This window comes from Rosa rugosa, chromosome 2 (genome assembly GCF_958449725.1).
Source record: "Rosa rugosa chromosome 2, drRosRugo1.1, whole genome shotgun sequence".
NCBI classification, from domain to species: Eukaryota; Viridiplantae; Streptophyta; class Magnoliopsida; order Rosales; family Rosaceae; genus Rosa; species Rosa rugosa.
The window spans coordinates 8,160,829-8,302,886 of NC_084821.1; the positions used below are offsets into that span (position 1 = coordinate 8,160,829).

Genomic DNA, 142,058 nt, shown 5'->3' on the forward strand with positions numbered 1-142,058 from the left:
ACGAGTTCGGCGAGTTTGACGTTAACGACTTCCTGGTCGACGTCATCTCCTAAATCAAGCGGTGCATCCCGCGTGTCCTCCCCCACCAAGATACGTGGACGCCAGGGAGTGTTTCGTAATTTTGCTGTTACTATGTGGGGGACTGTGTACTGTGACGTGTCAGTGTTGGACTAGGAAACAGAAGCCGAGTGTGCGCTGAAATTCCGAATATGCCCCGAGTGGTTCCTGGTCAAACCACGGAGTGTGATTAGTGAATTATGAGTATTGAGTAATGCCGTTTTTTGAAAGAATCGGCGATTTTGTGAGGAATTTTGAGTACTTTTTTAAATTAAGGCGGTGGAATTGTAATCAGTAGTGGATTATATATATATATATATATATATATGAGAAAAGAAGCTTTGGGAAAGTCGTGGGTAAAAATTTATAAATGCTTGGTGTGCTTGATTCCTTGGAGATCACGCCTAGCGTTGAAAAGCAAAATACCCTAATTATTGTAATGATTCTGGGTTTATAATAAAAAAATAAAAAAATTAGAATTAATATTTTGTCTATATTTGTTTAAATTGGTTGCTTGGAATGGAATGAATGAAATGAATGAATCTTCTTCTCCGGCGGGTCACTGTCAATAGTGGCATCAACAGTAAATACACGTGCTCGGAAAGGTTAGTTTTCAAGATTTCAGAGTCTTCGGAGATGGCAATTAGTCATTCGTTGGGTCTGGTTTTTGTCCATTCCCAGTCTCCATCAAATATATTGTATTAAAGGGTCAATATATAATTAGGACGACCATTCCTAATTTATTTGTTTTCAATGAAATTGTTATTTGGCGATGACTTTTCCATCAAAAATTTGTTATTTTGTTGATTATGACCAAACTGTCGGTTGATTGGGCGTAAATGCGCGGCTGATTAATTGCACACTACTAGATCGTAACTCAGTGCAAAAGCATTGAATACATTTTACCTTAAAGCCTTTAATATATCGTAAACTAAAGTGTTCAAAATTAAAAGCTAATGGTACACAAAATAGAAGATGATTGTGCCAAATCCGACCATCTCTCTCAAACTAAATGTTTAGCGAAGAATATAAATAAAAAAAATTATACTTGAAAGTCTTTCAAACATCATAAATTAAATCGGTCAAAATATAAAAGTACACAAAATAAAAGACCATTATGCCAAATCCAACTATTCTCTCAAGCTGAATATTTAGTGAGGAACATAGAACAAATTACACCTGAAAGTCTTTCACTAATTTAACAGTCAAAATATAAAAGATAAAAATACGTAAAATGAAAGTCTATTGTGCCAAATCTCATTGTCTCTCTCAAGTTGAATGTGTAAGAAAAAAATGTACTGGATCGAGTTACATGTTTTCATTAAGGTAGTCTTATCTCAATCTTTATACTTGATAGATTCTCTTGTTTGTCTTTTACCTCTAAAATATAATATTGGTTATAAGATTATTGAGCAAATTGTTGACCCCAAATGGGAGCCATAGAAAACACAAGAACTCGTGGGAACTTTGTGGTATTCCACATAAGATTTACACGAATCCTAATGTATTTTTCAGGCAACTCATTCCCCAATCTGAAATGCATGAACCAAATAGAGGCCAATATGGGCCATACGGGTCCCAAGATTTGGTAGTAGTGGCTTCTAATAATAAGAGTTAAGATTTGATGGAGTTGATTTGAAACCGGGTAATTAAATTGGCTACCGGCGGCTGCGGGTCAAGTGGGATATGGAATCGTGGGAATGGGAATGGGATTGGGCGGGAGACTCTCTGTTTCTCTCTCTAGATTTGGAGGGAAGTGTAGAACTAGAAGAAGGAGGAGAGAGATTTGGTGGGCCCCATGGGTTGGTGACCAAACAGATATGAAAGCAACAAAAGCCCAATAGGGCCCATCCACGAGCCTATGAACCATGGCCGCCTCCCTCCCACTAATTTTTCTTTATTGGTAAGTCTATTTTATTTTATTCAAATCTCAATACCAAATATGGAAATTCTCAAAAAAAAAATACCAAATATGGAATGTAGGTAATACTTGATTAGACCATAGGTCACCCGTCACCATACATCAAATAAAATGTTTTCTTAATCATCAAAAAAATAAATAAAAAAACATCAAATAAAATATCCAAGTTAATGAAATTAAAAATACTTTAAACGTTAAACAGTTTCGATAATTTTTTTTTTTGAGAAGGAAACAGTTTCGATAATTGAATTAGATTGTCAATTAATTAAAATGAAGAGGGTCTCAATAGAAGGAGACTGCGCGCATATATATTGTATAAATACCCAATAAAATGAATATACTAGACGGACACGTACCAATAAGATTGTGGAATTGTCTACAATTGTTTTGTAAAACATACATTTCTGTTCTATTTATTTATCTTAATTTAATTTAAGGGTGTTCCATGAATTGCCTTAAATAGAAAGAGGACGTCATCTTTATATATTTTATAGATATCCAATAGAACATACCCAGCCGGATGCAAAACGATAAGCAATCTAGCTTGTTGTAGTTTTTTGAAAACTAGAGATTTCGTAGAATATTTATGTTTTTTTACTTTAATGGAAAGTATTCAATATGAAGAAAAAAGAAAAAAAAAATGGATCGAGATAAGTACTGGTTCCACATCTCACTGCAAATTCTATAAATGTTTATCAACCACTTGTAGCAAATTAATGGGGGGGGGGGGGGGGGGGGGGGGGGAAATGACTGGGCAAGGAAAAGGAAGATATTTTTCTTGGAATGTATACAAACAAAAACCATGGATTGGATTCAGATTCGACATTTATACTGTCTACCCAAAACAGTGACAAAAGACATTGGTGACCAAGTCCTGATCGAGTGACAAATATATAAAGGCAGATCGAGGCAGAGCCAGAGACTTCTTTAACAAGAGTGATGCGATGCAGATATATTTCCGTGAGTGTCCACTTGCGCAGCTCTATAGATAAGATCGAGAATCACCAAACAATTAAAACAGATATAGGCAACTGTTGCTTTCCATTGCCATCAAGTATAGGAGCATTATTATATGTGGTGCGAGATATTTGTGAGGGTGTAAAGACTAAAGTCTAAAGAGTAGGATGGGGTTCATCCATCTATGATTTGCTTCTAAATCCCAATTTATGATCTGCCGTTTTGAAATTAATAGCAAGTTACTATGGACTATGGAGTGGATGCATGACGAAGTTCTCAAATGAATATTTCGTTTTTACTATCTTAATTTCTTTGAGGTATTTTATCAGTTATTTTGCAGCTTAGGAATATTAAGAAAACAAAAACAATTCAGATGTACAAGATACCCAACAAGGAGAAACAAAGCAAGTACCTTGTTGGTTTGGAACATAGGTTAAAAATGGGTATTAGTATGTATGTCAAAAGATCCTTATAAACATTTTGCCACTATTTAATACTTTATTGTTTTCTTACAATCTTATATCTTGATTCGTAGGTCTTGTAGTGTCTGTAATTTCGTATCTTAATTAACATTGGTGAATATATGACTCAAAATATTAGAATTTTATTTATTTATATCTATTTTGAGTTACTTTGACTCGTCAGTTTATGAGATCATCATGCATGACCTGGTTTCATAGACATTTCTTCTTTGAAAACGTTAATTATATGGAATTGATAACCACAGACAATACTTTGTAATAGTTTGTATGTTGTTTCTTGCTTGGAAAAATCAAAAGCTAGTCCAAAAAAAGAGGTGGAAGGTTCTGCGAAGTGAAGAAAAGCACATGTCCATATATCCCGACTTTTCCAAGATTTTTAAACTGCAATTAATATTATTGAATAAAACAAGAGCTCCATTCCCCACTGTGGACTAAACAAAGACGACCAATATCGATCACATTCAAGTCTTTTCAAACAACGAAATCTTCAGAGGAAGAAATTTCCGACCTAGGAGAGTAGAGCCAAATTGGAAGGTGAAATGCTGTTGGGAAAAGCTTTGACCTCGAATCAATTCAGAGAAAGTAAGAAGTTGGATGATCAAGGTTCTTAGAACCTTCCCATTTTACTTCTCGATTAGGATGAAAATGGACGCATCGAGCTCAATAGTGTTGTGTTTCACTCATTTAAGCTCCCAATGAAGCTTGTTCAACGGGCTTCGAAGATCGTAGCTATCTAGTAAAAAGGGGATGTCTTCCCCGTCGAAGAGTAATGGAGGCACAATCACATGTTTGACACCATATATAATACTACATCAACGTTAAAAGAGTTACTATTTGAATCAAGGCTTTATAAGGATAGGTTCCTATTGAGTTGACACAATGATGAGATGAAACGTCTATAAGATTTTTTTTTTTTTTTGAAAGAAGGCAAAGCCAATATATTGATCAAAAGTCAGAATGACCCTTACATACCATTCCGCTGCCATCTAAGACAGACAAGAAGATGTGTTAGTACCCACAGTGGTACATAGAAACTAGGTCACTCATTTGACATTGAATACATCGTAGACATAGCGGGATCCCCCTTTGGTACTACGCCGGAGGCTCTAGAAAGACCCGGCCCTCCCAACCTAACTCGGAAACAGTAAATCTAGTCGCCTAGAGACCTCAATTGGTGTACAACTAGAGACACTGAGAATTAAGTTGACAAGACCAATACCCAATACTAAAACTATATGCACAAAAGTGCCTAGATTGTCCCGGAAAAACGAAACAATAATTGTAAAATAGACAAAACTAAATAACATAGTGGTGGGCCAAAGCCAAAACCCTAGCCCAACTTAAGGCCCAGCAGTATTGGATTGATTCAAGCCCAAACGTCATCTCTCTCTCACACCAGGAGATAGCACTGCCGCTCAACCTCGCCGCCACCACCGTACCGCCACATCCCTTGCTGCCTCAGCCTCCACGACTCGTACCGCCATGTTGCCATGGAACTACGCCACCTCGACCCTGGCAACCCGGTCCGCACCACTGCGAAACTGACGACGATGTAGCGCACCAGATCATAGGCTCCACGATCCAAACGTCTCACGCCGGTCCTGGAAGCCCACGACGAAGCACCTGCCACTGTGAACCAGAGACGACACCCAGAGACCTGCGCTAAAACCATCATACCGAAGCCTCAAGCGGAAAACCTTTCTCCCATGAAAACCTGGGCAGTAGCATCAATATCCAGTCCGGCAGCAGACGTTTAGTGTTATGTTTAGATGAATTATCTAACACGGCACAATTAATTTGCTATTAATTTTATCTTATTGATTTGGAAAGATAACTTAATGGATAATATGAGGTGCCGTAACCAAACAATCTCAATGTTTTGACGAAGTGGTGTTAGCTCAGTGGTTAGAGCACCCACTACCTAATGACGAAGTCATGAGTTCGAGTCACCATAGGGGTAGGAGTGAAATCCTTTGATCATCTTTTAAAAAAAAAGAGAAGAAAAAAAAAACCAAACAATCTCAATGTTTTGGAGTATTTGAGCAACTCCAACAAATTCCTTATATTTTAATTTTTCTCTATTTTAGGGAAAAATAAGCATCTTTTGCTCCAACAGATTCCCTATAACTATCCCTATTTTAGGAAATGTGAGGAAAGAGAAAACCAAATTCCCTAAATTTATAGCAATCTCTAAAATTTTAAGGAAGAATTATGGAGATGTAAAATAAGGAATCTGTTGGAGTTGGAGAAGAAAAAGAGGCTAAAATTTTGACTTTTGCTTCCCTATAATACAGAAATTATAAAGAAGCTGTTGGAGTTGCTCTAGTTCACTATGCTAGATTTGCAGGTGCCGTAACCAAACAATCTCAATGTTTTGGAGTATTAGTTCACTATGCTAGATTTGCAGGGCCGGTCCTAATATTTTGGAGGATTTAGGCAAATAATTAAAATGTAGTTTCAGATAAAAAAACAACTATCAATCATACAAATTCTTTTCCTCCGTAAAAGTTTTGTGCATCTATAACTACACTAATTCATCATATTCGCAAAAAGCAAAAAAAAGAATGCGCCTGCGAAAAAGTGAGTGGTCTCCTCCCTGTCCGGCGGCGAGCCTATTTGCTGTCGTCGGACGGGCCTTGTCGACTCCGTGTGAGTCTAGTGTGATCGCGGTGGCTGTCTGGGAGGGAAAGACCGAGTCGGGAGTCGGGCTTTGGTGGTGGCCTTGCTGGACTGGTCGACGGATTGGATCGGCGTTGCGAGATCGGAGGTTGTCTGGATCAGAGTTGCAAGATCGGAGGCGGATTTGATGGGCGCTGCAAGATTAGGGGCTGCCTGGTGGTCTCAAATCTATGGCGGCACAGGGTGGAGCAGATCGAAATGATCCACTCTGGGTTCCGTTTCGTGGACTCGATCTGGGGAACAGTGTGATTGGAAGCGGCGTCGATTATCTCTGGCGCTGCGGGGATGCCGGAACGGCGTTGGAGTGGTCCGGCGAAAGTGGAGGCGCGGCGCGAGGGTTGGTCCGTCGGCGGTGGCCGTGAGGAGGCTGGGCAAGACTTGGTTGGCGATTGTTGATCTTCCTGTCTCCTGGGTTATGGGTTGGGCTTGGCCCCTCTTTTTGGGCCCTGCCTGTCCTATATGGTTTATTTTTGTTTTTAGCTTTCTTTGCTTTAATTGCTTAGTTTTGTTGCCCCTTTGGCGTGTAATAATTCCCTGCATGTATCGTGTAGGACTAGTCGGGCTAGATGCATGTGTGTGCACTCTCTGTGCCTTGTCTGGCCTAGAGAGGCGACGATCCATTTTGGTTAAATGGTTGCAACCTCCTAGTGGCAGAATGAAACTAAGTGTCGTCAGATCTTTTTTTCTGCGGCAATATAGTAGGAAAGCTGTGATGTTGGTAATTATGCTTCACTGTAGTCGAGTTATCTTTCCGTTATGTCTAAGCAAATGGAGTAGCCAGTAGAGCACTCTTTGCTAGTTGGCGCCTGTTAGAATACATTTATTTAGTAGAGACTCCGGATATCATTTCAGGACGATCTCTAGATGCTTATTGTAACCAGGGGTTTAGGCTTAATGTCCCCCACTCCCCCCCTTTATATTCGACAATTTCATTAATCAAGACTTGAGGGCAGCCGCACTAGCCCATTATTTATTAAAAAAAAAAATTGTGCATCTATATTATATTGTTGATCACAAAGGACAATATGAATTGAACCCAAATACATTAGTAGTCATGAAAAAAAAAATGAACAAAAGGTATTTAATACCAAAAGAAACTAGAAAAATAAAATGACCTAATGTGCACCGAACTTCGAACTTGGGTGGTTTTTAAAATTCATTTATCTTTGTACAGTCTCTAGTGCCAAAAATTGTGAAGAAAAATATATACACACTTTTAATGTGTGTGTGTGTGGAGAAAAGAGTTGTCAGAGGATCACTGAAGATCAGTGGCCTGAGACGACGACCTCACCTCAAGCTGTAGCAATTTTGTTCATTTTGTTTGTGTAAGGAGAGAAGGCCTTAATATCTCAATCAAATTAATAGAAAAATATTCCATAACAAAATTTTAAGATATAAAATATCAAATTACAGCTCCAATTAAATGAATCTCTTTAATTTGAGATACAATTATTAATCGATGAAGTCCCTAAACTCTTCTAAATATAAAACGAATTCGCAAAAACTTTAAGCTTCATCCCTTTTTGACAGTAACTTGTAGTTAAAACCCTTGTCTAGTACCACGCTATCATTTCCAGACCACTGTTTTTTGGCGTCAGGATATGGGTCACAGTTATTGTAGTACTCCTCTAGTTGTAGAGCTTCGACATAAAATGATGGATTCGTGTATTTAAAAACTGTTTCCAGAAAATAAAAAAACAATCGGTTAATGAATTATGCCCTTAAATGACTTTTTGATCGAGAAGTAGAATTAAAATATCTTACTTAAAATTCCCTTTTCCTAAAAAAAAAAATATATATATATCTTACTTAAAATATCTCCAGCTTTGAATGTCTTGCCATCAGTCCATTGAGATAGTCCTGGACAGGGGCTCCATCCATAGGCGTCTCCGACTGTAAATTCTGTTCCATGAGCTTCCTTGAGCATCAAGCAAACTACAAAGAGAAAACCAATGACCAAAGATTTGCTCAATGTCATAGACATGATTGAAACACGGCTTGTTTCAATTGATGCTGTGTATTGTGTAATGCATTAATTTTTGTTGTGATCAATAAGATTTATAGCCTTAATTGGTAATTCACGGATTTACTTGAGAGGAAATATAGGGCATGCATGAGTCAAAATTTTTACCTAAAATTACGAGTCTCTTTGTCATCTGTTTAAGTATATTGGTATTTGAGAGAGAATTGTAGAGAGAGATGTGTATATCATTATAGAGAATAGGAGCCCTATATATAGGGATTACAAAGTGCATAATCTAAGAGTACAAGGATTCCTTATCTAACTTGGAGTAGGAAACTTCTCCTATTACAACTATAGAACTTATCCTAGTTTGACTAGGCACACTAAGTGTCAATATCCTTCAACACTCCCCCTTGTGCCGCTCAAACTTGGTGGTGACGCTTCATCCGTTGCCTCGTTAAAAACCTTGCTCAAGTGAAAAACCCTGTGGGATAAAAATGAACTCGAGGAGGAGAAAAGAGTGCAACACGTCCTTGATCCTTCGAGACTGAGTAACTCCCCCTGATGTCGAAATCTCCCCCTGATTGCTACAATCATGGGAGTTCGGATAACCTTCTTAATCCGATACTCTTCACATGTTTCTCGAAGGTGGATTTAGGTAACGACTTAGTGAATAAGTCCGCTACATTATCCTCTGATCGGATTTGATTCACTTCAATCTTTAGAAGTGATTGTTGTTGCTGATTATAAAAGAATTAGGCGATATATGCTTGGTGTTGTCGCCCTTGATGAAACCTAACTTCATTTGTTCAATACAAGCTGCATTATCCTCATAAATGCATGTAGGTTTATCTGTGGTAGACTTCAAACCACAACTTCCTTGAATGTGTCGAATTACAGACCTTAGCCATACACATTCACGTACAGCTTCATGTAGAGCAATAATCTCTGCATGATTTGAGGAAGTAGCAACAATGGTCTGTTTCGTAGACCTCCAAGATATCGCAGTGCTTCCCATGGTAAAGACATAACCTGTTTGGGAGCGACCTTTGTGAGGGTCAGAGAGGTACCCTGCATCAGCAAAACCCATAAAGACATCATTGTCGTTTTGATGGAGGGAGATAGGAGGACGCCGGCCACCATGAGCGGCGGCGGCAACATGGCCGGCGGCCATTCCATGGACGGGGGCGTTTTGCCTTTTGGGGTCCGATCCCAACTTTCCGTCATTCCTTTTCTCTCTGTAGGGATAGAATAGGCCCATATCAATCGTACCTCTTAGGTATCGAAAGATGGTCTTTACACCAATCCAATGGCGGCGTGTTGGCGCAGAGCTATGTCGAGCTAACAAGTTCACTGCGAATGAGATATCTGGTCTTGTGCATTGAGCTAAGTACAATAATGCGCCTATTGCACTCAAATAGGGCACTTCGGCCTCTAATGGTTCTTCGTCCTCATCCCTTGGACGAAACGGATCTTTTCCTGGCTCAAGACTACGGCCGATCATGGGAGTACTCGCAGGCTTCGCTTTATCTTCATTAAAGCGCCTTAGGACCTTCTGAGTATATGCAGACTGATGGATCAAAATCCCATCACTACGGTGCTCGAGTTCTAAACCGAGACAAAACCGTGTTTTCCCAAGATCTTTCATCTCAAATTCGGATTTTAAGTATTTAGCAGTTTCCTTCAACTCATCTAGAGTTCCAATTAGGTTCATGTCATCGACATAAACTGCTACGATTGCAAATCCGGAACTTGTTCTTTTAATGAACACGCATGGGCATATTTCATTGTTAATATATCCCTTCCCAATCAAGTAGTCACTTAGACGGTTATACCACATCCGTCCGGATTGTTTTAATCCATATAGTGAGCGTTTTAACCTTATTGAAAACGCGCTCCGTGGTTTAGAGCCACTTGATTTGGGTAATTGAAGTCCATCTGGAACCTTCATATATATCTCTGAATCTAGATCCCCATAGAGATATGCTGTAACCACATCCATAAGCTGCATGTCAAGTTTTTCGGAAACTACCAAACTGACAAGGTAGCGGAACGTTATAACGTCCATTACGGGAGAATATGTCTCCTCGTAGTCGATTCCAGGGCGTTGTGAGAAACCTTGCGCCACAAGGCGGGCTTTATATCTTACCACCTCTTTTTTCTCATTACGCTTTCTAACAAAGACCCATTTATGGCCAACAAGCTTTACACTTGGGGGTGTCTGCGTTACAGGCCCAAATACCTGTCTCTTTGTTAGTGAATCCAATTCAACCTGGATCGCATCTTTCCATTTAGGCCAATCTGCTCTTCGTTGACATTCTTCAACAGAGCGAGATTCGATATCATCATATTCTATAATTCCTTTTGCAATATGATATGCAAATGCATCATCAATCGCCATAGAATTTCTATCCATCATCTCATGTACACTAGTGTAATTTATGGAGATCTCTCTATTCTCTGGAGTTGGTTCTGACATTGGAGCGTCCCCTAATGATGTCTCTTGGACATAACCATAATCCGGAATATTCTCATGAGATGGATTATTCACATCGATGATTAATGGATTATTTTGTGCCAAACTCGCTTTCTTTCTTGGGCGAGAATCCATCGAACCTATGGGCCTCCCGCGCTTCCTGGCAGGAGCCGTGGGCCTAGCCATAACGTCACCATCATTGAGAGATGGGACGTTGGCGCCATGCTCATGCATTCTTGAGTTGGCGTCATGTCCTCTACTTTTAGGGACATCAATCCTTGCAGGCACGTTTGCAGCAGGTATGTGTGATCTCGTCACTTTAGCGATATCAGAAAACGCATCAGGCATCGATTCTGCTACGTTCTGAAGATCGAGGATTCTCCGCACTTCAATTTCGGACTGTGCGGTTCGGGGATCAAGATGAGACAGAGTGGGGACAGACCACGACAATTCCTGTCGTTCCTGTTGAACATTGATGTTCTTATCTCCCCCTAACGACGGGAAGACTGTCTCATCGAAGTGACAATCCGCAAATCTAGCGGTAAAGAGATCGCCTGTCAAGGGTTCTATGTAGCGGATAATCGTTGGAGAATCATATCCAACATAAATGCCTAATCGTCTTTGAGGACCCATTTTGGTGCGCTGTGGTGGCGCAATTGGCACATAAACTGCACACCCAAATATGCGTAAGTGTGAGACATTAGGCTCATACCCAGTAACCATCTGGGACGCAGAGAAGGGTTGAGTGGCAGTGGGCCTCAGACGAATAAGCACAGCTGCATGCAATATTGCATAGCCCCAAGCAGAAATAGGGAGATTGGTGCGCATTACCAATGCCCTAGCGACCATTTGTAGTCGTTTAATGGTGGCTTCTGCGAGACCATTTTGGGTGTGAACATGAGGAACAGGATGTTCAACATCAATCCCAATGGACATGCAATAATCATCAAAAGTCTTTGATGTAAACTCTCCAGCATTGTCTAATCTTATAGACTTAATAGGATGATCAGGGTGGTGAGCCCTTAACTTAATTATTTGTGCTAGGAGTTTAGCAAATGCAGCGTTCCTTGTGGATAATAGCATGACATGTGACCAGCGTGTCGATGCATCAACCAATACCATAAAATATCGAAATGGTCCGCATGATGGTTGAATAGGTCCACAAATATCACCTTGGATTCTTTGCAAGAATGGTATATTTTCTTTGGTGTCCTTTGCATAGGATGGTCTCGATCCTAACTTTGCTAAAGAGCAGGCTTTGCAGAACGAATGATGGGCTTTAGAAACAACCAATGAGGATTTTGGTTGAGCCATGAAGTCACAATGGACTTTAGAAGTAGAAATTCGAGTCAGAGGAGCAGAGGGGGCGTCAAAGCCACCATTGAGCCGCAGGGGGATGGCGGCGCCGGCTAGTGGTGGCCGGACTTGAAGGGGGAAGGCGCCGTGAGGCGCAGGTGCTCCTCCTTGATCCAAATTTCGGGTTTTACTTCCTTTCGTTCTGAAAAAGGGATGTCCGTGTGAAGTCTTTAATATACGGATCATCATGTCACGACCTGGGTGTCCCAAACGGTCGTGCCAAAGCCTATATGTGTCGGAATCCCATAAATCATCTCTCATGACATGGTTGGATTCAATGACTTGAATAGTGGTTGCGTACAACCCACTAGAGCGACACATAAGTTTCTCTAAGACTCGTTTATGTCCGTAGTCATTAGAGGTGATGCAAAGGAACTCTTGTCCATTCTCACAATGTGTTTCCACATGAAAACCATTGGCTCTTATATCTTTGAAGCTTAATAGGGTTCTTCCTGCCCTAGGAGCATAAAGAGCTTCGGTGACATTTAAACTCGTGCCATTTGGCAACATAAATTGGGCTGGTCCTCGACCATGGATCAATCGAGATGATCCAGCCATCGTAGTCACGGAAGATCGAGATGGTGTCATCCATAGAAATAGCTGTCTATTTCGAAGGATAGTATGTGTAGTTGCACTATCCACGAGGCATTCTAGCTCTCCAGGAAACATACTGAAAAATAATAAAGTTCGAATTAAAAATATGTCCAAGACATTGTATAGAACAAATCGAAAACTTTATTAAAATAGCCAATGATTACATCAAAGTTTCTTGACCAAAATCTAATCCAATATAAGAATCAAACCGTAGACAAATCGTAGTCACTCAATCCGTTCGGTAATTTCAATTTAGTTGTGACCAGGTAAGGTAAGGCGAGATTTTGGTGGAGCGTTGCTCACTTTTAAAACCGTTCTCTCAGATCAAACCTTGCCTAGACATCACAAGTACTCTTGAGTACGCCTAGAGGGAAAAAGTTAATACAATAAGTCATTTTATTGATTTAAGGCATAATAGCCATTACATAATTCTTGGAAAAATAAGGGACTATACTAATCAAAATCTGCAGCATCCTTGTGCAATTCTTTGTCAGATTTGAAGTCCGCTATGGTGAGATTGACGTTGGCATCATCACCATCTTCTTCTTGTATATTTTCGGCAAGATTGGCTTCATGCTCTCTGAAGTCTCTAAATGCCTTGTAATGCGCAGCTAATTGTTTGCTTGCTTTGCATTGTTTGAACCAATGCTCACTAGATCCACATCGATGACACATGTCATTGTGATTTCCTCCCTTTAATTGAGGTGCATTGTTTGCACTTGGGTGGCGTCCCTTATAGGAGTTGGCGCCATTCCCACGGCCTTGGGTGGCTCCTCCACGTCCTGGAGCCCCACGGCCTCCTCTCCCACGTTGCCATGTATTGCCACGTGATCGTCCTTCATTCTGACGAGTACCTTCCTTTGTAGGGCGGTTATATGGACCAGAACGTCCGTTGTGTCCCTGATTCTTAGGGTTCCGCTCCTTGCGCCCTCCTTTGGGTGCATTATTATAATTTGCCTCATGAACGCTCTTAGTTCCGATGGGCCTTGAATTATAATTTTTCACGAGGATATTATCATGCTTTTCAGCTACAGACATAATATTAATTAGCTGATGAAACCTCGTGAGCCGTCCAGTATTGAATTCAGTTCGGTATTGCTTTGATAGCAAAATAGCTGCGACGGGGAAGGTGGAGAGAGTTTTCTCAATTAGTTCTTGCTCTGTGACAGGTTGTCCACAGAACCCCAACATGGTCTTGAGGCGAAGAACTTCTGAATTATATTCAGCTACAGACTTGAAGTCAGCAAATCGTAGATTGTTCCATTGAATTTTCAAGTCAGGGAGGAGGGTATCCTTTACATTACCAAAACGCTCTTCTAGCGCAACCCATAATTCTCTAGCATCCTTGATTGCCATGTACTCCAATCGGAGTGATTTATCCATGTGGCGTCTCATTAAGATGAGAGCGGTGGCATTATTTGTAGCCGTACGCTCAAATATGAGGTCGGGATTTGGTGCTTGAATTACGGGTAGGATCCCTTTTGAAGTGAGATGATTCTCAACATCCGTGACCCAACTATGATATTCCGAGCCAGTTGAGTCAAGGATAGGAAAGTCAAGTTTTGACATCCTGAAATAAGAAGAAGAAATATATTAGTTTCGGAGTTAAAACTTCCACGACAACTAAATATTTAGATTTCCGAGCTATGCTACCAAGAAATCGATTTCCAAGAAAATTGGATTAGACCGAAACAATGATGTTTATAAGGTCGTTAATCGATGCTTGCGGACGCTCTTAGTCCAAAGTCTTACGAACGCTCGTAGTTCGTTTATAGCGCGAATCCCCACGATTCCGCTTTCTCAAAATCGAACCCACGTTATAAGAAAGGTGGGATGAAGAAGAAGGGAGGTTTTGAAGTCCCCGAGAAAAGAAGAAGTATTTAAATTTATGAACTTCAAAACTTACTCTTGAATACTTACTTGTATTTGGATCACGCGCGTGTCGATGCAGGCGTGATGGAGCGAAGCAATCCGAGTAGAGGAGTGCAGTGAATGCGGGGCAGCAGGGGCTGCGGTGGTAGTAGTGGTGCAGGAGCAGCGGAGGCAAACTGCAGGGGCAGCAGATACACGACAGAGTTGGCCGAGGTGAATGGGAGGTGTGACCGAGTGTGCAGTCGGCTATGGGCTGCAGTTTGCAGCTGCTGCCAGTTGGTAGCGTAGGGCAGAAACGCTAGCCAAGCTAGCTGGAGGACACGGACGCTGCAGGGGCAGCACACTTGCGGTAAGGCTGCAGGGGCAGCGCGCAAGGCAGCAGGGGCTGCTGTGAGGCTGCAAGGGCAGCGATACAGCGCTGCAAGCGCACGGGCGCGCAAGCTGCAACGAAGGAGCGCAGGGGCGTGTAGCGCGGGGCGCGCGAAGGCAGGCTGCAGCGAAGGCTTGGCTAGCTCGGGCTAGGGGCTGCTGGGGCAGTAGGCACACAGGAAAGCAGAATAGTTGGTTTCGGTTTTTGTGTTTTAGCTTTTGTGGTTTAGGGCTCGTGCTGATAACGTGTTTAAGTATATTGGTATTTGAGAGAGAATTGTAGAGAGAGATGTGTATATCATTATAGAGAATAGGAGCCCTATATATAGGGATTACAAAGTGCATAATCTAAGAGTACAAGGATTCCTTATCTAACTTGGAGTAGGAAACCTCTCCTATTACAACTATAGAACTTATCCTAGTTTGACTAGGCACACTAAGTGTCAATATCCTTCAACATCATCTATATTATTGACGATATATAATATTTAGATTTTGTTCAAGTACATCTGAATTGTGTATTTGGCCCAAACTCTAGTTGCTTGTCTGAGTTGTAATAGGGTTAGTCTTACAGATATTCTCGGAGATATCTTCGTAGATATCCAAATCATTATACGATTATGTTTCCTTGTAAGGCTCTGATTCTATGCTTGTAATCCTCTATATAAAGAGGTCCCTGTTATCAATGAAAGACACAGTTTTCGTCCCCCCCCCCCAATGACGCCATGGTTGGCGTCTCCCATGGTTCTGATGCCATGGTTGATGTTTCTCATGGCCATGTCGCCATGAATGATGGTGTAGTCACCAATTTTGCTTCAAATAGCGCCTTAAATGCTCAGACCTAACCAAAATCTTCATTGGTTGCTTCTAAGGCCGCTCGTTCATTTTGCAAAGCCTGTTCTTTAGGGAAATTAAGACCGAGACCGTCTTACACAAAGGATCCAAAAATACTCATTCCGTTCCTGCAGAGAATCCAAGGGGATATCTGTGGATCGATTCAACCACCTTGTCGACTTTTTAAATATTTTATGGTGTTGGTTGATGCGTTGACACGCTAGTCACATGTCGCGTTATTGTCCACTAGAAATGCTGCATATGCTAAACTCCTTGCCCAGATTATCCGTCTACGGGCTCACTACCCGGACTACCCTATTAAGTCAATTCGACTTGATAATGCTAGAGAGTTTACATAGAAAACGTTCGATGACTATTGCATGTCACTGGGGATTGATGTAGAGCATCCAGTTTCTCATGTACACACCCAAAATGGTCTTGCAGAAACCGCCATTAAGCACCTACAAATAATGGTTCGGACATTGGTTATGCGCACCAATCTCCATTTTTCTGCTTGGGGATATGCAATACTGCATGCAGCTACACTAATTCGTCTACGACCCACTGCCACCCAACGTTATTCTGCTTTACAGCTAGTGACTTGGTACGAGTCTGATATCTCGCACTTACGCATTTTTGGGTGTGCCATCTATGTGCCTATTACGCCGCCACAATGTACTAAGATGGGTCCACAGAGACGAATGAGCATATATGTTGGATATGAAGTCCAACTATCGTCCGCTACCTGGAACCCTTGACATGCGATCTTTTTACCGCTAGATTTACGGATTGTCACTTTGATGAGACAGTCTTCCCGTCGTTAGGGAGAGATAAGAACACCAATCTTCAGCAAGAACGACATAAATTGTTGTGGTCTGTGCCCACTATGTCTCATCTCGATCACCGTACAACACAGTCCTAACTTGAAGTGCGAAGAATTATCGAGCTTCAGAGCGTAGCAAATACTCTGCCTGATGCATTTTCTGATATTGCTAAAGTGACGAGATCACATATACCTGCTGCAAATGTGCCTGCAAGGATTGACGTCCCAAATACTGGACTTGACGCCGCTCCTGAGGTACCAGGAGATGGTGCCACTGCCCAGATTGGCAGTGATGTGGTGTCCATGGTTGCAGGTCCCACGAAGAAGCAAGGTAGACCAATTGGTTCGAAGGATGCTCGCCCTAGAAAGAGAGCGAATGAGGCTGATAGGAGCATAAAATGCATCGAATTTATAGTTCAAACCTTTATACTTTTGCTTAGTTTATTCCTTAAAAAGATCAATTTAACTTTGTTATTTTCTTAGGTACTTTGAGAAGCAGTTAAGGAGAAAAGAGAGCTACAATGGGGAAATCAAGGCACTTCACATGAAGTAGTGATGCAAAGGATGGATTCTGATCATTCATTGGTCCTAAAACTCAAGAGAAGATGGAGAGAGTTTCCGTGCAAAACAATTGCCGAGAAGCAGAAAACGGAGTACTAGAATCTGCCTTATTTTCTTCTGTCTTGGGAAGCTGTTTTGAAGAACTTTCGAGTGGAGTTATGAAGAAAGGCCTGGCAATATTTGAAGACAACATGTTCTACTATAACTGTAGGCAAAGATTCGGTCCAGAATGATAAAGAGGAAGTCGGAGACTGTGCTCAAAGTTGGTACCCCGAGAAGACTGTTTCCATCATCTTTTCAGGAAGCTTTTTCAAGGATTCTTATACTATACTTAAAGGACGAAATTCATGAATTTTTCTGCCCAGATTTAAAGATGAGATGTTATAGAGAATTTTAAAATCAAGAATCATCCATAAAGGTGGTGGAATGTATAAGTTATGATGCTGCAAAGATGAGCAGAGGATAAGGAAAATCTGGAATTTCTGACAAGTCTTTCTGCGAAGCAGTTTCAAGACCGTCGTTGGGCCACGTTTCAAGAAGGTTTCTAGAAGATTTTTGCACGGTTTTGAAGGGTGACATCAGGAGTATTATGTGACAGAATCTCACCTTCGAATCTGCTGGGAACCCTTGTCAAACATGGAGAGGAAAATCAATCCTAGTTGAGAAAGGAAAGTGAATTAAAGGCTATATTTTCTGAAGATATTCTTGGCAGATTTTGGGACGAATTTTATTGGATTTTTTCTGCGTTATACTTATCAAGAGATGGTTAGAGAGACAAAGGAACTAGCAAACAAAAAAAACTTAGGAGAGATTTTCTCTCAACCTAGTCTTCTACGGCACCCAAGCCTCCTTCCCTAGCCTCTAGCCTCTTGCTATCGCTTCCTCCTCTTCATGGCCTCCATAGATGCCGCCACAGCAAGCTTTGCTGCTCCTCTTGCTCTCCCAGCGGGTGGTAGTGCCCCAGATCTGGGAAAGATTGGCGGTGGTCCTGTGTGCAGGTCCTCCCAATCTTTTCTACTTGGAAAACCTTTGATCGAGGATGACAATGATATGCCTCTTGTCACTCTGAAGAAGAAGACGGGTAGACCGCCAGAAGTAAAAACAAGAGCCAACGTCCCAGTAACTGCAATTGGAGGTTCGGTTTCTAGCCCTAGAGATAAGGGCAAAGGAAAGCCTTAGGCTTTCCTGGTCTCTTGCCTACCACTTGAAATTGGGTCCTCTATTACTTTCTTCTTAGTTTACTCTAGTTGTACACCAATTGAGGTCTCTAGGCAACTAGGTTTACTTTTCAAAGAGGGGTTAGTAGTGAGGACTTGATTTCTTGTTGTTTAGGCTCAATAAGTGAGCATATGTGTTAACAATGAAGGTACTTGTCTTTTGCTTGGCGGCTTGTGCCATCTAGATTTTAGGTATGAGACAGCATCTGATGTACGTGTCTTCTGGCCTTAAGTAATGAAGTTATCCTTTTCTCAAAAAAAGAGATGGTTAGAGAGACTTAAGGAAAGTTCAGAAGATTGTGTGGGAGCTAAGCAAGTGGAATTGGAGAAGAATAAGGAGAACTCAACCCGGTTTTGGGGAGAAAAGCTAGGGGCTTGTAAACCATAAAAATAGGAGGCTTCTTTGCATCATAGGAGACCATATCATACAGAATTCACGCCTCAAAACACCCCTAGCTCTCTGATTTTCGAAGCTCCATACAAGCATAAGGAAAAGAAGCCGCCAAAGTCGCCATCTGCCACCATCGTGAACATCCATCTTCAAGCAACATCCACCGTGCCTCTTCACTCCTATTTCTGCGACTTTGTCTTCTTATTTTCAATATGTTACTGTGTGTTTACCTTAGAACAATGAGTAGCTAAATACTTTTGTGTTAGGGGCTAGTTTGAAGCCCTAAACTATGGTTCAAGTTTCATAATAAATTTCTATGTTTTAGTTACTTTGTCAATGAGATTGTTCTTTGGTTCTGGATTAGATGAGTCTTTTATATGTATGTTTTATGTGGTTGCAAACATATAGGATATGCATGTAATTGGTGCTAGGTTAAATAGCAATTCACCTAATAGTTTTGTAATTTTAACCGAAGTAGTAAAGCCTCTCGCCTAGGTGTGTACCAAAGATGAGGAATGCAACTAGACACGCTTGTTGTACTAGTTTGTACACTTAGATTGACATCCTTCCATATGTGCTTAATGCTTTAGAACTTGCTAAATGTAGGAGCCGCTTGTGATCTCTATGTTGCATGTTTTCAAAAGGTTCTAATAACGGCGCTTGTTCTTGTTAGAACATTATAGGGAAGTAATATAAGGTACTTAGCTTGCTTCTAGCTTTGTAACTTGGTCAATCTCTTTCTCATGACTTAGTAATAAACATAGGAAGAAAAATTGGAACTTGGATTGTGTTTAGTGGTGGATAATGAACTCCTAACTGCTCATCATCATATTCACAAACTTTACTTTAGATTCATCTTTTGTTCTTACTTTATTTTCAGCATAATTAATCAACAATTTCCCCCCAATTTTGTTTTTCAATTTGTTTTATTACAGTGTCTAGTTTTCTTTGTTTTGTAGGTTACATAAATTGAAGGTGAACCCTTGATCCTTGGCGTAGAACGATCCCTTACTTTCACTACTACAACTTGACAACAAAAATGGTTTTAAATTGCGTGCTATTTTTAGCAGAGCAGAGGCACAAACAAATCCTTTGATCATCGATACTCAAATTTCGTCCCATGAGAATGTTCTGAATTATGGTTATGTCCAAGAGACATCATTGGGGGACAACTCAATGTTAGAACCTATCCCTGAAAACGTAGAGATCTCTGTGAATTACACTAGTGTACATGAAACGTGGGAAAGAAGCTCCATTATCATTGATGATGTATTCGCGTATTAAGTAGTGTGTGAGATTATTGAGACCGATGACATCGAACAAATCTCTCCGTTGTTGAATATCAACATAGAGCTGATTGGTCAAAATGGAAAGAAGTGATCCAGGCAGAACTTGATTCTTTAGCGAAAAGAAGGTTATTTGGGCCAGTTGGCCATAAATGGGTATTTGTTAGAAACCGTAATGAGAGAAACGAGATTGTAAGGTACAAAGCTCGCCTTGTGGCGCAAGGCTTCTTACAATGCCCTGGAATCGACTACGAGGAGACATATTCTCCTATAATGGACGTCATTACGTTCCGCTAGCTTATCAGTTTGGTAATTTCTGAAAAATTGAACATGCAGCTCATGGATATGGTTACTGCGTATCTATATGGGGATCTAGATACAGAGATATACATGAAGGTCCCAGATAGACTTTAGTTACCCAAGTCAAGTGGCTCTAAACCACGGAGCGCATTTGCAATAAGGTTGAAACGCTCACTATATGGATTGAAGCAATCATGACAGATATGGTATAACCGTCTAAGTGAATACTTGACTGGGGAAGGGATATGTTAACAATGAACTATGCCCATGTGTTTTCATAAAGAGAACAAGTTTCGGATTTGCTATAGTAGCAGTTTTTGTTGATGACATGAACATAATTGGCACCCTTAAAGAGTTAAGGGAAACCGCTGAGCACTTGAAATCCGAGTTTGAGATGAAGGACCTTGGAAGAACACGGTTTTGTCTCGGTTTTGAACTTGAGAACCGTGAAGATAGTATCTTGATTCATCAATCAGCCTATACCCAGAAGATGCTTAGGCGTTTCAATACTGACAAAGTTAAGCCTTCAAGCACCCTAATGTTCGTCTGTAGTCTTGATAAAAAAAAAAATCCATTTTGTCCAAAGGATGACGACGAAGATGTGCTAGAGGCAGAAGTGCCCTACTTAAGTGCAATAGGCGCATTATTGTACTTAGCTCAATGCACAAAACCGAATATCTCATTTGCCATGAACTTGTTAGCTAGATATAGCTCTGCGCCAACACGACGTCATTGGACTGGTGTTAAAGATATCTTTCGATACCTAAGTGGTACGATTGATATGTGTTTGTTATATTCCTACAGAGAGATGATATATTCGGACCCATCATATGTCAGGGATGCCACCAACAGTGGTCTGCTTTCCCTCTCCCTATCCCAAAACGATATTAGTGTTTTGGAAGGTTCTGCTTATGCTGGGTACCTTTCTGACCCAAACAAATGTCGTTCTCAAACTGGTTATGTGTTTACCATGAGTAAGACCGCGATATCTTGGAGTTCTACAAAACAGACCATTGTCGCTACTTCTTCGAACCATGCAGAGATTATTGCTCTTCACGAAGAGGTTTGTGAATGAATATGGCTTAGATCCATCATTACGCATGTTCGAAGCAATTGTGGTTTGAAGTCTACCACAGATGAGCCTACAAGTATTTATGAGGATAATGTTGCTTATAGCGAACAAATGAAGCAATAATACATCAAAGGCAACAATACCAAGCACATCGCGCAAATTCTTCTACAATCAGCAACAACAGAAGCTCCTTAAGATCAGATTGAACCAGGTTCGATCTGAGGACAATGTGGCAGACTTGTTTATTAAGTTATTGCCTAAATTAAGGTTGAAGAAACATGCTGCAAGTATTGGTTTATGGAAGTTATCTGAACTCCCATAATCGTAATCATCAGGGGAAGGCGCATACATCAAGGGAAAATGTCTACATGTTTGGTCTCGAAATGTAAAGGTTGTGTTGTACTCTTTTTCTCCTTCGACCGAGTTTATTTTTGTCCTACAGGGTTTTTGTTATTCGGTAAGGTTTTTGACGAGGCAACGAGAGGAGCACCACGTTTGGGCAACACAAGGGGGAGTGTTCAAGTATATCTGAATTGTGCGTCTGGCTTAAACTCTAGTTACTTGTCTGAGTTGTAATAGGGTTAGTCTTACAAATATTTTCGGAGATATCTTCATAGATATCCAAATCATTGTACGATTATGTTTCCTTGTAAGACTCTGATTCTATGCTTGTAATCCTCTATATAAAGATGCCCCTATTACCAATGAAAGACACAACTATTTCTCTCCCAATTTCGATTTCCTAAAACAATTTCGTAAATATGGAAGAGGAATACTCGGGATTGCAAGAATTCTTTCCCCTTGATTTAGTATTATAATTATAAGGGAAGTATTTTCAGAGAGATTTTTCTCATTAAATCCTAAAAGAATTTTTAGAGTAATGGCAAGCCCATTATTTCTGTGTGCTGGACAAGAAAAGAACTACAGAAGTCCAATGGGCTCCTATAAAATACCGAGGAACTAACCCAAACAATAACAAAACAAGTACGAAAAAGGAGGGAGTATAAAACTATAAATAGCAAAACCGTTACAATTTACAGAGCTCCAAATAGAAAGAGCGAAAGGATCACTGTCGCAGTAACAGAGGAAGAGGGAAATCCTTCTTTCAACAAGGTAAGTCACTCTCTTAATTCATGGTCTCTGATCGTTATCGGGCTCCCCCCACATTCTTCATTTGTTCTTCCACTATTTGCTAGGGTTTGGCTTGTACATTTCTCCTACTTTTCTGCATGGCCATTGCTCCCACATTCTTCTTTTATAGTTTTGATATTTGGTATTTTGGTTCCAATGGCAATGCTCGCTTATTTCTTGTATAATCATTCCATGCATTGAAATTGCACCGGTGTTGGTTACATTATGTTGAGGTTTTTCTGTTCATTTTTTTTAAACAAGTTGGGAAATGTGGCATTGTTTGGTTTAAAAAAATACGTGTTTTGGTTTCGGATATATTGATTTAATCTCATACGGTTGGCAGCAACCATGGCTGAAGAGAACAAGAATACTGTGAAGGAGGAGGTTCCAGATGTATGCCATACTTCTCTTTGCTTATTTTCTATCTTATTGAGGAATCTACATGGTTAACAGTTTGCACAGACACATGCGGTTACACTAGATTTATCTAAAACTTAAGAGATAATTTTTGTTCTGGTTTTCTTTGGAGTTGATCTCCGAATGTTCAGCTTGAGCCTTCTGATCATTATTTTGGCTCTGAGACCAACTTCATGGTTTTAATATCAAATGTTTGATACCTTTATGGAAATTAGATATCCTTTTGAAGGAAGTTCCTCGGAATAATGTGGAAATCTATGTGCTGGTAGTAGTTTAATCTGAAACAATGTTATCTACTTTTCTTAGTATATTACATGTATAAGAAGTTAAGGACCCGCTGTAAAAAATGAGGCTTTGGCTGAGGAAACTAGGTAAAATTAGGTGGTTGGAATATCAGTTAGCCATGTTTTGAGCCCTTCGACTACTGCAAATTTTCTGGCTTTATCTTTTTTTTGCAGATTGTCCCCTTTGATCGTACTAAAAAGAAGAAAAAGAAGAAGGTGGTAATTCGGGATTCTTCAAGCGATTCTGTGGACAAGTTGGCTGACAAAACAGAAAACCTAGCAGGTAGTTTAAGCGAACCATTGATTACCCTGTGGTGTTTTCTCTTCCAACTGTACGTACTACGTACTACATCCATCACTTTTGTGAAGGACTTATGTTTTTCCTCTTTGCAGTTTCTGATGGACAGGAAAGTGCATTTTCTGGTTTGAAAAAGAAGAAGAAGAAGCCAGTAAGTTGCCAAGCTTTTCCAAACCCTACAAGAAGAGTTCTTGTCCTAAAAATTGGCTTTGATGGTTAATGTGATTTAGGTTGAATCCAGTGTCTTGAATGAAGTGGGTGGTGATACAAGGGAAGATTTGGATGGTAAGAGATTGTTCTCTAAGGTTTTAATGAGTTTATCTGGCTTCATAAGGTGCATGTGATTTGGCTTTCTTCAAAATTAAGTGTTGAGGTTTATGTTGTTGGCAATTTAGACGGGACTGGGGATGATGAAGAGGGAGAAGGAATTGTTTTAGGGGCTTCACATCCATGGGAAGGAAGTGATCGTGACTACCACTATGAGGAGGTTTGCATTACAGTATAGCTCTCTTCACAGTGATTGCTCTATGATTTCATTGTAAATGATTTTTTTCATTTTTTTTTTTCATACTGCAGCTTCTTGGTAGGGTTTTCAATATCCTTCGGGAGAATAATCCTGAGCTGGCTGGCGACAGGCGTAGGACAACTATGAGGCCTCCACAAGTACTTCGTGAGGGCACAAAGAAAACTGTCTTTGTTAATTTCATGGACTTATGTAAGACGTAGGTTTCTGTTCTCTTGTCTCATGAACCAAAACAAATGTTTTTATCTCACATACTCAGATTCTGATGCGTTTCTTTCCATACTGAATTACATTGTCCAATTTCTACTCTTGACGCCTTCTCACTTTAACTTGTTTATGCAAGCTTGTCATAGTAATGTAGTATTACTGTTGATAGGTGGTCATACTGAAAAAGATCACTATGTGGTGTTAACATGGTTTTCCTTTCTTGTAAAAGTGGTTTTGTTTTTCTGTTTATTTGAGTATCCAACTATATGGACTACTGTAAATCTACACTTCACAAGAGGATTACGGAAGTCAAGTTGATTTAAGGCTTTTCTTCTGTGTTTCATATCTTCTGTTTTTCTTTGTTATTATCCTTTGCATCATCAAACAAGGGAATTCATTTTGTATACCGATATTTATACAAATGGTATTGATATGTGTAAATTGTTTTGATAAGTTGAGCATATATGGGTTGACTTTCGAAGTTATCACATTTTCCCTATAATGATTTTTTGGATGCCTTCTGTTTTCATTATCAAAGCTGCACAGTTTTGATACATGTGAAGGAGCATTTATGGTCTGTAGGAATTGGTAAGGTATAGGGTGATGCGTAATATGAGAAAAATAAAAGATTCTGTTGTTTGATTTCATTTATCCTGTCGAATGGAATGAAATGCTTGTCTGGTCTGAATCCCTTTAATGTGAAAATTACAGGATGCATAGGCAGCCGGATCATGTTATGGCCTTTTTACTGGCTGAACTGGGGACAAGTGGATCCCTTGACGGTCAGCAGAGGTTAGTTGTAAAGGGAAGATTTGCACCCAAGAATTTTGAAGGAATACTACGGCGCTATGTCAGTGAGTACCTCATCTTATGATTGTTTATCTTTTATTGCAATTCTTAATCTGGAATGATCCTCTTTGGTTTATTCATGCTTGGCAGTTTTATTTGTTCTTTTGGATATGCTTTCTTGTGTTTCAGGGTTGTTCCTGTTCTCTCATTTTTGCTTATGCCTCTACAATTGAATTTTTTCAGACGAATATGTCATTTGCATTGGGTGCAAGAGTCCTGACACTATACTTTCCAAGGAGAATCGCCTCTTCTTTCTCAGATGCGAGAAGGTAACTGTCATAAACCAGGCTATTAGTTTGTTGATTTTACTAGTTGGTCAATTTAACTGAAATGATCCTAGAAACAGGCATCCCCCATTATTCATAATAGACACATAGAGCAGGCTTGAGTGGTACATAATGTTTATCAAAAGTTGTAATTTTCCAACATCAAATAGGCACCTCCAGGTGATGGACGGTCTGTTATTATGCTACTAAATGGTCCATAGCCTGCCTTCCTGTTTGCATCTGTTAGACATATTAACTATTTGACTATTTGTATTATTGCAGTGTGGTTCCGGACGATCTGTTGCTCCAATTAAAGCTGGTTTTGTTGCTCGTGTTGGGCGAAGAAATGCTGGGGCATGATCATAAGCGTCCTGTTTTTGATCTCTATTCAGAGGACTGGTTTGCTACAATGGTTCACTACTGTTATTGGGTAATTTTGTTCTGGTCCATTTGGACATTGAGAAGAAGAACAGCAGTTTGTCTTTTGTTGCACTACCGTCTACTTACACACCTTTAATAAGCTTTCGCTGCTGATCAATTATCTGCTGTTTAGGAATATTTTAGCTTTCTTCTGCACTATTCTGTCTGCTCGTTTCTCTGTCTCAGTTTGGATTGTCATTCCTTGAGTACTGCTGAAAGGGTGTTAGCAACATGAGTTCATCTTGGGTTGAACTATTGTTTCCTTTTTCCTACGATGCACAAGTATCTTGGTCGAACACATGATAACTGGTTTAGGCCGCCCGCCGCTCCAATACTAACCTCGGCTTAGGAGGAGTTTTACACCACTTCACTGAGGTGAATTGACCTTGCATGCATGACTGCTCCACCTGGTTAGGCGTTACTCGTACTGTCCTACTTGGTTAAAAGCTTTCAAGAACGCTTCCAAGTAAACTTAATTATTATAAGGATCGAGTTTTAATTACTTACATTCTTCCATAAGGACTTGAGAAGTTGCAATCAGCCTATCGTAGATTGTTTCATTTGCCTCTTTCAGAAGGAATTGTTATCAGTCTAGCATATGCTTCGACCAAACCATGCCAAAATCCATTTTCATATACAATGAGAATGAGGCGCCTAAAATATACTTATCTCTGTTCAGTGATCGATCAAGTTCCTTTTCACTCTTAAGAGAACCATTCTTTTTGCCAATAATGATTCCTACCATCATCTGATAAACTCTACAATTAGAAATATGCATTACTACCTTTTGTCCTCGGCACTCTGGGTTTGATCTTTAGAATAATGAGCTAGGTTTCTAAAGTTCACTTAGAATATTGGATAAATGAGCTGAAAGCTAAAAGATCCTTAACATGCTGCAATAAAATCGGCAAAGGTTATATCTAGCAAAGTAGTTGCATGTGTTTCACCACATGATAGATCTGTAGATAATTCTGCTTTTTGTTACATATATAATCACGACTATTACAAAATATTACAATTAAGATAGGTGCAAACAAAGATAAGTGTGTGATCGACTCGCATGCTTGCAGTGTAATGAAACTGTTGATCTTATTGATAATTTCAATTATAGCACTCTAGATGATTAAGCCTAAGCCCATAAATATACTAGCATATTGTCCCGGTTATCACACATTCACACAGCAAGTGCAAAGCGTTTCACATGTTGAAGATGGCTATGAATGCCAAGGTTGATAGTGATGCAACAAATGGTATATAAATCTTCTGCTGCACCTTCATCCCACTGCTCTTTTTATAATTCTGATTCAGTGTCGATATACCTGCATTTACAAGACCTCAAATCAATCATATGTATCGTTCATATCACATTCATACATCCGGACTACTCATAAAGTAATGATCTCATATCAGATATCACAGTTAGTGAATCAAAATTATGTATGTATAGAGATTAACAATATAACGTACAGATTAACAATATAACGTGCTTACGAAACTGTCTGATGATATATTCGGAAATGGATAAAAAAAGAGTACATACTTTTTTTGTTGGAGCACCCATCATGAATGGTTTGATTGAGCACTGAAACGGTGGCGTTATTGGCAAACCAGAAGTCTCGTTTGCAAAGGTAGATGCATTTAAGCACATCCAAGACGTGTTGTGCACACCCTGTGTCTGCACTGCAGTATTCTCCTATCCCACTTGGGATCACATCTATTAGTCCTCTGTCTGTCAGAGAAACCGTCTCAAATGCTGTGCAATTAGCAGGGGCCTAATAATAAGGAGAAATTGAGACACTATGAGCAACGGAGTGGCAATATGATAAACCATCCATCTACTACTAGTAAGATGGATTATTGTTCTAACATGTGATCAATGTCAATCTGACAATATAACATGTTAAATAATGCAACTATCAAAACATTATTATCTTGTAAAATGTATGTGTATTTTGTGCTCTTACTTTTCTCTGCAAGCAGTAATAAGCACTTCTCCAAGCCCGGAATGGGGTCAGATTTACATTATCCGTTGGGTCCGTTTTATCTGAAAGACCAAACATGATCATGAACAGATATTAGCAATTTTCAGCCTGCCTTGTACACAATATGAGTAAGGAACAACTAGCTAGGTGAAAAATAATAAGCATACTTTCTTTGGCATGAGCATGTTGAACTTGAAGTAGAAGGCAAATCCCCAAAGACAAACAAACCAAGTACCCAGTCCTCATTCCAGTAATACAAAGTTTGCCTTTCTTCCAAAAACTTATGCGATCTGGGTAAGTTTAATGGAAAGGTTGATGCAATATTGAAGCATTTATAATCTTAACAAGGGATTACTTTATGCACTAGGATTAATGATCAAAGGGCCATACTAGCTTACAGCCAAAAGTTTCATAATATCATCTATGTCGCTTTTAGTATATGCTGAGGATATATGAAGCAGCTGTGGTAAAACCAAGGATCGATAATAAAACATTATATATTGTGAATTGCAAGGGATAATGAGACATCTAGCTAGTTTTGGACTTTATGTCCGAGATGCTACAAAGTTACAAACAAAGAGTCCCATTGAAATTTCTCTTTCTAATGTTGACTTTCTTATAATACTAATTCTTCTTGTGTTTTCTTGCTGTCAAGGGGCTGTCGTGGTGCTATGGTATCATAGAAAACAATGATGTTCTTAAAAAAAAAAAAATATTACGTATTACTTAATTTCGTTATTAATAGAAATCTCTTCATTTTTTTTTTTTTTTAAATTTCCTCATAGTCAAATGATATTTTTTTCTGAAAAGAAAATTTCATTGAATTAGCGATTGAGATCGCTCAAGGGGGCATCTAGATGGGAAGCATATAAAGGCCAGAAATAGCTTGACTTTGTAGTTAACATAGAACAGTTCAGAAAATGTACTACATCAACCAATTGTTCTTGTACAATAAAGCACTAGTCTTTGAAACTTTTCTAGAGAAACTAGCAGACTCTGAAAGTAAATTCTCAGTCTCCTCAAGATAATTACCAACAAACACATTGTCATGAGTCATGACCTTGAGGCAATTTGGGCATGCAAAGGATAGGTAGACCAATCAAAACTAGACTCGTCCCAGCATAAGAAACACTGCTAGCCAAGGCACGCTGATAGCTAAATTTATAAGCTATTGATTTCCTTATTCACACTTAAGATTGTCAATTGTAGCAAGGGTAAACAAGGGTCTTTCCCGCAGAGGACTAAGGTTATAACTACTCAAAACAATGTCACAAAAGTGACCACTGTTCCTAGCGAACAGCAGTCGAAAACCTAATTAAAAACCTAATCTAAACTACTCAGAAAATTACGAAAATTTACAGAGATATACTAGACACACAGGGAGTCTAGCACACAAAATTTGGTATTATTCGGATATCGTTTACTATATAAACTAATTATAAAAATATAGAGGACAGAAAGTAACGAAAACAGATTTTAAGATGGTTTGAAAACAATATGATAAAGATAGTTAGGGAAGATGCATCCACCCCGGACAATCACACACAAGACAATTTGTTCAATCCTAATTCAATTAATCTAGATGAAGATGCTCAGGTTGGCTCGGTACGCTTGAACACAACCTATTACCCTTTCTTACTTCGTACGCTAGGCAGGAAGTGCTCTACACCTAGACTATTCCCAAGCAATGCAACCTAAAGGTACGCTTATTAGATTAAACATGCAGAGATCATTAAGGTCTAAAAGAGTTTGAGACATCACTAGGCATCGCAATAAACTTAGCGCCTTGCTAAACCTAGGACTTAGTTTACTTGATAGTGAAAACTAACAATTGCTTCTCTAGAAGGTTTGAGGAGTCCAACTATTGACACAGGCATCAAACAATCAAAGCGGTAGAATCCTAACACGCATACTAAGCGTGCACTCAAAGCATACAAGCAAGAATTCATCAATGGAAAAGCAGTAAACAAAAGTCTCATCTTGGATTAAAAGAAAATAACATCAAAGGTCAAATCATCTTGTAGTTCATGTCTAGGGGCTTCAAGCAGTCCCCTAACTAATAAAAACTAGTTAAACATAGAAGAAACAAAACAAACTAAAGAAGGGGAGGAAGAGAGAGCGAGAGAGAGAGAGCTGCTGCAGAATCATCTCCTTTTATATGGTTAGAGGTTGCCTCCATCTTTCTTGTTGTGTAGGAAATCCAAAACTTAAAAGAATTAGGGTTAGCGTGCTTAGGTGGAGTTTTCCTATTGGCTCTTGAACTTGATGACTCATTCCAACCATTCACATCATGCCATTTGTCTATATTGAGCTGATATATGAAGCACAAACTCGTCCTCGGGCTTTTCGGTGTGATTTGGGCTTCGAAACATAAATTCCCGTCCAACCTCAGATTCACGCGCAGCCTGACCTTCTTGTACTAAATCGGTCATAACTTCCTCTAGAAAAATGATATTGACGAACCGTAAAAAGATCTGGAAACTAGACATCTGAGGCTTTCTATAAATATAAAGATCATCATCTGGATCGTTCTGAGCTGGTCTCAGTGCTCTGTCGAAGTTAACTGATCTGCACAGGCAGATTTCCCGATTTTGCCTTTCAATCCCTCTTTTACTTCTTTTCTCCTTCTTTACTCCAAGATACCTATAAAACAAATAAACAACGTAAATAACTAGAAAATATACTAAACTAACAAAGAAAGTATAGAGATTAACGCTATTAATATCACATAATTATGCTCCTATCACACGCAATTGTAATACTCACAGTGTAATTATACTGAGACTTTTTAGAGACCGTAGAAATGAGTTGTCTCCTCATAGTCAAATGATTACTTCAAACTCAAAAAGAAAATAAAGACAATTCAAAAATAACTTTTACCGACGGATAGATATTTTGAGGAAGTCGTTTGATATATTTTTCTTGCATTCAACGATAAGGTAAATTCTTCCCATCCTCAAACAACATGAAATTGGTTTTGCAAGAATGATAACAATAGTACTCCTAAGCAATTGTGTTAAGAAATTTCTAAAAATGTGGTCCTTCACAAAAACCATGTGCTGCAAGTAAATGTATTTTGACATGCTTGTATAAATTTCGTTAGATAACATTTTGACATGCTTGTATAAATTTCGTTAGATAAAACTAAGCAGATGCTTGTAATTAATTTTTTTTATTTTTTTTGATTACTTCAAACTTAAAAAGTTTACAAAACAATATCATAATTCATAAATGTCTTGTTCCAATGATATGGTCGTTTGGAGAAGACGTATTATATTTTGTTAGTAGTTAATTAAAGCTTTGTTAAGAGAGAGACCATAGACGAGGATGTTGGCGTGAGTCATCCCATGTAATTAGGATTGTGAATATTGTGTATTATTAGGATTATTCTGTTGTTATTAGTTTCCTAATAGGACTCGATGTATCTTGTATATATACTCCGTTCTTGGAGAATGTAAAAATATATATCAGAAAATCCCAAATCTCTTATTCCTTTGTTCTTCTTGACTTGGTATCAGAGCCGAGATCCATTCGGACTCGGTTTGTTCTTTCCGCTGCGAATATAGGGTTGTTTTTATTCGGTCCTTTTTGATTTGGTTGAATTGGTTCTTTTGGTCGATTGATTCTCTTGCCTTGGTTCTTTTTGTCGAATTGGTTCTTTTGCTTCTGCAAGTCGTGAATTGGTTCTTTTGCTTCTACAAGTTGATTTCATCTTTTGTCCATCAGTTCATCCTTTTTTGTTCTTGTGTCCGTCCATATCCTTCCTGGTTCTTTGGTATTCTTTTTGTTACAATTTGTAGGGTCTAAAAAAAAAAAAAAAAAAAAGAAAGAAAGAAAGAAAGAAAAAAAAAAAGATGGTGGATTTGACTCTTACCGACGGGAATACTGGAGGATCTCAGAATGAAGGGGTGAACTCTGTGGCCCGTGAGGTTGTGATTGTTCAGAATGTGACAGATAATTCAAGTTTTGGTGTAAAGCTCGGTGGCACCAACTCTGGTTGGAGAGGAGGCAATAATACTAGAGGACGTGGAGGACGTGGTGGTGGTCAAAGAGGCAAAGCGGCAGTCCAATTGGTGCCAGAACCTGACTTCTACGGCATTGCAGGGCAAGATCCCTCACAGGGTAATGTTTCCTTGACTAAGGAAACTCGAGGTAAAATTGGTGTTGCTTTCCATGTTTCTGACTTTACTGGTAGTGATACATGGATAATTGATTCTGGTGCGTCTGACCATATGACCTATGATAAGTCCTTCTTTATGATTATGTCATCCCCTTCTATATCCCATGTTTCTAATGTGAATGGTGCATCTTTTCCAGTCTTGGGTATTGGGTCTGTTCAGGTTACACCATCCATTGTATTGCATAATGTGCTTTATGTACCCTCATTGTCTCATCATCTTTTGTCTGTATCCCAGTTGGGGTCACAAAATAAATGCTCTGTAACCTTTTATCCAATGTATGTTATTTTTCAAAATCTGTGCACTAGGGTGATCATGGGTAAGGGAGACCTGAGGGGGAGGTTGTTTCACTTGGATTTCATGTACGCAGAGCCAACACAAGCACTGGAACAGCCTTTGGCCCTGACATTGAATTCTGACAGATTGAGTGAGCTATGGTTGTGGCATAGGCGTTTGGGTCATCCATCTTTTGGAGTTATGAAGAAGTCCATGCCTTCATTGTTTCTGGGAGTTAGTGAGTCAAACTTGCATTGTGAAACTTGTGCTTTGGCTAAGAGTCATAGGTCTAGTTATCCTTCGAGTTTTCATTCTAGTACTATGCCTTTTGAGTTAATTCATTCAGATGTATGGGGTCCTTCTAAACATTCTACCCTTTCTGGAATGCGATATTTTGTGTTATTCATTGATGACTTTACTCGATATCTTGGGTGGTTTTACTTAAGTCCAAAGATTCTGTTTTCTCTGCTTTTACAGCATTCCATAAGCTTGTTCGTACTCAATATGATGCTCATGTTAAGGTCTTTCGTTCCGATAATGGGGGTGAGTTTGTCAATCATTCTTTTCATGAATATTTCCAACACCATGGCATTATACATCAAACTGCATGCCCACAAACACCTGAGCAAAATGGGGTGTCTGAACAGAAAAATCGTCATCTTCTGGACATGGCTCGGTCTCTTCTACTTAGTGCTAACATGCCTAAGTATCTTTGGGGAGAGGCTGTATTGTGTGCTTCTCATCTAATCAATCGTCTTCCGTCTGTCCTTCTTCAAGGTCGTGTCCCACTTGAGGTTCTATCTAACTATGTTTCTATTTCATCTTCTAATACTCTTCCTGCTCGTGTCTTTGGTTGTATTGCTTATGTTCATCTATATAAGAATCAGAGGTCAAAGTTGGATGCTAGAGCCCTTAAGTGTGTGTTTGTGGGGTATGGTTCTCATCAGAAAGGTTACAAATGTTATCATCCTCAATCCCAGAAGTTTTATGTCACCATGGATGTTACGTTCAGTGAAGATGCATGTTATTTTTTGTCTCTTGTGACTCCTCATCAGGGGGAGAAGTCTTGTTATTATGAAGATTTGTTTCGTGGGCAAGATGGGAGACTGGCATCCGAGTTCTCAAGGTTGGAGTGTTTGGGAACGGAACTTGACAAAGAGGACAGCAGCCCACCGAACGGAGAAGAGAATCTGGGTAGTCAGCTACTGACCAGTCTACCGGATCAATCTGATCGGTTAGCCGGAGAGGAAGTTCCCGATTCTGTTTCCGATGAAATTCCCGATGTCGCCAATGCCGTTTTGAACAGTTCTTCTGTCTCTCCCTCTCCTTCAGTGGTCTCACCTACTCAGTCGTCACCCGAGGTATGTTCTAATCATTCTTTATCTAATACTCCTTCTCTGTCAGCTAGTGTTCCATCTTCTGTGTCAGATATTGTTCCCACTAAAACTCTGCCTCTTCCTTCTGTGTTAGATAGTGTTCCTTCTTCTGTGTCAGATATTGTTCCCACCAAAACTCTGCCTAGTCGTTCCACCCGTGGTCAACCCCCGAAGCACTATGAACCTACTCTAAGTGCAAAAGCTAAATACCCCATTGCTAATTATGTGTCGACCCATAGGCTGTCTAAACCGTATGTAGCCTTTGTGAATCAATTATCTTCTGTGTCTCTCCCTAGTAAAGTGCAGGATGCAATGAGGGATGAGAAGTGGATGCAAGCAATGACAGTCGAAATGGATGCTCTTGAGAAGAATTGTACGTGGGAGCTAGTATCATTACCACCCGGGAAGAAGACAGTTGATTGTCGGTGGGTGTATACCGTGAAACACAATTTAGATGGATCGGTGGACAGGTACAAGGCAAGACTAGTGGCTAAAGGCTATACTCAGAAGTATGGAGTGGATTATGATGAGACATTTGCACCAGTGGCGAAAATTAACACAATTCGAGTACTTCTTTCGTTAGCTGCTAATCTTGATTGGCCTTTACAACAGTTTGATGTTAAGAATGCATTCTTGCATGGTGATCTGCATGAAGAGGTTTATATGGATTTGCCTCCTGGATATGGTACCTTCTACTGGAGAGCAGGTGGTGTGCAGATTGAAAAAATCTCTTTATGGTTTGAAGCAGTCTCCCAAAGCTTGGTTTGGCAGGTTCACCAAGTTCATGAAGAAAATTGGGTACCGACAGAGTAATTCAGATCACACCTTGTTCCTTAAACATCGGTGTGGTAAAGTGACTGCCTTGATTATTTATGTTGATGACATGGTTGTGACAGGTGATGACTTTGAGGAGATTCAAAGGTTACAAGGTCAGTTGTCTTTAGAATTTGAGATGAAAGATTTGGGTAATTTGAAATATTTCTTGGGAATTGAAGTTGCTCGTGGGAAGGATTGTATTGTGTTGAGTCAGAGGAAGTATGTTCTCGACTTGCTGGCAGAAACAGGTATGCTTGACTATCAACCTGTTGATACTCCTATTGAGCAGAACCATAGGTTAGCAGAGTATTTGGATCAAGTGCCTACGAATAAAGCAAGATACCAGAGGTTAGTTGGCCGGTTGATTTATTTATCCCACACTAGACCAGATCTAGCCTATGCAGTTAGTGTGATGAGTCAGTTTATGTATAATCCCAGTAAGACTCATATGGATGCTGTATTTCGTATTTTGCGGTATTTAAAGTCTGCTCCAGGGAAGGGATTACTCTTTTCAAAACACAGTCACTTGGATGTTTCTGGGTACACAGACGCGGACTGGGCAGGTAATATTACAGACCGCAGGTCTACTTCGGGCTACTTCACGTTTGTGGGTGGTAATTTGGTTACTTGGAAGAGCAAGAAACAGAAGGTGGTGGCTCGTTCTAGTGCAGAAGCGGAGTATAGAGGAATGGCCCAAGGACTGTGTGAGATGTTGTGGTTGAGAAATTTGTTGAGGGATTTGGGGTTCAGACAGAAAAATGTTATGCCGCTTTATTGTGATAATAAGGCTGCAATTGAAATTGCTCACAATCCTGTTCAGCATGATCGCACGAAGCATGTGGAGGTAGATCGACACTTCATTAAAGAGAAGCTGGATGGACAGGTCATTATGTTTCCCTTTGTTCCTACTGAAGAACAGTTGGCGGATATTCTTACAAAGGCTCTCTCGAGTAAAGCTTTCCGTGACTCACTTGACAAGTTGGGCATCCGTGATCTATATGCACCAACTTGAGGGGGAGTGTTGGCGTGAGTCATGCCATGTAATTAGGATTGTGAATATTGTGTATTATCAGGATTATTCTGTTGTTATTAGTTTCCTAATAGGACTCGATGTATCTTGTATATATACTCCGTTCTTGGAGAAGGTAAAAATATATATCAGAAAATCCCAAATCTCTTATTCCTTTGTTCTTCTTGACTGAGGACATTATTAATATTTGATGGAAGCCAATGCTTTAACTAACAAATCAAAGAGCAGAAAGGGGGTGGAGAAAAATGGGCTATGGTCGCTTTCAAGAACAAAGACTTGGGATGGTCGCCACCTCTTTATCATAGCATCTTGTTTCTCTGGCTTTAGAACACGATCGTTCATGGTCTTGATGTACACTCTTGGCACACAATCTGCATCATCACCAATATTTCCTTCGAATCGAGCGCCTTGCAACGCCATAACTGGTCCAGGACGCAGCAGCATCGAAGCTAAACTCGAGTCCTGTGGATCATTTAATCAATCCGAAAGAGTTCATAACATATACCTCATGTTAATGCTAGAGGATAGTCACTCTTATTATTTAAGGCTCGAAGAATATATATGTATATGAGATATATACTTGTACTGAAGTGCTTCATTACCTGGACAGGGCTCATATGATACATGATTTGGTGCCTAAAGCTCTCCTTAATTATGACGCTAGTTGGAGGCTGGTCTGGTCCCAACCCAAATGTAAACTCATTTACGTTTCCAAATGCTGATAAGTCAGGTTCTCCCTACAATAAAGAAGACAATCTAGAATTGATTTACTACGTAGTGCATTCTATGTATAACTAAAAATGAAAATGATTTAAGATCATAAATTAGTATGAACAAAAGGAAATTACAGTGAAGAAACCTTACATCCTTGATATCTTGATCTGTAGAAAATCCATGCTTTAACATGTTTGCAGCCACATATACGGCCATATTTATTTTGTTACCAAACCTGTGTATTGCATCTGTCAAGCTCAAACCTCCTGCACTGTGTCCAACAAGTATTACCTACAAACCATTGATCGATCCCAAATTAACATCATAGATAAAAATTAGATAATGAAACACGTATTGACAATCTGACAACAAAAAATACTTGTTGTAATAGTCTAACCGTAACAAGAGTACACCCTTCTATCTATGAGATCGAGAGGCATAGTACTACCATACCTTTTCATTCTGAGGCAAGGAGGACAGGAAGTGGATGAGAGGCGTGTTATAGTCTTCGAAAGTGAGGATTGTGTTGGGATCTGACTGATCAATACCAGCACCTTTGAGATCTATGCATGTGACTTTGTAGCCTGATGCTTCCAGGAGACACCGAATTTTGTACCAGCACCAAGCTCCATGCCCTACGCCATGGATTAGAACCAAGTGATGATGATGAGGATTTGCTACTTCAGTTTCTGGGTTCATCGCTACTCTTAAGTTTTGATCTTTGGCAGCTCTTATCGTATGATCGTATCCCACTCAGGGACGGATTCGGGGATCGATTTTTTGAGTTGGTTAAGAAGCTTAATGCTAAGAAGACCTTCGGATCTGTAAAAATGGCAGAATGGGGTAAAAATGAAGAGCAGCGTTGAAGAAGAAGAAGAAGAAGATGAACATGCTTTGAAAAGATAAGTGCGGAAAAATAAATTCAGAGGCACAGTCTGTCTCTCTCTTAAAAACATTTTTCTTCCAACTGTGCCACTGAAAAAAAAATGAAAGTCAAAATTCTTTTTCTTTAGAAGAAAGTAAAAATAATTTAGAGTAATTAGATTTTAGAATGATAAGATGGTCTTTTTATCAAGAATTACATAGCATAATTTGACAAATAGGTGATGTGTGTGGATGACATGACATGACACCTAAGATTGAGGTCACAAATCTTAGGGCTTATTGAGGTCACAAATCATTTTCCTATTCAAGATAGATACTGACCAAAATCTATGAGAGTAAAACACGCAATGACATCAATTAACCACAAAGTTCTTTTGGAAATATATGCATAGGACACATTGAAGGTAAAATTCCAAAATAAATAAGCCCAAAGGCACTTTTGGTCTTCAGTACAGCCCATACAACGTGAAGCGCAAAACGTAGTCAGGAAACAAATCGATGTCTTAAGCTACAACACCTCGAATTCTCAAACCCTTGGCCCTTGGTGAGCTCGGAAATTCCGGCGGCGAAGATCATCAGGTTAAGTTCTCAATCATTTTGTATCCTTGGTTGTTTCATTTCTGCACACACAGAGAGATAGGAGTAAAGATGATAACAGGGTTAGTGATAAAGATGATAGAAAGTCGTTCTCCGTGGTCCGCAAGCAATGGTGTAAAGTAGAAGGTCTACGCCGATCATCACCTTCTTTTTACATTAACCGATCCGATTATTCCTTTGGTGGTTTGGGGTCCTAGCACCACCGATACCCATCTTGAATTAATAGCCCAAACTTTTCCTAAACTTGAGAGCATTATGGTCTACTGCGATGATGATCAAGACAGTGATGATGGTATTTTGGGGCCAAAAGGTCTACTTGCTTTGGGGAATAGGTGCCCAAACTTGTCCTAAGTTAAGCTTGACGGGAGTGAAGCAATAGGGGATTCTGGAGTTGTGGCACTTTTAAATTCAGCTCATAACTTGAAGGCTTTGGCTGTGTTACGAATGACTTGATCTCTGACGAAGCGCTCAGAGCAATTGGGTCGTCATCTTCCATTAGCTTGTTGAAGTTGGTAATGTGTGAAGGTGTAACCGGAGCTGGCATTCGTGCATTTTCAGGTCACAAAGTGTTTGAGACGCCTTGTATTGCTTAACTTACCCTATAACAATTTTAATCAAGCTGATGTGGAAACCATAGCCCTTGGATGCCCGTCATTGGAATCGGAATCTGTTCTGGAGGACTCAGAGTGGAGTCTGGATCCCACTTGGAGCTCTGAATTAATGCACGACAACACTAGAAGGAGTTATCAAGTTCGTTGATTTGTATTCATGATTTACTTTGTAGGACTAGTTTAGCTATGAACAAATATTAGTAACTGGCATGGTAGTAAAACAAGGAGTCCTTGGGAGTTAGATCGATGATTGTTCCAAGACAGATACAATCTGTAATGAATATTGAGCGGGTGTAAATGATATTTGTCAACAAGTTTTTAAAATCCATAATTTTCATTGTCAGCAACATGCCTGGAGATTATATTCATCCACGGAGATTCTCTTCTCCTGTACATTGTGAGCTACTTGTCACCCAGGAGCTGATGTTTTTTTTTTTTTTTTTTCTAAAATATATTGATCCACTTACTTGGGTCTAAGAGAGGTCAAGATGAACAATGGTGGCTACAATTTAACAACGAGTACATTTGCACTTCAAAAAAAAAAAATATAAACCTTTATCCGTATAATCCTCCATAAAACTCCTTGTAAATCTTTAGAGAGTGGAAGTAATATTTCATTTTCGTTATTTTTCTCATTTCATAGGTTGTTTTGTGATTGGCACCATCAATTTTCATCCTAATATTTTTGTTTCAATTGACCTACATTCCTAATACATCAAGTCATCAACAGAGCATTTGACTGCACACAAAAAATTAGTAATGTCATCTATGGTGAAATTGTACACTCTGTTCCCTGTGTCTAGGCTCCATCTCTTGATTAATTTTCTCATATGATACATGATTTGGTGCCTAAAGTTCTCCTTCATTATGAAACTAGCTAGTTGGGGGCTGGTCAGGTCCCAATCCCGCCTTTCTTCGGTTTTGAGAGCTCTGTTTGTTTGTATGTTATAAATTACTTGCACTGGAACTCTCTGATAAGGATAAAACATATATTCCTCTAATTAAAACAGGACTATATGGATAATGTTCTTGATGTCTAGCTTTTCTTTTTCCACACGTATCTCCATGGGAAAAGATAAGGCATTCGTCAGTCTCAGTCATGTGGATCTTGATGTTTTTTCATGTGATCGGTTCCATGTTTTCCTCGAATGCTTGAGCGTCTATGTAGTTTATAATAGAAATATATAAAAAGAACAGTAGTGAGAAGTCACTAGCCATCAACAACAAATTGAAAGACAAATGACATTACTTTTGTTTATACTTTTGTTTACAAGCGTAGAGCCTCTGCTAGTTTTGAGAACGGTGTGGTCATTCTCGCAACCTACACAAAGGTTACCAATTTTGAACAAGCACTTCGGCAAAAGACAAGGCAGCAGCTAAACTTGGTAGTGAGATGAGCAAGATAGAAGGCCTTAGTTATGGGCAGGTCTTTCAAGCCACTAACATTTTGCTGACAAAGCAAAAAGGCTAGGCATTTGTTCTAAATCTGTTAGAGCATGGCACCCAAGGTTCTAAAAAATGCTAGGCGCTAGTCGGGCGGTGGCCTGAGGACTAGCGCCTAGGGGCCTAGGCGGGAGCCTAGGCGGGGACTAGGCGGGAGCCTAGGCGGGGACTAGGCGGTTGTTATTTTTTTAATCTTTTTAATTATTTTGATGACATAAAATTAATAATAATATTAGAAGTCCTACAATTAATTGAAAGTAAAAAAAATAAGGAAAATAAAATGTTTATGAATTAAACCATCATACTTATTATTAGCAATCGCAAGTGTGGGAATAAAAGAATAAAACCAAACCGTGCCTATTTGTTGAGGTGGTTAAGTTTCATGTTAATCCAAAGAAATTAAAGCCCAAAACAAAACAAGCAGCAGTTAGTCCATAAGATATACAATCCTAAAATACCTCTTTGTAGGAACAAATCATTGCCATCACTCATTCACTCCCCACATCCAACGGCTCAAAATCCCCCACTAGGCCACTACTCGTGCTTATCAATTATCATTGCCGTCTTCTTCACTTCAGTGTCCCCCTCCCTCTCTTCTCTCTCTCCTCAGCAAATAAACGAAAAAAATGGCTGCATCCATTTTGATTATCAGTTCTTTCCAAATTTCTTGTGACCCAAAAGTTTGGGTGACAATCCCATTTGGGTTCTTCTGCTTTTTCAGTTGAACGTTTGAAACCCAACTCAAAGTTTCAATCTTTCTGTATGGCATGGTTTGGTTTGCAGTAAATTAGTTTAAAGAGGAGGGAGAAAGGGGCAGATTTGAGGAAATGAGAGAGACGTAGTGATGTTGGGACTACAGATTTATGGACAATGTGAGGAGAGACTAGAGAGAGAATCGAGCCGTCGTGTCGTCGAGGAGAGAGAAACTGCAAGAGAGAGGAGAACAGATGCATCCGAGCAGCCCGCCCAGCACCTAGCCCAACGCCCAGGCCGCCCAGCGCCCGCCTAGCCCGCCTAGGCGCCCGTCGAAACGCAACCCGATCTCCCCTGTCGCCTAGCCCAAAATCGGGGCGGTCACTCAGCGCCCAGCGCCTAGGCGCCGCCTAGGCGGGCGCCCAGACCGATTTTTAGAACCATGATGGCACCCATGGCGGTTATTTATAAGCAATATATATTGGCAATCAGTTAGAATTATGACCTTTACTGGAAGTATGCATCAGCTTCATGACTTAAATGTTCCCACCACCAATTGGCCAGGGGAAAAAAAAGAGAAAAGGGCATTTCACTAAACTCGATCTTGTCATGGATCAAGAGTTGTATTGATTTTTAGTTGTAATCGGATCATGCATGCTCTTGGTATTTCTTGCATTTGATTGTAACCAATGCTGGCAATCGACGACTTTGCAAATCGAGAAGACTCAAATCTCTTGCTTTTTTTCCACAGCAAATATATAACCAAATTGATTAAACATCTCCTACTCACAAGCCACCACATCTAGCTTCGCTTGTTTCTATCAATTAGATAGCTAGAATCACAAAATATTGACTTGACAAAGCAGAGTCAGACAAATGACATTACTCCAATAGTGAGAAGTCATTAGCCAATAGCCATCAACAACTGTTTCTGTGTGAGAATACGGAACAGGAGCTAAGTATGAGGCAAGGTAGAGAGGGAGAGAGAAATGACACACGCATGTATAGTGGTTCACCTTGCCCTTGAGGCAAGGCTACGTCCACTCAAATATTTTACTATGAGTGAGGTCAAGTGACATTTGTAGTGATACAAGTGTGGAGATCATGGATCCATCATCCTCTTCTAAGAAGGGGAGGACTTCCTTTTATAGCTAAAGGAAGTCTCATTCTATTCTACATTTCCGATGTGGGACAATAATACACATATTTGCTTCTTTTGAAGCCTCCTGGAGAGCATGGGAGAGTGGCCTCTAGGCGAGATACCGGTCGACCTCCCTCATGACGAGGTAGTCCGGGTGTCGGTGTACCGGATGCATGTCGTAGGTGGGACTAACCATGTTGCGAGACCCATCTACGAGGTCTTTGCTTATGCTTAGCGGTATGTGATATAGGTCGTATGTACAAGTCCCCCAAGTCCCCGAATAAGAGACGCTTCTTGGTTGGGGAGTTTAAATATGATGCCGCCAAGTATGAGTGATGACCTTGTAGAACGTCATACCCATACTAGTCCCCCAACTCCGTAAGCAAGAAGGGACTCTTCGGGTCTTGTAAAGATTCCATGGAAGGTTGGTGCCACGGGGCCCATTGTTAAACTAGTACCTGTAATAAGATAAAGAGTATACAAAATAGCATATTGATTACACTAGGGCAATCTAAGTGACACTTGAGTCAAATGCATCAAGGTGCACAAATGTTTATATGAGATGCTGTTACACATTGTGTATATGCACGTATTATGTAGTGTTGACATACGACGTATAAGTCTAGAATGTATGTGGTTGTGAAAGCATACAAAGTGCATATGATGCATAGATGTGTGATGAACACGATGACACATACATAATGATATGTATATGTTGTATGCATATGATGCACATGTGTTAGGATCAGGAGTGTTATTACTCGCCGAGTCCTCCAAATCATGTAGTTAGTAAAATGGGAATTTGGACTTAGATTATGTTCAACGATACCGGTGAGGCTAAGAATGAAGCTCCGGTATCGAAGTAACTATTTTCCATACTAGCGAGACTATGGCAAGACCATGATAGTCCCCCGAGTATGAGTGTGTAAGAATTGCGCTCGCTCATATTGAGCAAGTGATAGGTTGTGTGAGTTTTGTCCTATGGTCTTATTAATGGGATGTAAAAGAAATTTGATTGTTGCAATCAACAATAGGTGAAAATTTTCAATATTTCCATTAATAGATACCATAGCACGAAAAGTATGAACGTGAAGCTCAATGATAGTCCCGGTCGGGTACTACCTCCACTTGTGATAAATGGTATGAATAAGTTCCCCAAGTGTATAGAACGCTCGGGAGGTGAGGTGACTCAAAAACAAGGGCTTACCCCTTGGGGGTACCTCGCTCGGGGCAAGGACTATAATGCAAGGGACTGGACCTTGACTTATGTAAGGGAGCTACCCTTTAGTGATCTCGTTGGGATACCTCGCTCGAGTAAAGGATTTATGAGGGCCTGTAGGCCTCGTGTACAGCGACTTTGGTACCCATTGGGGTATTGTATAGGCGTCGGCCTCCAGTACCCGTTGGAGGGCCTAGTCTCTGGTACCAGGCTAGGTAGTGAGAGGGCTTGGTGCCTTTGGTACCCGATGGGGTAGAGTGAGGGCTTGAGCCTCCTTGACCCGGTGGGATCGAATGAGGGCCTGTAGGCCTCCTTTACCCGGTGGTCTGGCCCCGGGTAGAATGAAGGCTTGTACCAGTACCTCGTGACCCCGTTGGGGTATCTCGCTCGGGGCGAGGATTTTAAATGCCGCATTTTACACTGATTTAGTGCCGCATGTATATATGTGGCAATTTTAATTGATAGGCAATTAATTAAGCATGAACGTAGGCATAAACGGGTATGCTACCAAAAATTAACGCATTTATAGACATTTGCAATTATAGTAATCGCTATTGAAGCATATATAGCATTTGTATTAGCTCAAATTGAAAGAGCATAAGTGAGAACTTATCTGGAGCCGGTCGAAAATGATAGAAGCATTGTAAACAATGGTGGAGTTGTCAGAGTATGAAATTTCCGTGTTTTGAAAAGTGACGCCATAATGTAGTGTGCCAATAATGTATCCCGGATAAAGAAGATCTTAGCTTGAATAGATGGATGGGTTCCCGATGGTTCTTGTATCAGAGTGGGCGTGCCAGGTCGAATGGTCTGTGCTCTCCGAGTGGTGTCCAAATTCCGGGTGCCCAGAGCAAACGTTTTGTTGGAGCAGCGGGTATATGTGAAGACCCAGCAACCATTGGGATCAAGTGAACTTCTAGAAGGATAAACCAAAGCTACGGGGAGATCAAGAAGCTGTAGTGAGGCCATCTTGTGGTGAAGACATGAAGTTGTCGTTGCCTTGCCGGGGAGATGAATAGGTGAAGATCCGGGGTGCCTTGTGCTATATATATATATTTTAGCTTAACTTGTCTGGTACTCGGAGAGCTGGTGCCCGGACGACTATGAGCTGGTGCGCGGAGGAGAGACAGATAAGTGATGAAGCAATTGATGAGTCACCGAGGGCTGATGAAATATTGGCGAGAGTCACCGAGGGAGGTACGTCAGTGACCGGGAGCAGTTGGGTTGTGTCGCCGAGATGTGAAGTGTCGTTGCTTGGGTGCCGAGAGCAGGAGGAGTGTTGGTCACGAAGAGAAGTTGGATAGGTGGGTGCCCAGAGTAGAACCTCTCGTTCTTTTTTTTTTTTTTTTTTGAACAATGTCAGCAAGTGAATCTTTTGGAGAACTAACAGAGGCTGTCGGTGAGAGATACCGGGAGGTGAAGCTCTGAATACCGGGAGCAGAGATATTGGTAATGGGTACCAGAGGCTTTCTTCAGGTAGCAGTCTGCTGTGGTGTGGTGTAGGCGAGATGTGAGGTTCACCAAGATGAAGAAATTTTTGGGGAGTTCACCAGTATTTGTCATAAGTGGTTCCCGGATGGAGACCCATTTGACCATGCTATGGCTGTAACTTGAGGTGTTGATCGATCCGGGCTGGCGGGTTTTGTCATGACATAATCCAAGAAGCGGGGCTGCTGGGTGTAGATAATTTTAGGGGAGACACGGTGCCCAGAGGTTTGACTCTCCCTGATGACCTTTTAACGAAAGCATGTTGATGTTGGGCTTAGTGGGCATGTGCGAGTGCAAGTCACCCCAGCGGGGTTTTGGACTCTACGGGCGTGAGTTGCTTGCTGATGATGCTTGCAAGTGCATGGGATGATGCATGCATGATTTTGATGGCTTAGCTTGTATGATTGAGGGTGCGGGGTCTTGTTCGTACGCGCTGACTTGTGAGAGTCTCGCGTACCCGCTGACTCGTGACTCCCGGAGAAGAGTGGAGCATGGAAGTGGATGGTACGGAGTGTGCACGTATCCGTTGACTCAAGTACCTGTGGACTCGTGGTACCCTGAGAAGAGGCTTGGGTGTGGAGTTGAAAGTACTTGGGAGTGGGATGTGCACGTACCCGCGGACTCGTGGTACCAGCTAGCTCATGTACCCGGTGGCTCCTCGGAGGCTTGGGTGAGGAAGGTGAGGGGTGTTCTGCGCGTACCCGCTGACTCATGGTACTCGTACATGACCCTTGCTCGAGGTGCAGGGTCACTTGCACGTACATGATTAGTGGTTCCCGTATATGACCCTTGCTCAAGGTCGGAGGCTCCTACCCAAACCTAGGGACCTTCCTTCTAGCTCCAATGTTTCTGTGTGAGAATACGGAACGTGAACTAAGTATGAGGCAAGATAGAGAGGGAGAGAGAAATGACACACGCATGTATAGTGGTTCACCTTGCCCTTGAGGCAAGGCTACGTCCACTTAGATATTTTACTATGAGTGAGGTCAAGTGACCTTTGTAGTGATACAAGTGTGGGGGTCATGGATCCATCATCCTCTTTTAAGAAGGGGAGGACTTCCTTTTATAGCTAAAGGAAGTCTCATTCTATTCTACAATTCCGATGTGGGACAATAATACACATATTTGCTTCTTTTGAAGCCTCCTGGAGAGCATGGGAGAGTGGCCTCTAGGCGAGATACCGGTCGACCTCCCTCGTGGCGAGATAGCCCGGGTGTCGGTGTACCGGATGCATGTTGTAGGCGGGACCAACCATGTTGCGGGACCCATCTACGAGGTCGTTACTTATGCTTGGCGGTATGTGATATAGGCGGTATGTACAACAACCAATGTCATCATCCTTGCACTAGCAGCCAACGAGGAGGATTCAAATCTCTACGCAAGTCATTTGGGACTCGTATGTGTCCTTATAACCAATATTACTTCGCTTCTGGTAATGCTGAAGTTTCCAGCCAACTCCTTTTTAACCAATGTAGCCATGGCTGTGAGCAAGTCAGCAAACTATGCTTTTCCAGTAATATAGAATATGGTAATTTTTAATTCCTTCAAGGTTTATATCAATAAATTATATGAATATAATCTAGATTATATGCAGGGATCTGCAGCAAGCAGAAGATCACCAAAGTGCATAAGGTGACAATGAGTACATATACACCATGGTTTGACAAAGTAAATTGTCCTCAAACTGCTAATTTTTTACTTCTGCTGCATATGTGGATGAGCCTTTTCTCATATGGAATTTTCGTTAGTTCATATGGGATTTTCTTTTTCACTCTCCCATTTCTAGGTTTAGGTCTGTAGACATGCCATGCATCTCGGTCAATGTGGATGAAAAGACATATACTTCTAACACATTCATGAATTGAAATACATATACAAAAAAAAAAAAAAAAAATTATACTTTTATTCTAGATCAACTAACATGATGTTTTTTTTGGTATCCTACCATGCATCATGATTGGGCACTTGTAGAATCATCAACAGGATGGTAGTATCTGTTGAAAAACCACATAGAGTCAGCTTGCACTGCATATCCATCTTGGTTACGGTGCCAACTGTAGTAAGCATGAGTTCTGTTCTTGATGTCAAAAGTGGCATGACCAAAACTGGCCTCTCTATAAGCCGAGTACGCTGGCTGTGGTTCTGTCATACTGCACCACAAAACAAAACAAAATAGATTCATTGCTTAATAAACTGAATCAGAAAAAAAAAACCAAATGTATCATGCATACTATACACACTTACTTGGTAGCTAAGCCTTCAAGATTTCCTCCATCACCAATGGTGATGTACACAGGTGCAGATTGATCTTTCACGGGAACACAAATACCATTTACAATGTTATATGCAATGTTGGAAATACGTTCCTGTGGTATATCCAAATCAACTTATCAGACAAGATATCGTGATTCTCGAGCATTAATGGAGAATGGTAAACGGAAAAGCATTTGCAGTTTTGTTTATAAACTATAAAGCATTTCAGAAAAGTACTTTTCCTCGAAAGGGTTTCCTGTAATTTATTAAAAACTAAAATGGTTGACAAATAGGAAGAGTTGGATTTCAAATCTTGCAGAATACCAACTAACTTTTAGAGATACAGGTCCAGTTCTATGCAGATAGCATGCACCATGCAAAACAACTGTGAAACTAGAATATTAAAATAAATCAGGAGTACTTACAGATCGTTCATAGGCATGGACATGACCAGCAAATACCACGTCAACTTTGTACTTCACAAACCAAGGCTCATACATCACTCTCATGGTCTCTCCTTCCATGTAGTGGTAATCGTTGCTATTGTACCATGGGGAATGCATTAAAACAATCAGCCATGGGGTCTCAGTCCTGTTAACTTTTGGTAGCTCCTCCTCCAGCCATTGGTACTGAGGTGTGTATTTACCTAAGGATACATGGAATGATGGAAATGATGTTTCAAATGTAATTTTATTTGAAGCAATCAATTTAATAGGCATACTGTATAGTGGATCTTGCTGCCAAGTTACAAGTTGATTGGAAATTTTTGTGGACACAATAAAGTTCTACTCTGTTAACTGTAGCAATCAGTACAAATGTTTAGGAAAAAAAAAACTTCTAACATGTCATCAAAAGAGATGAATGAACAGGAAGCCCTTTGACCAAATAAATAAATCACGAAACAGTGAGGTACAGAACACTGTCAAATGCCATGACAACAGCGGTCTAACAATTTTAGCTTGATGAGGAATCCAAGAGAAAGAGTGTAACAGGGAGTGAAACAGGAGCTGAATTTGAAAGGTGTATCCAGTTATGTGTTTGCTAGTTTATTTGCCTTGATAATTCAGATAAGGATTTCCAAATTTCATATTCACAATTAGACATTCAGAAGAGCATTTGATGCATATGTGGACAAGCCTTTGTGTCAGTGAAGTTAAAACAGCAAGCTTAGAATCTGTTACATTTCCTTACCATATGCAGAATATGAAGATAAGACTATAATGTATGACGAAGCTCTCTTGATCGAGTACCAAAAAGGGGCAGTACTCCCTGATGCCTTATATGGGACATGATACCGGTGAGTGTAAGGCTTAAATGGTTTGGTTTCACCCTGCAAAAATATTATCAATAATCTCTTAGAAGAAATGAGTTTTCAGGGATTAGAAAGTAATTAAATAAATTCACATAATGAGCACATTCTGGGTTAAACATTAGAACATTGGAGACCGGAGCTGTGAATAAAGCTACAAAACTGGAACACAATTGAGGATGATGCTTAATTATTATCTATAATAGGTTATCATTAGCCAAAAAAAAGTTATATTAGGTTATCAGAAACCTTATGTCTTATCAGATGCTTACAATTTTTGGGGCAAAATCAAGTTCATGATTCCCTGCAGTCCATATCCAAGGTTGATAAGCAACACTTCGCTCCACGAATCTTCCCCATGAATCCCATAAGACATTATCATGATTGGGATACATATCCGCATAAGAGAGGTCACCAAGATACAATACTGTTTGTCCTTTCTGTGGGTTTAATTCATAATGAGTGAGTGTCTTATTCGAATCAAAGGTCTGGCCCAGATCCCCTGCAAATGATACCCAGAGATATTTAGAGTTGTCAAAGTCTTCATTAGTTCATTGCACATGCACACACAATTGACACTTATCCAGTATGTAGTTCTCAAATTGTCCTGACTTGTACTTGATGAAATGGAAGTCTCATCGCAATAACCTTTTGACTACAGAGCTACTTAGCTACGTCAAGTTACCATCTATATATCCTAGCCTGTTTCATACAAAATAGTTACCTATAAGACCAAATGTGTAAGGCACATCTGGCCCAACTGCTGGAGGAGTTACAAACCAGAACTGCCGCTTTGTATGTCCAATTCCAACCTCATAGTAATATTTGGTATTGTACTGCAAAAGAACACAGATAATGTAATTTGCACACTTAGCCTGCATTTTACCATTTGATCAGCAAATCCCAAAACCCGGTTTCGTGCATCTCACACAGATTCTAGTATTCTGTATTCTACAACCCATGCATTTGAAACAAAAGAGCAAGTCAAAAATTTACCTTTAAATTTCTGATTGTTGCATGGTGAATGTAAGGAGAGCTGTAATTGTAGAACTTATAGGTGTAAAATTTTCCCACAGCTGTCTTTTTCGTGCTATTTGCGCTCCAATAAAGCACTTTGCTGGAACCTGGTTCATCCACAGTCACCCATGACACAATCACAGCCTTTCCCACATGGTCTCCTTGTGTAATATGAACCTATAATCAAATACGCACGCATATCATACACCGGAGCAAAATTAACCACTAAAAATGTCATAGTTTAAAAAAAAAAATTATATAACAGTAATATAAGGAAAGTAATTCACACTCATTATTTTACAATATATTTTATGTTTTCTTTTTTGGTACATGGTGTGGAGTTGTAGAGGCTACGGAGAATAGAATGTCTAGATAGAAAAATAATAGGCAAAATGGGAAGTTTGGTGATAAAAAGTATTATAAGAGGTCCAAATACCATTACATGATAAGATAATGGGTTACAATGGTTCAACTTTCACAATAATATATATATATATATATATATATATATATATATATATATATAAATTAATGAAACAAAATTTATACCATAACAAGAAAAATCTACCATTGATCGACTAAAAGCAAGCATCATCATTTTTAGGCATTGTAAGAGAGAGATTGTACTTGTTGTGGAGCATTATAGCCATGAGGGGCTTTGAAGACATCGCTCTCTAGAGGCATATCCACAGTTTTCTCCACTTTCCTCACAAAATTGCTGGTCTTTCCTCCATTACAAACCACCCCCAAATTTAAAACAAAACCCAACACCAAAAAAGCAGCTAGTGAAGAGACTGAGCTCACTGAAGCAGAAGTAAAACCCATTACACCCATTTTTAGTGAGATTGTGGAGAGCACTCTCAGGACTCAATTGGGGCTCAGAGAGGACTTGCCTTATATACTATTCGAAAAAATAATGTAATGGAAGCAGTAAATTATTTTATCTAAAAATGCGGGGAATATTCATAGCTTCTATAGGCATATACAGATTAACATGTCGAAATAATAATGTAACTGAAGTAGTAAATTAGTTTACCTGAAAATGCGGGGAATATTCATAGCTTCTATAGGCATGTACAGATTAACATGTCGAACTAATAATGTAACTGAAGTAGTAAATTAGTTTACCTGAAAATGCGGGGAATATTCATAGCTCCTATTGGCATATACAGATTAACATGTCAATGATTTGACTGATATAGTTAAGAAAAACTTCGATAATTAATATGCGATAAATTAAAAATTACGCTTAAATATATGTCAACGATTTGCATATATTTTCATTTTCTACTTGTGTACGTAGTTGTGTAAAATTTCTATCAAGCAGCCCAAGATTTTTCTTTTTCTTTTTTTGTATTTTACTTTTTTTTTATTATTAAAGGAGGATTATGCAATATCAGCCCCTCGTTAGCGGTCATTGCGCAAAGCGCCTACCCTTCTTATCAGAGGAGATGACCACTACACTCGGGAACCCACCGCCCGTCCCTCTACTTAATATTATTAAAAAAGAAAAGAAAAAGAAAATACAATAAATGGAGAGGGGGACTAGACCAAAACTTTTCCTGAAAAAGAAGAAAACAAAGACCCAAGATTTGAGGTACAATCCCGTTAACCGCATTGATAGGAATAACCTAATGAATCATAATGCAAAGGTAGCCAGATCACAGAAGGTGGGGAAGCAAACCACTGCAATGAAGAATAATTCAAACCCAAATTTGCCATAGAATCTGTAACCATGTTACCCTCACGATAAATATGAGAACATCTAATCTCCATAGTCCATACCACGCATTTGGGTCAACAATTAAGCCAACGAGTCCGCAAAGACCAAGGAGGCTCAAAAACCCGAGAATTATTTTTCTTTGAGGTTGGCGGTGTCTATTTCACTGTATACCAATTACCAAGTTTGATTGCAGATAAAAAAAAAACCAAAAAACCTAGAGTAGGTTACCGTTCACAAAAACAAATTCCTAAACTATAATTAGAGGCGGATTATTCCCCTCAAAGAAGGGAATAGATTGGGCAACCCAAAACTCCCTCTTTGATCTCCTTTATTCAGATCACTTGACCACGCTGCCTACAACCACCTGCATTATTGGGTGCCCTCGGTTCAGCCACCCTTTTGATCCATGCCTCAATGCCTCGTCAAGAGCCACCAAACTCCTCTGGAAACTCCTCGCCCGGCTCATTCATCGCACTCCGATGAGGTTAGAGACCTAGGTCGGCCCGGGAGCCGTCGGATCGAGAACGATAAAGAAGGCAACGAAACCCTAGGTTGCCTTCGTGTCTTTTGGGCACACAATTTTTTATTTATATTTACAATTATTATTTTAGATCCTTATTAAGTTATTATAGCCTCACCTTTGGTAATACATTTAATGAATTTCTACGTTTAGGATCATGGCAATGTGTACATTATTACTGAATCCCATATTCCTACAACATTTAGAAACAGAGCATTTGACTGTTACTAAAAAATTTGGAATAGTTTTTCGACAACATGTTTTTAAGGCAAAAAATCACATTTACAGACCAAATACAACTTCAGTTGAGGCCATATATGCAGTGTAAAGCCCAAAAGTATGTCTACATTTGGAGAAACAAAAGACAAAAGACATGAAACGATGATCAGTTCATCAGACAACTCATTCCAATCTTTCAAAAGCTAAATCTCAAAACCCTACGCCTTGGTGAGCTCGGAGCTTCCGGCGGCTAATATCCTCAGGTGAGTTCCTTCCTTGTTTCATATCATTTCAGTACCCATCTACATTAGAATCAGGGAAAATGTCATTTCTGGATGACGATGTAGTTGGCCTAATTGCTGACAAGGTTTGTGAGAAAGATGATAGAAAGTCCTTCTCCGAGGTCTGCAAGCAATGGTGTAGAGTAGAAGGTCTAAGCCGATCATCACTTACGGTCTACCATAACTGGCCCGGTTTGCCCCTTGGTGCACTAACTAGATTCCCAAATGTAGTCGATTTGGAAGTAAAGTATGTTAGGACTGAGGCCGACCTTGAATTCATAGCCCAAACTTGTCCTAGACTCGAGAGCATTACGGTCCACTCCGATATCCGTATAGAGAGTGATGATATTGTTTTGGGGCCAAAAAGTCTAGTTGCTTTGGGGAATGGGTGTCCAAAATTGTCCAAAGTTAAGCTTGTGGGGAGGGAAGCAGTAGGGGATTCGGGAGTTGTGACGCTTGTTCATTCAGCACGTAACTTGAAGGCTCTGGTTTTGGCATGCGATTTGTGGATCTCTGATGAAGCCTTGAGAGCCATTGGGTATGCATCTTCCATTAGCACGTTGAAGTTGCCAGGGTCTCGCATTAAGGATGTGGAATTAGGTGTTTTAGCAAATGGGACACCTTCCATTAGCACTTTGGAGTTGGTAAGGTGTCGCAAGATTACAGATGTGGGATTGGGTTTTTTGGCAAATGGGTCTATCTCGAAAACCCTCAAGAAATTGGTCCTTGATGGCTGCAACAAAATCACTGATACTGGAGTCCAGCTTTTGCGGAAAATGTGTAGCTTGGAGCACCTAGATTTGTCTAACTGTGGGAGTAGAATCAGTAATACTGGAGGTGTGGCAATCTCTGCAATTCAAACCCTCAGGGAATTGCTATTGGTTAATCTTCAGACCGTGTCAAACAGTACCATGGTTGCTCTCGCATGGAACTGCCCCAACTTGGAAATACTTGATTTACGGGGCTGTAAAGCTGTAACAGGAGCTGGCATTCGTGCATTTTCAGGTCATAAGTGTTTGAAACGCCTTGTATTGCTTAACTTACCCTTTCACAATTTTAATGAAGCTGATTTGGAAAGCATAGCCCTTGGATGCCCGTTGTTGGAGTCAGAATCTGTTCTGGTGGACAATGTGATTAAAGTGGTGCACGACAACACTCGAAGAGTCGTCAAGTTCATTAGTATATTCACACCGTCCTTCAGATTGAATATTGAGCAGATGTAGATGATATTTTATCAAAATTGTTGGAAAATTCATATTTGTAGATTTTCAGTAACTTGCCCAGAGAGTATATGCATCCATGGACATTCTCTTCTCCACTAGGTTTTGGTGGAGCTGATGTATCCTGCTTTTATTATTGTTCCCTTTTTGCTTCGATACTTATTTCTTTTGTTTCTTGGCTTGAACTTGTTATGGACACTCAATTATTATTCTTGGTTAGTTTTATGGTGCAAGTCTCATTTGTCTGCTTAAATAACCATGTTCATCCCACATTTGCAGCTGAGTAGTTGCTACTGCTGTTGTCTGCTTTTGATGGATATTGCATCTTGGTTTTAATTCTCTTGCTGCTATTGTTTGTTAGGGACATGTACATTTTCAATAATTTGTCAACAGAGAGCTCATGTTTCCAGAACCATAGGTAATCAATAAATTTCAAAGGTCGAAGAGAGGTCAAGCTAAACATTTGTAGTATTTTAGAAGTAAATCAGTCATAGTTAGGTTTACTTTTTGGATTTTGTATATTGGTAGTGGTAGGACTATGTTCCCACAGTTTGGTTAGAAAATGGTGATCGTTCTATAGCCCTACATCTACATGTGCTATATATGGATATGCCACAGCCTGGAGCACCTGGATTTGTCTAACTGTGGGAGTAGAATCACTAATCTTGGAGGTTGGCAATCTCTGCAATTCAAACCCTCAAGGAATTGCAATTGGTTGATCTTCAGACCGTGCCAAGCAGTACCAAGGTTGCTCTTGCAGAGAACTGCCTTAACTTGGAAATACTTGATTTATGGGACTGTAAAGCTGTAACAGGAGCTGGCATTCGTGCATTTTCAGGTCATAAGTGTTTGAAACGCCTTGTATTGCTCAACTTACCCTATCACAATTTCGATGAAGTTGATTTGGACAGCATAGCCCTTGGATTCCCGTCATTGGAGTCAGAATCTGTTCTGGAAAACGATAGGATTGAATTGGTGCACTACAGAACTATAATAGTCGTCAAGTTCATTGATATCTTCATGCGGTCCTTCACATTGAATGTAATATTCATGCAGTCCTTCAGATTGACTGAGCAGGTGTAGATGATCTTTTCTCAACATTGTTGGAAAATTCATATTTATAGATTGTCAGTAACTTGCCTAAAGATTTTATGCATCCATGGACGTTCTCTTCTCCTCTGGGTTTTGGTGGAGCTGATTATCCTGCTTCTATTATTGACTTATTGTTCCCTTTTTGCTTTGATATTTATTTCTTTTGTTTCTTGGCTTGAACTTGTTATGGACACTCAATTATTATTCTCGGTTAGTTTGTATGGTGCAAGTCTCATTTGTCTGCTTAAAAAACCATGTTCATCCCAGATTTGCAGCTGTTGTTGTCTGCTTTTGATGGATATTGCAGCATGGATTTTAATTCTCTTGCTGCTACTGTTTGTTAGGGACATGTACATTTTCAATAATCTGTCAACAGAGAGTTCATGTTTCCAAAACCTTAGGTAATCGATACACTTCGAAGGTCGAAGAGTGTTTAAGATAAACAGTGGTAGTATTTTAGAAGTAAATCAGTCATAATTAGGTTAACTGTTTGGATTTTGCATATCGGTAGTGGTAGGACTGTGTTCCCACAGTTTGGTTAGAAAATGGTGGTCGTGATATAGCCCTACATGTGCTATATATGGATATGCCATCGGTAACGCCGCTGTAATTTACATTATCTCAAAGAAGATAGAGCAAAAAATTTTAGCGGCAAAATGAAATGAATGAATAACAACTCAGAAAAATAAAGCTAGGACTTACTTGAGCGATGAGAATGAGAAGAATTTACCACATTGCCAAGAAGGCAAGAATAGAATATCAAAGCAAGAATTTACCACTATGATGAATTTCTTCAACCACAGACTTATTACGATATAAACATAATTTTAAAATTAGATCCGAAGAAAATGGGTATAAGTTTTTAACCAGTACAGTCCTCCTCCACAACTCCTTTATCTCTAGACAGTGAAATAATATGATTTCTATACCTTTAATTTTCTCATTTCATAGGTTGTTTTGTGATTTGCTACCATGCATTTAATTTTTTCTTTCAATTAACACTAACAGAGCATTTGAGTGCACACAAAATTTTTTGAGCACTGCCCAGATGATGTCATCGATCCGCACCGCAACAGCAGCCAATCCGTCCAAACATCTAATCTCGACCGTCAACTCATAAACTTTCCAAACCCCAATCCAACGGCCCTCCCACACCCACTTCACCGATCCGCGTCAAATCCCAGTAGCCAATAGAACGCGACCTCTCCAAGTATATATAAAACCTCGTCCTCCTCAGTGATTCAGTACTCAAAAGAAAGCCCCAAAATCCCCGAAACCCTAGAATTTCAATCTCTCTCTATCTCAATTCCAATGGCGCCCAAAGCCGAGAAGAAGCCCGCGGAGAAGAAGCCGGCCGAGAAGACCACGGTGGCCGAGAAAGCCCCGGCGGAGAAGAAGCCCAAGGCCGGAAAGAAGCTCCCGAAGGAAGCCGGAGCGGCCGCCGGAGACAAGAAGAAGAAGAGGGCCAAGAAGAGCGTCGAGACCTACAAGATCTACATCTTCAAGGTCCTGAAGCAGGTCCACCCTGACATCGGAATCTCCAGCAAGGCCATGGGCATCATGAACAGCTTCATCAACGACATCTTCGAGAAGCTGGCTCAGGAGTCGTCGAGGCTCGCCAGGTACAACAAGAAGCCGACGATTACTTCCCGGGAGATCCAGACGGCGGTGAGGCTTGTGCTTCCCGGTGAATTGGCTAAGCATGCTGTTTCTGAGGGGACTAAGGCGGTGACCAAGTTCACAAGCTCTTGAAGGATCCGGAGGGGGTTCGATTTGGCTGGCTGGCTGGCTCTGTGTGCTTTTTAGGGTTAGGGTTTCTGATTAGTAATTATGTATTTTCGTCTTATCTCTATGTAAGTTTGTAGGAAATGAAATGAATGAAATGTGGTGGTTCGTAAATTATGTCTCATATCTATGGTTCCTGATTTGTGCTCATATTCTGTTTAAAACAGTGCCTTGGTTTCTGAAATTAATATGGTTGATGATTCTGGTTTTTTCTTCTTCTTCAAATTATTGGAAATCTAAGTGACAGTATGGTGCTTTTGTGATGTTTTAGCTAGAAATGTTGTTATGCTAAACATTGGAACTCATGTTCATGTGGTAAGAAATGACCTTACTCATTACATCTGATGAACAACACCTATTTTGTGCCAAATTCTGATGGTAGTATTGGGCTGGATTTGTTTTACTTATGGTATGACCGATTGAGTGTTCGGGTGCCTACCGCACTAGCTTTTGTGATACAAGGTAGTGTGGCTTATCATCACTGGTCTCAGATTCAAATTAATTCCATTTGTTAGGTTCTACTCTTTATTTGCTCTATGAGTCTGCAGTTCTTGGTTTTTGGACTGTTTTCTATGTTGGTGCGTATGATTGTTTGTTTGAAGATTTGAATTTTGATACATGTTTAGTAGATTATTGATCCCCCTTTTCTCTACGGAGATGCACATTTGGTAAAATGCGTTTGATTGTTTGCTTGAAGATTTGAATTTTGATACATGTTTAGTAGATCCCCCTTTTGTATACAGAGATGCATATTTGGTAAAACTTTGGTGTACATGCTGAGTTAGAGGAGAATATTAAGGTTGACTCTGTTAGATGGTTTGGTTGGAATTTGGGGTAACCTTTATTGGCTTTGTATGGTTTGAATTTCAGCCATTGAAATGAGTTGTGTGTTTTGATTTTTTCATACGGCTATTAGGGTTGGTGTTGATTCCTTTATGATATCTTGGCAATGCTTTGAGCTTCCTGTGCTGACTAGGCACCTAATAGTTACCACAACTAGATTTGATCTATAGCATTATAATGTTACCTTCTGTCAATTTAGGTTCATACATCTTTTCTGGCGGTCGTTTTCTAGTTGGAGTACTAACAAATATTTTCATATTTTGTCCGTGGGAAGCTAGTCTTTGAGTTGGTATGGATTTTTAAGCTGTTACTGGGAGGATTATGTTTTCCTCCTGTGACAGAAATTTGGTGTTTGCAGTCTATACAAGTAAACTTGATGTCCATGGCAATTTTACTTGTTGCAGTTAGCAAGCAGGATTCAATCATGCATATTGGAAGTGGGTTCTGTGCAATTTAAATCAGTGAAAATCTCGATGATTTCATTCCTTGCTCTAATATATTGTCCGTAATCTGTTTCTAACATTTTGGTTCGGACAGCAGAACTTTACATGAAAGGGTTGTATTCTGGCTACACTATATGAATCTGCATATATGTCTCTTTCTCCAGTTAGAACTAAACTGTTTGCAGTTCTGTCCTTCTGAATGCATCTCATGTATAAGTATGACCAATCAATTTCAGTGAATAATTTTTGGTGCATAAAGTATTAGACCCTAGAAAGTTTGGCTGTGTGGTTTATGTGATCGACTATTGGTATGTTGTTGTGGTGATCCATGAGCCAACAGGGCCAACACCACAGTCGCAGTTTGAGCATTCTTCTATTCCTGCAACTGTAAAAGAACCTTCTCCATTTTCCATCAAACTTCCTGGCAGAGAGATGCATGACCTGGTACTTCTGAGAATTGCTCTTAACTCGTCGCAATGACCGGCTACCTGATATATACGCAATCAGGCCCACGAGATTGTGCTGATACACTAGCAATTTATAGTTGGTGTACATGTTAGTCTTGAAGAAATTTCTTATAGCAAATTGTGTTAAATGTGTTCGCCCACCTTCACTAATTTATTGTTGGCAGATGCAGCAGATCTCAGATGGGAAGAAACATTATTGCCCCCAATAGACATCTATTGCCCCCCAATAGACGTCTATTCCCTCAATAGTTTATTGACCACTAATAGACGTCTATTGCCCCTCAATAGACGACTATCAGCCATGTATTGCCCTCCAATAGACGTCTATTGCCAGAATGGGAACTAATCTCTCTAAATTTAGACTTGCAGAAAAAAGAACAAGGATATTACATCAATTCAAAACGTCTATTGCCCCCCAATAGCCGTCTATTGCCCTCAAATAAAGGGGTAATAAACCTCTATTGCCCCTAATAGAACTGCAGGCATCGATGTTTAATGAATCAAAGTTTGCCCCTTAATAGCCTTGTATTGCCCTCCAATAAATTTTTTTTCCTTCCTTCCTTCTACCTCCATTTTCCCAAAAAAAAAAGAAAAAAAAAAAAAGAAAAGAAAAGAGGGACGTTGCTTGTTCCCTTTCTTTTCATGATTAGTTCCACTGGATATGCCCTTCACATATGAGCCTGTGAGGCATGCATTGATGATATTGGAATTGAATCAATGCTTGCAAAAATTAAAGAAGACAAACAGTGGCTCGGTACCAATAGCCCAAAGCATGATTGCTAAAAGTCTAAAACCGTACATTTGATATGCGAAATTTAGAACTGCAGACATCGATGTTTAATGAACTTCCTCTTAGTTCAGACCAAACTTCAAAATCAGATTGATCTTGGCGCTAGCATCAGAAGACGGCACGACGGCAGCGACCCAACCGACCCAATGAGACAAACTCTTGAACCTTCATAACTCGTACCGGAATCCTCCGAGAAGCTCCTGCGCTCGACACAGACGAGGTGGACTTGAAATGAGCACCGGAGGAGGAAGGAAGGCTTCGACGTTGGCGAGCTTAAAGGAGGCTTGTGAAGCGCGACCTCGTCCTCCTCCCCAGTTGGAGATTTAGCCGGCCACGTCGCCGGGAAACTTTCTCCGGCGAAGGGGGGAAGAGAGAGAGAGAGACTGGTAGAGATCGTGCCGGAGAGAGAGAGAGTGTGTCGTGCTGCAGAGAGAGAGATGGAGAGTGGCATAAAAATTAATTTATTAATTAGGTTAAGGTTAGAATTGTCATTTTACTTCAAATTGGGGAATCAAAATTTGTTACTGGGGTAAGTGGGCTAATTTTAGCTGATTTTGGTGCTTTGAGTCAAGAACCCTTAACTAAATTCACCATCACTTTTTCTACAAAATAACTCCGAACTGAGAAATTTAAAATGCACTCTCCACATTATTACTTCAGAGGTTGTGGGGGATTTGTATGTCTCACAATTCAAAGCACACCTCTTTGTTTTTGAGAGGCAAATAACTTCTACTATAATAAATTTAAAAAAAAATAATTATTATTATATGGAAGAGATCGCCAAACATTGTATAGAGATGGCTTAACCTCTAGCTCTCAGTTTCTCCTTCTTCACGTCGAGAGTCGATGACAACTGTCTCTGCCTCTATGGAGCGCTTTTGCCTGGGTTTCATACTTAATTGGAGGTGTTGTCTTCTTTTTCTCACTCTCTTGCTTTTCCTTTTGTTGTGTCGTTGTGCATTATTGTTTCTCTCATCAAGGCCAAACTGCATTCTTCTATATATGTTGTATTTACTTCTCTTGATTTGTTTCTCTTTAGCACTTAGGGGCAGCTCTAAGGGTGTGGGGTGGGTGCTGCAGCACAAGGCCTTTGAAAATAGAAGTCTTCCAATTTTGTGACACCTCAGTTAAATTGTTATATATCTTGGAAATGTTACAATGGATTAGAATAGTGGTATAGTTCAGATGGTAGATTTGATGTGTTATTTCTACTTTTTCGGGGCTGAGTTTCATTCACATTTTCTCACTAGGCCTCTAAATGCTCAGGTTCAGCCTTGTTAGCACAGTTGTTCTCATAGCCTTGGATCGTTTTCCTTCAGTCCCCGATTGTGTCTTCGCTCCTTGGAGTGTCGTCTTAAGCAGGATTGGCCATATAATGCACTTGGGTCTCTACCCGCTAGTGCAACGTTGGTCTGCTCATCCTTTGGGTGACTGGCTTTCTGATCCATGATGGATCTGCCTAATCTTTTTCTTGCTTTGGTTTTTTGGTTTATGTTGGTGGCCAAAGCTCCTCTCCAGGTGATAAGCTATGGAGATTGTTGCACCTTGTTGGTGTATTTGGATTTAGGTTTCTTAGGCGTTCTTCAATTGCTTGCGGTTGCATCATCCAAGCTCTCTCACTTTGGTCGAATCGTCATCGTTCATGCTGGTTTGTTTTGGTTCATGGCGGTGCCATTACTTTGGCGACTCTTTCTCTCTAAAGTTGTTGCTTGGGTATTTTGCTTTTGGTCCTGCCTAATTTGGACCTTGTTGTATTAAAAAAAGAAAAAGAAAAAAAAAACACAACACAATGGGCAATAAACAAGAAAAACAAGGGAAATTATTTTTAGAAAATTACATGTAAGTGTCATTTTGAAACTTTAATTAGCCATAAAACCACCTAACATTTTTTGTTCTCATAAGGCCACTTTAGAGCCCAAAAACGGCAGCTTTTTTTATGCTATACCTATTTTGCCCTTATCTCTCTCTCTCTCTCTCTCTCTCTCTCTCTACTCCATCTTGCCGGACAATGGCGACCTTCGTCACGGTCCCCGTCGACTCGCTGGACCCGCTCTGCGGTGTTCGTCACGATGCCCGTTAACTCGGTGGAACTGAATCACGTTGACCGACTGGAACTGGATCTCCTCTCCTCTCCTCTTCCTTTCATCTGCATCGTGAAAAGCTAGGGTTTGGGAGATGATGACGACCAGTGGCGGAACCAGGATCAAATTCTTGTCTAGGCTAATTAGAAAGGCACAATAATTTTTTTTTTTTTTTTTTTTAGGTTTGGAAGCCAGTGGGAGGCTCATCCTCACGCCTTTATTATTTTGGATCAAAACATACAACGGATGGGACATAAAACCAAACCCCGTAAATTAAAAACTACAAGTATACATTTGTTGTAAAACAACAATAAACTAACTAAATCGTACCCTCCAAGATCCACTCACTTCACACTCAGCAATCACAGAATCATTATCAATGCTATTAGCAATCACAGAATCACTTGATGGAGTACCACTTGTAAACCATGACAAAAGATTTTTGTACCTCTTGGGTTTCCGGTGATCCGTCATTATATTCAATACCTATAATATTATATAGATACCACCATTAGAATTATATATATATATATACACATTTCAGACATAACGCAACTACAACTAATTATACATTATTATTAGTTACTAACTAGTAGCAGACTTTAATGTCTAATGGATTTAATATGTGCCTCCTTCACATATATATAATTCTAATGGGTTTGTGAAAGGAACACTCACTGATTAAATAAGACAGGCTAAAGAATATAAAGTTAGTAACACTAACCAGATGGAAAGGACATCAACAGCAATCTCAGTATTGTGCATAAACTCAGACACTATCACCAAAACTCAACATTCTCCAATCTGCAACACAAAATGCACATCTTTAAATAAAAAATAATCACTACATCACTAACATAGTAACATCAGTCAGTAATTCGAACTAAAAAAGTAAAAATACAAATATACAAATACAATCATCATTCATGATTCATCATTCATGAATCATCAATTCATCAGATAGCCTCTAATCCCCTCTATGACTCTATCGGTCTATCCTACTATCCACCGACTGGGCGACTGAGTGGACTGACCGTGACCGACCATCAGACATTCAGACCATGACCAAGTAATCAACATTCAACAGATCAAGAATCAACTCAATCAAGATCCTCACTTCCTCAGGCCTCACCGCCTCAACTAACCAGTAACCTCTGGGTTCTCTCTCTCTCTCTCTCAGTCTCTCAATCTCTCTTTCTCTATCTCCCTCAGTCCCTCTCTCCCTCAGTGGTAAGAAACAGAATCGGCAAAGCCCAACTCAGAAAGATCTGGGATTTCTGGGATTTCAGATCTGGGATTTAGAGCTTCACAAATTCAAAACAGGGGAGATCGATAGGTTTAGAGCTTCATACCTTGTTTGAGTTGTTTCAATCGATTTAGGGATAACCTCCAATCCTTCATGGCTCAATCGAAAGTTCGAAACACTAGAGACAGTGAGGTAGTGAGGGACTGAGGGCGTGACCGCGTGAGGCTGTCAGCTGCTGTGGGCTACTGGGCTGGGAGCTGGGATGAGTCGATGACGCGAATCAGCTGAGATTCTGGCCTTCTGGGAATACACGCGATGAGTGGATGACGCCTGGATGCGAATGAATCAAACCTATAATTTTTTTTTTTTTCTTTGGGCTGGTATGGGCGGAGAGATATATGTATACTTAAGGGTTTTTAGCCCATAAAGTTGTCTAGGCTTGAGCCCATAAAGCCTTCAACGTGATTCCGCCCCTGATGACGACGGAGAGCTCGATCAATTCGGTTAATCGGATACAGAGGCCTGTACTGTGCTCGGCAACTACGGTAGTGAGAGATCGGAGCTAGGAATGAGATCGCTCTCACAGAGCCTGAGGTGAAGAAGAAGAGGCGAGGCTGTAAGATCCAAGAGGTCCGAGAGTGTGAGGATCATGTTTGAGCAAGAGAGAGCTTGGATTGAAGCCATGGAGATTCAAAGGAAGAAACAATCGAAGAAGAAGAAGAAGAGGAACGCATAATTAAGGCTTTGGAAGATGACCAACTATCTCGCAAACAAGAGGTTTTTTTTTTTTTTTTTTCATTTATCTTTATATATTGATTAAGTGCTTGCTTTGTTTAGTTTATTGCCTGTTGCGTTGTTATTTGCAGCTTTTAAATTATTCATTATAGATATACATATGATTGTGTACATGTTCATGGTAGGCTTAACTTTAATTTAGAAGCACAAATATACTGTTCTTTGATGCTTAATTACTGTTTCGTCAGAACTCTATTATGTTTGAGATAAGCATTAATTGCTTGGTAGGATTAAGAGAGAATCCTATTCATTGGGAATATCAATTGCTTCTTATTTTGGAATACTTTGACAGAAGCATATTATATATCAGGAGGATGGTTTTTCATGTTTCCTTGTGATATTTGTGGCAGATCGAAAATGCAAATGATAATGGTGATGATGACCGGGACTATGTAGAAGAGGGACCTGCTGAAATCGTCATCTGGTAGGAAACTGAAATTATTGTCAAGAAGAAAAGAGTCTAGGTTCCAAAGATCAAGGAGGTGTGTAACATCAATTGGAACTTGGATTAAATACACAGTACTTTACGGCTACGTTAGTATATTTTTAAGTTGATATCAGTAATTCTCTATAACTGTTATAGTAGCTTTTTAACACAGTGATAGTAGTTGAGCATTGCAAGCCTTCGACATTGTAAATTTATAGTTGTTTTAATGTTTCATAGTAGTTTTTGTGTTGGTTGGTAATAGCTTTCTCAGTCGGTGATAGTAGCTTTGTTAATCTCTGGTAATAGGCTTCTCAATCGTGCGAATAGATTTTGTTTTGCATGATAGTAGTTTTTGGTGTTGGTGTGAGTATTTTTTAGTGATGGTTAAAGTAGTTTTTGGTGTTGCTGAGAGTAGCTTTTTTGATATTGGTGACAGTAGCTTTTGTTTCTGGTAACAGTAGCTTTCTGATGTTGGTAACAGTAGTTTTTGTTGTTGGTAGGAGTAGCTTTTGGTATTGGTTAGTGTAGTTTTTGTTTTGCTTTAGTAGCTTTTGGTGATGGTGATCAGTAGCTTTTGTTACTGGTGATAGTGACAATAGCCATTTGTTGCTGGTGAGAGTATCTTTTTGTGTCAGTGACAGTAGCTTTTGTTAATGGTATTAGTGGCTTACTAGCTTTTGATTTTTGGGAGCGTATATTTTTATTGGTGACAATAGCTTTTGTTGCTAGTGACAATAACTTTTGTGACATCGCCGGAAGTTGCCGGAAATTTCATAAGAGTAGCTTTTGTTGCTAGCCATAGTAGCTTTTGGTGTTAGTAACAGTGACTTTTGTGGTCGCCGGAGTTTGCCGGAAGTTGACGGTAGGTCGGCCGGAGTCCTGCTGGAGTTGACCGGAGACCTCGCCGGAGAGGAGAGAGAGAACAGTTGTTGACTTTTTACTCTAGTGGCATTTATGTAAATATGTTGGTTTTTATATCTAAAATATAACACCATTTTTAATCTAGTGGCATTTATGTAAATATGTTGGTTTTTATATCTAAAATATAACACAATTTTTAATCTAGTGGCCTTATGAGGGAAAAAATTAGTTGGTGGCCTTATGGCTAAAAAAACATTCAAAGATGCACTTATATGTAATTAACTCAATCATTTTATGGTTCCGGACTATCATGTGGCATTACCATGTGATGGTTCGAACATGTAGTAAAATAAACTATTAATTTCATATTCCATCTACTATTCACTGTCGAGCGAACCTAGGGTTTGAGCATAGAGATTGACGGCTACAGATCAGATTTAGCAAAGGCGAGATCTCTCATTGTCCAGCAAGGTATTAGGGTGAGGCAGGGAAACAGGTATGCGGCTTGGAGCATGTATTCGAGTTTGTCATTTTGAGCAGCAGAAGACGAGTTGGCGCAACTTTGATTGGCTGAAGAGGAGGCTTCTAGTGATTGCGGCGGCGGTTGGAGTCGAGATCGAGAGGAATCTGGGTTTCTTATTGGTCTCTCAGTTTGGCTGATTGTGGTTTTTTGATCACTCAATTCCGGCCTTGATCTAGTTGCTGATCTGTGCTTGGTCACGGAAGGAAGGTGGTACTGATGCTCCGTTGGAGGGGTCGTCCGCCGGAAAGCATGGTGGCGGCGGTGACGACTAGTAGAGGTAGACTAGCTCATGCTATTACTTTCTTTGATTGCCCCTGGACTGGGCCTGGGAATGGGCTTATGGGCTTGGTCTCAGGTTTGGGCTGTGGGGCCTAGCAAGAGATTGTCAAGAGCTCTGACCCTTTTAAAGTGCAGGAGCCCATAGTTGTTTTTTTACAATAAATGTTTATGCTGATAAGGATATCTCCACGAGCTTTCTGAAAGTGCCTAGCTTTAGCGTACCACAATTGCGTGCTCGGCGTGTGAAGTTAGGTAGTTAGATTGCTTGCAAGGCAAGATATTTTTTGTTGGTATAGACTACTCTAAGCGAAACAGAGTAGTCGTTGTGTATTCTTCTTATCTATGAATCAAGAGACATATAATTTGTATGGTCTCTTTTATAACAAAAAAAAATGTGATGGTCCGAGCTAATAATATTACTCGAATTTGATGGGAACCATACATATGGTGAAAAATTGAATTAAAAGAGCAATAAAAAATAAATACAAATCATATGGATCAATGACATCAATGCGGACCATCACGTGTACCATGCTCCGGGACCATGTTATAATTTCCCAAATAGTACAAGGTTCAAATCATGAGTTTGTTCACTCTGTTATATTCTGTCTTACTACTATAATATATTTCATTTTTTGTTTTTCAAAAAATAAAAATAAAACAAAGAGTTTCCAAAGGGCTTCAAAATTTTTAGACATCGTTAAATTTAACATGATGACAAAAAGAAGCTCACAATTAAATATATTGTAATTAACTAATTTGTATGGATGGATTACATGAGCTAGTGTGCAATAAGATCAATTAGAAAGGAGAAGGGGCAACAAAGGCACATGTTTCCCAAATCTGCACACTTTTAGGCAGTATCTCAGAAGCATTTTCTTTTAGTCCCGGACGTGAGAGCAGTGTTTTCACTGACCGGATGTGACAATCATATCCCAAATGCAGAATGGCTTTGCAACTATCGGTAGTGAGAGGTTCGCTTTTAAAAATTCTGGGCAAGATCTCTTCAACATAATATTCTGTAATCTTATTTACACATTCATCCAACTTCTTATAAGATTCCGGAGATAGGTTAGGAGGGAACGCATATTGACCGTTTTCTGAAGAAATTGGAGGGAAGGCATCATCAATGACTAAATAGTCAACCTCGATGCCAATAGGGCTCGCCGCAGCATCCTCAGAAACTTGATAAATAACCTCATATTCTTGAGCTGCTGCAAATGATGACATGAATAGTGCTACACTTACTAACACCAAACCTACCTTGACAAACACATTTTGATCAACTCTAGCCATTCTTAAAGCCAAACGTGCAATTTGTGCTTAATTAACTGTGCTAATGCAAGGTTGTTTTGTTTGATGTTGGACAAATGGTTTTCAGTGGTTTATTTTATATTGCTTTCATGGGTTCAGTTAATCCGATTCCTCTTTATTGTTCGGTTTTGCTTGAATTGAATTATCTACTTTATTGTTCGGTTTTGCTTAAATTGAATTATCTATGTTCCTTATTAATTTATTACTTCTTGGGTTTAATTACCGGTCAAACTATAACTTAACCAAATAGATTTAAAATTTCTGCTATGTTGGTTTTCCTATATATTGTTCTTGTTTTAACTCAATCGTCTAGTAATCAAGTAATCATCTCAACAAATGCAATAGTCTTAGACTATCTTAGGAACCTCATTGCAAAAGGAAAATGGTTTTTGCAATTGTTTCATTCAAAGCTCTTTTAGAAAAACAGAGTGACCCGTAAAAAATTGCAGGTTATTTAGCTCTAGAATATAAGTAGCTGATAATCAAGTACTCCCGAGGATTCAAAGATGGCGGGTTTATGGATTCATCAACCTGATAATTCTTGTGCTCTTGCTAATTTCACAATGCTACACTAGCTAGGACCAAACGCTCCATGGCAAACACATTGTTGTCAAACCGGGCCACGATTGAACCCAATTGTGTAGTTTTAGTACTGCGTAGCTTTGTCTGATGTTGGAAAAAGGTTTTCGATGGTTTTACTGCTTTCTTGGGTTGAATTCTAACCCTTCTTATTGTTTCTGTCCAAATAAAATGCCCAAGTCCTCAAAAGCTTAACCCAGATTTTCTTGAAATTCCCTGACCACACTTCAATTTAGGAATTGTCTTTTACTTGAAATGTCTTTTTCATGAACAGCTTCATCAACGACATCTTCGAGAAGCTCGCTCAGGAGTCATCGAGGCTCACCACTGGTACAACAAGAAGCCGACGATTACTTCCTGGGAGATCCAGACGGCGGTGAGGCTTGTGCTTCCCGGTGAATTGGCTAGCTAAGCATGCTGTTTCTGAGGGGACTAAGGCGGTGGCGAAGTTCACAAGCTCTTGAAGGATCCGGAGGGGGTTTGATTTGGCTGGCTGGCTGGCTCTGTGTGCTTTTTAGGGTTAGGGTTTCTGATTAGTAATTATGTATTTTCGTTTTATCTCTATTTAAGTTTGTAGGAAATGAAATGAATGAAATGTGGTTGTTCGTAAATTGACTCTTGTGTCCTATATCTATGGTTTCTGATTTGTGCTTATATGGTCTGAAATTAACATGGTTGTGATCTCATTATATTTGGGCCTTTCATTTCATTTCTGGATGTTTGTTCTCCAAAGAATATAACTTAAAAGTAAATGTAATTTACATTGGTGAGTCGGATTTTCACTCCATGACTACATTCTGTGCTTCATATTGTGAAATTAAGTAACAGTATAGTCCTTGTGTTGATGTGTTGTTATGCCAAATCCTGATCATTGGAACTCATTCTGTTAGAAAGAAATGACCTTGCTCATTACATTGGAACTGATCGAAAAGGGTACTGGTGAGTGAAATGTGGTGGTTCGTAAATTGACTTGTGTCCTATTTCTATGGTTTCTGATTTGTGCTTATATTTTGTTTAAAACAATGCCTTAGTTTCTGAAATTAATATGGTTGATGATTCATATATGAATCCTTTATATTTGGGCCTTTCATTTGATTTTGAATTTAATTGACCTTCGTGAGTTGGATTTTACTCTGGATAAATTCTGTTTTTTTTTTCTTCTTCAAATTATTAGAAATCTAAGTGACAGTATAGTTCTTATGTGATGTTTTAGCTTGAAATGTTGTTATGCTAAACATTTGAACTCATGTTCATGTGGGAAGAAATGACCTTGCTCATTACATCTGATGAACAACACCTATTTTCAGTATTTTGTGCCAAATTCTGATGGTAGTATTGGGCTGGATTTGTTTTACTTCTGGTATGACCGATTGAGTGTTCGGGTGCCAATTAACCACACTAGCTTTTGTGATACAAGGCAGTGTGGCTTATCATCACTGGTCTCAGATTCAAATTAATTCCATTTGTTAGGTTCTACTCTTTATTTGCTCTACGAGTCTGCAGTTCTTGGTTGTTGGACTGTTTTCTATGTTGTTGCGTATGATTGTTTGTTTGAAGATTTGAATTTTGATACATGTTTAGTAGATTACTAGGCAATTCCTCCCGCGCGATGCCGCGGGTTTGTTTGCTTACTAATGATGAACACTTTGACGCTCACATCAAGTCGAGGTACTGGTCGATTCAATCTCTGAATTAACATGCATATAATTTCAAATTTTCAATCACAAACTCAAGACCCAAAGCCGTTCTTTTCTCCTTTGCTCAATCACTGGTCTGCTGCAAATTGAAGAAAAATCAATTCTCATGAGAAAAAAAAAAATTTGAACACAGAAAATAGCAATTAGCACCACAAAGTCAGAAACATTCTCACTAACCCAAAAAAAAAAAAAAAAACAGAGAGAGAGAGAATGATAGGTGGTTCAAAGCAAGTACTGTGCCATAAAATTTAAAGTAATCAAAACCAAACTAACATAGCCTTCTAAAGAGGCCTTAATTTCAGGATCTTACCTTTGGCTCTTCATATTTGGGGCTGTTTTCACTTTCTTCATTATGCTTTTTAAAATCTCTAACTTGCTGTTGTCCGTGTGCTTCTATTCAATCTCTAGGTCTATTCAATTCTCTATTTTTTAATCATTCTTTATTCTGTTAATTATGTTTTAAGTAATAACACATTTCTAAATTGGTCATCAAACAAAGGAAGGATTATTTGGCAGGCCATTTATGCCCATAGCCCAGTTCTAATCATCGAACATGCATGTCCGTAAAGAGAAGGATGCTGAAATTTGCTGTACTTGGTGCTATATATACCAATGAAAATAATCATTGCAATGCCTATATAACTTTATGGCAACCCAGCTGCTAAAATGGAATGCCTCCTTTACAAATCAGACTGTTGGGAACAGATAAGTAGTTTTTAAATCAAATCTTTACCTAATCGAACCTAAAAGGCTAGGTCTCTGAAAAATCAAACATTGTTGATGGAAAAAATTTACCAGCGGAGGAATCCTTGCGCTTTCTATCAAATAGTAATCCACTGGATCCAATCAAATGGTAGCTAACTGCAACAAAACCATACCAAACAGAAATTAGACAAAAGAAAAACAGAACCTAGCTTTAACATGAAAGGGGCTTATCTATTTTATATTGCAAATCTTGATTTCAAGCTAGCAGATATTTTAGATTGCAGAATTGCAACTGAGCAATAAATTACAAAACTTAAACTATATTTCTTAAACTGAGAAATCATATAAGGATTTCTAACAAATCTTTTTGCAATACCCATGAAACAATTAAAAATGAAATACAAACCCAAGTTCCATAATCGATAAAAATGTAAGCTTGGCTCGGATTTTGCAAAGCTACGTCATTGAAATACTTTGTGGAGGTGAGTTGGAACAAATCAGTGAAGTCACTGGGATATTAGTTATGTCAATCTATTTCATATGTAGCAGTACCATCAGTAAACTTACTAACCGAAGAAATAAACACTTGCTATGATTGGGTTCCCTTTACCCTGCTAAAATTCTATTCTCTTCAAGGTCCCCAAAGAACATAAAGTTAGCGTCACCTGAAAGATGCAAAGAAAAAGATCAGCAACGAAGCTAGAGCATAAAAAAGAAGTAGGGTAATCATTTACAGAAAACTTATGATAAAAGGGATTAAAAGCTATTATAATCTGTAACATAGTCATCCAACTTGTTTTCAGAAACTGAGACTGGCATAGAGAAACCCAAACATGAAAAAGCTTTGCTAATCAACATAAAAAAGACAACAAAGCAATCAAAACTTGACCAATTACCCAAATCAATGTTAATGTCTTGGCTGAACATATCAAACTAAAACTGAAAGTAGCAAAGGCAAAGCAAAGGCAGAGAGATAGCCATCGAATCAAACCCAAAAACCATCAAATTCCATGAAAAGAAACAGAATCTAAAATTTACTTCTCTACCAATACAATGTCTGATTTACCTCAATGATGTCATGCCGAGAATTTAAAGCAATCATCATCGAAGAAGACAGAAATAATCGTACAGGCTTCTGGTAGAAGTGGAAAAGTAAATGACCCAGAAACTCCTTCCGCTTGTGGAGGACCTAATCGGCGCACTTCTCTTTCTCTCTATGTCGGGCAATCTGAAAGTAAAATCCGATTACAAAAATCCAAAGCAATTTCAAAAGATTTGAAAGGAAAGCAATTCGAAAACCCAAAACCACAAAAACCATGCAACCAAGCATCAAACCACAAAACCCAGAAGAAAAACACGAATTAAAACACATAAAAGCCAGGTACGTACTTCAGATCATTATCCAATTACCCAGATTCCTCTTCTTCTTCTTCTCGTCCCCCTCTTCTCCTTCTCTCTCCGATCAGTCTGGCGATGTGAATTTCCCTCTTCTTCTTTCTGTGCATGTCTCTCGCAGAAGACCTCTTCCTCTCGTAAAAGACCCAGAAGACACCTCTCCCGGTCTCTCTGTCACCCTCAGAATGTTGAATGGCAGTGTCGTAATTAAGAAACAAAAAGGGCTAAAAGAGTAAATCAATATGGCATGTTACTGTTCACGGGGAGATAGCGCTTTAGTATAGGTAATTGATCCCCCTTTTCTCTACGGAGATGCATATTTGGTAAAATGCGTTTGATTGTTTGCTTGAATATTTGAATTTTGATACATGTTTAGTAGATTATTGATCCCCCTTTTCTATACAGATATGCATATATATTTGGTAAAACTTTGGACATAGATCCGATCTAATAGTTTCGACATGAACTGCATGAATGCATAGGACACATCACTTGCATGGATTAGGAAAATCCAGAGGAGTTTGAATGAGATAAGCCATGGAGATTGAGGCACCAAGGGTTTGTAAAACTGGGAAGACAAAAAAGATTTTGCAGCGGCTTACCAAGATGGAGAGACAAGACAGAGACGGTAGTTGAGCACAAGTGAGTAGGCTCTCTCCAACATAGCCTGCAAATTAAGTGGCCTTTTGGGATATTTGATGTCTTTGTATTAGCAATTCAAGGCAATCAAAATCCCATGATCTATATACTGAAAGTGATCAAAAGAAGATGAAAAGAATTCAAAGGACTTTGGGAAAAACAGAAAGCTTAATCTGATGCTTGGAAGGAGAGGACTCGAGTTGCTCGTTATGTTGATCATGTCTTATATATAGATGAAAATAATGGTATGTGGAAAATCATCTGCTTCTGAAATGATTGGTGAAGAAGAACTGAGATGAGTTCCCGTTATGAACACTAGCTTGTGAGAAATCACATGGCTTTGTGAGAAACATGATACACTACCTCCTTTGACATTTCATCAGAAACAGGAATTGCTAATAATTTTGGAAGGGGTAGGACAAAAAGGGATGCTATAAAGCTTGAATGAAGTAGTGAAGTTTCGTATAATCTCACACTACTGTATGGTATAAAATAACCGAATTGCTCCTTGACTTTTAACGAATGAAGCTTTTAAATTGCTGCCAACTTGCCCACCGTGCTAGCACGTAAGAGTACTTCCCAACACTAATATCGTTGAAATGACGCGCTAACCCTAACTTGACCCGATCAAGTCCACTAGGGAGAGCCTATAGGATGGGCTTGCATTTTGTGGTCCAGGCCCAGCCCAAACCGACCCATTTATTTATCTCCAAGTCAAATTATATGTTAACATGGAAGAACTGAAACAGAAGTTTAGTGGGAAAAAAAAAGGTCCTCAGCAAATCAAAAAACCCTGCTCAGACTACAATTCTTCTCTCTTCTGTTGTGTGTATCCTATTATCTCAAGCTCTCTACAATGGCTGCAGTCAGATGCCAGGTGATGGCCAGGGTCAATATTAGAATTGACCTTAGAACCATGGCTGCAGAACAACTACGTCGCGATTGGAAATCCTCAGTGGCTTGCTTATGCGTATAAGGTGTTCGATTTGTGAGCGAGCGGTGGTTGGTTTCTCCTGCGCTTAATAGACTTCTAACGACTTCCAAAACTTTCCCATTTCTGAGTATACTTCTACATTATTCACCTTCAAAGATCTTTCCCCATTCACTCTCTGATTCTCTCCCCCATTTGAATCTTGTGTCAGTTGTGTGTCAACAACGGCGGAAGAGAAAGGAAGTGCGAATGAACAAGAGCTGAAGGTTAAGAGTGAAGAAGAGCAGGCTTCTCCTCCTGAGGTTACTTTCTTCACAAGTTTCTTCTAATTTCATGTGATAAAATTTCCCAAAACCCCCCATTCCAATAATTAAAAACAGCAACCCCTTTCATCCAGCTGCCATACTTTGAACGCAAATCCTAACTTAAGTGTTACTCGTCAGTCTAGGCTAGGAGAAAGCTGGGGATGGTGAGGTTTCCTAATAAATTTGTAGGCTGGGAGAGACCTTCATGTGAGCGAAGAAGAAGAGGTATATAACTATATATTAAACAAGAAGAGAGGCACTTGGCACTGGTTTTGCATATCGAGTAGACATATGAAGCTCATGGGGTGTCACAACTTCTGTGAGACAAAGCCTAATTAAGGTCACACAAACAATTTTGAACCTGAGGTCACACAAGAAGTTTTCTCTCATTTTACCATGACGGCATGACTAAATGCAGATTTAATTTACAGTTGGGATCTCTTTGGGGAAGAGTTATTCTTTGGGTTCGGGGGTGAAATTGGTACCCATTTTTCTACAAACCACAACCCCTTTTCCATGCACATATCTATTGAAAAGTTACTCATGGAGGAGATGTGAATCGTTAAAAAGAGGGTGCAAATTTCAATCCCCCTTGCATCCACATACATGCATACATTCAAGTTCATTATGTATAGTTTGTGGTGCCCATTTTTCAAGTTATATCATTCCATTTGAAGGAATTATTTTTAAAGGATTAGTTGTGGACTTGTGGGGAAGGACACTAAGCCGAAACCTCCCAAGGACCATAAGAAGAAGAAAAGAAAACAACTCATCGAAAATGAAACTTCGAACCCAAATAGTCATCATTACAAAGAGAAGCGATGAAAGTTGGAGCTATATTCCAAAACCAGTAGTCAACGTACCATAATTGACCAATGCATCCATAACATGATTTCCTTACCGAAATATATGAGACACGAAATTACATTCGAGAAGTACCAAACAAGCAATTATTCCATCGAACCGAAGATGCCAGAAAGAAAGTCAATGATGAGCGAAGTGTAAACTTTTAGAAAAACATGTTTGCAACCCCAAGGACTAACGTTGGATGAGTCTGCATTTCTAACCCCATAAACCTTTCATTTTACCACTGATGTATCAACTAAAGGTGCTAGAGAGAACAAACGAATGCTGTTGAGGTCATGCCGATTGAGCTTTTCCTCCAGCATCCGAAGTTCTGAACAGTCCAATTCACTGATTAGGAAGTAAAACTCCCTCAATAAATTACAAAAGGATCATATTTAACTAGCAAGTCGCGGAGCACAACTACTAATCAAGTTAGTCGGAGCTGTGTGAATGTTTACTACTATGGAACCTTGTTTGGTCCCAAGTTATACTGCTTTCTTTCTCTCCCTTGTTTTAAGATTGCGCCTCAAGTTAGCTTCAGTACAAGTTCTAAGCAAACAAACACAGGGATGACCCTGTTTCGAAGAATATTGATCTTTAACTGGGGACGCTGTAGCCTCCTCCAAAGAATACTGATCATGTACAGTTAATAATGACAGGAATCCTGAACAAATAATCTTTCTCCTATGTCGAGGCCAAAAAAAATGATGTCACTAATGGTTCCTTTATATCTACTTTTTGTGCCGGGTTGGTGGCACAGTATAAAGTCTTGTGATTCAATGAACGCAGCGTGTCATCTCTCAACCTGAAAAGACTCCGGGAATGATCGTGAGAACCATAGCTGCTTCATCCTAATAATTAAAGCATAGGCGCCGTAGCATGGGATATGCGCCACTCCGACCCCAAGATACCTGCAAAGTTCATGATGTGTTATGGTGAGTGGTGAGAGAGCTGAATAAGATCCTAAAAAGTAGTTTCTGTCATGGGGTTACTTTCATGTCATCTGTAATTGCTAAAACTACCATCTATGACAAAAATGCAGCAGAAAAACATGAACGCATTAGAGTGCTAGTTCAAGTCCAGCACTTCATTATAAGTCTAACTATTGAGGCAATAATTCTTTCAATTATCTGTTTGTCAAAGTGTTAGTTCAATTTGTAGAATTACAGACTGATTGAGGTAAACAACATACCATAAGGGTGCATATGAGGATGACAAGTCAAGAAATGGATAAGGCCACCTGATATGAAGTTATAATAATTGTGAGCAACAGTTGAATTTCAATCTCCAAAAGAAATGTAACAAATTAAAATAAATTTTACCACATGTTTTTACAAGCATGGATTATCCATTGGAAAATCACGAATATTCCCGTCCATAGCACAAAATATGAGATCCGAAACAATGGAAACCGCTGGAAGGAGGAGAAAATTAAACTTATGCAAGTCAAATAATCAGGACATTAGGAGAGAAAATGTCATTAAAATGAAGAAGGAACCAAACTTACCAAGCTATTCAATATTGTCTCACCAAGGAGGAAAACAACATTGAATGAGTGCATACTGACCATCATCTGCAGTTGAAAAGTGAGCAGACTCATCAAATACACTATTAGCAATCAGAACAACAACTCCACCCTAGGTAGTAGGTACAAGAACATGACATTTGACTGTAGAATATTCAGGTCCATTGAAACGGCAGTATACTTACAAAGTTCAGTTTGTAATCTTTGCTTGTTAGAAATGGATACAAAACGAGCCAAAATATAACATCTGTGAGCACCACAGCACCTCCACACATCTATACACCAAAACAAAGGGGAGAAAATGAAGATTGAGATAACTGAACTGCAGTTACACATCACTACAGAAACTACCCAACTTATAAAGAATCAAAGTCCTAGTTTAATACCCAGAACTGCAGTAGAAACTTACCTGATAAATGACTTGAAAGATATAAACATATACACCAGCGCCTTTGCGAGAGGGACATTCTTCATCAGTAAAACTTTTATATGTGTTGGATGTATCTGCATTTTCCCCAAGTGTTGGAGCAACATAAGTACCTCGCTCTTCATCTCTCACATGATCAGCTGCATCCTCACCAACTCTACTGCGGTATTTGTAGCATCCATAAATGGAGAGTGAAGATCCAAGCTGCAAGATGAAGTTCAGAACATAAGCATGTTAGGATGATGATTGATGACTGTCATACTTCATCACTGAATCAATATATATATGTGGCTTGTATGTGTGTTTCAACTGTTTAGCTGCCAACTAATCTTATTAAGCATCTTCTAATGTTAACATCTGCTTGAGTAGTCAAAAGCACAACAGAGAAAATCATTCCAGTTTCATTCTCTCACACATTACTATAGTAACAATTAGGCCAATGTCAACAGTTCAAGAGCCTCGAGTTGAAAAGCATACCCCAAAATAGATTGTAACCAAACAAAATGTCCACCTGTTGAGCGCAAAAGAGAAATAAAACTACAATCAGCATATAAAGATTTGTAAAAACACAATTAATGCAATGAGCTTCATATATCTGATAATCCACCTGTCAAAAAGGTTTTCAAGTTCAAGAAAATTTGAAGAGACACAGATAGATAGCTTACTGAGTGTAGAAGTAAAGTATGCCAACTCCATCAAGAACAATATTGGTAACTATCAAGGATAGAAGCACAACGAAAGCAATTAATCTGTAAGCAAGAAGCCAAGCGGGATGAATGACTTTGAGAGATGTCCTCCAGGCTTCATCCTCATATAGAGATCCTACTGTTTCGCGCTGATTTTCTCTTCTTTCCCTTCTGGATTTTTTGCAGCCTTCATATTTCCATATAAGAACTGCGGCTAGCACGATACTACTCAATATAAATATTGCACAGATCAAGAACCTCCAGTTATTCCAATAGCTTAGAACATTAGTATCCGTGGTCATGACTGGATGCCACGAATGGCTCGATGATCCTGTTAAGAAACTCATGTGTTACTTACAATTTCTCTACTAATTACATTCTAGTCAAGTCCCAGGGCTCTATGTACAGACGAACATGAACAGGTATATAAAACGAAGAAATTGCAGAATTCCAAAATCAGAAGGCATGGAAAATCAAATAACTGTACAAAAACCAATATATCAAGAAGTTCAAATGGTGAAAAACTTTAACCCAGTATTAAAGTAAAGCATCAAAGCTAATTTATCGTAACAAAAACCATTCATTTGTAAAAGGTTTTAAGGTACAAATCGCAAATGGAATATTAAGAAGCATCACAGTAATCTTCAAGATAAAACCAACAAGCAAAGCGGTTCAAAGTAAGAGGAGAATCAAGAACCCAAAACCTTTTCATTTTATTATTAACCCACTAAGAATCAATGGAGTATAATCTTCATCGAAGTATTAAATACAAGAATGCAAGTAAACCCAATATAGCTAAGGAATCGTACTAAGAAGAATTCGAAGAGAGATACCTTACTTGAAACTGGGTTTTAACCCAGGATGGCTCACGATCACGTTGAAATAAGATAGTAAAAGATGGATGCTTTGCTTCTTGTTTATTCTTACTGTCTCAAAGGAATGGTGCTTCAATACCCAGTTTTGGTTTATAAGAATCAGCTGGAAGATAAAGAACGAAGGCTTTTCTTGTTTTTCTTTTGGTCAAAGAAGAAGACAGAACGAACTTTACCTCTACGAGAGTTCGAGTCACATGTTCAGTCAGCGAAGGATTTCTACATGTGGGATTGGGTTACGCTACGTCCCTTTTATACAGAACTGAAAACCAGTTAAACCGTTCCACGTGGACTCGAGGAAATATTAACCTCCTAATTACAAAACAAACACTCGTTAGTTTGCCGGTTTTATTAGTTTATAGTTTGTGAAAATTAGAAAAAAAAAAAACTCAAAAAATGAAGCTCCTATTAAGAAAAACTCATTCCTATATTTTCTTTTAATCTACACTCATTCACATAATTAAACATTCCTTATAGGTTTTAAGTCTATAATTAAGTTTTTTCACGTTTTTTTAGTTTGACTATTTTACCCTTCTGATTGAATAAGGAAAATATTCCTCAAATATAGCTGTTTTTTTTTTTTTTAAATTTAAATAGGGTGATTCTAGTTGGACCTCCTTATTTTTACCAAAACACCATTGAATATGAGATACAACAATTTATTACTCTACTTTTTATCTCTATCTTCAACCATGAGAAGAAGAATGAATCAAAATCACATGATATTGCTCTCTTATGAGTAGATCTTTCCTCCACCAAAATTAATCAAAGGTTCTCAATCTTGATATATTGCTGAAATCCTTTTGAATTTGCTAAAAGAAAGATTTCAAGAGTTTTGGGGTGGAAGATTGAGTAATAACTATATCATAATATTTAATGAATTTAGTTTAAGGAAATTCCAAATCAGATTATTTTGAATTTATTTTTGTATTAAATGATGAGCCATGTATAGAAATTATTATTTTTACTTAATTATTTTAGGTAAATTATAAAACTATATGGCAATACAAGGAAATTCCGGAAGAAATAAAAAAACAATTTAATTGAATGTTATATTTAGGGAGGTAAGAAGAGTTTTTTTTTTTCCCATTTTTCTCTCTTTGTCCTTATTTGTCTTTTCATATGACTTGACAAAGTCTATTAATAATTGAAAAAAGTTGGAGGTACAAATATTAAATTTGGAGGTCAAACTAGAACCACCAATTTAAATATGACATCAGTTATAAACACAAATTAGAATTTAGTACAATCAATTTATTTTCCCTTATTTAAAAACGATTAATTGCCTTAATTATTGTATATCTGTTCCTTTCTGATTTGATATATATATTTGCCATTTTTTAGTAGATATGTTTGTGTAGATATTCCTATATATTATTAGATATCTCAACATGATTAATCGCCTTAATTATAGTATATAACTGATGTCATATTTTATGAGATATGTTTGTGTAGATATTCCTTATTTAAAAAGATTAATTGCCTTAATTATTGTATATCTCTTCCTTTCAGATTTGATCTATATATTTGCTATTTTTTAGTAGATATGTTTGTGTAGATATTCGTATTAGATTTCGTAGATTTCTCAACGTGATTAAACATCCTTTTGTGGAGATATTCCTATTATTAGATAGCACCTAAACTCTAGGTGGGAGTATTCTTTAGCCATTAAGAACTTGTAGAATCTATTGAGAAACAATAAGAGGAAAAAGAAACATGCAATCAAGAACTTGTAGAGTCTATTATACCTATTCAATAGTATAAACCCTGAAAAATCACAAAACAAATACCTCTTCGTCAGGAAGACACACACCTATTAAATAGGTAGCAAACACAATGCTCATCAACCGTGCCAATCGGATTAAAGGGATATGTAGTTGAACAAATGCTACCCACCACCCTCTGATTGTGCGATCCATTTATATCACAATCACAATTTGAAATCAAAAACATAATCGCATGATTGTGGAGATATTGATACCGGCTTTGAATGTAGAGATTAGGCTTTTGAATGTGGAGATGACATAACCTCCAACCCAGAGGAGAGTTTTCAATTGTTGGAATCAAGGGTTGAGTAATTCCAGGCAACGTCTATGGGCAGCCGTTTCATGACTTCCATCGGCAGCAAGACTGGATTTTAATATTAATCCTATTAAATAGGTGAATGGGAATTTGATAGTGGCAGCTTTAGTAATTATTAACAACATTGGATTTTAATATTTATCCTATTTAATAGGTTTTTTTTTATATTTTGAATAAATCTAATTAATTGGTCTCAAACACTCTTATGGATGGGTTTATTCTAAAAGGGGTGTGTGAATTTGGGTGTAGAATCAAATTCCCCTTATAGTTTTCATTATTACTAACCTTATTAACAGTATCTCTAGTCAAAGACATCCGAGGCATCTCCAAAAGTGCAATCTCTTTCAGATTTTCAGATATGTTCGTCAAGGAAATTATAACATAGTCTCAGACTATATAATACACGTGGTGGTCCGGATTGATGTGATTGGTCCACATGACTTATACTTATTTTTGATTGGTTATCTTAATTTTTTATTACCACTCCTGCGTTGTTCCACCAAATTAGTAATATGATTGGCTCGAACGACCATATAGCAATGTCACGTGGTACTCGGGACCACAAAATAATATCCATGTTCGTCGTGAAGCTAACTTCATTACAAATGCTGTGACAAACCTTTGTCACAACTCTTGGGACCTCATTATCTAGAGAAAGAGGCTTCCTGTATTTGCCCTTTCTGCTTTTAATTTCGATCAGTTTAGCGTAGGTTGTAGTAGAGGTTTTAGTTTGTAGTTGTTCCTTCATTATCTTTTCAAAAAAAAAAAAAAAACTCATTAACAGTATCGAGTGACAAGGAGAAGTCATGAACAAAAGATTGCATTGCAGTCTTGTAGGCTTTATTTAAGTGAATCATTGTCGAGTTTCTATGCTATTACAACAAAGAGACCGAATCACTATATAATTCAACGTCATCAGTATCATCATCGTCTACATAATCATCAACGTTTTCATCTTAGGCTTCTTCTGAGGAGCATCTTCATATACTTGGATTGCACGGTTAGTGCCATCTTCACTTAAGAGGCCTGTGAAATGCCTCCAATTTCTCAACCTTTTTAAAGAGAGCATCAGGATCAAGGTCAAGTTCATCTAGCAACAATGCTTTGTTTGTTTCAATTGAGTGTTTCCAGAGCGACATCGTTGTAGGGCTTGATATAACTATTTTTGTGTCTGGCTTACTAGAATGATAGTCATCCTTGCTTGAATAAAGCATATCAAATCATAAATCAAAGTTAGAGCCAGAACCATATAAAATGAAATGACTGCATAGTAAACGAAACAGTTTACTTTTACTCATGAGAGTCAAGGAAGTAAACAGTTTACTAGAATGAAGTAAAGGGTCAGGAAAGGTTGATTTTGGTGAATTTGGAAATGGAAGCAAAGGGAGGACGATGAATTGGGTGGGAGAAAAGAGACTATGTTTGCTCTTCCCAGATTAAAGTCATTAAACAACCTAGAAATTCTAATTTAGCTAAAATTTTTGGCGGGATGATTGATTTAATTTTCAATTTTGGAGCCTTTTCCTTTTCCATCCATCAATGCTGGCGTGGAGAAAAAATTCACACGTGTTAGTTCTTGATTGGGTGGTCGTATATGTGACGTGGTGCGAGTGCCCTACCTAAGTATTTCTCAATTGAGAGAGAAACCCAAGCCAAAAGAGGCAGAAAGTACTTGCTAGTTGCTACAGTACTATTATAGATTACAACAAAACAAATCATGTTGCAACAGTACATTTCAATAAATACTAGATCACCGAGTCACTGATTATTCAAAGTCACAAATAGCAAACAGAAAGGAAGAAAAACGAAGACCTAAGGAGGAAAAACGAAGACCTAGAATGCAAAGGTTACCTAGAATCAAATGGAGGGAGATACATAGAGCGAAGAGATTGGAAAAAAAAAAATTGGACAATTTCTCGATTTATGCATGTTATCCTTACGCAGGGGGGTCATGCTAATCTTCTCTATATCGTTCCAATTTTATCGCATGTTCCCGAAGAGACAAGCTATCTTGCGAGGTTTCCTTATATGAAGAGCACACATAGCCAGTCTTTCTCGATGTGGGATCTCTTATCACAAATATCCAAAGATGCAAGTACGTGAGCACATTCCTCCAGGGGCAGAACCAGGATAAAGAGTCTGGGGGGAACGAAATGTAAAAACTTTTTTTTGTCATCCAAAACATAAAAGTGTGGCAATATGATCAGCTTGAATTAACGTGTCTTATACCTCATATGGATTAGGAACAATCCAAAAGGGTGGTGTATAGACATTGCGCCTATACACTTGGAATGTAACATAAGACTTAAAAGTTGAAACCTTTATTTTCCAAATTGTATGCTTCTACTTCTGGATATAGCACATTGTGACCACTTCTAATTACTTGGGCAACACAAATTGAGTTTGCTTCAAGTTCTGGAAAATCCAGGGTGGATAATGACATTGATGCACATTCGAATGCACTCAAAACCAAAGCCCGCTCTTGCAGACATTCCACCTTCAAACATCACACCTTGTTGGGGAGTGAAGTTTAACTTATGGATATCATAGTAGAATTGACTGGAAATTGGGTTCTTGAGTTTCTAAACAAACAAAAGCTCACCTAGTGATTCCACCAAATAGCGCTTGTAACTCGGTTTTTTTTTTTTTAAGTTGTCTGGAGGTTTTTGGATAGGTGAGGGTAGGGATCGTCATTGGGCCAGCAGCCCTGCCCAAAAATGACAGGCTCGGGCTGGGCTAGGTTTTTTCTGTAAGATCAAAGCCTAGGCCTAAGGCCTCGTGGGATTTTCCGGGTTTTTAAATGGGCTATTTAAATGGGCTCGGGCTTGGCCTAGGTTTTTAATTATGTTTTATGAAAATTTTTGCATTCTAATTTATAATGTTATTATATATATATATATATATATATATATATATATATATATATATATATATATATATATATTAGAAAATAGAGGAATTGTATTTATAAGCAATTTAGATAGGTACAATAGATATAAGTACATCGGATTCACCATTGTGATTAATCCTCTACCCTAAAATTGGAAAGTAGGAAACAAAAACGCGATCCTAACTAAATATGCGATGCCTGAATACATTTTCTAGGGGGTAATATGTACATATAACTGTAGAGAAGAAGCGAAAAAAAGGTCCTCGCTTCTTGTCTCACTACACCTTCACCAACACAATAAATGCACATGACATAAGCAATAACCACCGTCTTAACAGCCAGCATTGACATGTTGTTTGATGATGTAAAGACATTTCCAGTGCATGTTTTAACCGAGGCCAACAACGATCTTAAAAAGGCACTACTACGGCGACAATAAGCTTGAGCACGTGCAGCTTGCTTAATATTTTTGTGTTCATGTCTAATAGCAGATAATGGTGGACTAAGAAGAATAGGCACGTCAAACAAATTTGCATATGAGAAATGAATGGGTACAATTAAAAGAGGTGGGCACGAACATGATAAGAGGTGAAGTATTAGAAGGTACAAGTATGTTATTCAAAACTCAAAAGGGATATTTGTGAACATGCCTTAATAAGAGATGGAGGATAACGATGAATAGGAAATTGTGATTGGGTTATTGGATTTAAAAGATAAAATTTACAGACAGAAGGATAAGGATGATCAGGAAAACCAACTTCTGGCAACTGCCTCTTTTGAAATTTGAAATTTGGAGTAGTTAAAAATCATCACTAACCGTCTGCAACTGTTGGGAAGAGCCAACCACCTCCGGTGGCCTAACCACCTCATCTTGCCTAACCACCATCTTATTCAACACCTGCCCACCATTGATACAAGAATCCAGCATCCTAGAGGACGATGCCGATGCAAATACAACCGACAACCTACTACTTTGACTACTCTCTAATAAGTCATGAAAAACAACAAATGGGAAGTCCTGCTACTTGAGCGGACGCTGCCAACTGTTCACCATAACTCCGATCACCAACAACTCTTGGCACTTCGGTTTAAGACGTTAAGTCTCCTTCAATTCCTCATGAGTAAAGAAAACCTCCACAAGTAAAATTACCAGTAACCACTTGATGCTTGTACTTTCGACCAGACTTCTAGAGGCCATGACGAAATGGCAACCCTCAGAGAACAAAACAAAACTTTGAACAAAACTTCACACAACACAGCACTTGTCAAGGATAATCTAGACACTGTCTCTCATTTGGAAAATGAGAGAGAACTTGGGGGAGGGGGGGGCGAGAACTTGGGGGGTGAAGCTTGCACCATATTAACTGACAGGTAGCAAATAACTGACGTTGTCAATGACAAGCTTCCAAAGAAATTGACTTCAATTATTTCGGTAAGGCGGTGAATCGCGTCTACAATTTCCTGCATAGTGAGAAAAGATTAAAAGAAACAGTAATGGTATATATAAAGGAATTAAATATAAGAAGCAAATGAATTAATTTAGCAGCCTCCATCCGAATTTGATGGGTAACTAGGCCATGAGATCTGCATATGTTGTCGTTGGTAACGTCCCATTCTATCTTCATCATTGTGGCCTCCTTTCCCAAACGTTTGTCTTTATCTTGATGGTTATATCGAAATCCAGAAAGGGTCCATGCCTATGGAAGATCCGATCGAAATTCACCCTGGAACGACGACGCATAGGGAATTTCGTCTCTGTCTGGGGAGTTCGTGGTGCGTCTCCATTGTCGGCACTCGACCTCAGCGGTGTCGACGAACCCTCTAGTTCAAATACTTGACTATTGTGGCTCTATGTTGTTGCGATTGATCCCACTGAAGATACCAAATAATAGCAAATTCAAATAAAGGGATCATTATATGTGTGGTATATTTTTCCACAATTGTGGTTAAAGATGTTAGGCATTAACTAATGGTTTAAATACATCCTGCCCAATTTTGAAAATAACTAGTATATATGTACATATATAAATTATCACTAGGCTTTTCGGGCCAGGCTTTCAAGAGTTGGGCCAGGCAGACCTTATTCGGGCTTTGGGCAAGGCCTGGGCTTTGAACCCTCCGCCCTAGTCTTGCATTAAACCCACGCGGGCTAGGCTTTTCCTTGATGGGTCGGGCGAGCTTTTGCGAGCACTCAGGCCCACGGGTCAAATGATGATACCTAGGTGAGGGAAGAAAGGTTAGGTCCCAAGAAGTCAAATCACACATTAGTTTAATACATGGAAGTGATGTTTTGTTTTTAAAAAAAAAAAATTAAGAGATAAAATAGAAGAAGGAACACCCTTTACATGGTGCCTGGAAATACCCTCACACATCTTATAATTGAAGTACTCATATATTCTTTAAAATAAAAACAAAAATTCAGACTAAAATTATCCAAAGAAATGGTTATGATGGTAAACTGAGATACATAAAAACATCATATGTGAGGAAATTGAAGAAGTGGATAACAAAAGCAACTTCCACATTTACTTAAATATAACCATAGTTAGTTAGTTAGTTAGTGTGTGTGTGTGTGTGGTGGGATGGTAAGACAATGACTTTCTATTTAGGAGGTCATGTGTTCGAGCCCCAGGGGTGGGGTTAAAAAAAAAAATGTAACCCTAGTTAGCTAAACCCGTATAAAATTTTAGTACACATAGAATTGAAAAATACTTTAGTACAACGTATTGTAATTGTAGACGGTTTTTTTTCGCTTAAATTGCTGCCAACTTGCCCACCGTGCTATCAATTTTTGATAATTCTACCTCAATTTTTCGTTAAGCTGACCTCATGTGCCTAGCATGTAAGAGTACTACATATTTTTCTTCCCAACACTAATATCGCTGAAATGGAGCGCTAAGCCTAGATTGACCCGATCAAGTCCGCTAGGCGGAGCGGTAGGGCCCCTAGGATGGGCTTGCATTTTGTGGTTCAGGCCCAGCCCCAACCAACCCATTTATTTATCTCCAAGTCAATTTATATGTTGACATGAAAGAACTGAAACAAGAGTTTAGAAAAAATTAAACAAACTCACCAACAAATCAAAAAACTGTGATCAGACTAAAACCATTTCGCTTTTGTTCTGGGTATCGTATTATCTCAAGCTCTCTACAATGGCTGCAGTCAGATGCGAGGTGATGGCTAGGGTCAATATTGGAATTGACCTCAAAACCATGGTTGTAGAATGACGACGTCGCGATAGGAAATCTCGGCTTGCTTATGTGCATAAGATGTTTGACAAAATGTGCGAGAGAAAAAAAATTGGGACTTGCAATTTGTGAGCGAGCGGTGGTTGGTTTCTCCATGCGCGCTTAACAAACTTGTAACAACTTCCAAAACTGACCTATTTCTCAGTATAGCATTTGTGAGTATATAACCACCACCTTCACCAGTACAATGTAGCTTCATATTTCCCCTTCGAAGATTCTTTATCCCCATTCACTCTCTGGTTCTCTCCTTGACACACTCACAATGAATGCTCAAAATATAACCCTGCATTGTTGTAAGAATAAGTATGGATCATTTTGGTTTGGGATTGGGGTATAACTAGTGTAAAAAATGTTAGAAATAAATATTAACAAAATATGAAACGAAAATAAAACAAAGTATAGGTACTTATGAAATTACAAGAGATAAGGGGGTTTTAAAAGAGTTTGTATTCTAATCTAACTAAACTAATGATCAAATAAATCTGAAAAAGTTAGAAATAGATATTAACAAAATATGAAACGAAAATAAAACAAAGTATAGGTACTTACGAAATTACAAGAGATAAGGGGGTTTTAAAAGAGCTTGTATTCTAATCTAACTAAACTAATGATCAAACAAATTTGAAAACATAAGAAATAGATATTAACAAAATATGAAACGAAAATAAAACAAAGTTTAGGTATTTACGAAATTACAAGAGATAAGGGGGTTTTTAAAGAGTTTGTATTCTAATCTAACTAAACTAATGATCAAACAAATCTAAATCAAGGTAGAAGTAGGTGAATGGAGAAGTAAAGATATAATTAACTATTATTAACACGTTAACAAGGTTTCAAACATCAATTTAAGAATCAAACATATCATAGAAAGAACTCAATCAAGAAATGTGATGAACGCATACAAAGTTCTTATTACTTGCCTTAATTAATTAACTAGATGAACGCACCCTAGTTAATATTCCTATTAAACATGCATTACTAGTGATAGCTACTCATTAACAAAAACATATATAATGCAAGAAGATCAATGAAAGTTTGATTGATTTAAGCAAAGATAACAAATTGGAACGTCAATCCTATCATGCAAAGCTCATTGTTGATTTACTTAAGTTCATAAGTTTTCTACCAATTAATTAAGACCTAGAACACTAGCATCTTAATCTAGAAACAATCACATGCTCGTAATTCTATGTTTGCAACCAAAAAAATAAACACATAAAAGATGGGATTGAAGCACATAACCAACAAATTCATGACATATAGAAATCGCAATTAACAATATGAAAATCCTAAAATGTTAGACATGCTTCAAAGTATTCGAAAATTAATCATCAGTACACAAACTTTAATCTAACAATGTTTTGAATAATCCAAATTAACAAAACAAGTAAACTGATTTGAGTTACAAGTAAAGAAAACTAAAAACAAAATAAAGTTGGACATGGTTACACTTTTGAAGTACTTCAAGAACACAAGAGGAACTTCAAGGTAAAAAAGTTGAAGAGTGCTACAGTAATGGAAGAGGATGAGTTGCTTCACGGCTTCTTGATTTGGAACTTTGGAGACAGGAAATAGAGAGAGAAGAGGGGAGGTATGTGGATTTGATTCAGGGTTTTGAGAGATTATTAATTGACGTCTCAATGCTCCCTTATATAGTGCACAGCATAGGCTTGATATTTTGGTCTTCCTCTACTTCTTCTACATCATCCAACCAATAAAATTTCATTAAAGGAAGTAGTAATTAACCTTGAATTTAGAAAGTAATTTAATTGCCGAAATACTATGTGTATATCTCCTAATGGAAACGAATTCCTTCTTCTTCTCAGAATTCCTTCTTTATTCCAAATGGCAACAAAGGTCGCAACTTTTCGTCATGCATCACAGTACTTCTTATGTCGATTCTGCTTGGACACCCATAAACGAACCCATATTGTGCTACAACAAAGCCTCGTATCAAGAACGTGCACAGTAAGTTCTCTCTTTATATGCACAGACGTGTTTCACGGTTCTGGATTCTTGGTATGGCTTTAGGCCATCTTGGTTCATCCATTTATATTGGACCCTTTAATTTCCACAACACTATAATCTGGATTTTGAAAATTAAAAGTTTAGTACGTATTGAATTCTGGAGGCCTGTATCATACTTTTTATTTGAGTTCCTGACACTTTTTGATGTCTTTTTGGTTGAATTCTTGAGTTCTGCATCTTATATTGTTCTGGCTTCTTGATGCCTTTGATATGATATACCATGCTTCATAAGTTGGAGTCTTGATTGCCTTTCAATTGTTATACATTTTATCATATTGTTTGATGCCTTTGATATGATATACCATGCTTCGTAAGTTGGAGTCTTGATTGCCTTTCAATTGTTATACATTCTATCATACTGTTGTAACGGGTTTGTTCATACGATTTGATATGCATCACACTGTAAGTAAAATTTTGAGAATTAACCCTGTTAGTTGTGAAGAGTTGTATTTAGGTGTTAGTTAATTGCTGCAGTTGTCTTGTTCAAAACTACATTGCAGCACATCACTACTCACTACGATTCAAATTGAATTAGTGTTTATAAAAGCTTAGTTAGAAAGATGACGAATTCTGTATCCCTAACTTGTTGTGTTTGTTTGCAGGATAATGGAAAGTACACTGGTGACTGCATCTTTAAAAATGTGTAAGAAACTATTTAGCATGAGGGTACTAGTTGATTGGATAATGTTGTATTGAGTATTTTAATTGCTTAGAGCAACTCCAACAGCTTCCCTATAATTTCTGTATAATAGGAAAGCAAAAGTTAAAGCTTTAGCATCTTTTTCTTCTCCAACTCCAACAGATTCCCTATTTTACAGCAATCTCTAAAATCTCCATATTCTTCCTTAAAATTTTAGAGATTGCTGTAAATATAGGGAATTTGGTTTTCTCTTTCCTCACTTTCCCTAAAATAGAGAAAGTTATAGAGAATCTGTTGGAGCAAAATAGGCTCTTTTTTCCCTAAAGTGGAGAAAAATCAAAATATGGGGAAGCTGTTGGAGTTGCTCTTAGAACTACGGCAGAAAGCATGTACAAAAGGTTTAAAAAAACAGCACAACTAAATTATGTAAGTACAAAACTAGGATAATTTCTGAACGGAAATTTTTTTAGAACAGTACATGAGCTTAAGGCCACTCCGAATTAAGGTGGCCAACGTTTCTAAAACCCAACATAAGTACTTGTACTTTTAAACCCGACCCACTTTTCATACATTCCGTCACTAACTCTGTTAACTCTATATTTTTGTTCATTTTTTAAAGGGTATTTTAGTATTTTTGCTCTCTCTCTCTCTCTCTCCCCAATCCTCTAAAGAACCCATTTCTTCTCTCTCAATCTTTGCTCTCTCAAGAAACCCAGAAAAACCCATTACTGGGTTTTGAGTTTACTCCAACCTCCAATGTCAGCCGAGAACTCATTGTAGTCCCAAATGTTTTGAAAGACGGTGAGGAGAGAGAGAACTGGGTGTAGAGAGAAATCTTGGGTGTCCATAGCAATTGCTGGTTTTACATACCTGTTTTTTTTTTTGTTTTCAATCAAACTTGAAGAGACCTAATTGTCCTTATAAATATGACACGTGGCATCCTCCATAATGGAGGAGATAACGGCATGTATGGAAGGTGGGTCGGGTTTAAAAGTCCATGTACTGAAGTTGTGTTTCACAAACGTTGGCCACCTTAATTCGGAGTGACCTTAAGTTCATGTCCCGTTCTTAAAAATGAATGAAGACTTTTGCTTAAAAATGCAGTGTGAATGTGCTGACTAAAGAAAAACAAGGTACTGATACCCTGCAAGTCTGCAACAGATCCATTGTGTCCGCTGCAATGAGGGATTGGGGTCGAAATATGTAGATCTCTTGTACATTTTTGAGTTTTTTCCTACCTCTAAGTGATTTAATTTTTAGCGTGGGTATTTTAGTATTTTACTGAAAAAATTTTCAGGTTCAAGTGCCTCCATGTTTATGTGCATCAGAAAGGATCTTTTACCTTATAACCATGCAAGTTGAAGCGCAAAATGTATATAACTAAATGGATATGCATAGTTTAGGATTGATTGGCATTGTTAACGTGCAGGACCAATGTTTGTTTTTGGGATGGAAACCAGATACCACATGCAGAAGCAGGATTACAAGTTGTGCTTACTGATCCAGGACAAGGGCCAGCTCATCCAGGACAAGGGATTGCTGGTCCAGGACAAGAGCATGCTCTATAAGAATAAACATAATAGCCATAAGATCACCTCACAAAAGTATATAGATACAATTATATGAAATAGTGAACAAGAATTAAAATAGATCATGAGCCATAACCTGAATGGCCACTCAATCCAAGCCTAAGTCTTCTGCTCTTCTCTCATGTGGTATTCTCTTATGGGGCAAGAAAACTATATTACCGATGATCAGAGAGCACAGGGACCTAAGCCTTATATAGAGCGTTAGATATTCTGTATCCTCCCATAAAATAAACAGAATCATATTCCAATTAAACCTCTATAGATACATATCCATTTTGACTGACTAACTTAATAGCCAAGTCATATATTAGATTTCCTCTACTTTATTCATTCAGAATCCACATAAATAAAGTCTCTAGGAGCTAGATTCTCAATGATTCTCTAATTGCTTATTCTACAAATAATAACAAGTTGTTGTGCCAAACGTGAACTTAGGATATAGTCCAAATATTCTTACAATCTCCCACTTGGACTATCGTAAGTTCACTCAACAAGAATGTTATTGAAATCAGATATAGCAATCAATCTGAAGTGTGCACCTGAGAAACATGAAGTGTGCACCTAATTCAAGACTCGGTCAAACTGCAACTGTGGCATGGAGCTAAGGAAGGAATTATGCTTAACAAAACACAAGCACTCCAAAACTACTAATGCCACAACTGCAATCCACATGAGTCACCAACAAAGATATGACTGAAGAATACATGTGCTTATGTATGAGTCTGCGTCTTAATGCAATGTGTATATGGTCCTACCTAATGGTTTTGATCACCAAAACCTCAAACACAAATTTTCAAAGAAATTTAATGAAAGTGTTTATCCATCTAAAAGATGCTGAATTGTTGCCTCAATAATCCGAGAGCAACGTAAAAGCAATTAAACAACTACTTAATCAAAGGCCTTTATTAAAATAACATTGCAGTAGCTATGCACCATGTTAACCATAAAATTAGAAATTAAAAGAGAAGTCTAAGGGTCAAAATACAAGAAGATCATTATACTCCCACTAAACCTGCCATAATTTAATGACATTCCAAAGCAAACATTTATTCAGTACAACTTAATTTGCAAATAATAACTGAATAGCATATTAGGAGAAAACCTGAACTTGAGTTCATGGAAAACTAAATTTGATCTGAGAGCATAGCTTCAAGTAAAACAGTAAAAAACTTAATTAAATATAAAACTAATTGCTAAATAATCCTTGTAGGAAAAATAGTCCTACTGACCCAAAGGTTTCAAGAACTCTCATCGTAGTGCATCCAAAACAAAATGAGAAGTTGTTATTCAATCCATAACAAAATATAAAAGATATCACCAACTTCAACAGCCGTTTTGAAATAAGACTGCCAAAATATTTCAAATATCCAAAACTAAAGGTTAAGAACTTTATAGGCTGCAAAATAATATTTACACACGTCAATTATTCTTCATTTGCCAAAGTACATTACTTCTACTATTCATACATATGACAATAATGGAAGCCAAAAGGTTGTAGATTTAATCAATCGTTTAATAAACAGAACAACATCAACCTCAAGTCCAAATCCTTATAAAATAAAAAATAAAAAACATAGACATGAACATGAAAATACTTTCTCCCCCTTTTTTTTTTTTTTTAATAAATCTCCCAATCAAAATTATCGCATTAAGATATATAAAAATGGATCAAAATTATCACTCGTGAAATGACCAAAAGTCTACAAACGAAACCTTTTGTAGGAAATATTTGCAAAATATCACATATGATACAACTTTAATAAATACTCTTATGTACATCTAAAATCGCAACCAATTTAGAAGAAATGTGATATGTAAGAAGGTATTTTCCTTTCAAAAGTGATATCACAATATAATTTTTGTCCCGTCACAATTTGCCTTTTGAAAATACCACAATTTTCTTTAAGTCATTCAATTTGAGAATTTAGAAAAACATGTATGCAATCTTAATCGAAAAGTGTAGCACATAATAATCTATAAGCCACATGTATGTCAATATTTCAACTCTGAGCTGTTGTTACAATTACTATTGTAATTTGTCACATTAAAAAAAAACTTAAGCAGACAACCATTACATTCTCAAAACTAATTTCCTTAATTCAGGAATAGATTAACTGGCACTTGAAGATAAATGTGATACTATTTGCTATGTCCTACAAGTAATGGGAAGACATCTAACACTCTTAAGCAGTACTAACAAAATAACATGGATTATACAAACAATGATGTACTGTCATAAGCCCCATAAAATTTAACAATGTCAAGCAACACCTGTTAGCACGAAGGCATGGCATTCTGAAGTTTCTTATTCACACAACCAAAATAAAAGAAAACATGTTATCCCTGACACAGTCAACACCTGTTGGCAAGAAGAAAAGATTAGTTCTCATTATATGCTTTCCTTTATTTTGTGGTGTGCTGTTTTGCATTTGAGAACATGTAAAGTCATTCCTCCTGTTGGAGATACAGTCATAATCCTGCCATGCAAAACACAATTTTTTATCTTATAACCTTTACGATCAATAAAGGATCCCAATGGCGGTTTGCTGTCTGCAACATGTACCACTAAGACACCCCAGAGACCTAAGATCAAAGTTGGTTATTTTTGTCTCAATCAAGAACACACTTTGCGAAATACCAACTATGCTTACAGTAAAATTTAACAAGACTGTACTTAATATTTGGGAGATATTTTCTATATTTTCTTGTCACTAAAATTTTACATGAGCAATTAATATATTGATTATCAACATATGCGAAGAACAATGTAGGATAATCAAGATCATATAGGAGCAGTAAGACAAAGATGTATTCATCAACATATGATCATCACTAAATATCCTGATTAAATACCCAAGGCAGCATGCTTTAATTATAAATTATATCCTTGATTGCTCTAAGCAATAATTGACAATCAAATACAAACTTTCCAAATATAAAGTTTTCAAGGTCTCTTGAAAACATACCTTACGCTCCAAGTATTGCATAAAACATGTCAGCGGAAGCAAAACTTGAGTGTAGCACAAAAGTGAAACTGTTTGTAATCTGATTTCAAGCCGTATTAATCAAAATAAATGACTAAGATGAAAATTAAGTTAGTATGGCAGTTGAAACTTGAAATCAAAGTATATCACTTATGTGCTACACTTGATATATTGTATAATAAAAATTAAAGAAACTCTGCTAGATTTGTCAAAATAAACTCATACCATAATATCCTTGATGTTGAGTCCCAAAATTAATTTACACATAATCAAAAGCTTCATATTTTGACATTAGGGTAATCTAATGACCAGACAACCTTGAGGAGTATATTCACAGCTGAATAGAAACATGTATAAACCTCGATAATTCATTTGCCTAGATAGTAGTATCTCTTATCCTTTATATAGTGAGAACTAATAACCGTATTTAAATGCTTTAAGAACATATATATGGTCAAAACAAAACTTCCAGTAACCAATCAAATATTGTCCTTCAACATAACACAAGACTTAAACTTTCAATGGAAAATACACACACTCACACTTTGTGCTATGAATCCCATATGGCATTCAGAACAGTTGACTTGAGATTAAAATTAAGTGTTATATGCATGTATTTCTCTGAGCGGATAAGAACATTCAGACCATAGAATTCTATTCTATAGCACAGAACATTCAGACCATAGATGTTCTAAAGAACCTTCGAAGGTTCTTTAGAACATCCTCCATAAGTGTAGGAAACAGGATTTTAGTGCATAATGCACGTTTCAATCATTTATATGCTTTAAATATTAACCAATACAACGTACAAAGGCAACACTTATCAAACAAAAGCACCAGTACTTATACGTAATGGTTAAACAAAACCATAAAAAGACTTGAAGAGAAACCCACCTTTTCTTTTATTGACTCCTTGACAAACAAAAGGTTAATAACAAATAGTTTATTTGCTTTCCACAGACGTTATATAGTCCAAAAAAAAAAAAAAGATTAGACCAGCCTTATGGAAAACAACTTATATCATGAAATTGATATTCTCGACTTGCATATGACGGTCCCAGGAGAGCAGAAAGAGAGCTTTTGTTGGCCTCTAATCAGTGTAAAAGGCAAAGGCTTTGCTTCTTCTTAATGGCAAAGTATATAAAATTGCATATGCAAAACTTATCACACAGCTACAGAGACTATATTTACATGCCATATTTTCCTTTCATGTAGTTAAGCACCATGCCCTTCTTAATTTGATAGTCATATATAAGGATCTTAAGCATCAAACGTCAGTAACAACAAATAACAATGTCTACACACATACTCCATATATATTCATTAGAAAACCAATAAAACCAAAAAATCTTGGTATCCAAACAATCAAGCTAATAGACCTCCAAGAACAATCAAGTTAGTGACACGTTTGGAGCAATAGTACTACCTACACTTTTAAATGATTTATTAGAATGATACTCTATGTCCATCACCCGCAAGATACACCAAGACTCACATACATATATATATAAGATAATATACATGAAGTATATAACCAGATATCCATAAGCTTGTGCAGCAATGCCTAATCAAAAATATGCAATTGAAGGACCTGCTCAATTACAATCCTTGAAACCGAAAATTACCTTGGTTGTAGCATCTGCTTGGTCAAAGAAACAGAAAATTATGAAACCTGGCAACGTCCGGTTCCATGTCATGGAATTCCTCAAGCTCAATTTCAAAACTAAGGTCAGATTCCTAATACAATATCAAGTATTGAGTTGATATGCTAACTACCAAAAATAGTAGAACTCATATTTTTAATAGAAAATGAGACAAATAAAATTTCTTATCTCAGTCCGAAGCGGGTCACTATTGGAATTTGGATCTCCCAAAGGTTCTTGGGTTTTACCAGAAGTAGCGCATTGCCCGAGTTGAGGATACTTCTTCAAATGGCCTTCCTCCTCCTTGGTACAAGGGAAGAAACAGAAAAATAGGGTTATGTTGTTCTGTTTCTTCCTTCTTCCCCCTTCCTTTTATTTATTGTTTTATTATTATTATTTTTTTCTCGTTTGGTTTGCCGCGCAAAAATAGAGGGGAACAGTCACACCATTGGTTTTTTTTTTAAGAAAAATTCAGTCACCATCCCCAAACTATGCTGCCAAGACCAATTTGATACCCGAACTCTCAAAAGTATCAATGTGATACCCAAAGACATATTTTAATATCAACGTGATACTTCTGTCAAAAATTCCTAACGGAGCCGTCTGTTTGCTGACGTGGCAAGCACGTGGGTCCTATGTGATATTTTTATCAGGGGTAAAATTGTCTTTCTCTACTAATTAATTAATTTAAAAAACAAAAAAACAAAAAAAAAAAAACAAAACGGATCTCTCTCTCTCTCCCCCTTTCGCAATCTGATCCTCTCTCCTTTCTCTCTCTCCACCATGGCCGCTTCCTCCTACCCAAAAACCCCAAATATGGTCCTCACACATCATATCTCATACCCATCCGCCTCGAATCCACCAACTACTTTATCTGGTCCTCATCTCATGATCACCATCTTCACCGCCCACGGCCTCTACGGCAACGTCGACGTCACCATCAAAACCCCCGACAAATTTGCCCTCAACGCCGGAGTCGAACCCACCGCGCAGCTCACCTCAGACTTCAAGCTCTGGCACCAGTACGACGTCGGATTTGCAGACGATTACAAAGGGAGGCGACTTGGTGAATGTGTATGTGGGGAGGATTGTTGAGATAAGGATGAAGCTCTCGTCTGGTTTGATTGGAGAGGATTCTAATTTGGCTATAACCGAGAGGGCGAAGATGAATTTGAGGGCGACGACGAGCCAATTGACTGTGAGCGTGGTTCTGTGGTGGAGGTGAAGTCTGAGGTAGGTGGTGGAGGCCAATCGTTAATGGGTCCGACCCAGTTGATTGTGGGCTTGGTAGTGTGGTGAACGTGAAGTCTGAAGTTTCAGAAAATTTGAGGAGTTCTATTGAAGAAGAGTTGGGGAAGGTTAGTTTGGTTGGAGGGAATGAAGAAAGTTTGGTTCTTGATAGTGGGAATGAAGTGAGTGAGGATTTGGAGACCAAAATCGAAGGTGTGGAGGGTGTGAAGAGCAAAATGGAGAGTGGGATTGAGAGCGAAAGTTCGGAGTCGGAGAGTGAGAGTTCATCAGCAGCATCATCTTCTTCGAGTAGTAGCTCTAGTGATGAGGATGAGGAGGATGAGAGAGAGTGATGATATGGATGAGGAGAAGGATGGAGAAGGGAATGTGAAGGCAAAGGCGGAGAAGGAGGGCAATGAGGAGGCTTGTGAACTTGAAGAAGGTGAGATAAGTGGTGCAGAGCAGATAGGTAATGGAAGTGGTGATGAGGAGATTGACCGTGAAAGTTTTCAGGTGGGATTCCAATTTTGGAAGTGGAGATGGGAGATTGAAATTTTGGATTAGAAGTTGAATTGTTTGTTCTTGTTTTCAGACATTGTTTGTTCTTGTTTTCTCAATTTGAATTGGATTAGAAGTTGTCAAATTGCAGCATTTGCATGTAATGTGAGATTCTTGATGTTGGGGGCGGTAACTGTGGTTGGGGCTGAGCTCACGTTCAAGACCGAAATCGGAATTCATTTTGGGGTGAGTGGTTGGTGGCGGAGCTTGCTTCGGAGGTTGCGGCGGTTTAGTTAGAACAAAAGAAGAAGAAGAAGAAGAAATGAAAAGAAAAATAAAAATGAATTAACAAAAACAAAAGGGTAAGTTGGTCATTTAACTTCTTTTTTTTGTCTCCATGTGCTTGCCACGTCATCAAATAACGGAGCCGTTAGGAATTTTTGACAAAAGTATCACGTTGATATCAAAATATGTCTTTGGGTATCACATTAATACTTTTGAGAGTTCCGGTATCAAATTGGCATTGGCAACATAGTTTGGGGACGGTGATTGAATTTTTTTTTTTTTTTTTTATGTTCTGCTCTTAGCCTGTTGGTGCCCATTTTAAATTATAATTCATTATGGGCAAAAGCAAATATAATGAAAAATCAAATAAATTAAGGAGAATTTTCGCTTATCCATTTTTGGGATCACTGCTCCCATAGTAAACTTGAAGATTTCACCATGGTCTTTTCTGCTTGACATCGGTGAAATCCAATAACATGTCCATGATTCCCTTGCACGATCACTTTAGCGTAGGCTACTTCTTAAGCTTCAGCTTCTTGGTTTCTCGTTTCAATATCAAAATACAAGTTTTGTGTTAGATTAATTATCATGAAAAGATCTATATATTTTGTGAAGTTGGCTCTGATACCAATTGTAAGAATAAACATAATAGCCATAAGATCACCTCACAAAAGTATATAGACACAATTATATGAAATAGTGAACAAGAATTAAAATAGATCATGAGCCATAACTTGAATGGCCACTCAATCCAAGCCTAAGTCTTCTGCGCTTCTCTCATGTGGTATTCTCTTATGGGGCAAGAAAACTATATTACCGACGATCAGAGAGCACAGGGACCTAAGCCTTATATAGAGCGTTAGATATTCTGTATCCTCCCATAAAAGAAACAGAATCATATTCCAATTAAACCTCTATAGATACATATCCATTTTGACTGACTAACTTAATAGCCAAGTCATATATTAGATTTCCTCTACTTTATTCATTCAGAATCCACATAAATAAAGTCTCTAGGAGCTAGATTCTCAATGATTCTCTAATTGCTTATTCTACAAATAATAACAAGTTGTTGTGCCAAACGTGAACTTAGGATATAGTCCAAATATTCTTACATGCTCATCCAGGGAATGAAGCTCAGGTGCAACCTGCTGATCCAGATAATCAAGGTGAGGATGATGTCGATGAACCTCCACCCGGTTTCTGGTATTATGGTTGAGCTTCAGATCAACCAATCCTTGTCTTTAATGCTGGTGTCTTGGTTGAGCTTCAGTTTTATGACGAACCACATCTACCTGGACCTCAATGCGTGGTTTGTAAGGTGCTCTGCCTCTGATAGTGCTTATAAGTATAACTGTAATTTTTGTTTGTACTAGCATATTTTTCCTAATGTTCTTGAACCAAATTAGAGCATAACAGTGAGAGGAACAATTGCTTTGGAGAGTGAATTGAAATGAGAAAATCCTGAATTCTTAGACTTGCATAACCTGTTTAAGTTTGAATGTCGATCGAGGTCAGAAGCTGACCCGACATCTTTGTGCTATGAGCTTATTGCTTCTCATTATCAATTAACCGGCCACATCGAAGAGGCCAAATGCATTTTCAATTGGGCCTTGTTATCTTTTAGGCTCTCTTAGTTTTTTCTTTATTTTCTTTGATATTTTTCAACAATGAAATGAGTTTATCCGGCTGATCTACTGGTTGCTATCCAATTCATAGGGGACTTGGGTTACGCCTCCACAAGCCAATAGCGTGCCATTCGGACTGAATACTGTCAAGTGCAGTACATCTATAGAGGTAGTAGTGATTTTGCGGCACCAGGCAGGTGATGTCAAATACACGACTAATACTTGGACATTTCGACAATTTAAGCTAGCATCTGCCGAATATATATAGCACACTAAAACGAAAAATTTGATATGAAGATGGTGAACTAAGGTTTCTGAAGTGTTGAGTAATTAGTGTAGAGATGAATTTGACAATGACTCTTGAAGTGTTTTAAATGAGCGCATACCACCAGGTCTGAGAAAAGTATGTTTTGTCAAATAATCATCATCCATTGTAAACAGAAATTGTCCTAAACCTATGTATTATATCAGTAAGCTAATTAAATGTTCCTCGTTTGTCCCAAAAAAAAAAATTACCTGGAGTGACTTGCAACTATGCATGTTGAGAAAAACCAGGGATCATAATCAATTCCAATTCCAAGGCATCCTTCGAAAACCAAATTATGAAGATGTTCATGTTGCAGCTTTACAAGACAGGTAAAAGAAAATTTTTTTTTTGTTTTTTTTTTTTTTTTTGTAATAAGCATTACAAAGGCTGGCTTTGTCCACTACTAGGTTAACCGCACTTTCTCTATCACAAGAATTTAAAACGTTGATCGTTTAGATTTCTATATGAACTTGATAAATAATTTCAAATTTCAGCCATATTGGTAACCATTTGGTCATCCAAAATAGTGAAACATTACAACATATCCCGAGAGTAGAATAAATCTAAAATCATTGAGGCATTCATAATTATGATTTGTTTTTATTCAAAAAAAAAAGGCTGGTGTTATTGATACACTCATTTTTTCTATTCACACACCCCCTCTACTTTTCTTTTACTTTAATTCAATTTTTTTTTTTACAAATCACCCTAAATACCCTCCCTTGCAATTCTGTTTTTTTCTTTTTGTGGTTAATTTTTTTATATTTTGCTTTTTGCTCTCTCCAGCATCAATGGCGGTCTGGAATGGTTCTGTAGTATGTGTGAAATTTCCAGTAATTTCGACGAGAAGCTATGATTTAAATAAGTCAGAACAAGTATTTTACACAAGACGAACCTGAATAATTTGAAATTATTCGAAATCGAATTCTCTAATCGTTTCATAATTTGGTTGAAGTTAGAGTGTGAGTTTCTACATTGATGTTAGAGGAGAGGATGGTCCTAAATTTAAGGTTGGGCAATCTAATTTGTCTTCCCTTAAAATATTGTTAAATGGAGTATCCTACTAGTCTTTTACTTCTCTACTCCATAACTGATCTGGTCTATTATCCTACTAGTATCGAGTTTTCTTTCTGTTATGTCACCGCTTTGTCAAAGCAAATAGAGTAGCCAGTAATGCATTATTTGCTAGTTGGTGCTTGTTAGAATACATGAAGTTTGTAGAGATTTCTGATGTCATTTCGGGACATACTCTAGATGCTTATTGTAATCAAAGGTTTAGGCTCAATATCCTCCCCCTTGTATTCTATAGTTTCATTAATCAAGACTTGAGGGCAGCTGCGCACCAGCCCTTTATTAAAAAAAAAAAAACTGATCTGGTCTTAAGGGAATAGGAAAATAAAATAATCAAAGAAGCTACTTGTATGCATTTGACCAATTGGCCTATATAGGAGCTTTGGAAGTCTGGAAGGTCCAGGCCAGGAATTTAGTGTTTCAGTTGATATTTGTTGAAAAGTCTAAATGAATAATGTTGTGCTTCATGAAATTGTCATCCATCTATCTTAGGTCAATTGTGTGACGTTGCAGAGGAAAAAGGTGTATATAGGATTGATGCCATAGGGTACTATACTACTATTGGAACTGTATAGACTGAAACTTTGTTGTTGAGTCGAGATTTTAGCTTAGATCAACAGAGCCTTTTATCCAGTCATTTCGTCTAATTTTCCAATTGTTGTTTGTGTTTTTTTGAAACTTTGTTACCATTTGGTACAGGAAAGGTTCTGCATCCTGAAATTCATTTCTATTGTGTGCTTTCCCTCATTGAACAACATCAACTGAGGCTTTTGATCTCATGATCTACACCCAGATATATAAAGCATTTTGTTTATAATTTTCTATACAAATTCATAAAACATCTTGTAGCCTGATTGATTTGGTTTGAGTTTCAGCCTGGTAGTCTCTTCTCCAATGCTTCAAGAATAACCATTTTGGTTTGTTCATTGGATTCAAGTTCATCGGAGAATTTGTCCAGCTGCGTATGTATTGGCAAATCACAGTTATTTGTTTCAATGGAGTAGCAGACTAGAAGGGAAGAGCCCAATTATTTGAGAGAAAATAAAAATTTTCGGATTATTGATCCTTAGAGCATCTTTAGCAGACTCTCTATTTTAGCTCATTAGCTTTTAAAGAGCATGTTTAGCTTTTTATCTATTTTAACAGCTGCACCATACTCCTAAGTGACTCTCTATTATAACTTTTAGCTATTTCGCTCCTAAATATAGAGAGCGAGATGAGGCTCTCTATAATTTAAAACATTCCTTTTGAGTTACTTTATGTAATTTATAAATACATTTAAACTATTTAATATTCCTTTAAAAATAATATAAATTCAAAATTAGCTAAAATTCTAGAGCACTGATACATACATATTTCTAAAGTGGCTAGCCAAAATGACTTTTTAGCTACTTTAACTAAAATTTGACTCAAAAATAGCTAGCATTGCTAAAGATACTCTTAGCTAGCTATACTTTGTGGATTCATTCAGACATTGGCCTTGTGCATTTCTTGCATTGATTACAATTGATTTATTATTTAATGATGTTTGATACTTGCTAAATAGAAAAAAAAAAAAAAAAAAAAAAAAAAGAATTGCAAGATAGGGTAATTAAGGTAATTTGTCTAAAAAAATTGAATTAAAGTAATAAAAAAAATAGAGGGGTGTGTGAATAGAGAAAATGGGTGTGTCAATAACACCACTAAAAAAAAAAAATTCATGATATGTTCAATTTGAATTGTCATATTTATAATTCGATTGAATGTCTTAATCATTTTTAATTTGATTAAAAAATTTTATAAGTGTTTTACCACAAGCAATCCCTTACCAAAAGAAAATATCTCTTATTAGAGTATTCATATCTATATTTCCTTTTTGTAAAGACAACAAAATAAATTTTGACGAACATTACGAATAATGATCACCCCAAAAAAGGGTAATGACAAAAAGACCATTAATGGTAATATTACTGAAAGTAACTAGCCCCTTTGTCTGGTGATAGCACAATAAGCAGAATAATAGCCCCAAGTCTCATTTACATTAAAATTTACCTGCATTATTATTATCTATGCCGTTTTCACTTAAAAAAGATTGGACAGGACGGACACCGATAATTATCGGCTAACCTAGTGCTTTGGGGAATCTATAACGCCCCAAAAGAAGCGACAAAACTAGTACTGAAGAAACATCCCGATCACCGGATAAGCTATCAAGCATAACCCCAGGTAAGGGGCCATCCAATGGTAAAGAGATAACAAGGCCTAAAGTTATCTCATTCGACGAGGGCAAAAGCCTCAACAAATCCCACATAGCTAGGCAGAGAGAGTAAGAGACAGTAGAACAGGAAATGGAGAACCACCACACCACCAACCGCCGCCATGAACACCTCAGCCACCAACGATACACAACTAGCGCAACCACCACCCAGAATTCTTCACACCGGCCAATCAAACCAAGGAAGTAAAAAGCTAACCCTAATAATTCGACGAGGGAGTGATAGAATCTACAGCGACTTAAAGTCTAGAACTAGAGAAGTTAAACTAAATGCAATGACCGCGGAACACACACATTGGTTAATTGAGGCCTTTCATTTCCACAACACTCTGATATTGTGTTATCTTGGACATGATTAATCTTAGCAATAGCACAAGTTTCACTCCTTCACTGTTCTCCCCCGTTGTTTCCCATCTCGAATTTAAAACAAGTCATAGAACAATACAATCGTGGCCATATGATCAGCATGAATTAATCCTATACGTCACATGGATTAGGAACAATCCAAAGGAGTGGTGAATATAAAATGCGCCAATACACTTGGGATGTAACATAAGACTTGAAACCTTTATTTTCCATATTGTATGCTTCTTCTTTCCAATATAGCTTATGATGACCGCCTTGAAGAATATTTTCTTCTTTGGCAACATAAATTGAGTTTGCTTAAAGTTCTGGAAAATCCAGGGTGGATAATGATATCGATGCTGATTCGTATGCACTCAAAGCCAAAGCCCGCTCTTGCAGACATTCCAACTTCAAACATTCCACCTTGTTGGGAGTGAAGTTTAACTTATGGATATAATAGTAGAATTGCCTGGAAATTGGGTTCTTAAGTTTCTCCACAAACAAAAGCTCGCGTAGTGATTCCACCAAATAACGTCTTAACTAAGTTGTTCTACCTCCCTCTGCGGAGGTTGCAAATCCATGGTGTTGATGGGATAGGTTCCCCCGAAATCCCAAACTGAAATTGATTTTGAGTCTCCCAAGGACAACGTAAATAGAAGGCTGTTGTGGAAAATGATCCTATCAAATTCTACACTATCCAAGTCAGTCCAAGTAGTGTTGTTTCCATCACCATGCTTATGGAATGCTATTTTTGTCTCTACTTTTTTTACGTAGATTACCACAACGTAAAAGGAATTGTTGCAAGAGGGGTCCGAGGATAGGACTATAGGAGAACTTTGAGAACACTATGCATGGGCGCAAACCCTAGAAATAGGGTTAAAAAGGTGTACTCTGTATGCGTTTAAGACTTTAAGTCCCACATCACCAGCCACCCATGTGACTAACCCACCAAGCACCTTTAATGTTCACCGAAGCCTTTAAACAGGTTCTTGAAGGTGTAAACCTTTTTCTCTGAGAGGCTAAAGAAGCGGCCAGCATCAGCATCAACATCACTACTCTCTCGATGGAGCATGAGCCATGGAGTTTGAAGACCAGGGGTTTGTAAACCGGGTCAGAGAGATAAGAATTTGCAGCGGCATACCAGGATGAAGAAACGAATTTAAAGCGAGCGATGTCAACGAGAGAAAGTCTTTTCAAGATCAACTCTAATAGCTCTAATTGGAGGCCAGACCAGTTCGGTGTTGTTTTCGTAGTAATAATATTGCAGTCACAACCGACGATTTTGTCTTCCTCAGCCATAGCTTTTTTTTTTTGACTTTGTCAAGGGGAACTCAAAGGCTTCTTAGGCCTAAGATAAACCCTTTCGGCGCATGTGAAATGCTCCAATTATGTACTGCAGCACAGTGTCTTGCCATAGCTATTCGATCGATCGGAGCACGCACGCACAAAATTGCTTATATATTGTATGCTTTTCTCACTCTCAAGACCATCAGCATATATATAAGATTCAGCTTATTGATGCACCGTTATGTGTCAATTAACCACCATCTTGTGAGCTATTGTGTACGATGGAAGATGTTAAGATTTAGAAACTCGGTTAAGCCCCAGTTCTTCTTTCAAGTATGGCCGTATGGGTACATATAAACTTACTTAACGTATACTCGCATATTCCGCATGTATTTTCTAATTATGTCTGCAGCTCCTATTTCCTCAGTTGACTATGTTTGTTTCTTGATAGAACCAGACCTAAGTGCACACTCATACGCAACACTCTGTAGACACCATGTAGCGTAACTAGTAAAGAATCAACATTTATCAGTCTTTTACTAGATCTCTTGGATTGTACATTATATTTCACTCAAATCTTAAAAGTTTTTTAAAATATCAAATAAATTAGAGTCAAAATAAGAGATAGGTACACATCACCATGGACCAACAAATTTAATTTTGTGATAGTGATCCACATACCATACATTAACTTCATTTTCATTGCAATTCTTTGGCCGGTGACGTCATATTGAAGAAATATCGGTGAGGATAGGGATATGAACCATATGATATGTCCATGTCAACTAGAAAACAATATTTGATTGAACAATCTCCTCAAAAAAAAAAAAAAAATTCAAATAACATAATAAATATTGGACGGCAGATATTATGTCTAGCAAAGCAATAGTATTGCACAAACGTGACAAACCCTCCTCAGTCCTCACATGGTCTGTGAAGCTTGGTCAATTAGTAGTGCTTAGGAAGATGACATCCACATTCCACTATCCAATAGCTTTTTCTTGTCAAATAAAAAACAAATAAGAAAGAGCCTTCCTGACGTGGTTCAATTCTATATATCATTTCCACACTATTCCAGATCAAGGCAAAAGGCTCTGTCTTTTTTTGAATTCTCTCCCCATCTTGAATAAAAACCCAATTCCTCTGTTTCTCTCTGACTTCTTCACCAACTGGGATCTCACTCTCTCTCTCTCTCTATGTTTCTCTGAAGTCTTCAGGAGCAAAACTCAAAGGCCCTTCTGTAAGTTTTGGTCTTTCTTTGGTTTTATCGTTCTGGGTTTTCGATTTTGCTCATAAAGATTACTCCTTTATGTGATTCTGATGAGTTCTGAGGTTCTTATGCATAAACCCAACTTGTTAGAATTGCAAAAATTCTAGTTTTTCTGAAACAGGAATTTTCTGCTGAAGCGTAAAGATTTTAAATTTTCTTCTTTTTTTGGGTAAATTGATGAGCTTTTCATATGTTATTATTGAGTAATTATTATTTTTAATAATGAATTGAATGTAATAGGGAGTCACTCTCCATCTACCACGTTTGTTACTTCATCGGAATGGAGGGTGGAGCTGTCCTTCAGACAGTTGTACACTCAATTCCCGCTCTGCTTTGCGCGTGCACTCACGCTCTTTCTAGAATGTGGGCTTGTTTCTGTTCTTGGATAGTTTGGGCCCAAAACACATTTTGGCAAAGTGTGGAAACATTATACAATTCAATTGCATTGATGGTGATAGATGTTTTTACTCTTTAGAGCATGAACGTTAGAAATGATATGATGGATTTTATGCAATGAATGTGTGTACTGATGATGCAATATTTACCTAGGCAGAGAAATAATTGAGTTGTTAGTTCATATTTTGTAGGGAAGGTGAAACCAAATGAATGTGTTAGAAAAACTAATTTGTTTGTGGTATTTGGATACAGGGGTTTGATTAAATCAAAAGTATCAAGTCGCAGATTTGACCACATTCGCAAATGGCTTCTCCCTTGGTAAGATATGAACTGGTGAAATTGAGTACAATGTCTTCTTTTTGTTTGTCTTATTTTTATGCAAAAGATGAGTTTAGTCATGTTGAAAGGTACCACCTGTCATTTTTGTGGTTTTGATCAAATTTGGACCTGATATATCTAGTATAACAAAAGATCGGGTTGAATGATGGATTCACTCATTAGGGTCTTTCTTCTTCCTGCATTATCTGCAAACATCAAATTAACATGTCTCGCTAATATCCAGGTTCAGTCGAATAAGAGTATGAAAAGGTTGGAATCAAAAAAGTCTCATTCCTGGTGGTGGGACAGTCACATCAGTCCCAAAAACTCTAAGTGGCTTGCAGAGAATCTCGAGGGTGAGCAATGAACACCTCTTTCGGTCTTTCTTTTGTAAGTGTATATAGGAAAAATTATTAAATGTGAAGGCAGTAGAAAAGAGATAATCAACATAACAATTATGTGTTTATATATCTAAATAGCGTTTCTCATATAAAAGGAATAATGTCATCCATCTATTAGTTAGAAAATGTCTGCAAAATTTTATCCAACTTTACCTAACGAAATACCTATTTACTGGTAGTTATATTTGGTTTTGAGTCTTTTGATGGATTAACAGAAAAGTCTGGGACAAGTTAGATTTATGTTACTATATTTGCGTAAAGCTATCTCTTTTCCATTTTTCCTCTTCTTGTCCAGTATACCCAATTCTGTTTTGTTGTTGAGAAGAGACTCTGTTATCGTGTTTTAATGACAATTGTTGCCTCTAACCTGAGATGTGGGATATTATGTTTGTTGCAGATAAGATTTCTTTTTTCACATTCTAAATGGGGGCAAGTTTAAAATGGTTAAAAGTGAGATATTGTTGTATAATTTTAGATTCTGCTCCTAATCTAAAAGGTGGTAGGCATTATTCGCCCCAACTGCTCAAACTGGTGGAGGAAGTTAATTTTCCAAAATTTGCATGTTTAAATTTCTCTAGATTTCAGATTGTTTTTGGTCAAAGTTGTAAAAATTTGATTGTTGCAGTCATTTTTCTCACCAAAAATGCCTTTCAAGAAAATGACAAAACGGTCCTTGACTTCAGAGATGGACAGGTGCATCAAGCGGATGCTGAAGCTGGTTGAAGAAGATGGGGATTCATTTGCAAAAAAGGCTGAAATGTATTATCAAAAGAGGCCTGAATTGATTTCTCATGTTGAAGATTTTTATCGCTTGTACCGGTCTCTAGCCGAACGTTATGATCATGTGACAGGAGAGCTAAGGAAGAATGTGACCTCAGATCTCCAATCCATGAGCTCATGCATTTCTGACGGTGGTTCAGAACTGCCATCTGCATGGTCCTCTCCTGATCTCCAATCTCAGAGGCTGAGTCGTCGTAAATCTGGCCCTCGTGCTGCTGGCTTTGATTTCTTCCTTGGCCCCAGTGGAAACAGCTCGGATAATTACCAGAAAGAAGGGGAAGAATCATCTTCGTTAACAGATTCTGAGCCAGAATCTGATGACGATGATTCTTCAGTCAACAATTACTCAGGGGTGTTGTCAAATGGAGGTGATCAAGGGCAGCAGAAGAAGATAATTCAATTGGAAATCGAGCTTCGTGAAGCGAGGGAGAAGCTTCGGCTGCAGGAAGAGAATGCAGATAGTCCATTGAGGGGGTCAAAAAATGAGAAGTCCGAGGAATTTTCTGCAAAAATTGCAGAATATGCGCAAGAGCTGATGATTGCAAATGAAAAATTACAGGCCTCAGAGGAACAGATTTCCAGGTTGAACATTGAGCTCAAACGGTATAAATCATCAGAAAATGGCAATGCCTTTGAGGCCGGTCTTGAATCATCGGAACATAAAGAGGTCAAGAGGCATGAGAGTGAGCCAGACATGGAGGTAAATGAAGCATTTGAGACACCTAGGTCGGGAGAAGTTCAAGACCCTGATAACAAGATAGAGGCATTGGTGGAAGAGCTGAGAATCACAAAAGATAGGCTTCAGCATTCACAGAAAGAGATTGCAAGTTTGAGACAAGAACTTGAGAGTAATAAAGCCTCAAGATTGAATCATGAACAGGAGAGTAATAAAGCCTCTGAGAAAATTCATCTGTTGCAGGGTCAGCTTGAATCTGCTAAGAAGGACATTGCTACGTGGAAAACAAAGCTTAACTCAGAGAAAAGAGAGGTTTCGAAGCTGCAGGAACGAATCGCAAGGTTAAAAACTAGTTTATCAGACAGGGATCATGAGGTCATGGATTTGAAAATAGCGGTATCTGATGCTGAGGAGAAGATATTCCCAGAGAAGGCACAGGTAAAGGCCGAAATATCTAGACTGTATTCGGAACGGACGCAACTGGAGGAGCAGATTAGAGACTGGGAGTCTCGAGGACGCTCTTTGGAGGATGAAATCAGAATGATTAAGGCTGGGAAAGCAGAAATGGAGGAGAGACTTACTAGCGAAATTGAGCAGTTAAAGGCGGAAATCCTTGAGATAGGCAATCACATCGGCAACTTACATAAGGCCCTTGATGCTATGAAAGCAGAAGGAGATGAGCTTAGCACAAAAGTTGTAACACTTAAAGCAGAAGTTAGTTATAGAGATGATAAGATAAATGAGATGGACATTCAGCTGCAGCAGTTGCACAAGGAGCAAGTGGAACTGGTTTCTGGGGCCGAAGGGGCGTGGAAATTGGTGGAGGAGCTAACAGCAAGAACAAAGGAACTCGAAGAGGAGATTCAGAGGCAAAGAGTCATGATTTTAGAAGGAGCGGAAGAAAAGAGAGAAGCTATAAGGCAGTTGTGCTTCTCACTCGAACATTATAGGAACGGTTATCACAGGCTTCGACAGGCTTGCATGGGACACAAGAGAGTTCCGGTGTTGGCATCTTAAGCGAAACATATGTGATCTTGATTTGGATTGTATGTAATTTTTTGGGTGGTTTTTTCTTTTTCTTTTGTGTACTACTGGCCATGCACTCATGGTTGTAGTGATGCGAGGTTTGTGTAGTAGAGATATAGATGCATGAGGGTCGTATCTATGGGCCATTTGGGTCACCAGGTCCCCCCTTAAGAGTGGTTGACGGCGCGTAAATTTGTGTACTAATTTTGTTGAGTTATTTGGGTTTGGCTTAGTGACACAATTGGATTTGGTTTTGCTAACTTTTCTGGGACTATGCACAATGCTATAGAAAAGCAGGCCGAAAAATGAAATATAGACCCAAAAGGGTCACACATTGCTACAGAAAAAAAATAAAATAAAATAAAATAAAGTAAAAAGTGACAAAAGTTAACATAAAAATAACAAAAATTGACATTAACACCGCGCCAGGTAGGGGTCGAACCTACGACTTTCTGCTTAGGAAACAGACGCTCTATCCACTGAGCTACAGGCGCTTGTTGATAAACAAATAGCATAATAAATTATGACAATTAAACCCGACTGTACACCATAAAGAAATTTACCTTTTATGTTCCCCATTTCATCCCAGAACCAAGTCTAGAAATAAAATGAATCTATGTAATTTTCATTTAGATGTCTGTTTTCAGTAGTAGAGAAGGTTTCCCAATCTGAGAGGAAATAGTGAAAAGATGATCAAGCATTTTTAGGTCCTATACATCTCAATGCATGAAAGAAAACCTTGAAAAGGATCCACATTAGCAGCTGAAATCTCATCATCTAAGATCAAAATGATGCTCATCAAAAGAGAGAAGAAAAATATCAAATAAATAATTAGTACTGTTCCATTGATAACTATATAGCAAGTGAAAGATAATAGGGGAAATTGAAAGAAAAACCCAATAGCAAACAGATTAAAGTGCTTGCATCATTTCTAAGCCTCAACAAGGAGAGCTACAAACTAGAAACAATTTTTATTGGAAACAAATGGAATCTCCTCCTCCGATTGATTTGGTAAAACTTGAAAAAATTGCTCTGTGTGAAAGCATAAATTACTGCCCTAGCCTTGAGTCTCTGGCTTCTCCAGAAATGTCTTCTTCAACCAATCAAAGGGCTGTTACATGATCCAAAAATCCAAGCATCAGAATCATATAGCAAAGCAATTTCAACTCTAACCCAGAAGAACCCAATTCTGGATTTCCACATAATTATGTTGAATGTTATTTTTTGAAGTGAAATTGAGGGAGAAAGTTGAGACCTGGACGAACCAAAGAGCCCCGGTGCCGGCAGCGACGCCCCACATGGCGGCGGCCTTGAGGTCGGTGGATGGAGGCCTGAGAAGCTTCGAGAGACGGCTCGATCCAGATGCAATTCCACCTGCCATCTTCGGATCTCAAATGACAGAAACTGAGAAAAGCGAAGAGAGGAAAGGTGCGCGGTAAAGACTTTTATTGGTACGAGTTTGAAAACGACTGGTCGTGTTTGGCCAGCGGAATACTACGACAGTTCGTATTAAAGTACAAAACTTTTATTCTGTAATTTAAAGATTTTATAAGAACGAAAAAACAACTATTCACGCATTTGAGACGTAATGTTGCAACCTAAACTATCTTATACCTAATGAATTGATTAAACTTTATGTTAAACATTCGAACAACATAAAATAAAAAGGAGAATTGGGCTACGAAAGAACCAATTTAAATATAATATTACTAACTTTTATATTGATCATGACGATATCGATCACGAATATATTGACATACATTTAATCTCTTAAGACATCAAGTTTTTCAACTTGAAAAACAACAAAGGTAATCTTCTAGCGATATACCAACCTCATTTATATGAGAAAGAAGAAAGACAATTAGTAATTACCATATTGATATGTGCTGAAATTAATTAGCAATTAATTCCACAATAAAGCAAAAAAAATGTATTAAATAAATATTTGTGATACATAGCCTACCTTTTTTTTTTTCCTTAAGTTTTTCTCATTTATTTATTTAATGACGAGGGGCATAAATGGAAGTTTGATGAAAAAATGTTGCAAAAAAATATAAGAGATGTGCATTAAGTAATTGAGGGGGTGTATTTAAAATTTATTGAATAAAAAAAAAAAAAAAAAAAGATAAACATTCCAACATGATAAGAAAGTATGCGAATATAGAAATTTTAGTTTAAACATAAATTTGGGGCTTGTAAAATCACAAGATTGGAAATTGAGTCGATTTTGAACCGATCTCTGTGAAAAATCATGAACTTCCCATAAACCCCATGTTAGGCACATAGCAAAAAAAAAACATCATGCAAAGCGTACAAGACAGTGGTGTGAGACTGGATTCAAAAGCCTTTAACAAACCCATTTCATTGCACTACAGTCATCCGAAGTAAACTTCCATTGTGTCATCAACTAATTAAGTTAGAACTTAGTACAAGCATTAGGTACATCAACAACGTGTCAACGTTAAGCAACAGTTCTGGGAAGCCAGCAATTTACAAGGAACTACTTATCTTCAACTTGAAGTCGGAGCCCCAATTCAGAAGCACCATGAATGTGACTCATGGATTAGAAATAAATTGACCGAACTTGTGATCACAACACAAATCATGGCTTTTCCAAAAGGAACAACAAAGAGTACAGCTTCATTGTTTACATAGCTACGAAAAGTTGAAAACAAAATATAGTTAGACTCAGGTATAAACTGTTGCATGTGTTGAAATAACAACAGAGAATGCAGGACTTAAGTGGCACAGACCAAGAGCAGGAACTTTATTTCCACCCAGCTACCTTTTTTTTTTTTTTCATGTTCATGGTACATTTTTTAATTTGGTACAAAATGTTCATGGTACATTTGGTATGATGAGGTAATCAGCACCAGTGGCCTCAACAAAACAATGATGAGCCAAACATCATCCAGATCCCATAACAAAGTTCTACTACTACATCTTGTTACTATTTAGTATTTACAAGTTTACCTAATGAGCAGGACGGTTGCCAAGAGCCGTGCCCCATTAACATCACACTAAACTGCCAAGATGTGTCATATCAGCTTCTAACTATTTCTAAGATTGAAGCTTTGACTACATTTGCAAAGTTGCAACGTTCCAAGAGGTGTAGAATACTTTTCCCAAGTTGAAATCAAACACAAAGCTTGCTTTTTCGAAAAACGAACAAACGTAGTTTTCACTAATTAACCACTGGAAATGAACTAAGAATTACTGCATATAAACCAACTCCCTACAATTTCCCCGTTTTAAACTCACATAATTAAACAGTACTTAATGTCTTAATTAGTATCTTTCATACAATAAACAGTACTGCAGTCTCTATTGCTTAAAGATAAAACGTACTAAATGAGCTTTTCAAATTAAACCACTATTAAACTAACTAACTGAGATAAGATTCTGTACACACAGAAACAGGCGGCGGCAGCCCTCGCTCGCTCTGAAACGACGGCGTTTGGCGCCGGAATGGTCGGCGGCACCTCCTTCTCGATGTGAGGCTCCGAGACCACCACGTCCTGAACGTCCACGACGACATGTAGGTTGTTGTTGTTGCTCCACATTTTCTGAGGCTCTCAGCTCGGAAACCCTAACCACAGAGCCCCAAATCGAATCCAGATTACGAAGAGTTTATATAATAATATATATACTGATTTTGAAATTTTGGAGAGAGGAAAATGAGAAAACGATCAGTGGCTTACCTAGCTTTGGTCTTCGAAGGAACCCTAACGACGCTTTGGAGTGAGTACAGAAGATTGAAGAAATGAATAAGACTGAAAGTTGTGAGCTTTGTTACTTGTGATAGTACAGTACTAGTAGTAGGATCATCAGCTCTGCATGTGATCAAGCAAGACCCGGGTGGGCGTGACCCGGCCCATATTGAGTTTGCCGTCTTTCTGTGTAGGAAAGACAATTTGAGGCGTTTAGGACAAAGATTATTCCTTTTCCATTTCGCAACATAATTAATCATTTCATGATTTTTTTTTTTTTTTTAAATCATTTCATGACTCTACTGTTGACCTAACACGGTGGTCTCAACATACTCATTTTTTGTTAAATTTATTTTTGATCATTTAGTTTAAGCATGAGTCTCTAAATTATAATGGAAAGTATTTTGACTAGACAATTTTAAAATTTCCAGAAGATTACTTACAAGAAAAAGTTTTAGACGTCAAGCTGTTATGTGAAAATTCCAAGGCTTCACGGTATTACCAAGAAACCACCACTTGAGTCTCTTGTCCAATATGAAAATCACTTTTCTTTTACACTCTTGATTAGCATGCTAGTATATGCATAAACAAGGTCAAAACAGACTCAATATGTATGCCCATGCACTATGTTTGACGGGCTATTTCAAAACCGATGCCAAAAACAATTACAGATAATGATTCATACATCATAGTTAGTGAAATAGTAATTTCATGGGTTGATACCAAACTATCTCATAATTACAGATTACGGATCACCTCAGAGTAGACTCATGTTAGGCGCATAGCCAAAACCAATTCAAGCCAGGCACAGGATAGTGATATGAAACTGTGAAATCATATGCCTTTAGCAAACCCATTACCGGGCCAAATATTTCATTGCACTACAAACATCCCAAGTAAACTTCCATTTTTAAGATTTACAATGCAAAACTGCTACAAGCGAACCCTACAATCTCTAAAAGTATCGACTACGTTAGTCCTTGGTACAGGTACTAGGTACATCGATGATGTAAAGCAACAGCTCCAAGAAGCCAACTTACAAGGAACTAATCGTCTTCAACTTGCAGTCCGAGCACCAATTAGAAGCAAATGCCTACAGATGAATGTTCCTCAGATCAGTAAACTGTAGCATACTTGCAGGATAAGCATGCATAAACAGAATAGGCACATATATACAAATTAATGTTCCTTGGATCTGTAAATTGCAGCAAAGTTGACAAAATGAGCATCCATAAACAGCACAAGTAATAATATAGCTGGAGAAAGGTACACAACCTATTTTACAATCCAGACTCACTCTTTCCTTTTTCAAGTACTTGTTACTTTTTTAGTAAATTTAAACACAAAAGAAGAAAAAAAGGGAGTGTAGATTTCAATTGATGCAATAATTGTAGCAAAGTTGCAAGAATGCATGCACAACGTGAGATAGAGGGAGAGGGAGCAGATCTAACCTACATCTTACTAACCTCAAAACCTAGGGGCCCCATGCATCAATCTTGATTGCACCAAAGGTGGACTTCATTAGTCGTCCCAAGCACTATCTGCTGCACCCTCTGTTTGATTGTCCGGTTCAGAAACCATGAACTTATACTTGTCCTCAATGTTTATTGATGTGGGCCCCATACTTGAAGACTTGGATAGAGAAACCCTAGCTTGCTTGTGAGCAGCAGCTGCTTCTCTTTCTTTCCTTCTTGCAGTCTAATAGTCAATAGCAAAAATCATTATGATTTACAAATGTAATATAAGAAGGTTTTCCTTTTCCTAAACAAATTATCCAGAAATGAGAAAAAAAAGCGAGCATTACGTCAAGAATTGACTGTTTATAAATAGCAAAAAAGCTGTACCTTCCCCGTAGCAAAAGCTAGAGCATTCCCAGATCTCACATCAGCTATTGCTTTCTTTATATTCGCCACAAGGAACTACAGAGGGTCACCAATAATAATAGAATCAAAAGTCATATTTTCACATTTCTGAGTGAGCTGTAGGCTTCAAAACAAAGGAAGAAAAGATATGTGTACAGAGAAGGTAGAAAAGAAAGTACCATATCACGATCAGTGTAGAAGGAAGTAGCTTGTCCCATTGATCCCGCTCTTCCAGTTCTTCCAATCCGGTGTACATAATCTTCCATGCTCTATATTGAGGTAGCCATAACTGAAGCTTCAGGTTTGCTATTTCACAACAAAATTAATAGCGACTGAAAAGACCAGGCTAATGAAAAGACCAGGCTAGGTTTATGATCGAAAGTTGAAGATTTGATTGTACCAGCTATTTAAATACCAGAGATAACCACCTATCAAATTCAGAATAGGTGGAAATGAAACCCAGAGTGAATTCCCCAATTTCAAATGGCCTTCTATGTTGGGCTAGTAGATTTCAGATATAACTCAACCAAGATTTCATTTACAACCAGATATACCTTCGGAAGATCCAAATTGATAACGTGAGCAACTCCAGAGACGTCCAAACCACGAGATGCAACATCGGTGGCAACCTGCATGCAGGGTGTCAATTTGATAAAGACATATGGATATTCTAAAAGCTCCCCTGCATTCAAGCAGGATTAAAAGAAAAAATGGAAAATCAATACACAAGACGAACCAAGATGTTGGTAGTGCCTTTTCTAAATTCACGCAGAGCAGCCTCTCTTTCAGTTTGAGTACGTCCACCATGAAGAGCAACTGCATGCAAACCTTGTGCTACCAAAGCTTCAGCTACATCATCACAGCGTGTCTACATGCAGCCCAAATTCAATGTTAAAAAAATTATGAGTACAGAAGGAAAATGAAGTCGCACCAGAATTAGATGTATTGATTCCAATTGCGCCTCACGAGCATATAAAATCATAAATAATCCTATAGAATCTAACACTAAGAAACAGGAAAATGTCCATGTTACAATTTGAGAACTCAGTTTCAAAAGAGCATACTATTAACTGAAAGATTATTTCTCCATTAAGTCCTAATTGAACTTCTTTCTATTGTTCACCACATTAAAATTCAAAATAGACATTGATTGCAAGATCTGGACCAGTTCATAAATTGAAAATGTAAACTCAAAAATGGACTTGCCACTGCCTTGTTAGGTAAGACCCTCACGTTTTAAAGCAATCCATAAATGAGTTAGCCGACTTATAGAGATTAAGATGTGATCATGTGAGGCAAGATAAACAGAATAATTTTGTTCCTCAATTATTCAAAGCCATTTCAGACAAAACAAAACATTTATAGCCATGACATCATTAATAATAACTTGAAAAGGTGTGGTAACAATTAAGTGATTAGGGCATGGAGCAATATATACCTTCCTTTCAACAAATACAATAGTTAAGGGAAATGGATGTCCAGCTCTTTCAGCTCGAGATGACTCCTCTACGAGCAAACCCAGAAGCCGATCAGTCTACACAGACAAAAGACCATCATAGAGTTAATTTGAGAAAAAAAAAAAAAAAAAACTCAGAATAAAACCGCAGACAAGACTGATACTAAATGGATAAAAAAAAACTTAGTTACACTATATTTGTCCAAGATATGAGTACCAAGCACACGAATACCCAAAGGAAAAAATATATATATTTCTTTCCAACTAAATAATACATAATATAACTAACCACATTCAACTCTTTAACCACCACCTTCAATACACACTATATTTGTCCAAGATATGAGTACCAAACACACGAATACCCAAAGAAAAAAATATACATATTTCCAACTAAATAATACATAATATAACTACACATTCAACTCTTTAACCACCACCTTCAATTTACATAAAATTGCAAAAAATTGAGCTTGTCTAGGAGAAGAATTCAACCTAGAAGAGTGATTAATACCATGGCGGCATCCAATCAATTGTTGTGATAATGTTTTAAATTATACTGTATAAATGCAAATCGGAACAAAAGTGACTGAATACTGAGTGAGTAGACTTAAAGCCAAGAAAAACCATAGACCCCGCCCCCACCCCCATCTCACACCCAGAAGATTAAAATATAAAACATGTCAGACACTCAGAAAGAAAATTATAGACACAAATGATTCTTGTGCAGGTGCTAACCAACCTTCTCACTGTCAGGAACCTTCTCCAAACTCTGAGTTACATTTGCTGTAGGGCTACTCACTTTTCCCACCTTCACTTGCACTGGATTAGTCAAATATTCCTGCAGTTGGAAGAAAGAAGGCAGGAGAAGTCTTTGTCAAAATTGTCCATGACAGAATTAACTAAGTCGAGCGTAGATGGCACAGTATCCTTGTCAGAAAATGAAAAACTACAAATTCATTTTGGAATTAGGAATAATATTACTTTGCGCTAATAAGGAAGAAAGCAGTAATGGTTTTTGATACGTTCAAGACTCTGCATGTTCCAGATCAAAAACGTTATGATATTTCTTTATCTTTATGTTTATTCTTTTGAAAAGAAACAAAATAGATTGGAAAAGTGGTCACTAGAAACACTATTTATTTCACATGGATATAGAAAACAGAACCAAGTGCAGACAGGTTGTGTATCTCAAGAAAAGATAAGGTTCTCATATAGTTCAAAGTGCAAAATACATGAAAATTACCTGTACAAATATATAATATGGTAAAACAAAAAGGTAGAAATTTCAATGAACCACAAGCAGTTTCCCTTAATCAGAAATTATGCTTTGGAATTTTTCAGTAGTAAAATCAGATTTATGGATCACGGTATAATAATGAAGAAATTGCAAATAATATACAGCTTGATTAAAAGGATTGCTCTCCCATATGGTTAAAAGTAAAGACTCCAGTGAAGTGCTTATGGTGTTAATAACTTTTAAGGTAATAAATAAGGTGAGGCAAAAGCAAATTTTGAGGGAGTAAAAGTTGTATGAGGCAATACTTCCCAAATTGAATATACATGGTGAAACTCTGCTCATATGGGAGCAGTAGTATAGAAATTTATACATACATATATTGGCACAAATTTTGTAATACTTATGTAGCACTTAGATTCCAGAGCCAGCTATAGCATTGACATGACTATTAATTGATTCAAAAATTTTAAAAAAATGTACCAATGACTGCCTTTCCATATCATATTCTAATTGTACAATTCACAAAAACTCGTAAAAGAAGGAAACTAGAGGAAAATCTTGCCTGGGCTAACCCTTCAATCTCTTCAGGCATAGTTGCACTAAACAGCAAAGTTTGATGCTTCTCAGAAAGGTTCCGCATCACCTGAAATAGCATGAAAAGATGTGAAAACAGGGACTCAGATGATTGTGGTCTAGACTCAAGAAGATTCACTCTCCCTAATATACATTTTAATACATATATAGGGAGGGGGAGTGTGTCCCTTAGATGCATGATGTCACACAGCAGAGTATCAACTCATATATATGTATCAGATAACTCATTTCAGTGTTGCAGAAATGCTCAGTCAATATATAATATGTTTCTTAGATAACAACGAACATGTTTTGTAAAGTACAGATATGTAAAGGACACATATCGTTGTACAGACTCTAACTTCACTCAAAATAAAACCCAATTTGCAAAAATTGAGACCAAGGTCGTGTAAGTTTATATCCCACCAAGGTCACAGCTTTTCCGGATAAACAATTTCTGTCTTCCTACTTCCCATTTTTTCCTAATTAAAGGTTAACTTCTCACAAGACAGAAGATACAAGTCACAAGTAGACATCCATATTGAGTACTGTACCTCTTTCAGTTTGGCAATCATAAAAGGAGAGAAATACTCATAAAAACAAAATGATGAAAAAGTTAAACACGAACACTATGAGCTCAAGAACTTAAAAACCTAGGCGAAAATCAAGCCACTGTGACAGTATGGCATAAATTAGGACAAAATAATTTTAAATAATAAGAACATATTAGGGTAAAAAAAGTTGAGAGAAATTATACCTCTCTTATCTGTGGTTCAAAACCCATGTCAAGCATTCTATCAGCTTCATCTAGAACAACAAACGAAATTCTAGACACAGAAGTGTTCCCTTGCTGTAAATGATCTATGAATCTTCCAGGAGTAGCAACCACAATATTAACTCCTGCTCGAAGCTCAGATCTCTGTCATTTCATCCAAATGAGGTGACGTAAGTGAAAATTAAGAGGACATAATTCCGTAAAACATAAATCAACAAAAGAAAATATGAGAGAGAGAGAGAGAAAGAGAGAGAAGCGCTATCAGTATTAGTATAGGATAAAGAAAGGGAGGCGCCAGGGAGCAGTAAAAAGAAATAAATATTTGAAAGCTTAATACAAGAGAAGCACTCGATCAGAGTCCTAGCACACACCTAGCTGGCAATATAAAATAAAAAAGACAGGATAATCACGGATAAATTTTCCTTTTCATACAGCACCTAGATTAGTCAAACAATTTATAAAAATAGACTTTGAAGTTATTATGCCAAACCAGTCACCTGCTCAGCTATGTTGGTTCCACCCACAACTATTGCAGTTTTGAAGGACTCAAGAGATTTACTAAAAGCCTTGACCTGCAAAATACAAATGATAACTTAGCACCTGATGACAAGTATAAAGAAATAAATTTCAAACCAACTCCTAAAAACTCATAATAACATCAGTAAGCTTAAGAGCAGATATACTACCTCTTCCTCTATTTGTTGTGCAAGCTCTCTAGTTGGGGCCAGTACCAATGCTAGTGGTCCATCACCACGCTGAACGGGAGGTTGAGCCAAACAATGCTGTGCATTAAAGGAAATTAAAACATAATGTAAAACAAATCCACTTAGTAGGCCACACAAGAATATCAAATATGATGACTCAAACCTGTATCATAGGAATGGCAAATGCAGCAGTTTTACCACTACCAGTTTCAGCGCAACCTAATAAATCCCTTCCACTGAGGGCAACTGGCATGGCTTGAGCCTGAATTGGTGTTGGCATAGTGTATCCATGAAATGCTATATCCTTCATAATGCTAGGGTGCAAACACTGAAATAGCAGAACAATAAGTCCATTTATAAAAAAAAATCATTAACTAGGCCAAACGAAACCAGAAAAACAAATCTCGTTTAAGGAAACACGAAGATTCACCATATCTGTAAAAGACTCAATTGGTGCCGGGGGAGGAGCAGAGTCCAGACTAACAGAAACATCTAAATTAAGCCGCAAACACACCTCCTCAATCTGCACATATAGGAGACAATCTAATTCATAAATTCCAGCTATCAAACTTGACCTAGGAGCGAATATGCACAGCTATCAGCACCTTGCTTATAATCACTAGCATAAATTGGAAAAATCCTATCACAATTTACACGAAGGTGATATAGATACACTGAAAATAAGAATAAATGCCAATGGCAATTTGAAAACCTAAGCTAATCAATTCAGTAATTCAAATAAGAGCGAACGCGGAAATTGCAACAAGAACTGAAACCGAAACGCAAAGGAAGTCGGATAAGGGATTCGAACCAGTTCCGGCTTCATTCGGAGGACCCGTTCCGACGGCTTCCACTGAGGGACGACGGCGTCGGGCGGGGAGATAGCTCGGTTAGCCGGCGAGTGAGCGGCGGAACTCCACCGGGAGCCATTGGAGTGCGAGAACGAGGAGAATGAAGCAGCGGACGACTTGTCGTTGTTGTTGGAGTGAGAGTTGGAGGAGGAGTAAGAGAGCTTGCTCCGATCAGCATCGGTTCCGGAGGAGGTTCTGGCGGTGGCGGTGGTAGTGGTGGTGGTGGTTGAGGTTGAGTTTCTCAGGTGAGGAGGCACATACGACATCGTTTTGCTTTGACGGGGAAGTTTCTCGGAGTCGGATTTATGCGGCGACTGTGAGTGAGAGTGAGTGAATGAGTTGAAGTGTGAAATATAGGAAAAAACGAGAGGTTCGTGCACGGCCAATCTCAAAAGCTAAGGGATCATAGATGTTCAAACTGTTGCTACCTTTCGCGTTGGTGGGCTATATATGGGCCCGTTTTGGGTCTCTGCGGGCTTTTAAGTTATCCAGTGACATGAATGGGGGACTGGAAGGAGAGAAAATCGAGGTTATGTTGTAGTCGTGCTATGGTTTTTTTTTTTTTTTTTTTTTTTTTTTATCTGATACGAAAGATTATAGATTTGGGACGCAGGTCACGAGGACCTCCACAGTTTACAGAGTCAAACAAAGTAGGTCTAGCAACAACAGGTGGGAACCTATCAACCCACATGATACTATAAGAATAATTGTGGCCTAGATTAGTAACCGAATCAGCAGCAAAGTTTGTCTCTCTAAGAACATGTCTAAAGGTGATAGTGGAGAAAGTTGAAGCAATAGTCTTAATATCTTAGATAATCTTCCGCAGTCTCCAAGGTGGGTGGGAAACTCCATTAACCGCATCAATAACAAGTTTGGAGTCTCCCTCGACTTCGAGGAGCTGGAAACCTCTTTCCTTTGCAGTTGATGAACTTCTTGTTGATGTGAATGGAATGGTGATGAAAATATGATGCTCCTTTGGCTAACTTTGACTGGTAGTGATGGAGTAGTGATGGTGGTGATGGAGGTTAAGGAGTATGGATATTATGAGTTTGGATTTTGGGAGGTGGAGATTGAGGTTTTATGGTGAAGATGGAGATAGAAAGAAGTGTAATGGAGTGGTATGGGTGATGTTTCTTCCTTGTGAGAAAAGATGCTTAAATAGATGAAGATAGAGATGTGAAAATGATGATGAGAAGCTAAGATAACAGCTCAAGCATTGTAAGAAGTATGGAGGTGGAGTATTAGAGTAGTAATAAACCCTAAAAACAAGGAAAATTAATGGTATGGAAGAGATGGAGTAAAAAGAAGGAAGTAATGATGAGCTATTAAAGAGAGTAGAGTAGAAAAAATATGGCTAAGGGAGAAGAAATGAGCAGTTAGCTCTCTTTAATGTGCATGGAAAGCATGAAAATGAAGAGTGTTGGAGTGGTTTTGGGTCATCAAAGCCAAGGTGACAAGCATGGGAGAGAAAGTGTGCATAGGGATGCCTATTATCCAAAAGATAATATGATGGATTAATCTTGCCATAATCTTGTAGGATTTTTCTAAGACTCTCCTTGATAATTGCAGCATCATAACCTTCCAAAAATGCACTAGAAATCCGCCCAAAGAAGATTCTTGGCCAAACTGCCCTGTTTTGACTAGGATACGTTTTCTTTCTCTGAAGCTTATTCTTGGAAAAGGATTGACTTGATATTTCTGTGATTCTGGACGGTTCTTGACTTATCCATGATCTATGACATCATGTCTTCAAGAATGATCAATAACCTTCTAGAAAAACTCTAAGTAATTTGCTAGAAAAGATCTCCCAAAAAGTTTCGTGAAAAACTGACAGTTTCTGCCTTATCGGGAAGCCTATTTTGCATTGATTTCCTACTGCATCTTTGATGATTCCAACCAGTTCTTTGGCTCATGTTAAAGTATAACATCATATATTTAAGGAATACTAGCCCTTTATGTAAATATGCAGTTGGACGAATGCAAGAAACGCTCTCTAAAATTGTTCATGAAAAGCTTATTGCATCAGTACTTTATGGTCCATGGCTTCATTGCTCCATTTAAACTCCTATTTTTCTGGAATTACTTTACGAAATACTTGTGCTGCCAAAAGTGGTGATGCATGGAAAATTCGCCGAAATTTCAGTTTTTTCTCCTCTTATCAAGATTTTCAAATATATATATGAATTATGATTCAACAACAATCCTATACGGTGTTTATATCAGTTATATCCATAAAAATTCTGTACTTAGATCATCCATCCAATAATTCTTAATGCTATTTCTATTTGAATGTCCATGATCACATATTGATATATCAAGAAACAACTAGCACTTATGTTGTTAATATCCACTAAATTAAGCTGAAAACTCTTCAATCAAACACAATACTATCAGTAATAGAGAAACATCATCTTTTGTAAGCCCCGTCGCTTCAGTATGTGCTTGAACTTTCAATTGCTGCAAAACCTCATACAATGGAGCAAACAAAAAATGTCCACAACCTTTTCAACTTTCTTTCGTTGTTTCAACTAGTGACTCAATATTCATGGATAATCAAAGTGTTAATGTCTAAAAGTCCAGTGGTAGCTAAACCTTAGTTAACGCGGGTCCGATGAGCAGACCAATACTTGTGATATTCTCAGAACTTCCGCTACCTGTCAAGTAAAATACAGAGGGCGTCAGAGGGAGACCGCGTTGGGCGGTCTTCTCTTCTCCGATGCCTAAGTTAGTCAATGTATTTATGTTGACAAAGTAACAGTAGGTAAGTATTGAATGCGTAATTAATGAGGAGAGAAGAGAGAACCTTTTATAGATGAAGAAGGAGCTGATCTTCTTCATGTCTTCGATGTGGGACTAATATGCTTCAGTCCCCACCTTCTGATGTTGTTTTGGCGCGGCGCGTGGCGGCGCGTCAGCGGTGATCTGGGGGTGAGCCAGGACTCAGGCGGTAGCCTGCTTGGCTGTGTTCCCGTAGGTCACTCCTTTAGTGGGAGTTGGTACCGCTGGCGGTAGCATGAGCGTGGCTCATTCTAGCTAATTATGCTTGCAATGCCTATGTAAGTACAAGTCCCCCAAGTCCCCAGTCAATGAGGATCTTGGTTGGGGAGTTGCCTAGCGGTTCGAAGCGTTGCTTCCGCCAGTCTTGCAAAAGCATAATTAGCGTCAGTGAGTTGTCAACCATGGACTTACTGAACAAACGCTTTGTACCCTTTCGGGTGGGCCCCTGCTAGGCCCCTCAGGGAGTCCCCCACTCCCCGACTAAGATAGACCTCCGTATGGCCGGTGTATTGTTTGTTGCGGGGAGCTGCGCTGAGCAGAGGGTGTTGGGTAGCGAACCCAATCTTTGATACCCAAGCGGCGGGGGTCAACATGCCTGATCAGGGCCGTTGAAGACTATTGACACGTCCCCCTACCTGTCCCGGAGGACCATGTTTTGACTGCAACGCTGCGTTGCGGTCGTTGTCAAAGTGAGGCGTTGCCTCAGGAATCGCCATTGGCGAAAGTCCTTCCGCTGATGATAAGTGGCCTACAATGTTGCGAGGACCTGCCTGGCGGTAGCCTGGTGAATGGCATTGCGGTCAACGGTGACGGTCTTACTAGAGATGTTGCGCTTAGCGGAGACTATCTCACTTGCAAGATGGAAAGGGAGAAGTTCCGCTAGCGGAGTTGCGCTTAACGGAGACTATCTCGCTTGCAAGATGGAAAGGGAGAAGTTCCGCTAGCGAAGTTGCGCTTAGCGGAGACTCTGTCGATTGGTAGTCTTCCTCTTCCATGGTTACTTCGGGTAGACACTTCTTGTGACTGCCTGACACGTGGCCGTCACCGATTGGGTTAGCATGTGTGATAACGTCTCTTCAGCACGCCCGTCACCTCGCCATTAATGCGAGTAATTATTGATTTTGTAACCGAGGCGTCGCCTCGGTTAATCCGGAGAGTAAGTGCGTTCGTGGGGCACGTGTACGGTTGTGGTGCGATGTCTTTTTTCAGCGGACGGCCTAGATTAGTTTGATGTTGACATAAAAGAGAGGGAAACCTGGTGTTTTGGCACTTTGTACTTTGAACTAGTGTCGTCGTCTTCAAGCTTCGTTTTTGGGTTCCGAGAAGAGGATTGCTACGATTCCGTGAAGTTATCGATTTCTGAAGCACGAAGATCTTCTGCAGTGAAGATACGCGCCTTCGATCACACCAAAGCTTTCATCTTTGAGGTTAATATTCTGAATCCCAACCTTGTTTTATTGGATTTCTGTGTTTGCTTTTTGTCAGTTTCTGGGTTTTTCATTTTGGGGTGCTCTGTTCTTCCCTGGTGTGCTCTGAGGGTGTGAAGCGATTTTGGGGATGGGTTTTGGTGTTTGACAGGAAGTTGGGATCTAGGGATTTGCTAGATGGTCGAATTTGGGTTGAGTGTATGGGTGCGTTTTGTTCTTGTTTTGGCGTTTTCTGGGTAACTGTTCTTGATGTTCTTGGATGCAACTGACGTAAGGATAGTTTAGATCTTGTGTGAACTGATTGGTTTGGGTTTTAGGGTTTGGGATGGCAAGCGTCATAGAGATCTCGAGCAGTGAGGATTCTGGGTCTGACGTGTCGCTCAACGTGGCGAATAGGGTGTTTATTGACTCGTTGCGTCTGTCTGCCCCTGCAGGAACCTCACTGTCCGAACCGCCAGACATTGTGCCGCTACAGACTATACCTTGGGAAGTTGCCATGGGTCGTGCTGGTCGTCCTAAGAATTCTAGGGCAAGAGAGGATGCCGCTACTCGCAAAAGGCGAGAGGAGAGGCTGGAGAGCAATAGCGCCGCTAGAGGCTCCGCTGATGGGGTGAGAGAGGCTGGCGAGGAAGAGGTTGAGTCAGCCTGGGTTCTTAGCCACGACACAGCGGTTGACGAGGCGGGGGGACCGATGCCGGTGGCTGCCGTCAACCGTGTGAAACGGGTGTTCCGCTTGCCAGGTGTAGTGAAGCTGTGAGCGCCGCTGAAGGATGAGAGAGCGATGTTCCTGCCAGCGGGGTATGCCGCCGTGCTTGAGGCGATCTTCCGCCAAGGAGTGACATTCCCGCTGCTGCCAAATCTCCAGATTTTGGTTTGTGAATTTGGCCTCGCCTTTGGGCAAATTTGCCTAACATGTGGCGGTTGCTGATGGCGGTCAACTCCCTTTGGTGTCTATCCGGTTGTGAGGGTCCAACTGTGGCAGAGGTGCTGCACTTCTACGAGTTGGTGTACGTGAAGCGCCAAGGATGCAGCGGGCAAGTGAACCTGAGTCGCCGCCAGGGGGCGCCAAAGCTAATCGAGAACTTGAAGGACTCCATGTCACCCTGGCGGGGACTTACTGTGTTGCCACAACCGGATGGGAGTATCAAGCGGGGTCGAATGAGGGGGAGCCGACATTTAGGATTAAGTCGGAATTCCAACCTATCCGAGGTTGTCGCTGGCCCCCGCTACTCATGGTTTTCTTTGTACAATAATTCCTTCTGTTGTAATGATTGTTCCTTTTTTTTTTTTTTTGTAGCGGGCCTGCGGTATAACCTGACGTGTGAAGAAGAGTGTCGCGTGGCAAGAGTTCGAGGCTGTTGGCAGAACTGCAACCTGTTAGATCTTCGCCTACTCACCAGATGGAAGTTGTTGGTTGATCAACAGTTGACACGAGCCCTTGATAAGTACCTTCCGCTGATGTGTCCTTTTGTTTGGTTTTCGTCGGGCTAACTCGCTTTTTGTATAAATTCTCCGCCGGGAAACAGAGCAAGCCACGAGGCGTTTGAGAAAGCCATGAACCGCTCCGAGATCAACAACTTCCTGAAGAGCATGTACGCCTCTGGGCTGGCGGCCCAGAAGACCGTTGTTGATCCCGAGACACTGGCGCTGAGTCAGTCTGAGACGCCCGTGGTGCTACCGATGCCGCACCACTCTCACCTTGGTGCCGATGGTTCGCCCGTCGTTCAAGCGGGAACTGGAGTGGACCGTGGGGCTGCCAGCGGGAGTAAGGCCCTTGCTGCAACTGTGTAGCAAAAAGAGAGAATGCCCGCTAACCGGCGTGAGCAGCAGAAGGAGAAAGTGGTGCCGCCGGCGGAAACAGTCACCCCTGCGGGGCTGGAGCCGCTAAAGGGATCGAGGCCTGCACCCGCTAGATCCACACGGTTGGTGCTTCAGAGGAGGCGTCGCCAAAATGACTCCGATGGAGAGGAGGAAGGGGATGACGCGGAGACCATCGGGGCCCGCCAGCAGAAGAGGGCAAGACAGGCGCCGCCCAAGGTGCCCGTGGTCGCCGACAGAGAGGTGCAAGCGAGCGACCTGGACTCGTTTACCGCGTACTCAAAGTTCCTGACCGACCATGAGCGGGAATTTCTCTTCCACCTCTGCGAGCGGCTCGGGTTTGGCGGCCTAGAGGGGATTGTGCGCTCAACCGCCATTGATCAATCGCCCTTCAGCTCGGCCTTTGGGCATCTCTCTGTTGGGCTGCACGAGATGTTCCTGGCGGCATCGAAACAGCCCCGGGTTGAGCGGGAGCTAAGGGGGCAGGTAACTGATCTCCAGAGGGAGCTGGGGGAGGCCCAGGACAAGCTGGCGGAGGTGCAACAGCGGTTGACCAAGGCCGAGTGTGACGCGGCGGATGCTCGCGGCAAGCTGAATGTCGCCATTACTTGGGAGATTGAGAGGAACAACCGTGTGGCTGAGCTGGATAAAAACATAGCTCTGTTTTAGGATCAGCTGGCGGCTAAGGTCAAGAAGATCGAGATCATTCAGCGAGACTCTGCTGCCAAGTCCGCGGAAGTGAAGCGGCTGGAGGATGAGGTTGCCCAGCGGGAAACAGAGAGGAACCGAGTGGAGTCCGCAGCCGTGGAGGAGTTCAAACAGTCTGCGGCGTATAAGAAAGCGATGACTGAGGCCGCGAAGGCTGGTGCCGCCGCCAACGTGGAACTGCTGAATCAAAAGGGCGCCATCGACTGGGTGAAGGTGTCACAGCCCGCTGGGCCATCAGGTTAGAACGCACCGCCTACGAAGGGTGTGGTTCCCACTCAGGCTGAGGGTGCCCGCTCTGGTAGCGGAGAGAGCGGAGTACGTCCGGCGGACGACTCTCAGCGGACCCCACCTCCTACTCAGTCCGATGTCTCCCATGCTAACTTTCTTGCCGCCCACACTCGAGCGGATGGTACCATTATAACGCCAAGTCCTACCGCTCGTGGGTCCGATCTGACGAGCCGTCAGTCCGAGCAACAACCGCCGCCGGAGGGCGAGGACGTCGCTGCTGCCCCCCAAAATCCATGAAGATAGCTCCATAGCATTGAGTAGTGCTGCTGAGGCCTGTTTTTTTTTTTTTTTGTGCACCGCTAAGGTCTTTTTTGTATTTTGACAATATATTTGGGCGGGTAGTCCCTACCCATAATATACAGTTGGTTTTCTTTTGCTTCTGAGATGAATGTGTTTTCTGATTGTGTTGGTTGCATACTTATGGACCTCTTAGCGCTTTGACTGTTGTTTTGTGACTCAATGAAACATTAAAGGGATTAAAATTGTTCCAAGTGCACGATGTAGCGGACGTAGTCCGCCAAATATTGTTGGCGTTGCCAGTTGATTCTTGTGCTTGGACTTGGCGACAATGGTTTGACTAATTCCTCGTTTCATTGATAGCTGATATGTCAACGTTTACAAAAAGCGGGGTTGTACCCGTTGGGTAGCTTCCCTTAGCTAAATATTGAGTCAAAAGTTTAGCTAAGTCAAGATGCTCACAAGAATCAGTGAGGAAGATGAAGTCTAATTGGAGGGAAAACTGGTAGAAGGTCAAAATTGTTAGAGGGAAACTTGAAAAAGCCTTAACGTTTGGAGATCGTTAGTGAAGGCTATGGGCTTTCTGTGTTGTCAGTTTAATGACCCTTGGATTGAAATGAGCTGACGTGGCGAGCTGAGAGTGTTTTCCAAGCAGATTATAGCAAAATAAACTCTAACAGAGAAGCCGAATCCCCGATCATCACCTGGTACCCTTTCTGTTAAGGAAATTAGAATCCTTCCCGTCAAGGCTCACAAAGTAGACTGATAGAAAAGTAACAAACCACAAGACAAGCAACAAGAGAACACCGAGATTTAACGAGGTTCAGCATAAATCTATGCCTACGTCCTCCCGAGAGATACCCGTTCTTCACTATGAGAATAATTACAGTACAAGATACATTGAGCTAAATCACCATAACCCAAACCCATAACCCTTGTACACCCACACTCATAGAATTTCCCAAGAACTCACTCTCACCCAAGAGCTGTATTCACTCTTGACATCTCTGCTCCCTTACCCAAGAGATATACACTCTCTTGTTGATGATTGCATGCACCGACCATGCCTTGGTTTACTACCCATGCCCTCTATATATAGGCACCCCAATTATAATCCAATTGGTAGTAGGAAAACCAAACCTTCTTGTACAGGAAAAGATCCTATTCTAGATAGGAATAAACTTTGACATCAACCATGTCCAATTAGGAAGACTAACCAAGTTCAACTAGGACTTGCCTTTCCTAATTAATTCTCATCACATCCTAACAATCTCCACCTTGATGAGAATGCCATGCAAAATTACCTTGCACCATCTTTAACCATTGGCCTTTTTTTGTACCAGCAACACGTAGCCTGAATCAAATTGTGGTCCTCCTTGATTCGTAACGGCCAATCCTATGTGTAAATGCACCGAGTCAACAATCAATAGCTGACTCTGAAGAGGGACCTCAAAACAACCCCTTACCTAGCAGGATTTCCTTCTCACCATCATCTGAACTCGGAAACTTGTCAACGACGTCTCTGCTGTACCCGCAAACGAGACTTGCCTATGTGCACTCCTGTTTCCCATTATCCATTGAGGTCTGACGTACCAGATGATACCTACCACACTGTTCTCCCTGTATGAGGACCGTACCGCCATGTGTGATTTTTCAGCTCCACCTGCTATAAACACTTATAGCCTTTGGAAACCAACTAGCTCCTGAATATCAAATTCCTCTGTAACTTTGGGACATTGTCACACCACCCAAAGTACGCCAATCCCAAATCTAATATCCAGTCAAAGAACATGTGTCACCTATGGAGATTGTGAGAGCATCTCCATATGAAAATCGGTTTCTGCTACAGCAATGTCATCCAAGCCTTTCGCTTCATATGACCCTAGTCACGACACTTGTAGCATCCCTGCCTCTGGATTTAGACCTGCTATGATCACTAAATCCCCGACAGTTTTCCGTGCATTATCCACTGTCTTCTCCGGTTTCACATCCTTTCCCTTCAACACTTTACTAAGCCCCGTTGAACTAGGATGTCTTTCACTCACTTATACCCAAAGAGTGAAACTTCCTTTTCTGTCAAACTACTCCACCTCAAACTATGAGGCAATACTTGAAGCCATGACGAACAACCACGATTAACATGCAAACCTTCGGCGAACGAATACCACGAACGACGAACAAGCATGATCGCTGACACCACGAACCACCTTAGTGAGATATACACTCTCACCAACCATCATTCCCTTGAGTCATATCCTGGTCTCTTGCAACTCCACCTTTGATTAGGATTTTTCCTGAGTCTAGCTCGCACCACCTAGCCTCCGAGTCACTCCACCTATCGACTACCTTCGATTAGGACTTTCTTGAGTTTTTGACCCGCTCCACGTTGCTAGAAATTTTTCCCGAGCTGGCTCCACCTAATGCACTTTGAGTTAACACCTTAACCATCTAATTGACTCCACCTTGAATGATGAGGTGTCCCAGCCGAACCTTCGGCTCTGATACCACTTGTTAAGGAAATTAGAATCCTTCCCGTCAAAGCTCACAAAGTAGACTGATAGAAAAGTAACAAACCACAAGACAAGCAACAAGAGAACACCGAGATTTAACGAGGTTCAGCATAAATCTATGCCTACGTCCTCCCGAGAGATACCCGTTCTTCACTATGAGAATAATTACAGTACAAGATACATTGAGCTAAATCACCATAACCCAAACCCATAACCCTTGTACACCCACACTCATAGAATTTCCCAAGAACTCACTCTCACCCAAGAGCTGTATTCACTCTTGACATCTCTGCTCCCTTACCCAAGAGATATACACTCTCTTGTTGATGATCGCATGCACCGACCATGCCTTGGTTTACTACCCATGCCCTCTATATATAGGCACCCCAATTATAATCCAATTGGTAGTAGGAAAACCAAACCTTCTTGTACAAGAGAAAGATCCTATTCTAGATAGGAATAAACTTTGACATCAACCATATCCAATTAGGAAGACTAACCAAGTTCAACTAGAACTTGCCTTTCCTAATTAATTCTCATCACATCCTAACACTTTCTTGTAGGCCCGGTATTGAGTTCTAGTGCCCAGATTGTAATCATACTAATCATCAATCAAGGTTGCATAATAAAAATAAGCAAATAAAGAAAAGAAGAGGATGTGATTGCATGAGGTAAGCGTGACGTGGACGGTTTGGTGACTGGAAAGTAAGATTGGTGGTGAGAATGGGGGATCAAAGCGTGGTGGTGGTGGTGGTGGTGGATATTAGAATGTGGGTTTGCAATTCGCTTCAGGTCGCTTTCGATGGTGGTAGGTGAGAGAGCTGAGTTTGTCCTGAATTTGGAAAAGGTCCACTTTTTAAAGTAGGAAATATGTGAGTTCATTTCTACCAATCCAATCCATCTAGCTGATCTTCTTCTATCTTCTTATTTTCGTGTGTTTGAATATATTAGTTGTTTCTCATCGATATTCTCTTTGTTTCTAGTGAAAGCAAAAAAAAAAAAAAAAAAAAACCCTATTTTAAAGAATGATGGACAAGCTTAAAATAATTTCTACCAAAAACAAAAATAAGCTAGAAATAATCAATTATTAAAGGGTAACCTAGATATACCGCCATTTCCAACTAATCCTTTCCTTCCACATACTTGACTCACTATGCACTTAAAATATATCTTATTGTCTCACTAATCATGCACTCTTGTTGGTCATTAGCTGTATATTTTAGGCATATTTTGGTTGAAGGTTAGGCCAATTTGGGTACTGAAAGCGGTAATATCTAGACTCGTATTAAGGTTAGGGTGGAGAACAACATGTAGCTCTAGTTTTTTAGAGTACTTGTGTATAGATTCAAATTGAGTATGATTAAAATTAATGGCGGGATATCACTTATTATCTAACTACATACTTTGTTACATATGATGTGCTTCTAGTCGACTATAAATGAATCAAATAATCAAAGAAGAGTATGCCAATATTTTGAACAAGTACACGGCTGTATATTATATATCTCTCTCTTCTCCTTTTTCTCCATCACAAATTGTACGTATTGCTTACGAAATAAGATAATTATAATTGTACAGAAGAATGTATATGCATGTGGCCTGTTCTACGTATATAAGACTTTTTTCTTACGTACCAAGTCTCACATGTGTGATAGTCAACTTTATCTTAGCTCTAACTTAATCACTCATATAATCTTGATAATGTAGTTAATGTAACAATTTGTCATTCATTAATTATTAGGTCGTTTGATGGTGCGTGCATTCATGTAGCTAGGTAGACATATAATATAGCTAGCCAGACAGATGGTAATCACATTGTTGAAGAGTCTCAAGTTGTAAGGTGAGATATCAACATGGAAAAACAAAAAGGAGAAGTTGGGTGGTAATATATGGGACTTTTCTGGTAGATATAGCGCATGTGTTTTCAAATATGGAAGGTAAATTAGTATGACTTCGAACTTGTAAGGTAAGACTACCCCAAGGAAACCGATCACATTCATCTGCTTCAAAGTTCAAACGTAGACACCGTCAAAAAGCTACTTTAACGGCGACGGCAGCTGAAGATGCCAATGACATATATACTAGAAGCTAGATGAATTTGACTTTTGTGAATTCAATAATTTAGGTTATCCATTCGCAGCCAGTGGGGGTATTATGGACTTTCGATCTGTTACGTAGAAATAGTCATGCAGTACGATTTTCTACTTTCAGGCTGTCCTTGCATTGTTTTTCCACATCTGTTCATCACCATATGTAGAACTAGTCATGCAGACCGATTTGGTAAACACGTCGGTCTTTAATTTTCTTTGTTTCTTTTGATTTACAAACAACTAGCCCAGGTGAGATTAGGAGAGGGATTCGAACTTGGAATAAAAAGACATTTTTTGCTATTAAAGTTAGTTAGTTCGATGCAAAAATATGGTCTATCTATATGTGAAAGGTTAATAACGTGAGGGGCAGTTATTAGTGAACTAGTAGAATTTTTGGAAGGAAAATATATGAATACCTAAACTAATTTGGACCCGTCGATTCAAATTATATGGCTATTTAACCTGTAGTGTAATAATTAATATCACAATTTATATATTACACGATCCTTCAAAAGTGGATGTCAAAAATAAATAAATAAATATATATATATATATATATATTTTTTTTTAATCGAAGGAGGTCAACCATTTATTGAAATTGAAAAATTACAACGATACGATGCCAAAAGTCATCATGAAGGGAATAAAACAGTACAAAAAGAAAAGTACATATGATATATAAGAACTTAATAACGCAAGAGCAACAACATCGAGACGCAGCGCTGATTTTACACTACAGATTGCAGCCGTGTAGTGAATTGAGTAGTCGGTGGTTTGACTACCTATCGAACTCCAACACACAAAGTGACAAAAATCAACTTGGCGTCGGAATGAAGGCACTTTCCCACCTAAAGATCGAAGCCGGCCAAAGGTGTCAGAACATGGCCATGTTGGCAGACGATCTTTCACGAACAAATACCATAGAATTGGGTCTTGGATCCAATACCAGTAAATCACAGGAGCCCCAATCCATTCTAGCGAATCATAAAAAGCCCAACAAAGATTGTGCGCTGCAGTCCAAAACCAAACTCCACCTGGATCCCAGATCCGGCTCCATTTGTCAAGCCCACCCGGATCCCAGATCCGGATCCTGATGGCAACGATCTAGACAGCAGCGCCGTTGGACGCATCCCTATGACCTGCAATGGAGGAGACTGCCAAACTGCTATAGCCATCGCCGACCAACAAATCGCTGCCATTGAAGTCCCAACAAGCCGACACCACCTCTCGGCCATCGCCACCAGAACCCAATCCCTTCACCTCGCACCAGGATCCAACATTCTTCAGCCCCGTCCAGATAGCATCGTAGTCCCGGAATTGTAGAGAGATACCACCGATCCCCTCCAAAGTAGATGAAGATCCAAACCCACTGGTAGAAGAAGAAACCGGGTTCCCACCGCCCTTATCCTTCAACTATCAATCCGGCCAAGCACCAATCACCACCGCATCTGCAGCGAGACCTCGCCCAAAAACCCTGAGATCACTGGGGCTGCTTCCCGGATCCCACTCGTCCCAGTAATCACCGCCTACCTCTGATGGTGTACCAACAGTAAGTTGGCCCACTGACACAGCCCCAGCAGTGCCCAAACTCTGCTCAACAGACACACTGCCTCCGAAGACAACGAAGACGAAGATGAAGGGGCAAAAGCCTGAAATTTTCTCCATGAATGGAGTAGGTATAGGTCACGACGAACAAGAAGGGCCGCCGCACCGCAAACCCTAGCAGAGCGTCCTGCTAGGTCAGTTTATGTTGATGACACACAAAAAATAAATAAATAAAAGTTGTTTTGTCTTCAAACTATACCAAACATTATACTGTTTGTCATAATAGTATAGCTTTTGCCAGGACAAACTATTGTGTTTGAAACTTTGAATATTGTCTTTTTAAAAAGAAAAACAATTGAAATTACTACAAACCTTCTTTTCTCTTTCAAAAAAAAAAAATGATGAGAAGGGTGGTTCTAGTTGGACCTCCAAATTTGATATTTGGACTTCTAATTTTTATCAATTATTAATAGACTATGTCAAGTCATATGAAAAGAAAAATAAGGATAATGAGTAAAAAATGGAATATATATATATATATATATATATATATATATATATATATATATAATACTCTTCGCACCTCCCACAAATATAACATTCAGTTAATTTTTTTTTTCCTAGAATTTCCTTATATTGCCTATATTGTTTTATAATTTACCTAAAACAATTAGGTAAAAATAATAATTTCTATACATGGTCCATCATTTAAGAAAAAGTAAATTCAAAACAATCTGATTTGGAATTTCCTTAACTAAATTCAGTGAATATTATAATATAGTTATTACTCGATCTTCCAACCCAAAACCCTTGAAATCCTTCTTTTAGCAAATTCAAAGGGATTCCAGGAACATGTCAAGATTGAGAACTAACCTTTGATTAATGGGGGAGGATTCAGTGCACCGATGTGCATTTACACCGACATAAATGGATGGTTAAATTATATTAAGGATTAAATACTTGTTACTCCTTATGCTTTTCTCCATAAAACAGTATAGTCCCTCACCTTCTAAATTAAACAAGTTAGTCTTTAATCTCTCAATTCTCATACAAAAGGTCCAGTCCGTTAACTCTCCGTCCAAAACTTCAGTTAACCCGCTGACATGGCAGTTTCTGCCTTGCCAACTCAGCTCGATGGGGACCAATTTTAAAGGTAAATACCTATTATAACCCTGAGTTCATCCCTATTTATTTTATTTTTCAATTCTTTTTTATTCTTCTTTTTCTTTTTTCTCAATGCTTAATTACCTTTTTCTTCCTCCTCTCCCCGAACACCGGAAAACAGTGGCCATCTTCCTCACTTGAGTTTGTATCTCCAACACCAAAGCTAGATTGTCTCCAATATCCACCATCTAGAACACCACTAAAAAGCTATCAAAATCAACCACAAATATATACACACACACACACACACAGATCCTATCCAGAGCGAGGTTAGAGTTTAGGGTCACTTTTCGGTCCCATATGCACATCTAGATCGTTCAGTTTTTAGGTACTAATGTATAGATCATCTCTGCAAAATTTCAGTCAAATTGATGATCTATAAGGTATCTAACTCGTTTAAACCAATGGACGAACTAAATCTGTCCAACCTGAACCGTACTAGCTTTAAGGCAGTTATCAATGCCTTAACGACCATCAATTTGACTGAAATTTTGCAGAGATGATCTATACATTAGTACCTAAAAACTGAACGGTCGAGATGTGGATATAAGACCGAAAAGTGACTCTAAACCCTAACGTCGCTCTGAAATGTTAGAGCGAGGCATCGCTCTGGATAGAATATATATATCAGAGTGTTCATTTTAAAGGTCTATGTCTGGTCTGTAAGTCATTTTGGTAAGAAAACAAAGAGATTCTGCGACTGGGTTTGGCTCACAAGCTCACTCCAAATCTGCAATGGAGAGATAATGGCTTAAACCACTGAAGTTTGGCCCAACTCGGCTTCATTTATAATGTCAATTTCAGAGAAATCTCGGCCAAGCTCCACTGCTTCTTCTTCATCGTCAATTTCAGTAAATGAGTTTGATCCATTGCTGAAAGATTTGAGTGAGAAGAAGCAGAGCTTTCGCCTGAACGTGGTGTCATTGGCGTCAGAGTTGAAGCAGGTTCGGAGCCGATTAGCTTCACAAGAACAATCATATGTTAAAGAAACTCTCAAAAGACAGGAAGTAGAGACAAAATAGTCTATCAAGGAACTAATTCTTATACTCCAAAACCTGGTTAGCAATCGAAACCCAGTTCATCATAAAGTTCGAACCTTTCTATTCATTGACTAACACCCTTTAGGGGGGTGTATTGTATATGGAATTAGTGGAACTTTTAAAGAAATCTATGGAATTTAAAAGTCTGGGTGTATTCAATATAGACTTTTAACAGTCCATGAAAGTCTTGAGGTATTCAATTAGGATTTTTAAAGACTTCATGAATTCCACCAAAATCTAGGGGTATTCAATTAGGACTTTTAAAAATAAATAAAAGTACAGAGGTATTCAAAATATCATTCATACTTATGGAATTAGAAAATCATGGATAATCATGGACTTTATAGTATTAACTATACATACCAAACTCCAATAATTTTCCAGCCTCCAGACCAAAGATTTCAAAAAGTCTATCAAAGTTTCCTCTTCAAAAAAAACAAAAAAGTCTGGAGCCCTAATAGCAATAAAAATGATTTATGAAACCCTAAAACTCAAATATTGTGGTCTAACCCTAAGACCTTGAACCATACTAAATTTTATCTTATTAATTAATTATTCTCATTAATTTGAATTTATATTATGGTTCAAAAAAAGGTTGAACAATTGAATTTCAATTGATTGATTATAGATCAAGACATTGACCAATATTGCTACAATATATGTTAATCAGCGAAAACAAAATTGATGAGAATAATTAACCATAAACATCAAGTGATCTATATTGTATATTTATGTTGTTGGGAGATCAGGAATGAGAACAAACTGGCTAGACAGACTAACAATCATTTATTAGAGTCAATTTCTATTAGAAGATGCTGGAGCATTGAGCTCAGCTACTATACTTCGAAGAGCTGCAGAGCCTCTCTCTCTAAAACCTAGAGAGAGAAACCCGATTTGAGATTTCAATCCCCCTCCTCCCCCACTCTCCCACCCAGATCTTGATCCATCCGGATCTAGATCGACGGTTGAAGAGCTGGGGGATGCCACAATAGCAAAGGCTTCAACTCCTTTTCCTTCCATCTCCACTGTTCATCATCTTCCTCAAGCTGTTTTCAGCTTTTTCTCACCCTTGTGGTGATTTTGTACCCTTTGTGGTGTATTACCTGGCTATGTCCAGCACGGGAGGACCTTGTTCCTCGACTTTTCTCTTTTTTTTTCTTCTCATTGTCAGACGATCCCTCACGTTTCCAGGTCAAAAATCAAACAACCCTACAACAGATCTCTTCTCTCCATCCTCAAACTCCAGGAAGTTTCCTATGGCTGCAATTACAAAGTGCAAGTCACTTACCTAGGCGAGTATGGGTGCTCACGCATGGGTATTTTACCCCCCATTCTCCATTGTTACTGTTCTTGTTCTAGTTCTGGTTCTATGCTTTGGATCTCTGATCCTGTTCGGCAGCCAAGGCTTCTTCTTCGTCTTGATGGTGGAGGAAATGATGTTGTTGTGAGGGATTTCATCCCTTTGGTTGTTGTTTATATTTTGATTTGTGTATTGGGAGTTAGATGGCATCGGTTCACCATTACCGATTTTCTGGTTGTTTCAGTTTACGGCGTCACTTCGGTGAAGGTTCGTGGCTGGCGGCGGCGCGGTTTGGATAGCAGTAGCTAGGGTTTCAGTAGTAAGCTGTGCCTCTTACTGGGCCTATGCTTTAGTTTTTATTGTTTTAAGGATTAGTTTCCTGATACTGGTTCTTTTGGAGCCTAGGAGGAAATTAATTTTCCGTTTTAGTTTTATGTCTGTTTGGGCCTGTTCAACAGATTGGTAATGTGTTTCTATTTTCAGCCCATTGGGCTAGCTGTGGGGCAGTTTAATTGATCCCCTTTTCCAAAAAAAAAAAAAAATACTGGAGCATTGAAGAGACAACAAGTTATTATTTTGTTTTGTGTTTGGGCTGCATTTGTTTTATTTTTTTTTTGTTTTTGTTTTATATTTTGTACATCCTAAGAAATCTGTAGAAGTCATTCATAATAAAGTATATAGATTTTCATGAATCAATAAAAGTCTATTGCTAAAATCAATGGTTTTAAGAAATCCATAACAGTCTATCAACTTTTTAAAGAGTCTGTGGACTTTTCAAAAAGTCTGTCATTTAAAAAAAGTCTGCTCAAATCCAAATACAATACACCCCCCTTAATTCCAATGTTTCCAACACTTGTTGAAGACTTCAGTTGCAATATCAGGTCCAATCTCAAGTAATCAATCTAGTAGTTGCATCAGCTATGGCTTATTCGGATTTCAGTTTGGCAGATCCAAACCTAGAAGACGAAAACTCCAACTGCCTAAACTTCAGCACCAAGAACAGCACAATCCCACACCCAAACCCCAACGCAAAGCTAGACCCAGTCAACGAAAGCGCAACACAAACCAACATCACAAACGACTCCTCTTTCAAATTCATGTCCTTAGATGCCATAGCCAATTCAATCCCAGCAAATAGCAAAAGCACCCCAAGAATTCCAATTGGAAACTGATTCAAAATACTCACAACTGAATTCCAAAACACCCAAGCAAGAACCAGTTTCTCGATCCCCAAAAACACAACAGAAGCGCCACTCCGGCCCTCGAATCGGTATTGCCCGACTAGTCCACTAGCTCCATGGCACACTGGCATTGCCCCGAACCAGCACCCAACAAAGTTCATGATTCCAACACTAATCGAAACGCCAAGATTTCTGGCCTAAAACAAAAATGGAAAATGGAAGATGATTGGGGAAGATGAAGAAGGTAAGCAAAGAAAAAAAATTGTAAAATAAAATAAATAGGAAGGAACTCAGGGTTATAATAGGTATTTACATTTAAAATTGGTCCCATCGAGCTCAGTTGGCAAGGCAGAAACTGCCATGTCAGCGGCTTAATGGAAGTTTTGGACGGGAGTTAACGGAATGGACCTTTTGTATGAGAATTGAGAGATTAAGGACTAACCTATTTAATTTAGAAGGTGAGGGACTAAACTGTTTTATAGAGAAAAATATAAGGAGTAACAAGTATTTAATCCTTATATTAAATACACTTTTAGGTTATTAATAAAAATATTAATTATAAATATCAAGGGTTGAGATCATCTTATAAGTGTTGGGTCATTTGCACAGTCGGTGCATAGAATAATTTCCATTAATTTTGGTGGAGGAGAGACCTATTCATAAGAGAGCAATATCATGTCATTTTGATTCATTATTCTTCTCGTGTTTGAAGATAGATATAAAAAGTAGAGTAATATATTGTTGTATCTCATGTTTAAGGGTGTTTTGGTAAAAATAAGGAGGTCTACTTAGCTTTTTAAGTATTCTAAAAAATAAATTAGAGATATACTAAGTGTGGGAGATCCAAATAGCAAATTTAGAGGTCTAACTAGAACCACCTAATGAGAATAAAGTTCAGTTTTTTTTTTTTAAAAAAAACAAACTAAAAAACCCTATCATTAATCACAAACATCAACGTAGTGGAGGATGAGATCCATATTCCTCCCAAGTTGACTTTAGGTTTCTGGACTGGGACAAAGTAGAGTTCATTATATCCTTCGATATCATTAATTACAAATGGTATATAGCAAATACGCGACTTTGCTTTCTTTTTTTCTTTCAATGAAGAGCCTTTTGGTGAGCCGCGATGACTCATTCCTTCAGACTCTTCAAGGCCGGCAAAACTTCGAGGACTGAGTTTCTGTAAATGATCAGAAATTAATAAATTATTTGTATAGGTATTGATTCGTTTAGGATGAATCTTTTCTTAATATTGTTTTGGTAGTTAGGAATAAGCAATTACGAGAGAGCAAGACTCGTAGTTAATACCATGGTACCATGATACCATCATTACCATGGTTCATAACTTCATGCCAAAACAACAAATATAGTCCCTACCGGAGCCAATGAATCCAAGAATGTCATAGATATTGACATATAGTTAATGTAGTAGCTATAGCCAACTGTTAACTTGCATACACATATGCAAGCTTCATTACTTCAGAAAACGACCTTTTGAAAAGAAAAAAAAAATTAACGACAATTTTTAGTGATGTTGTCATTTTTTTTCCTCAAAAACATTGTTGCTAGCTATATCGATTTCCAATAACCCATCATATCGATATCCAAGCGACATGACAAAAAAATGTGAATCCACATCACATTGTTACAGCAACAACACTATACATACCTTAATGTCCGTTACATGGGTATTCTAGCCTTACAAGATGATCTTTGCTGGTTCACACGAAATTCCGCATATCCCATGTTATATATGCGTACTATGAGAAGTTCTTATGTACGACAGTTGTGCCATGTGTGTGGCATGGGTAGCTAATCAGGGCCATGCAAGAAGGTAATGGATAATGTTTTGGCTATTTCACTTTAATAAAATAAGGTAGTTTCAAAATACAATTAACAGAAAGAGATGTGATTGACTAGTCATACCAACCACGTGATATGGCTGCCGTATTCAAGATTTTCACTAGATACTATATTGATGGTTTCCCTTCAAGTATAAATTGAGCATTAATTTCTTCCTTCTTATGGATGTAATGAACAAACTTTTATAACAAGCTAAGAGACTCTAAAAAGCAGGAGATTATTCAAGCTTTTGAACTTTCCAATTAGGAGTAAACACTCAATATAAAAAGGACCTTCTTGCATATTTAGAATTAAATGCAAGTTTATTTATATAGAATGTAAAAGTGATAAATCAAGTATAAAATTTTAAAACGGGCTAAACCATAAACCCTAGACTTCGGTTGCTGGACACCGATTATTAGTCGCCTGACTTCGGTCTCTGATCACTAGATTTCCGCGACCAATCACCAGACTCCGATCTCCCGTTACCGGAATTTGGTGGCCGGTCACCAGAGTCCGACGAAGTCTCCGATGACTTCTCTCTCTCTAAGTGATAAAGAGGGAGAGGGCAAAATTGTCCTAAAAATCAATAAATAAAATACTTAATTGGGTATTAGGGCAAAAAATATATAATTTATTGGATAAATATGCAATCTCATAAAATGATTGGGTAAGTGGGGTCAATGTAGTTCAAATTTGGGTAAATGAACATTTTTCTTAGTTATATATCTTTTAATGCAAAGACCTATTAATTTAAGTTTCCATTTTTTTGAATAAAGGATAATTCCATTGATAATAACGCATGCCAAGAAGGCCATTACATACCCATCCGCTGACACATAACAATGGCCAGACAAAACTTCGTAGAGGAGCCACAGTGATACATAGGATAGACCGACTATATTTGAACTTATCGCTCGCAAGAAAGCGAGCCTATAAGCTATGGAAAAACATAGCAAATAGACAAGCCTAAACAAACACTCGTTTGGGTCCTAAAAAAAAAACAGGGAACATAGAGTAATTAGACAAAAGCTAAAAATATAGGGTTGGGCCAAATGCCTAAACCCTAGCCCAAATTTAGAAGTTACTGGACTAGGGTAGAAACCCGAGCCCAACAAACTGAAGCCCAATATGGTAGTTAGCCAAGAAGATCACCCACAGCCCATCAACCAGGTTTGGGCCCAGTCCTCCATCTGCTCCCATCCCTCAGCATGCATCACTTTCCGGCCTAGTTTGGTCAGATCCCTGCCGCCAACATGCCTCGTCGCGATCCACACCACCATGGTAGCGATCTAAACCGCCTCGAGCACATCGTCGACCTGCATCACCACCAATCAAACACAGTCCCCGATCCGGTTCTGCATAGCCCCTCACCGCCATGGATCGAAAACCCCGTCGGTGCCGTCGGTCCAAGAAGACCTCCACGGGGATTGACAACCAGCCTGTAACGACACAGCCCACCGCCGCCGCCTCCAGCCCAGCCAACCAAAACAGACAGAGCCAAGAACAAACCTCTCCAACAGAGTCCCAAGGGCAGTAGCTATCGATCCCCCGTCCGGCAGCACATCCCAAGACGGCAGTGAGGCCGGAGGCCACCCCGACGCCCGAGCACTGCCGGACGAGACTGATGTTGCAACAAACGGTGAACCTCGGCCTTAGGGTTTCTCAGAGAGCTCCTTGAAAAAGTTCCAACTCCCACATTCAAAAAAATAAAAATAATAATAAATAAATAAATAAATAAAAATAAAAATAAAAATAAAAATTAAAAATAAAAAATAAAAAAAAATAAATAAATAAAATATTAATTTAAGTTTCCATTTGTGTTGGTAAACGCAAAGAAACTCATGAATCAATATAAATCTCAATTTCCTTATTCTTTTTTATCCAATTAAGACAACAACTTTTCAAAGGAAAATAATCTGTCATTAACTTATGAATAACGATTACATGATGCACTTTATAGTTATATTCAAACGTTTAAATCCAATGTTAAACCTATTAAGTATTATCTCGAGATTTAAATTCATACCGTATTTACAAAAAAACCGATCAAGAATTTTCACTATTTAACACCAGCTACGCGTACCACCAGAAAAAATAATAATATCAATATTACCTAAGAATAGAGAGATGCAAAATTCATGTGAAGACAAATAATCCAAAGTTTATTTTGTATTGTTTCACAATTAAGTTTGAAAATAAAATTTTCAAAAAAACCACATTATGGTGGTCAGAGAAGCATCATAGCACAACGATCCTCGAGCACCCACGACGCATCCAAAAACCGCAACCACTGGATTTTCCCTCACCGCCAACTGCTGACGTGTCACAACTCCACTGGCTTCACCAACAGACAAATTCCTACTGGGCTCCACATCCTATAAAAACAACACTCCTCCACCAACCCCCCGGATTCACCTACTCCCCCCCCCCCCCCCCCCTTCCTTCATCTCCGTCAAACCCAACCTTAACGCCGTCAAATCCCATCCACGTTTTACGGCTCCACCCACCCCCACAATCGCCACACAACTCACCTAACGCCCTCCCCTTAAACCCGTCTACTCTCTATAAAACCTCCCCCGTAATAACCACCAAACCTCCAAAACCAGCTCACTCACACAACCCACCATTTTTTTCTCTATCTACACACCGCCATGGATCTCCTCCTCTTGGAGAAGACCCTAATGGGTCTCTTCGTCGCCATCGTGGTCGCCATCGTTGTGTCCAAGCTCCGAGGCAAGAAGTTTAAGCTGCCTCCGGGTCCGATGCCGGTCCCGGTGTTCGGCAACTGGCTCCAGGTCGGCGATGACCTCAACCACCGCAATCTGACAGACATGGCCAAGAGATTCGGCGAAGTGTTCATGCTCCGCATGGGGCAGCGCAACCTCGTCGTCGTGTCGTCGCCGGACCTGGCCAAGGAGGTCCTCCACACGCAGGGGGTCGAGTTCGGCTCACGAACACGAAACGTCGTGTTCGATATCTTCACCGGCAAAGGACAGGACATGGTGTTCACCGTTTACGGCGAGCACTGGCGGAAAATGAGACGCATAATGACCGTTCCGTTTTTTACCAACAAGGTGGTGCAGCAGTACCGCCACGGCTGGGAGGCGGAGGCGGCTGCGGTGGTGGAGGACGTCAGGAACAAGCACCCCGAGGCCGCCACGAGTGGGATGGTGCTACGTAGGAGGCTACAGCTGATGATGTACAACAACATGTACAGGATCATGTTCGACAGGAGATTTGAAAGCGAGGAGGATCCCCTGTTTGTGAAATTGAAGGGTTTGAATGGAGAGAGGAGCCGGTTGGCGCAGAGCTTCGAGTATAATTACGGCGATTTCATTCCGGTGCTCCGGCCATTCCTCAGGGGGTACTTGAAGATCTGTAAGGAGGTGAAGGAGAAGAGGATTAAGCTCTTCAAGGACTATTTCGTCGACGAGAGAAAGTAAGTGGTTCGCTGTCGATCGTAATAATTGATTGAATTTATTTCTTTTTCTTTTCTGCGTTATTTTTTTATGGGATTTCTTGTGACTTTTGCTATCATTCATTTCTTTCTGAACTGCTCTGGGTGTCATGCTGCCGTGTTGAAACTTGGACCTAATAGGGTTCATCTCTTTCAGTTTCCTTTGGGTATGGGTCTCTTTCAGTTTTGGAGTTTAATTTTCACATGACGTATTTTAAGCTGTTTATCATGGATTTGGTGCTGTGGGCCGGGATCAATGTTATGATAATAAACCCGCCGATATTACTTTATGACGCACTAAAACGAACGTTTGTATTACTTACGTATCGTTTGATCAGATCATGAAATTATATTAAAGTTTTAGAACTGTTGGAAAAACCGAAAGACTGTGAAGTTATATTGTACGACAAAATAGTTTAGATGAAAAAGTTGTTTGTTTCTAGTATAGAAGATTCCTTTTTGTTCTATATAATG

General features: G+C 39.0%; 12 protein-coding genes, 2 long non-coding RNA genes and 2 other non-coding genes across 22 annotated transcripts in view; 6 read left to right on the forward strand and 10 right to left on the reverse strand.

Moving 5' to 3' along the window:
• Positions 1-551, forward strand: part of LOC133731962 (pathogenesis-related genes transcriptional activator PTI6-like) — a 1,598-nt gene extending 1,047 nt beyond the window's left edge. Inside the window, exon 1 of the mRNA XM_062159411.1 lies at positions 1-551. This exon is cut by the window's left edge and continues 1,047 nt beyond it. Within this exon, the coding sequence (XP_062015395.1) occupies positions 1-53 (53 nt within the window). The 3' untranslated portion in view covers positions 54-551.
• A 21,728-nt stretch (positions 552-22,279) lies between these two features.
• On the forward strand, positions 22,280-26,269 carry LOC133733323 (eukaryotic translation initiation factor 2 subunit beta-like). The gene is made up of 10 exons (XM_062160968.1): positions 22,280-22,323; positions 22,685-22,734; positions 23,217-23,325; positions 23,436-23,491; positions 23,571-23,625; positions 23,736-23,827; positions 23,917-24,062; positions 24,782-24,924; positions 25,103-25,188; positions 25,468-26,269. The coding sequence occupies exons 2-10, from the start codon at positions 22,690-22,692 to the stop codon at positions 25,543-25,545; spliced, it is 810 nt and encodes a 269-aa protein (XP_062016952.1). The 5' UTR covers positions 22,280-22,323; positions 22,685-22,689; the 3' UTR covers positions 25,546-26,269.
• A 292-nt stretch (positions 26,270-26,561) lies between these two features.
• Positions 26,562-27,959, reverse strand: LOC133734624 (uncharacterized). Its single transcript, XM_062162234.1, has 4 exons — positions 27,755-27,959; positions 27,570-27,649; positions 27,146-27,377; positions 26,562-26,924 (listed from the first exon to the last, which is right to left on the reverse strand). The coding sequence occupies exons 1-4, from the start codon at positions 27,831-27,833 to the stop codon at positions 26,803-26,805; spliced, it is 513 nt and encodes a 170-aa protein (XP_062018218.1). The 5' UTR covers positions 27,834-27,959; the 3' UTR covers positions 26,562-26,802.
• Positions 27,960-35,387: 7,428 nt separating this feature from the next.
• LOC133732985 (methylesterase 17-like) lies at positions 35,388-36,899 on the reverse strand. Its single transcript, XM_062160581.1, has 4 exons — positions 36,431-36,899; positions 36,128-36,268; positions 35,866-36,000; positions 35,388-35,725 (listed from the first exon to the last, which is right to left on the reverse strand). The coding sequence occupies exons 1-4, from the start codon at positions 36,674-36,676 to the stop codon at positions 35,444-35,446; spliced, it is 804 nt and encodes a 267-aa protein (XP_062016565.1). The 5' UTR covers positions 36,677-36,899; the 3' UTR covers positions 35,388-35,443.
• An 8,981-nt stretch (positions 36,900-45,880) lies between these two features.
• On the reverse strand, positions 45,881-49,472 carry LOC133733184 (purple acid phosphatase-like). Its single transcript, XM_062160808.1, has 8 exons — positions 49,261-49,472; positions 48,613-48,810; positions 48,341-48,452; positions 47,889-48,118; positions 47,499-47,637; positions 46,733-46,953; positions 46,299-46,420; positions 45,881-46,204 (listed from the first exon to the last, which is right to left on the reverse strand). Exons 1-8 carry the CDS (start codon positions 49,465-49,467, stop codon positions 46,006-46,008), a joined length of 1,428 nt encoding a protein of 475 aa, XP_062016792.1. The 5' UTR covers positions 49,468-49,472; the 3' UTR covers positions 45,881-46,005.
• A 1,945-nt stretch (positions 49,473-51,417) lies between these two features.
• Positions 51,418-53,679, forward strand: LOC133730271 (uncharacterized). Its single transcript, XM_062157897.1, has 3 exons — positions 51,418-52,595; positions 52,958-53,014; positions 53,268-53,679. Exons 1-3 carry the CDS (start codon positions 51,418-51,420, stop codon positions 53,677-53,679), a joined length of 1,647 nt encoding a protein of 548 aa, XP_062013881.1.
• Positions 53,680-54,937: 1,258 nt separating this feature from the next.
• On the forward strand, positions 54,938-55,597 carry LOC133734359 (histone H2B-like). The gene has a single exon (XM_062161995.1). The coding sequence runs from the start codon at positions 55,000-55,002 to the stop codon at positions 55,438-55,440; it is 441 nt and encodes a 146-aa protein (XP_062017979.1). The 5' UTR covers positions 54,938-54,999; the 3' UTR covers positions 55,441-55,597.
• Positions 55,598-65,029: 9,432 nt separating this feature from the next.
• LOC133730272 (protein DOWN-REGULATED IN DIF1 11-like) lies at positions 65,030-65,524 on the reverse strand. Its single transcript, XM_062157898.1, has one exon. The coding sequence runs from the start codon at positions 65,522-65,524 to the stop codon at positions 65,030-65,032; it is 495 nt and encodes a 164-aa protein (XP_062013882.1).
• A 2,190-nt stretch (positions 65,525-67,714) lies between these two features.
• Positions 67,715-70,192, reverse strand: LOC133734572 (uncharacterized). Its single transcript, XR_009858416.1, has 5 exons — positions 69,913-70,192; positions 69,590-69,751; positions 69,095-69,188; positions 68,614-68,679; positions 67,715-67,897 (listed from the first exon to the last, which is right to left on the reverse strand). It is a non-coding gene; the product is annotated as an uncharacterized LOC133734572 (long non-coding RNA).
• A 2,994-nt stretch (positions 70,193-73,186) lies between these two features.
• On the reverse strand, positions 73,187-76,315 carry LOC133731790 (uncharacterized). Of its 2 annotated transcripts, none has more exons than XM_062159197.1 (9): positions 76,116-76,315; positions 75,257-75,608; positions 75,069-75,102; positions 74,574-74,795; positions 74,350-74,439; positions 74,147-74,212; positions 73,962-74,053; positions 73,832-73,879; positions 73,187-73,550 (listed from the first exon to the last, which is right to left on the reverse strand). In XM_062159197.1, exons 2-9 carry the CDS (start codon positions 75,577-75,579, stop codon positions 73,433-73,435), a joined length of 993 nt encoding a protein of 330 aa, XP_062015181.1. In that variant the 5' UTR covers positions 75,580-75,608; positions 76,116-76,315; the 3' UTR covers positions 73,187-73,432. The 2 variants fall into 2 exon arrangements, with proteins under 2 accessions (XP_062015181.1, XP_062015180.1); XM_062159196.1 differs by having other exon boundaries at positions 76,111-76,311.
• Positions 76,316-80,129: 3,814 nt separating this feature from the next.
• On the reverse strand, positions 80,130-80,234 carry LOC133734989 (U6 spliceosomal RNA). Its single transcript, XR_009858731.1, has one exon. It is a non-coding gene; the product is annotated as a U6 spliceosomal RNA (small nuclear RNA).
• Positions 80,235-103,138: 22,904 nt separating this feature from the next.
• Positions 103,139-107,266, forward strand: LOC133731582 (protein NETWORKED 4A-like). 3 transcript variants are annotated; one of them, XM_062158952.1, is made up of 4 exons: positions 103,139-103,398; positions 104,077-104,142; positions 104,387-104,498; positions 105,227-107,266. In XM_062158952.1, exons 2-4 carry the CDS (start codon positions 104,128-104,130, stop codon positions 107,014-107,016), a joined length of 1,917 nt encoding a protein of 638 aa, XP_062014936.1. In that variant the 5' UTR covers positions 103,139-103,398; positions 104,077-104,127; the 3' UTR covers positions 107,017-107,266. The 3 variants fall into 3 exon arrangements, with proteins under 3 accessions (XP_062014936.1, XP_062014937.1, XP_062014938.1); XM_062158953.1 differs by lacking the exon at positions 103,139-103,398 and adding an exon at positions 103,478-103,597; XM_062158954.1 differs by lacking the exons at positions 103,139-103,398; positions 104,077-104,142 and having other exon boundaries at positions 104,392-104,532.
• Positions 107,267-107,446: 180 nt separating this feature from the next.
• On the reverse strand, positions 107,447-107,519 carry TRNAR-CCU (transfer RNA arginine (anticodon CCU)). The gene has a single exon. It is a non-coding gene; the product is annotated as a tRNA-Arg (tRNA).
• Positions 107,520-107,844: 325 nt separating this feature from the next.
• LOC133733301 (uncharacterized) lies at positions 107,845-108,422 on the reverse strand. The gene is made up of 2 exons (XR_009857610.1): positions 108,281-108,422; positions 107,845-108,136 (listed from the first exon to the last, which is right to left on the reverse strand). It is a non-coding gene; the product is annotated as an uncharacterized LOC133733301 (long non-coding RNA).
• A 3,134-nt stretch (positions 108,423-111,556) lies between these two features.
• On the reverse strand, positions 111,557-119,187 carry LOC133733084 (DEAD-box ATP-dependent RNA helicase 52A-like). Of its 4 annotated transcripts, none has more exons than XM_062160694.1 (15): positions 118,157-119,185; positions 117,776-117,868; positions 117,509-117,673; positions 117,328-117,423; positions 117,139-117,213; positions 116,624-116,785; positions 115,856-115,936; positions 114,796-114,894; positions 114,036-114,131; positions 113,334-113,465; positions 113,152-113,226; positions 112,777-112,866; positions 112,580-112,654; positions 112,191-112,433; positions 111,557-111,828 (listed from the first exon to the last, which is right to left on the reverse strand). In XM_062160694.1, the coding sequence occupies exons 1-14, from the start codon at positions 118,460-118,462 to the stop codon at positions 112,257-112,259; spliced, it is 1,722 nt and encodes a 573-aa protein (XP_062016678.1). In that variant the 5' UTR covers positions 118,463-119,185; the 3' UTR covers positions 111,557-111,828; positions 112,191-112,256. The 4 variants fall into 4 exon arrangements, with proteins under 4 accessions (XP_062016678.1, XP_062016677.1, XP_062016676.1 ...); XM_062160693.1 differs by having other exon boundaries at positions 112,187-112,433; XM_062160692.1 differs by having other exon boundaries at positions 112,202-112,433; positions 118,157-119,184.
• A 21,536-nt stretch (positions 119,188-140,723) lies between these two features.
• LOC133731513 (trans-cinnamate 4-monooxygenase) overlaps positions 140,724-142,058 on the forward strand; it is a 3,295-nt gene continuing 1,960 nt past the window's right edge. The window contains exon 1 of the mRNA XM_062158874.1: positions 140,724-141,566. Within this exon, the coding sequence (XP_062014858.1) occupies positions 140,779-141,566 (788 nt within the window). The 5' untranslated portion in view covers positions 140,724-140,778. The remainder of the gene's footprint in view (positions 141,567-142,058) is intronic.

Bases quoted from the DNA above. Each gene is read 5' to 3' on its own strand.
- LOC133733323 (XM_062160968.1), top strand. From the start codon at position 22,690: ATGGCTGAAGAGAACAAGAATACTGTGAAGGAGGAGGTTCCAGAT. The intron at 23,828-23,916 runs GTTTGCATTACA...TTCATACTGCAG, and splicing joins GTGACTACCACTATGAGGAG to CTTCTTGGTAGGGTTTTCAA. The intron at 24,925-25,102 runs GTGAGTACCTCA...GAATTTTTTCAG, and splicing joins AATACTACGGCGCTATGTCA to ACGAATATGTCATTTGCATT.
- LOC133734624 (XM_062162234.1), bottom strand. From the start codon at position 27,833: ATGAGGACTGGGTACTTGGTTTGTTTGTCTTTGGGGATTTGCCTTCTA. The intron at 27,650-27,754 runs GTATGCTTATTA...TTGGTCTTTCAG, and splicing joins ACATGCTCATGCCAAAGAAA to ATAAAACGGACCCAACGGAT. The intron at 27,378-27,569 runs GTAAGAGCACAA...CCTTATTATTAG, and splicing joins ATTACTGCTTGCAGAGAAAA to GCCCCTGCTAATTGCACAGC.
- LOC133732985 (XM_062160581.1), bottom strand. From the start codon at position 36,676: ATGAACCCAGAAACTGAAGTAGCAAATCCTCATCATCATCACTTGGTT. The intron at 36,269-36,430 runs GTATGGTAGTAC...AATGGTTTGTAG, and splicing joins CCTTGCCTCAGAATGAAAAG to GTAATACTTGTTGGACACAG. The intron at 36,001-36,127 runs GTAAGGTTTCTT...TCTTTATTGTAG, and splicing joins CAGATCAAGATATCAAGGAT to GGAGAACCTGACTTATCAGC.
- LOC133733184 (XM_062160808.1), bottom strand. From the start codon at position 49,467: ATGGGTGTAATGGGTTTTACTTCTGCTTCAGTGAGCTCAGTCTCTTCA. The intron at 48,119-48,340 runs GTAACTATTTTG...TATCATTTGCAG, and splicing joins TTACACATTTGGTCTTATAG to GGGATCTGGGCCAGACCTTT. The intron at 46,954-47,498 runs GTAAGGAAATGT...ATGTATCCTTAG, and splicing joins ATCTTCATATTCTGCATATG to GTAAATACACACCTCAGTAC.
- LOC133730271 (XM_062157897.1), top strand. From the start codon at position 51,418: ATGTCATTTCTGGATGACGATGTAGTTGGCCTAATTGCTGACAAGGTT. The intron at 52,596-52,957 runs GTAGATGATATT...ATTGTTTGTTAG, and splicing joins AGATTGAATATTGAGCAGAT to GGACATGTACATTTTCAATA. The intron at 53,015-53,267 runs GTAATCAATAAA...CTAATCTTGGAG, and splicing joins TCATGTTTCCAGAACCATAG to GTTGGCAATCTCTGCAATTC.
- LOC133734359 (XM_062161995.1), top strand. From the start codon at position 55,000: ATGGCGCCCAAAGCCGAGAAGAAGCCCGCGGAGAAGAAGCCGGCCGAG.
- LOC133730272 (XM_062157898.1), bottom strand. From the start codon at position 65,524: ATGGCTAGAGTTGATCAAAATGTGTTTGTCAAGGTAGGTTTGGTGTTA.
- LOC133731790 (XM_062159197.1), bottom strand. From the start codon at position 75,579: ATGACCACGGATACTAATGTTCTAAGCTATTGGAATAACTGGAGGTTC. The intron at 75,103-75,256 runs GTAAGCTATCTA...TGCGCTCAACAG, and splicing joins ATACTTTACTTCTACACTCA to GTGGACATTTTGTTTGGTTA. The intron at 74,213-74,349 runs GTAAGTATACTG...TTTCAACTGCAG, and splicing joins AAGATTACAAACTGAACTTT to ATGATGGTCAGTATGCACTC.
- LOC133731582 (XM_062158952.1), top strand. The intron at 104,499-105,226 runs GTGAGCAATGAA...CCTTGACTTCAG, and splicing joins GCTTGCAGAGAATCTCGAGG to AGATGGACAGGTGCATCAAG.
- LOC133733084 (XM_062160694.1), bottom strand. From the start codon at position 118,462: ATGTCGTATGTGCCTCCTCACCTGAGAAACTCAACCTCAACCACCACC. The intron at 117,674-117,775 runs GTGAATCTTCGT...CTGCTATTTCAG, and splicing joins TTGAGTCTTTTACAGATATG to TGTTTGCACCCTAGCATTAT. The intron at 117,424-117,508 runs GTTTGAGTCATC...TTTAATGCACAG, and splicing joins TTGCCATTCCTATGATACAG to CATTGTTTGGCTCAACCTCC.